Here is a 144,179-nt window from a genome sequence, read left to right as displayed (position 1 = left end):
CGCACCTTTGGCCCGCGCAACGTCACCCTCTGCTTCGGCGGCCAACGCTTTGCTTGGACGTTTGTAACCGCCAACGTGCCCGTGGCTCTGCTAGGCGCCGACTTCCTCTGCGCACACGGACTGCTGGTGGACGTCCAACGGCGTCGTTTAATCAACGCTGAAACCTTCAGCTCCCTGGTATGCACATTGAGCAGCTCCGCGCCGACCGAGCTGGCATGCACCGTCCCGGCGGCGAACGAGTTTGCTCGCCTGCTCACGGAGTTCCCGGCCCTCACGCGGCCGACGTTTTCGGCCGTCGCAGTACGGCATGGGATCGAGCACCACATACCAACCACGGGCCCGCCGGTCTACGCCAGGGCCCGCCGCCTCGACCCAGCCAAGCTCGCCGTAGCGAAGGCTGAATTCGACGCGTTGGAGCACCTCGGCATCGTGCGGCGCTCCGATAGCGCGTGGGCCTCGCCACTGCACATCGTGCCAAAGCCGGGGGGTGGATGGCGCCCGTGTGGCGACTACCGCCGTCTGAATGACGCTACCACCCCCGACAGGTACCCGATCCCGCATATCCAAGACTTCTCCGCCCGTCTGGCGGGACGGGTCATTTTTTCAAAAATTGACCTCATACGGGGATATCACCAGGTACCTGTCAGGGCGGCTGACGTCCCTAAAACGGCAGTCATCACGCCGTTCGGCTTATTCGAATTCTTGCGGATGCCGTTTGGTCTCAAGAACGCGGCTCAGGCGTTCCAGCGCTTGATGGACGGCGTGCTGCGTGACCTGCCATTCCTTTTCGTTTACCTGGACGACATCCTCGTCGCCAGCACGTCCCGGGCCGAGCACCTCCTCCACCTCCGAACACTGTTCGAGCGCCTCGCGAGCACGGCCTCATCGTCAACCCGGCCAAATGCCACTTCGGCACGACGGCCGTTGATTTTTTGGGCCATCACATCACCAAGAACGGGGCCGTGCCGCTGCCAACCAAGGTCGAGGCCATCACCACGTTCCCGCGTCCCCGCACCATAAAGGCCCTGCAGGAATTCCTGGGAATGGTGAATTTTTATCACCGCTTCGTGCCCCGCGCTGCTCAGCTCATGCGGCCCCTCTACGAAGCCCTCCGGGGCAAGCCGGCCAAGCACGACATCGCCTGGTCCGCAGCAATGGACGCGGCCTTCCAAGGCTCAAAGCGGGCCCTCGCCGACGCAACACTGCTCGCTCACCCGGTGCTCAACGCTCCCATCGCCCTCACCACGGATGCCTCCGACTACGCGGTGGGCGCCGTACATGAGCAATGGGTGAACGGGGTTTGGCAGCCACTCGCTTTTTTCAGCCGGCAGCTCCGGCCGAACGAGCTCAAATACAGCACGTTTGACCGGGAGCTCCTCGGTCTACACCTGGCCGTCCGCCATTTCCGCCACCTCCTGGAGGGCCGTCCTTTCACGGCGTTCGTCGACCACAAGCCGTTGGTTTACGCCATGGCCAAGGTCACGGAGCCATGGTCGGCCCGCCAACAGCGCCACCTCTCCGCCGTGTCGGAGTTTACCACGGACATCCGGCACGTCGCCGGCAAAAACAACGCCGTGGCCGACTGTCTTTCCCGGGCCAGCGCGAACGCGGTCCACCTGGGCGTGGATTTTGCGCTTATGGCGGCGGACCAAGCCACCGACACCACGGTGCAAGCCCTCCGGGCGGCGGACACGGGCCTCCGCCTGGCCGACATCCCCTGCGCGGACACTGTCCTGCTCTGCGACGTCTCCCAAGGCCAGCCTCGCCCCATCGTGCCCGTCGCCTGGCAACGCCGCATCTTCGCCTCCCTCCACGGCCTTTCCCACCCGGGCCGGAAAGCTTCCCAGAAGCTGGTGTCGGCGCGTTTCGTCTGGCACGGCCTTCGTCGGGACGTCCGCGATTGGACCAGCGCCTGCACGGCCTGCCAACGGGCCAAGGTCCACCGACACACCCAGGCCCCGCTGGCACCTTTCACCGTGCCCGAACGACGTTTCGACCACGTCAACGTGGATCTGGTGGGCCCCCTCCCCCCGTCACGGGGGTTCACACACCTGCTCACCATGGTGGACAGGACCACCAGGTGGCCGGAGGCCGTGCCCCTCGTCTCCACCACCACCGCCGACGTGGCGCAGGCTTTCATCGCCACCTGGGTCGCCCGCTTCGGCGCACCGGCGGACATCTCGTCAGACCGCGGTCCACAGTTCACCTCCGAGCTGTGGGGCGCGGTCGCCCGCAACCTGGGGGTCAAGCTCCACCGTACTACGGCCTACCACCCCCAAGCAAACGGGTTGTGCGAGCGATTCCACCGCTCCATGAAGGCCGCGCTCATGGCCGGCCTTCAAGACGTCGGGTGGGCCGACCGGCTGCCGTGGGTCCTTTTGGGCCTTCGCACGGCCCCCAAGGAAGACCTCCAGGCATCCACCGCCGAGCTTGTCTATGGCCAGGTGCTACGCGTCCCGGGCGAATTTGTGCCCGACGCTACCAGTCCCTGGTCCGCAGCTCACCAGCGCTCGGACCTCCAGGAGGCCGCCCGACGGTTTGCCCCCGTGCCAACATCCCGCCACGGTGACCCCCAGTCCTACGTCCCCCCAGCACTCCGCACAGCGGAGTATGTTTTTGTGCGTCACGACGCACATCGGTGGCCACTCCAGCCGCCGTACGACGGGCCCTTCCGGGTGCTGCGACGGGACGACAAGTCGTTCGTCATCGACATCGGCGGCAGGTCGGACCGGATTGCTGTGGACCGCCTCAAGCCGGCACACGTGGACGTCGACCACCCACCACGGGTGGCCCTTCCGCCGCGGCGAGGCCGCCCCCCGTCCATGGTGCCCCCCACTCGACCGCCCACCACCTCACCGGACCCCCTCCCACGACCCGCCAGGGGTCGCTTCGGCCGGGTCGTCAGGACCCCCCTCAAATTGACCCTGCCGGTGCAAGTCGATTCTGGGGGGACGTGTGTAGCGGCTGCCGCTGAGTTTTCACAATCGCCTTGCACCTATCAAGGACGCGGAGCGATCACCATGCCGGGCTCGTCCAGGACGCCCGGGCAGGCCCGCGCTCAACTTGCCAGGCCTCGGTCGGGACGCCCGGGCATGCCCGGGCAGGCTCGCCCTCAACTTGCCAGGCCGCAGCCAGGACGCTGGGCCACGCCCCCTGGCGCCGGGCCTGGGCAAACCCCCTGGCGGAATAGATATATATTGCTGAGAGATAAACGGTTTTCCAGAGTGCCTGAGTGTTTGATTTCAATAAAGCAACTCAGATGAATTCCAGCTTTTTGTCGCGTCCATTCTTCTGATCGACGTGGGAGCCCCAGCTCCTTCAATATATATATTGTTGCGAATATGGAATTTGGCCTCCATATCCGCTTGTAAATATTCCCCTATTTCCCCAATACTCCCCAACTATCCCCAATCCCCCATTCCCTAGTCCCATTGTCTGTAAACAACAATCAGTAGAGCCGACCTTCCCCTTTTTCCCCCATTAAATGTCGTGCCCAGGCCCCACCGCAACACACGTAGACAACTATAGGACGTCTTCCTAGTTATTCTTAATCTATGTCAGTTAAGGACTCGTTTCCATTAATTCTGACTCTTCGTTGCACCAGAATGTGATTATATGGCATCAGTAGTGAGTTTAGGACCTTTCCCATACCTCCTTCCATCTTCTTCCACAACTATAACTACAACAACAGAGGAGATGGGGGCGGCGCGGGGGGAGGATGCGTCCTCACACCGGCTCGGCGCTCCACGGGGTTACCAGAGGGGCTGGCTGTCAGCTCCTCGTCAAGGGCGGAGCCTGGTAACCCCCCCGCACCCAATCAGAAGGGCGGACCGATTCCATCTGGGGCGGAGCTAACGAGCCGAGGGCGTGTCACTCCCCGCCGGATATACGTGGCGACTTAGCGGACGTGAAGAGAGATGCGCCCCCAGCTGGAGAAAGAAGGACCTGCGAGCGCTGAAACAGATGCGCCTGAGTTTGGAGAGGCCTGAGAAAGACCCGCCTGAGAAAGAACGTCACCTCTGAGCGCTGCGACGAGACCTCCCCGCATCTCTGGACCGAACCGTGTTGATCCTGCCCCGAGCCCAGGTGCACCTGGAGCCATCGCTACCTTTCCTTGCCTTGCCATCAACCCCCGTGTGAGTCAGCCGTTGTCCCGTTTACCTGTGGTCTGTCGGGGATAAGATAAGCCTGCGTCTAAGTGCCCATCTTTTCTGTGCTTTACCTCTAGCCCCTGTAATCTAACCTTTTCCGTACGAATATAATTGAGAATCGAAACATTGGTGTCTGTCATTATAATCCAGCCGTGTGTCTTCTTTTTCCTTATTGATCCAGCGTAGCGCGGCTCCGTCAACGTTCGAGTACAATCGGGTAATTTGTGCGGACACGACGGCCATTCCGCTCGGCCCACTTTAACATCAAAGTCGTGTCTGTAACATATATATATATATATATGTCTCGTATATATATATATATATATGTCTATATATATATATATATATTGTTATAGATCGCGGTTAGATGTTATAGACCGAGCGGTGGTGTAAGACCGCGACCTAACAAAACTCACCCGATTCACCCAGACTTTGGCCGTATCGCACCCCAGCTGCTCAATGAGGGAAAAGACGAAAACGACGCAATGCAAAGAGGAAAACGAAGGCAAAGAAAGGTTTGGAAATACGACTGAATTTATTGACTATTTACACACAAGCAAAAAGAAAGCAGTCACGTTTATTTACAAGCACATAAGACGCAGGTGACACAGGGAAAATATTAGCTTATACAGACTTAATTAACCCAGGACAGAACAAACAAAAGACGACTCACACGGGGAATTGCAGGAGGTGGATGGCTGGAGGTGAACGCTTGGTGGAGCCAACGCGGAGCTTGGTGGAGCTGAACGCTTGGTGGAGCCAACGCGGAGCTTGGGGGAGCTGAACGCTTGGTGGAGCCAACGCGGAGCTTGGGGGAGCTGAACGCTTGGTGGAGCCAACGCGGAGCTTGGTGGAGCTGAACGCTTGGTGGAGCCAACGCGGAGCTTGGTGGAGCTGAACGCTTGGTGGAGCCAACGCGGAGCTTGGGGGATTGGTGTGACGGGTTCTCTCTCCTTCCTTAGTCCCACCCAGTCCAACAACTTCCTCTCTTGCTTCAGGACTCTTTCTCTCTCTTTCTTGGTCCCTCACTCTTTACCACCGACTCCTCACCGCAACCAACGCAACCACTTGACCACCACCTCTACTGACTGACTCTTCACCACTCTGCACTTGACGACTGACTCCCAACCAACTCAGACCAACTCAAAGTCCAACTCCAGGCCTTTCTGTCTTCTGCTCAGTGCTCTCCTCTGTAAAAACGCATCTCCCCTCTTGGACACGCCCTGCCTTGGGTTATATAGGCCCCCGCCCCTCAACCTTTGCGAACCTCCCCGACCGCTCTTCCTCCGCCCTCTGTAGCCAAACCCCTGGCTCATGGTTGGTCGAGCGGGGCTGGTTCACTCCTCCCCTCTCTGACGAGGTGGGGAAACGCCTTCCTTCCCCCAACCCTGCCTCGTGGTCAATGGCGGATGAAGGGAAAAAACCGACCAAAATGCGGAAGGCGCTTCAAATTGCAATTGACGGAAAGGGGGGAATGGAAGGGAATCTATCTCTTTCACTGGTGCAATGGAGTATTTCTATTAATGGAAGACACAGCCTTACGCTAAAACACAGAATAAGAGATAACTATCAACAGGCATATTCTATTACTTGGCTGACGTGTATGCTTGTGGACTATGGGACGCCCTTTTGGTCTTTACACAGCTCCGGAGGCAGGAGGCACAGAATAAACAATAATCACAACAATACAGCACACAATCAAAAAAAAATATACAGTCCTCATATCCACAACACTGCACCCTCCTCCTCTTAGGCACGTCCCGAGCCTACAACTTTTATTTAGTGTGACACGTAGGTGTAGTTCCCTCTATTTTTAACCTGACCCTGAGTGCGACAGTTTTAAAACATAAATAAATGTGTCCCGCTGCTCCATTGCACCCTGCCTAACAGACTTACGCCCACAGTTAACCGAATTGCGGAATGGTCTTCAAACTAAACACTGACGGTGGGGAGCATTATTTACACTGACGCTATTTTTATTTACAAAACTAACCCAGGACCTGTAATTGTTCTTTCTGGGGGGGGACAGTCTGCTCTGCATCGACGCACCATTAAAAGCACCCAAAAACGCACCCAAGCACCAATCGGTGCAGTCACCATAGTTCATCAGTGTTCCATAAAAATAAACCAACAACCCCTAACCCTGCAGGTGGTCTCTTGCTCTTCGGCTCCCTCTGCTGGTGATTATTATTTGTCTTCCAGATGTTGTCATTTCCATTTTGCTTTGCTTACTGGTGGCCTATTTTCAATAAAGTGTGCCCAATGTGTCCCTTTTTTATTTGATTTTATTTATGGCCCACAGGGCCGACTAGTGTGGTTCACCTGTGGGGCATCGGTGCCCTGTGGCCAAGGTCCGCCAGCAAGATTTCGGGCCCTCATGGCCGGTTCCAGCAGAGGGGCCATGCCCCCAACCCATGGGGTCCATAAGTGGTGCTCGGCCACAGACATGTGGTCCATAATGTGGTGCATCGATGCAGACAGCTGGTTCTGGGAATTTCGGGCGCACAATGGCCGACCCACGCACGCTCCCCTCGGCGCCCAACGGCGCACAGGTCATGTGGGAGACAAAAGGGGAAAGACAATTGAGCGAGGGGTAAGGTCACAAGGGTACACGTCAATAAGGCAATGCAAGGCGAATTGCGTACGGAGGGCGAAGTGAGAAAGCTCGTCCCAACCGTACGTCACCCCCCTGTCACCTAGCCTACCCTTGCCCTTACCCTTACCCCATATGTACAAAATCTACACATTACCAATTCGTCACTACTGTCACGTCTTCCCCATATTTCCCCTATACCAAATTCGTCTCCACAATCCCTCTACTTCAAAATTTGCCATCACCAATTCATCATCAATCCTCATAAGGAGGGAGAGATGGAATTACGCACAATGTCACACCCACGTCATGATGCGTCTCACAATCCAAACATTTGCATCATAAAAAATAATCAAAACATGGCATGGTGCGGAGTACCTGTCACCCCAGGTGAGTGGATGCAGATGGTGCGAGGAGATCCTTCATCCTAACTATTTTCTAAATGACTTTAACACACTTTACACTACCCGGGGTCTTTCTCCGGCCAAACCATTGGCCCTCTTACACTATGGGTTCTAAAAACCAATTCCCATTGGCCAAACTGTGGTGCTTTTCAATTTGGGGTCTCACTCCCCCGATTCATCTCCCGGTGCCCTCGCACAATTTCTGGGCTGAGGCGTGTACCTCTCCCAGTGGGTCTACCCACCTGCACACCTCCACCACTGCAGTTGCCACCCGAGCTTACCTAGCTCCTCACCCTAACCTATCTAACTGGGGCAGGCCCCTCCTGGCTCTGTCACCCCACTCGGTGCCCTCTGGCACTGGGCTACCCGGGTCCGTCCTCCGGATCCTCGGGCCCCATCCACAACAACTACTACCGGCTCCCAGAGCCCACCTGCGGCCTCACCTGGCCGACATCCTCACAGTGGTGGAGCGCCCAAACCAACTACACACACTAACAGGCTACACGCCCAGCCATTTCCACAACACCAACGCACCCATCCACATACCATTCTGTCACCCGCACCACAGATGCCAATATCCAACCACAATTTACCTGTACCCTCTACCTAACACTTACACTACCCGCCCCGGGTATCCGTGATGGGGGTCCACTCTTCCCCCATTCACACCTTCGCACCATCTACTCCACTCCACAATTTCCACCATTCTCACTCCACGACCATCCATTCCAATACTCCAGATATTCCACACTACCATTTATTCCACACAGCCACATACACCTGTTCTTCATTCACCTGTCGTTGCACACCTGTGCAATCATACCTGGTGCCACCTGCACCCTCCTCCTCTTCCTGGACCAGTTGGTCAACACAACACACAATCACTCACCCATACACTGCTCCACACACCTGTTCAGTTGCACACCTGTGCAATCACACCTGTTCAATCATACCTGTTCAATCCTCACACACACGGCATCATCTCAGCTAACTACTCCCCTCTGAAACTCGCGCTTCCCAGTCGTCCCTTTAAACTATTGCGCTCCCTCGTCATTATCATCCACACTAATCTACCTGCGTCCCCACTACAGGTATCAGTCACTAACTAAACTTAATGTTACCTAATGTCATCTTCTAGGGCCCTATCCATATAACCTAACCCACCCGGGCTAGTTTTCACTGCCATACACCCCATAAACTATAGCTCCTTTGCCCCCACGTCTGTGAGGGATGGTGGATTTGCCATCCCACCACATCGGGGGTCTCTCACTATCAATTTTGTACACCTAAATTCCAACCAATCAAAAATTTGCCAATCACTACTCATCATCTGCCAATCATTACTGCCAATCCTTTGCCAATCATCAAATTTTGTTTTTCTCTAATTTTGGGTCCAAAACACTATCACTATCACGATCACCATCATCACAGTCCGCTATATCCTAGCCTCGGTGCGTCATGACATCATTAAACTCGGCTTCGTAAAGCCGAGCAATGAATTCGGGTGGTTTGGTTGCCTGCAGGTTGAATCCGTCCGGCTTTCGGTTCAAGGGAGGTGGTTTGGTTGGACCGAGATTCCACGCACCATCTCGGCGCGGCACCTTGCGGTCCCGGGCCCGATGGCTCCATCTCCCCCGGTCGGAACCCCGTCCCCACGAGGGGGCACCGTTCCGCCTCCTCCCACTCGCCCTTGAACCGGACCGGTCGCCTCGCCCGACAAAGCCCGGACTCGACCGTGCGGGGCGGGGCCAAGCCCGAATCGGCAACGACGCTTCGAAGAGAAGCGACGCAGCATCGACCCGCGCCGGGCCTCGCACCCAACAAAGCACCCCCCCTCGCACCGAGTGCTCGCATCGGCTATCCGTCGCTCTAACCACTAAACCGGTCACCATCGATGCTTCACTTGCATGCTTACAAGCATACGCTACCCCTTTCACCCTCACAAAACCTGGCGTTCCAACGCCGTCCGTACATTCCACCAACGCTCTCTCTGTTACACACCACACCTCTTGCGCACACTTCGGTCCACACCTCTCCTCCGTTACGTCCTCCGTAACACTCACCATGGGCGTGCACTCCGCATTGCTCTCACTCCCTGTGTCACACCCCGTACACACCGACGTGCATTCTCGCTCGCACTCGGTTTCACTCCCACACTTTATAACACACCCACTCGCCGACGCACACTTTTTCCTCCCACGCGTGCCATTTCCACTCACTCGGGACCCTTCACCAACGCCCGGGTGCTTCCTCGATCCCAAGCGCGCGAAAATTCTTTTGTCGCTAAACATCCTCTTACAAAATCTCCCCGCACAATACACAGCACGTCTCACCTTCGGGGTTCTTCTTCCTCCCTGCACCAAAACCTGCAAACTTCCATTTGGATTAGCGAGTACAGCATCAGGATGTGCATTTAGACTTTGAGCAATTTCCATTCCTTCCTCCGATTGTTGCTCTTTTAACTTTAAGTCCCCGGTCTCTCCAATTTCAACTATACCCATAATTTCTTTGTTCACCTCGACGACCGTTGGCTTTAATAAAACACCCTCCTCTACCTCATCGGTCGCCGGCTTTTCCAAACCCCGTGTCGCGATTTCTACCCCCGTCATTGTACCCGTGCTTTCCTCCGCTTCGCTCAACCAGCGCTTTTCGACTCGCGTTACCTCCTCGTGCACCCCTGGGACCCTTTCGCCCACCATGCGATCCATGGTCTCCCCACATTTTTGCATGCGGTCATCCATTCTGTTGGTTATTGCTTCAATTTGGTTTAACCATCGCTCCCTGTTCCGGTTCAAAAGGGCCTCCATTTCAGCCATAAATAATTGCATGTCTTCCACCGTTGGTACAAAGGGCGCGGCAAAATTTGGTGCCGCTGTAACCACGTGCGCGAGAGCGCCATTTAGTGCACCTGCTACCTCCTCAACCACACCTTCTTTACTCTCCTCCACCATTTTCTCCACATACATTTCCCCGAGGTCCTGGGTTACCCCTAACCCGTCTATCTCTCCCACCGGCATCCCGTCGCCTTGAACAGCCATGGCGCGATTTCAAAATTCGGGTTTTATAAAACAAAACAAATTTCGGCCGCTCCAAATTTTGACCAAATTTTTTTTTTTTCCCTCTATTCGTTTTTTTTAAAAAAAAATTTGGTCGGGCCTCGAATCTCACTCCCAGACACCAATTGTTATTCTAATAGTACAATTGGTGTTCCAAAATTTGGGCTAAATAAATTTAGTCCCAGGTTCGAATCCAACTCCTGACAACCAATTTTTATAGATCGCGGTTAGATGTTATAGACCGAGCGGTGGTGTAAGACCGCGACCTAACAAAACTCACCCGATTCACCCAGACTTTGGCCGTATCGCACCCCAGCTGCTCAATCTATCTATAATTCCAGCAATCTCTGTGTGTCTGTCTGTGTGTCTGTGTGTCTGTGACCGCTGTTTCTCGACAACCACGGGTCCGATATACTTGAAACTTGCCAGGTATATTGCTGGGGACCCGAGGATGTGCCTTTTCAAGGTTTGTAATTAATCGGACAAGTACCTACCGAGCTATGTCCAAAAAACGCTTCAACCAATCAGAGAGCAGCGAGCTATCACGTGTGCCGAACCGTTAATGCAATGCAAGCGTTAATGCGTTAATGCAAGGCTTTTCTTTTTTTCCCTCTTCTCTTTCTACTTTTCCTTGCGATTAAATTGCAAACAGCCAAAATACGTTGGCGCTAATTGAATAATTGGCCATTAACACTAAAATAATCGTAACTGCGATATGCCAACTTCCGGACAGTGCAGCCTTCCATGTTGTTGTTGTTTGCAGCAGCTGTTTGCAGCAAGGCAAGGCTTTTCTTTTTTTCCCTCTTCTCTTTCTACTTTTCCTTGCGATTAAATTGCAAAAAGCCAAAATACGTTGGCGATAATTGAATAAATGGGCATTAATAGATAGATAGATAGATATGCGATATGCGAACTTCCGGACAGTGTGCGCGTTACGAGCTGACCGCCATTACGGTACGTAATTCGATTTCTTATGCGCATTATTTCTCCCAATTCAGTCAGAGCGAAGGGCGGAAGCGAAGAGCGTTGTTATTTTTTGTTTACGGGCGTACGGGCGGGGTAGAGCGTACGGGTAGCGTTTTTTTTTTTTTTGGGCAAGGAACGGGCACCCACGTACGGGCAATGCCCTAGTGAGGGAAAAGACGAAAACAACGCAATGCAAAGAGGAAAACGAAGGCAAAGAAAGGTTTGGAAATACGACTGAATTTATTGACTATTTACACACAAGCAAAAAGAAAGCAGTCACGTTTATTTACAAGCACATAAGACGCAGGTGACACAGGGAAAATATTAGCTTATACAGACTTAATTAACCCAGGACAGAACAAACAAAAGACGACTCACACGGGGAATTGCAGGAGGTGGATGGCTGGAGGTGAACGCTTGGTGGAGCCAACGCGGAGCTTGGTGGAGCTGAACGCTTGGTGGAGCCAACGCGGAGCTTGGGGGAGCTGAACGCTTGGTGGAGCCAACGCGGAGCTTGGTGGAGCTGAACGCTTGGTGGAGCCAACGCGGAGCTTGGTGGAGCTGAACGCTTGGTGGAGCCAACGCGGAGCTTGGGGGATTGGTGTGACGGGTTCTCTCTCCTTCCTTAGTCCCACCCAGTCCAACAACTTCCTCTCTTGCTTCAGGACTCTTTCTCTCTCTTTCTTGGTCCCTCACTCTTTACCACCGACTCCTCACCGCAACCAACGCAACCACTTGACCACCACCTCTACTGACTGACTCTTCACCACTCTGCACTTGACGACCGACTCCCAACCAACTCAGACCAACTCAAAGTCCAACTCCAGGCCTTTCTGTCTTCTGCTCAGTGCTCTCCTCTGTAAAAACGCATCTCCCCTCTTGGACACGCCCTGCCTTGGGTTATATAGGCCCCCGCCCCTCAACCTTTGCGAACCTCCCCGACCGCTCTTCCTCCGCCCTCTGTAGCCAAACCCCTGGCTCATGGTTGGTCGAGCGGGGCTGGTTCACTCCTCCCCTCTCTGACGAGGTGGGGAAACGCCTTCCTTCCCCCAACCCTGCCTCGTGGTCAATGGCGGATGAAGGGAAAAAACCGACCAAAATGCGGAAGGCGCTTCAAATTGCAATTGACGGAAAGGGGGGAATGGAAGGGAATCTATCTCTTTCACTGGTGCAATGGAGTATTTCTATTAATGGAAGACACAGCCTTACGCTAAAACACAGAATAAGAGATAACTATCAACAGGCATATTCTATTACTTGGCTGACGTGTATGCTTGTGGACTATGGGACGCCCTTTTGGTCTTTACACAGCTCCGGAGGCAGGAGGCACAGAATAAACAATAATCACAACAATACAGCACACAATCAAAAAAAAATATACAGTCCTCATATCCACAACAATATATATATATATATATATATATATATATATATATATATATATGTCTATATATATATATATGTCTATATATATATATATATATATATATATATACATATATATATATATATATATATACGTGTATATATATATATGCAAGGGTGCCGCAAAAGCATGAAGTTGTCACACCCGTTCGCTCGTTTGCAATTTTAATGCACTTAATGAGAAAACCTGGCAGTACAAAAATCAGTTCAATATATCAATGTTTAGGGGTCGCGCACAGTGAATTGAAGTTACAGTCGGTCTCGCTTTCTTCGCCGACGATGTTGCAGATGCTGACAAACTCAAGATGGTCTCCAACATGAACTCTGTGGAAAGATCCCTCAAGCCCAGCCCTGGTGTGTTGGCCGTCGCAAGAGATGTTGATGCAAAAGATCTTCCAGACTTCTTCACCTTCACAACCAAGAGGATCTTCCACCATCTTGAAATCGATACTGTGTTCTTGTCAATGCCTCCTGCAGCCTGGATAACATCAGACGGGTACAATCTTGGGAAGGAAGCAAGAGGATCAGCTCCAATACATGATCCAGATACCAAGCACGAGGATCACCTCCAATACATGATCTAGGTATCAAGCACGAGGATCAGCTCCAATACATGATCTCGGTATCAAGCACGAGGATCAGCTCCAATACATGATCTAGGTACCAAGCACGAGGATCACCTCCAATACATGATCCAGATACCAAGCACGAGGATCAGCTCCAATACATGATCCAGGTACCAAGCACGAGGATTAGCTCCAATACATGATCCAGGTACCAAGCACGAGGATCAGCTCCAATACATGATCCAGGTACCAAGCACGAGGATTAGCTCCAATACATGATGCAGGTACCAAGCACGAGGATCAGCTCCAATACATGATCCAGGTACCAAGCACGAGGATCAGCTCCAATACATGATCGAGATACCAAGCACGAGGATTAGCTCCAATACATGATCCAGATACCAAGCATGAGGATTAGCTCCAATACATGATCCAGGTACCAAGCACGAGGATCACCTCCAATACATGATCCAGGTACCAAGCACGATGATCAGCTCCAATACATGATCCAGGTACCAAGCACGAGGATCAGCTCCAATACATGATCCAGGTACCAACCAAGCACGATGATCAGCTCCAATACATGATCCAGATACCAAGCACAAGGATCACCTCCAATACATGATCCAGGTACCAACCAAGCACGGGGATCACCTCCAATACATGATCCAGATACCAAGCACGAGGATCACCTCCAATACATGATCCAGGTACCAAGCACGAGGATCAGCTCCAATATATGATCCAGGTACCAACCAAGCACGAGGATCACCTCCAATACATGATCCAGATACCAAGCACGAGGATCACCTCCAATACATGATCCAGGTACCAAGCACGAGGATCACCTCCAATACATGATCCAGATACCAAGCATGAGGATTAGCTCCAATACATGATCCAAGTACCAAGCACGAGGATCAGCTCCAATACATGATCCAGGTACCAAGCACGAGGATCAGCTCCAATACATGATCCAGGTACCAAGCACGAGGATCACCTCCAATACATGATCCAGGTACCAAGCACGAGGATTAGCTCCAATACATGATCTCGGTACCAAGCACGAGGATCAGCTCCAATACATGATTCAGGTACCAAGCACGAGGATCACCTCCAATACATGATCCAGGTACCAAGCACGAGGATTAGCTCCAATACATGATCCAGGTACCAAGCACGAGGATCACCTCCAATACATGATCCAGATACTAAGCACGAGGATCACCTCAAATACATGATCCAGGTACCAAGCACGAGGATCAGCTCCAATACATGATCCAGGTACCAACCAAGCACGAGGATCACATCCAATACATGATCCAGATACCAAGCACGAGGATCACCTCCAATACATGATCCAGGTACCAAGCACGAGGATCACCTCCAATACATGATCCAGGTACCAAGCACGGGAATCAGCTCCAATACATGATCCAGGTACCAGGCACGAGGATCAGCTCCAATACATGATCCAGGTACCAGGCACGAGGATCAACTCCAATACATGATCCAGGCACCAAGCACGAGGCTCAGCTCCTATATGTGATCGAGGTACCAAGCACGAGGATCAGGTCCAATACATGATCCAGATGGCAGGGGATCATCGGTGAGCGTACCCAAAGACAGCAAACAAGAAGAACCTTCTTCGCTGACAAATGCAAAAATTCAATACCACCTCAACAAAGTGTATTAGCAAAATGTAAATTTATAAATACTAGGGCATGCCCGTACTATATCTATATCTAAAATTATATCCCCCCCTCTATTTACATGAAATGGTTTGGTTCATGAAATGTTTTGGTCCATTCGCAACGCCAAAGCGAACGGCGAACGCTTTACATGAAATGGTTTGGTGCATGAAATGTTTTGGTCCATTCGCAACGCCAAAGCGAACGGCGAACGGCTTGCGAGTACAGTGACAATCCCCCCGGGGTTTTTATTAGTTTTAAAACATAGTTTAACGCCAACATAGCGCCAACATAGTTTGCAAACGTAAAATAAATGAATACGCTCTCAAATGTGCCATCCGAGGCAGAGTGTGTCCGCCACGTTCGGCACACGCGATAGCTCGCTGCTCTCTGATTGGTTGAATCGTTTTTTGGACATAGCTCGGTAAGTAATTGTCCGATTAATATGAAACCTTGAAAAGGCACATCCTCGGGTCCCCAGCAATATACCTGGCAAGTTTAAAGTATATCGGACCCGTGGTTGTCGAGAAACAGCGGTCACAGACAAACAAACGTACAAACGTACAAACAAACACACAGAGATTACTGGAATTATAGATAGACTAGGGCATGCCCGTACTATATATAAGCTAGGACGTGCCCGTACGTGGGTGCCCGTTCCTTGCCAAAAAAAAAAAAAAAAAAAAATTTGTGTAGGGGTGTGTGTGTGTAAACATCCTAGGGCGTGCCCGTACGTGGGTGCAAAAAAACATGCGTGCAAACAACAACAACAAAAAAAAACTTTGAAACCACGTGGCAGTAACGACCACAGAACCCCCCCCCCTCTATTTACATGAATGGTTTGGTCCATTCGCAACGACCACAGAACCCCCCCCTCTATTTACATGCAATGGTTTGGTCCATTCGCAACGCCAAAGCGAACGGCGAACGGCTAAATCGCCATAGCTCGGTAAGTACTTGTCCGATTAATTTCAAACCTTGAAAAGGCACATCCTCGGGTCCCCAGCAATATACCTGGCAAGTTGCAAGTATATCGGACCCGTGGTTGTCGAGAAACAGCGGTCACAGACAAACGTACAAACGTACAAACAAACAAACACACAGAGATTACTGGAATTATAGATAGATAAAACACGAATTATGTCTTCATATGCTCTAATGTTTTAAATATTAAGTGTTAAACCAGACATAGTTTTCATGGAGTTACTTCCCCCTGAAAATAACAGGTTTTTTCCCTTACACCCTAATATATATATTGTTGCGGAGATGAGGACTGTATTTTTTTGATTGTGTGCTGTATGATTATTATTATTATTGTTTATTCTGCGCCCCCCTACCTCCGGAGCTGTGTAAAGGTGAAAGGGCATCCCATAATTAGTCCACAAGCATACACATCAGCCAAATAATAGAATACCTCTGTTTGATAGTTATCTCTTATTATGTGTTTTTAGAGTAAGGCTGTGTCTCCCATTAATTGAAATACTCCATTGCACCAGTGAAAGAGATAGATTCCCTTCATTCCCACTCCCAACACTTCCATTCCCCCCTTTTCGTCAATTGCAATTCGCATTGCCAACTGCATGTTGGACGGTTTTCCCTTCATCCGCCATTGACAACGAGGCAGGGTTGGGGAAGAAAGGCGGGTCCCCACCTCGTCAGAGAGGGGAGGAGTGAGCCAGCCCCACTCGACCAACCATGAACAAGGGGTTTGGCTTGAGAGGGCGGGGAGAGAACGTTTGGGGGAGGTTCGGAAAGGTTGAGGGGCGGGGCCTATATAACCCACGGCGGGGGTGTTCCCAAGAGAGATGCACTTTGAGTTGAGACAAGGAGGGACGAAAAAGAGCTGGGTCATCAGAGCAACAGCGCGTAAGGAGGAGAGAACCCGTCACGCCAGACCCCCCCACCAGCGCATCGGCTCCACCAAGCAGCTCCGACCCGTGATCCCGCGCACACGACAGGCCCGGTGGCATCAGCGGCCGTCGAGGTCCAGCCCGACGTCCCGTGCGGGATAAAGCTCCAGCCAGCTCCGTGCCGTCCCCCCCCCCCCCCCCTCCAGCCACACACCTCTTTCCAGCAATCCACTCTGCAATTCCCCGCGTGAGTCAGTGTCTTTGTTTGTTCTGTCCTGGGAATAAGTTAAGTCTGTATAACTACAAGCTAGTATTTGCACTGTGTCACCTGCGTCTTATGTGTTGTAAATAAACCTTGATTGCTCCTTTTTGCTTGTGTAAATAATAAATCCCATTACTCGTCTGTACGTCTTCTCGTTTTATTCCTTTTCCTCTTTGCATTGCGTCGTTTTAGTCTTTTCCCTCATTGAGCAGCTGCGGTGCGATCCGGCCAACGTTTGGGCGGGATCGGGTTCTAATCGGGGAGTAACTGTTCGGACGCGGTAATACACCACCGCTCGGTAAAATAACATCTTTAATCCGCGTCTGTAACAATTGGTGTCTGGGAGTGAGATTCGGGGCCCGAACCAAATTTTTTAAAAAACATCTAAAAAAAAAAATTTGGTCAAAATTTGGAGCGGCCGAAATTTGTTTTGTTTTACAAAACCCGAATTTTGAAATCGCGCCATGGCTGGTCATGGCGATGGGATGCCGGTGGGAGAGATAGACGGGGTAGAATCGACCCAGGACCTCGGGGAAGAAAGGGAGGAGGAGAGCAATGAGGAGGCGGTTGAGGGGGTATCAGGCGCACAAAATGGCGCTCTTGCGCACGAGGTTGGGGCAGCGGCGGCCGCACCCGCTGCACAAGTGGGAGGGATGGCCCAAATGCAGGCCCTCATGGAGCAATTTATGGCGCAAATGCAGGCATCCCTCAAACTGCAGAGTGAGCAAATGGGGGTAATGGGAAACCAAATGGGGGTAATGAGGGACGAAGCGAGGGGTACTGGTGAGAAGTTAGACAATAATTTTGAGGGGTTAGACAATGGGATAAAAGAGGTAAAGAATGGGTTAACGGGGTTAGAAAATAGGATGGAAGGCAAATTGCGGGAGATAGGGGAGCAATCCGCCCGAGAAATTAAACAAATGGGAGAGCAGATAGAGGAGGTAAAAATCGGGGTAGAAACCAAATTGGATGCTCAGAGGGATGAATTGGGACAGATGAGGGTGGCATCTACAAAACAGATGGAGGAGATGAAAGAGGAGATACGACGAGGTGTGAGTGAGGAGGTTTCGGGGCTACGCGAGGAGGTAAAGCGAGGTGAAAAGCGTATGGAGAAAGAGGTGAGGAATAATACGGCGAGGTTACAAGGGGGCATAGAAGATCTGACGGAGGAGGTGGAACAGCTGACAGAGGGACAGACGGAGTTAGTGGGGCAAGTTCAAAAGAACACTGCGGTACTAGGAGGGTTAAAGGCGACACAAAAAGAAATTAAAAACGAATTAATAGCAACACAGAGGAAATGTCAGATGGTACGTGAGGAACTGACAATGAGGGTGGACGAGGTGACAGAGATAATGGAGACAAAGGACCGGCAGGTGAGGATGCACATAGAGACGGTCACGGTAGCCTTAGAGGACGAACTTGAGGAGACGCACCGAGAAATAAAAGAGGTGAAGCAAAAATTAGAGGAAGTGGAAGAAGAGGTGAGTGAAATTAAGAAGAGACGGACAGAAACTAAAAGAGAAATCCAGGAGGAGGTGATGGAATATGTGCAAGGTCGGTGCTCAACTCATAATGTGATGCTCACTAACCAAATAAAGAGTTTGCAGGTGGCAAAGGAGGTGCGACGACGAGGTACGGAGGTGAGTGGCAATGTATATGATGTGAGGAAAGCTTCAGTCGGCTTGGGGATTGGTTTGGATCCGGGTGTTCGTGAAAGGCCGTTGGTGAAGTGTGCGACAGGTCTGGTGTGCGGAAAAAGAGGTGTGCGAGAATGTCCGACCATGGGGTGTGTGAGGAAAAAGTGCCCGCCGAGGAGTGAGTGTGCCGTCAAGAGTGAGTTGGTCGAAGCGCGTGTGCGAGGGGGTACATGGAAGCGCGGTGTGGTAAGTGTTACGGAGGAAGTAACGAAAGAGTGTGCGCGAGAGGATGCGCGAGAAAGGTGTGTAACGGACAGGTGCATGGGGAAAGAGTGCGCTGTCGAGAGTAAGGGTGAGTGTGCGACCGAGAGTGGAGGTGAAAGTAGTGAGAGTGACATGGAGCGTGAGTTGGTTGTGACAGGTGAGCGAGGATGTACACCTGGAATGGAAGGATGCACACCTGGAATGGTAGAGCGTGTGTGGGAATGCACATTTGAGTTCGTCGTGAGGCACGTGGTTGGGTGTGCGAGTGAAAGCACACCTGTGATGGTCACAGAGGAGGTGACCGAGGAAGGGGCGCGAAGAGGTGTGTTGGTGAGGTGTGCGAGCGACGAATGTGTGCCAAGGTGTTCGGTGGTCAGGTGTGTGACCAAGTCTGTGGGCGGAATGAGTGTACCTGGGTGTGTAAGGAAAGGTACGAGGAGCATGGGAACAGCTGGAGGTATGAGCAAGAAAGGGGTAGTGTATGCTTGAAAGCATCCAGGTGAGGCATCGACGGTAACCGGGTTAGAGGTTAGAACGACTTATAGCCGAATCGGGCCCTCGGTGCGCGTCGGGCAGCTTCGCGTGCCGCGAGGACCAGCGGGGATCCGAACCACGGCGGTTTCGAAAGAACCGCCATACGCGATCCACGCTGTGCCTCGCTTGGAACGGCCGCGTCCGGGCTCCACCAGGCGGAGCGGGCAGCCCGATAGGAAGGGTCGTCATGGCGACCACTTTCTATTGAGACGTGCCGGCAGGTCGAGATCGGGACATTGGATGGCTCCACGCCGAGGTGGTGCGTGGGATCTCGGCCCGGGTAAGCCCCCGTCCTTGCCACGAATGTGGGACGTATCCAGCCGCTGGCACAAAAGAACCCGCGTTCATTGCTCGGCTGTACGAAGCCGAGCTTTGGAAGGGAATTGGCGCACCGAGAGGATGTAATAAGTAGACGAGTGATGAGGTTAGTGTTTTGGACCCAAAATTAGAAAAAAGCAAAATTTGATGATTGGTACGGTGATTGGCAGATTGGCAAAATTTTTGATTGGCTGAAATTTGGTGGGCCAAATTGATAGTAGGACCTCCCCGATGTGTTGGGATAGCAAATCCACCATCCCTCACCACGAAGGGGGGGGGGCAAATGCGCAATAGTTTATGGGGTTGATGGCAGTGAAAACTAGCCCGGGTGGGTTAGGATATATCGTGTGTAGGGATCTAGCGAAGATGACATTAGGTAACGTTAAGGTTAGTTAGTGACTGATACCTGTAGTGGGGACGCAGGTAGATTAGTGTGGATAATAATGACGTGGGAGCGCAATAGTTTAAAGGGACGACTGGGAAGCGCAAGTTTCAGAGGGGAGTAGTTAGATGAGATGATGCCGTGTGTTTGAGGATTGAACAGGTGTGATTGCACAGGTGTGCAACTGAACAGGTGTGTGGAGCAGTGTATGAGGGAGTAGTGGTGATTGCGTGTTGTGTTGACCAAATGGTCCAGGAAGAGGAGGAGGGTGCAGGTGGCACCAGGTGTGAGTGCACAGGTGTGCACCAACAGGTGTGTGGAATATATGGAGTGTGGAAGATATGGGGTATTGGAATGAATGGTCGTGGAGTGAGTATGGTGGAAATTGTGGAGTGGAGTGGATGGTGCGAAGGTGTGAATGGGGGAAGAGTAGACCCCCATCACGGATACCCGGGGCGGGTAGTGTAAGTGTTAGGTAGAGGGTATAGGTAAATTGTGGTTGGATATTGGCATCTGTGGTGCGAGGTGAAAGAATGGTATGTGGATGGGTGCATTAGTGTTGTGGAAATGGCTGGGCGTGTAGCCTGTTAGTGTGTGTAGTTGGTTGGGCGCTCCACCACCGTGAGGATGTCGGCCAGGTGAGGCCGCAGGTGGGCTCTGGGAGCCGGTAGTAGTTGTTGTGGATGGGGCCCGAGGATCCGGAGGACGGACCCGGGTAGCCCAGTGCCAGAGGGCACCGAGTGGGGTGACAGAGCCAGGAGGGGCTGTCCCCAATTAGTTAGGTTAGGGTGAGGAGCTAGGTAAGCTCGGGTGGCAACTGCAGTGGTGGAGGTGTGCAGGTGGGTAGACCTGCTGGGAGAGCTACACGTCGCAGCCCAGAAATTGTGCGAGGGCACCGGGAGATGAATCGGGGGAGTGAGACCCCAAATTGAGAAGCACCACAGTTTGGTCAATGGGAATTGGTTTTTAGAACCCATAGTGTAAGTGGCCAATGGATTGGCAGGGAAAGACCCCGGGTAGTGTAAAGAGTGTTAATGTCATTTAGAAAGTAGGTAGGATGAAGGATCTCCTCGCACCATCTGCATCCACTCACCTGAGGTGACAGGTACTCCACACCATGCCAGGTTGTTTGATTATTTTTTATGATGCAAATGTTTGGATTGTGAGACGCATCATGACGTGGGTGTGACATTGTGCTTTGATGTTCCATCTCTTCCTCCTTATGAGGATTGATGATGAATTTGGTGATAGCAAATTTTGAAGTAGAGGGATTGTGGAGACGAATTTGGTATAGGGGAAATATGGGGAAGACGTGACAGTAGTGACGAATTTGTAAATGTGTAGATTTTTGTACATATGGGGTAAGGGCAAGGGTAGGGTAGGTGACAGGGGGGTGACGTACGGTAGGGACGAGCTTTCTCACTTCGCCCTCCGTACGCATTTCGCCTTGCATTGCCTTATTGATGTGTACCCTTGTGACCTTACCCCTCGCTCATTTGTCTTTCCCCTTTTGTCTCCCACATGACCTGTGTGCCATTGGGTGCTGAGAGGAGCGTGCGTGGGTCGGCCATTGTGCGCCCGAAATTCCCAGAACCAGCTGTCTGCATCGATGCACCACATTATGGACCACATGTCTGTGGCCGAGCACCACCTATGGACCCCATGGGTTGGGGCATGGCCCCTCTGCTGGAATCGGCCATGAGGGCCCGAAATCTTGCTGGCAGACCTTGGCCACAGGGCACCAATGCCCCACAGGTGAACCACACGTAGTCGGCCCTGTGGGCCATAAATAAAGAAAATAAAAAGGACACATTGGGCACACTTTATTGCAAATAGGCCGCCAGTAAGAAAATGAAAGAATGACAACATCTGGAAGAACAAATAATAATTACCAGCAGAGGGAGCCGAAGAGCAAGAGACCACCTGCAGGGTTAGGGGTTGTTGAATTTATTTTTGTTGAACACTCTTGAACAATGGTGACTGCACCGATTGGTGCTTGGGTGCTTGTATTGGTGCGTTTTTGGGTGCGTTCATGGTGCGTCGATGCAGAGCAGACTGTCTCCCCCCCAGAAAGAACAATCACAGGTCCTGGGTTAGTTTTGTAAATAAAAATAGCGTCATTGTAAATAATGCTTCCCACCGTCAGTGTATAGTTTGAAGACCATTCCGCAATTCGGTTAACTGTGGGCGTAAGTCTGTTAGGCAGGGTGCAATGGAGCAGCGGGACACATTTATTTATGTTTTAAAACTGTCGCACTCAGGGTCAGGTTAAAAGTAGAGGGAACTACACCTACGTGTCACACTAAAAATAAAAGTTGTAGGCCCGGGACGTGCCTAAGAGGAGGAGGGTGCAGTGTTGCGGAGATGAGGACTGTATTTTTTTGATTGTGTGCTGTATGATTATTATTATTGTTTATTCTGCGCCCCCCTACCTCCGGAGCTGTGTAAAGGTGAAAGGGCATCCCATAATTAGTCCACAAGCATACACATCAGCCAAATAATAGAATACCTCTGTTTGATAGTTATCTCTTATTATGTGTTTTTAGAGTAAGGCTGTGTCTCCCATTAATTGAAATACTCCATTGCACCAGTGAAAGAGATAGATTCCCTTCATTCCCACTCCCAACACTTCCATTCCCCCCTTTTCGTCAATTGCAATTCGCATTGCCAACTGCATGTTGGGCGGTTTTCCCTTCATCCGCCATTGACCACGAGGCAGGGTTGGGGAAGAAAGGCGGGTCCCCACCTCGTCAGAGAGGGGAGGAGTGAGCCAGCCCCACTCGACCAACCATGAACAAGGGGTTTGGCTTGAGAGGGCGGGGAGAGAACGTTTGGGGGAGGTTCGCAAAGGTTGAGGGGCGGGGCCTATATAACCCATGGCGGGGGTGTTCCCAAGAGAGATGCACTTTCAGTTGAGACAAGGAGGGACGAAAAAGAGCTGGGTCATCAGAGCAACAGCGCGTAAGGAGGAGAGAACCTGTCACGCCAGACCCCCCCACCAGCGCATCGGCTCCACCAAGCAGCTCCGACCCGTGATCCCGCGCACACGACAGGCCCGGTGGCATCAGCGGCCGTCGAGGTCCAGCCCGACGTCCCGTGCGGGATCAAGCTCCAGCCAGCTCCGTGCCGTCCCCCCCCCCCCCCCCCCTCCAGCCACACACCTCTTTCCAGCAATCCACTCTGCAATTCCCCGCGTGAGTCAGTGTCTTTGTTTGTTCTGTCCTGGGAATAAGTTAAGTCTGTATAACTACAAGCTAGTATTTGCACTGTGTCACCTGCGTCTTATGTGTTGTAAATAAACCTTGATTGCTCCTTTTTGCTTGTGTAAATAATAAATACCATTACTCGTCTGTACGTCTTCTCGTTTTATTCCTTTTCCTCTTTGCATTGCGTCGTTTTAGTCTTTTCCCTCATTGAGCAGCTGCGGTGCGATCCGGCCAACGTTTGGGCGGGATCGGGTTCTAATCGGGGAGTAACTGTTCGGACGCGGTAATACACCACCGCTCGGTAAAATAACATCTTTAATCCGCGTCTGTAACAATATATATATACAGACTTGGCATTTAATATGGAATATATATTTTTTCTTCACTTGGATTTACTTTCTTAACTCAGTATATCAATCTGGTGAGTTTCTTTTACACTTTCGTGATTTATTTGTTAAAAGAACCATGTCACTGATTGTCTGTCGCAGCAAGAAGTCAACAACAGGATTATATCACAGGTGGCGTGGCAAAATGTACGGACAGGTGCATTTGATGATTGGCTTCACAGTCGGGTATACAAGGGTTGTTGCGTTCTGTATTAGTGGAAAACAACTGCTGCACGTCTCCAAAAGTTATTGCCGCTTCCTCTGGAGATGGTCCGTCAACTCGACAATGCTGTTTGTCATGGAGTGGTGGCTTTACGAAATTACGGCATGAAACAGCGTGCTATTGCTCGGCAGTATGGCATCACTCAAGGTCAGGTGTCAAAGATCCTGAAACGAAATGCTCAGAGGGGTGTCCCTACTCCAATACCGAGGCCAGGACGTCCCCGCAGAACCACAAGGAGGGATGATCACCAGCTGCACTGGTTAGTCCGCAATGGCCGTACCAAGTCAGCTAATCGGCTTCGGGCTGAGTGGCAGCAACTGACAAATGTGCCTGTATCCAGAAGGCTAGTCAACCAACGACTGGTTCAAGCAGGCTATCATGCCAGGCGTCCCCTGAGAAAGCCACGCCTGACCAGACAACACCGCCAGCGCCGATTGCAGTGGGCCAGAGAGCACCGTCAATGGCAGCCAGGACACTGGAATCACGTGATCTTCAGTGACGAGTCTAGATTTCTGGTCTATCGTCAAGATGGCCGCGTCCGAGTGCGCAGGCAAGTGCTTGAAGCCTACAACAAAGATTGTATAGTGCCAAGAGTCCAAGCTGGAGGTGGTGGGGTGACCGTTTGGGCTGCTTTTCATGCAGGGGGCAAAACTGACCTGGTTGTTCTGAATGGAAACCTGAACCAGTTCAAGTTCAGGGCCATTCTGGAAGAAACATTGCTTCCATTTGCTCGTGCAGCCTTTCAAGGAAACTTTGTCTTCCAAGATGAAAATGCACGGCCTCATCGTGCTCGCATGATCCAACACTTTCTTGCTGACCGTGGTGTAGAGCATATGGAGTGGCCTGCCATGTCCCCGGATATGAATCCGATCGAGAACTTGTGGGCAGAATTAACGCGTCAAATCGACCACTTGGACCAGCAGCTCTGTGCGTGAATTGCAGCAGGCTATTGTCACTGCATGGCAAGCAATTCCTGTCCAAACCTTGGCAAATCTCGTGAACAGCATGCCTCGACGTGTACGTGCTCTCCTGAATGCGCGTGGGGGTTACACGAAGTACTGAACTGTAATTTTACTGTCCGTAATCCCAGTCGTAATTTAACTTTTGTTTTTGTTAAAAAAAATTTTGGCTAATGTGCAAAATAAAGAGATACTTCTGGAAAACGTACAGAAGTTTAAGAGAGTACTGTCCATGAATTGAGTTCGATATCAGTTTACATCACTTTCAAGGATCAATTTATTTGTTTCGAAATGTCAAATGTGGTTTTTGTTTCTTTTAAAGGTCACATTAACAAAATCTAGAATAATTTCAACATAATTCCAATGAACTTTTGGTTCTAAGACATCTTGAAAAGTAAGTTCACCCCCACAAAAACAATATTCCATATTAAATGCCAAGTCTGTATATATATATATATATACAGTATATTATATATTGTCACGTCTGAGGTTCCGTTAAAATAGTTTGCCTGACTACTTTGTTTGACTTTTGACTTCAAACTTCAAACAGTTTGACTAGTTTGTCCACAGTCTAGCTATGGACCCCGCTCCCCATCCTCCCCCTTCCACGTAACAATATATTGTATCTACCATTCACTTTGCTACATTATGCACTACAAATAATTTATACCAACTTAAATAACAATTTATTTAAATGGTCTGCCAGTTTAATCTTCCCAAATGAAGAAATCCACTTGTCACGTTTCCACATTTGTCAATGCCGCCCAGTTGAGACAATTTGCACTTTTATTTGCCAGTAAATCGCACATTGTTTGAACAGATATTTTGTTTGGAAGCTTCTTCAATCGCTTGATCGATTAAATTGTCAAATCTTCTCCACAGGGTTAGATGTGATTACATCCGTTTGTTCAACTTTTCAGTGAATGTTGAACTCCGATGGGAATATCGACATCCGAAAATGTGACGGATGCCGAGCGCAAGACGTAGAAAGTGTGTGTTCAATTGCACAAGAGGCATCCATTAAATAAAGACAATCCTGGTATTTGTGCAAATATTCTCCAGAATTTTTGCATGAACTAGGGGAAAAGGGAATTATTTCTTTTTTTCAGGGTTAGGTTGTTTTTTTGTTGTTGTTTTTTGTATACAAGATCGAGGCTCGTGTAAGAGCTAACATCAATCACTAAAACAAACAAACAAACGGACACACAAAACATACAATAAAGGGAGCGGGAGACAAGACGCGGAGAGAGAGGGAAACACACAAGTACAACAGCGGAGAAGTTGTCAAACAATCCGCATTTAAAAGAGCCCGATTGACCCAAATTGACGTACAACTACATTTAAAGTTTTGACTTTTGGTGTCACCCCACCAACGACATGATCCTCAGCGGCCACCCTTGATGAGGTCACATTGGGTGACTTTCACTGAATTTTGTTCACATAAAGAGAAGCAGATTAAAAGTTTTCAAATTATTTCAAACTATGTCACTGTGTCCTTTCAATACTTGACCCAATTACTTGTACGGTATACCGTCTGTGTCCAACCTCCATGTACTCGCCCTATTCCAGATTTCCCTTCGGAATCCAAATGTAACATAATGAACCATAGATTCATGGCTCACTCGAAAATCATTTATAATGGATGAGATTATTTTTTTGATTACTTTGTTAAATGTTGAAGAGGATTTTGTATCAACAGCCATCATTCAATGATTCATTGGACTGAACATGAAGGCTTTCTGCTTCTTCTCCTTCTCTTTACCTTAACTCCAACATTGGGGGTTGGCTATTCGGAGCCGCTTTCCCCATTCTCCTCTGTCCTCTCTATCTTCTCTCAATCCCTTGTTCTGCAAATCTCTTTCCGCTACCTCCATCCACTGCAATCTGTCTTCCTCTTGGTCCTTTCCCTCTAATTGGCTCATTTCATACTTCCCTGATTGGTTCCTCATCCTTTGTTCTCATCACGTGTCCAAACCACCACAACCTCGTCTCTCCAATCCTTTCTGTATTATTTGCAACCCCAGCTTTCTTGCGTATCTCCTCAGTCCTTAACCGCTCTCTTCGAGATACTCTGAGAATCCCCCGAAGCACTCATCTCTGTCCTCTCCAGCAATTCTTCCATTTTTCTCAAAAGCCCATTTTTCTGCACCATACACTATAACTGGTCTGATCACCGTCTTGTACATTTTAACCTTCAATTTTCTTGTATCCTTCTGTCACAGACGACTCCGCTAACCTCCTTCCATTTTGCCCGTGCTACCTTCACTCCATCCAGGATTTCTGCTTCTCAACCTCCTTCCTTCAGTGCTGAACGAAGGTATTTGAATTTGGCCACTTGTACCAGCTTTCCACCCCTTTTATCTACAATCTTGACCCTCTCTACACCAGAATTACCAAACACCATCACCTCAGTCTTTGTAGCATTAACCTTCAATTCTGCCTCTCCAAGTTCTCTTGCCATTCCAACACTCTTCCCTGCAGCTCTTCCTTTGACTCTGCTGTTATGACTACATCATCTGCAAACAGGAGCTCCCACAGATCTCTATATCTGATGTCGTCACTCAGGCCTCAGCATGTCCATCAATGGTACAAAAAGGAAGGGATTTGGTGCAGAACCCTGGTGAAGAACAACCTCCACCCTAAAATATTGTGAGTCCCCATTCATTGTCCTGACCATAGCAATTTGTAAGTCAATAGATGCTCATCTTTCTTTCTTTCTCAACCCTCTATTCTCAAGGAATGCTCAAGGCTCTGGGCAATCTCAACAGTCCTCTCCCCATCTTCATTCCTCAGTCCATATCCATTTTCCTCCATGTTCCAATTTGTATCAGCCCACTTCTTGTCCTACATGGCTATTTAAGTCTGCAAGAATTGCTGTGTAATTTTGTCTCCAAGTGTTACCCTTCTGACTAGATCTTCTAATTGCTCACTAAATGCATCTTTTGCACGGCCTGAAAACCCCGTCGGTGGCGTGTTTGCTTACATTACATTCACCATCCATTTCTCCATCACTAACTTCACTTGCATTAACCTGTCCCTGATTCCATTGACTTCCAGTGCTCTCTCTTTCCACTCCACTTCCAATATGACTCCAACTCCATTTCTCTTTCCCTGTTATCCACAAGAATCCAATTTGTAGAATTCGCCTAATTATTTTGTACTCTCCCCAGTCCATTTTGTCTCATGTACACACTCTCCTTCACATCTTGGAATCCACCAAGTATCTCTCCCCTTGCCTGTTATTGTGCCAACATTCCATGTTCCAACTCTGATGCTCATTGTCTCACTTTTATCCACTTGCCTCTATCCGCAACCATGGATTCTGCGGTACCCTTTGCCAAAATCTCACAGCAGCCAGGGGTCGCTGTCATGTATCGCTCACAGGGACCATCCTACTCGCGCATTTTCCACCAGATCCAAGATTCATATTTATTGGAGCTTGTATTTTTTTTTTTATGTCAGAGGTCCTTCCTGTTCCACTGCAGTCCAACTGCATGGGTGTATTTTTTCTTTTTAGGAGACACCATCTCCTTACTGGATGCCCATTGGCTCCCCCCTTGGGAGCCCATCCACCCTTTGGTCCTGCTGGATGTCACAGTCATCATCCTCTCCTGGCAAACCAGTGGGGATGAGTTGGTTTAGTTGCCGACAACCCAATTGTCGACATGCAGGAGTTACAGCAATGGGTTACATGTTACTAGCGGCGGTCCAAAGACTGACATGACTGATGATGAACCACCTTTAGAGGCCATTTTTCCCTGCAGAGCAGGGGTTGGCCTTTTTCGGGCACTGTGGTCCCCTTTTTGAAGCAATGATTTTATGGCCGGATGCCCTTCCTGCCACCAACCCTGTTAGTCACCTCTTACGACACACAGGGAATTACCAGTGAGCTGGTACTCAATTTGCCGACCTCGGAAGGATGACAGGCTGGGTCAACCCCCCTGGCGTTAATTCAGTGATCAGCCAGGATTCAAACCCAGGATCATAGGATCCCAAGCCATCACCCAAACCGCTAATCCAACACCAGGCTTCCTGACATGACTGATGCATGAAGGCTTTCTGGACCCCCTCAAATATTCTTGAGCATTTTGGATGTTTCTGCATAATTTCAGCGTAATATATTTGGTGATCTTAATGAGGACACATAGAGATTTTCTAAAAGTATCTTTAATTATATTACATGGAGGACAATGGCAGATCACCGAGCAAAGAGTGTGCATTGTCCCTGAACCTAATTCTCTTCATGTAATCCACATATTTGATCATTCCTGCCATATTTGATCCTTTCTATTTCGGCCTCGTGTTTCCTTCCTGTTGTGTCAAGACTCAAGAGACTCTGCCTCTGGTTTCAAGGCCTTACAAAGAGCATCGATCACTGCTCCCCTGTGCCAATGGCGTGCCGTTCTGAGTCTGCCAAGTCGGTTGCTCAAACTCCGTCTGAATCATACCAGACTTTAAAAATGGTACTTGCTGCTGTATTGCTTGATGGGTCAGTATTTAAACTTTAAAGGATAGAGCATGGACAAACAGTGCTGGGAAGGCAATGACAGACGACCCAGTAGAACTCTTGCCAATAAATTGCTTTGGCAGTACCAACGCTCTCGAACAAAGTATGGTACATAAAAAACCCCGCTAAACTGGATCAAACTTGATTATACTTGTTTTTGTTGGAATCTTCGGATATTGTACTCATAGTCTTGTCTGAAAGCAGAAATCATAAGACTGGATGTCTAACTGAGTCCACAATGTGTCATAAAAATGTCATCCGGCTGTTTGCATTTATTTTTCATCCATCTCCTTTCGAAGTTCGAGAAAGGGAATAATATTGCAAGTCGATGGCTGTCCGGAACCTCGAAATGTCACAAAACTAATATGACAGTTTCATCGAACTTTCTTCACTTCGTTAATAAAACAGCCGCTTGTTTTTTCTTCTGTTGCTCTTGTTCATTTATTCCATTGTTCCTTGGGTAGAGCCAAAAAGTTTGCAATTTCCAACAAAACTTATATTTATTGAGGTGCAAACTTAGTGTTGTTTCTTCTTCTACCTATGGCATTAGATCTCGTGAAAAATGTTTCTACCCCAGCCCTCTCCTCTCAACCCTAAAGCCCCTGTCACACCTTGACGATTTAGCCAGCGTATGCCGACGTATCAAAATTGAGTGCTGGTGTGAGTCATATGCTGGCATACGTCGACAAATTTTGTGCATGCACAAAATTTGTCGACGAGCTCGGCGTACTACGACGTATGCCAGCGTGCTTCAGCGTGCTCTTAACGTATACAAAACTTACCCATAACGTATTCGACGTGAGCCAGCGTATTCGCCAAATTTTTCATACGTCGGCATACGCTGGCTAAAACGTCAAGGTGTGACAGCGGCTTAACATGCAATATGCATTGGTGGAAAACATCCTAAAGCAGTGGGAGTGCATGATCAATTAGATGGTACTCATAGAATACTTATAGTACTTACCCCGTGCAGTCAACTTGGTGCGAACCAACTCTTCTATTTTTGAAGGTTTTTTTTTCTTTGATCCAATATGGCTGCCAGACCACGTGAGCTATGATATCATAAAATTACATTCTGTAATATAACTGTTGCGTAGATCACTCTCAAGAAATTTCAAACTGATCAGACTAAGCGTTGTCCCTGTCGATTTCTGACATCATAATTAAGGCACCAATGACGTCATCGTAAACAACATTTATTCCCCATTTGGAGTTCTTTACAATGAGCCATGTTTCAATTTTTTCCATTGAGCGGTTTCGGACATATCGAGGTGCAACTTTTTCCAAGATGGCGTCCGTACCACGTGACCTATGACGTCATTATGAAAAAAATTATACAGGCGCAGGCACTCCTATGGTGAAAATTTGTGTCAATCGGACCAACAGTTTGCCAAGAAAATGAATTCTTAAAATGCAGACACGTACGTACGCCATAAGTAACGGATGCCACACATATGCATCACCCGATCGCTTAACCCTGCTTTTCGCCTCGTAAGAGGAGGGTACTAAAGAGGTTCAAGACATGAGGAGGAGCATGACAATCAGAACTAGAACGGCACACGGTAGAGAGCATACCTCCACCAGGCTCAACAGGTTACGTTTTGTATCCATTGTTAGGCCGGATCTAGATTTGGACCTGAACCAGATTCAGACCTGAATTTTAAATCTAATCGGATTGTTGTTGTCGCCTGACCAACTCATCCACCAAGTTTTGGCCGAATCCGTCCATAATTGTTTGAGATATCGTGCTATATATCGTTTTCCCACCTCTGGAACCAACTTCCACATTTTTTTCAATTTCATTCTTCCCTCCAGGTCTTCAAGACAGCGGTTCACCCACCATCGCAGATCAACCCCCATCCTAACCCATGATCTTTTCTACCCCCATTAACCACTCACCCTCTCCAAGCCCAACTCTTTCCGAATTCCTGTTTTTTTCTCTCCTGAGAGTTTGTTTCTTTATCCATCTTGGCTGCCCCATGCGCCCTCCCCGAGCCTGCAATCTTCCCCACATCCCTTATTTGTCCAAGTCTCCCTCTGCCCTTGTTGACTGTCCTAAAAATAAAAAGGTTTGATTTAAATCCCTTCAGCTGTTCTCAAATATAACATTTTTACCAGACAGGACAGGTTTCACATCGAAGGTTTTTTTTTTTAATATCAGGTTTCAAGCTAATATGGAATCCCGGTCGATCACTGAATTAACGCCAGGGGGGTTGACTCAGCCTGTCATCCTTCCGAGGTCGGCAAATCAAGTACCAGCTTGCTTGGATGAATTATCCCGGTGTGTACCCCGATTTAGAATAGGTACACCGTATCCCTGCGCATCCTAAGAGGTAGGGGATCACGTTATTGAAGTTTTGTGTTTATCGGATACGGTTCGTTTTTCTATCCAAGATGGCTGCCAAACCACGTGCCCTACGACGTCATTATATTCAAACTATATGCAGCAATGTTGTTAGATGACATTTGTAAAATTTCGCATCAATAGGGTAAGCGGTTTCTGAGATATAATTAAAATATTTTCCTTAAATCCAATATGGCTGCCACACCATGTGACCGATGACGTTTTCATGATCAACTTTTAATCGCCATGCCGAGCCGATGACCCATGTAAAGTTTCGAGTTGATCAATTCGGCGGTTTGGGAGAAGATGTTTTTAAAATATTTTAGATTAAATCCAACATGGCTGCCAAACCATGTGACCTATGATGTCCTAAATTTAATATTTCAATACAAATGGGTCATATATCATGTGCATGCAATTTTCGATTCTTCGGATAAGCCATTCAATTTGAGCATTTAATTTATGGCTCGTATACCACTCCACCGATGATGTCATCATTATGCTTTTGTTCCCATTGGGAGTAATTAACAATGTGCCAAGTTTCAATTTTCTCCATTCAGCGGTTTCCAAGAAATATATATTTCAATTATTTGCGTTTAATCCTAGATGGCTGCCATACCACGTGATCTATGACATCACAATTATCACAAAAACATTCAGCATGGGTGTCGAACCTACCCTCAAAGTTTTGTCTCAATCGGACATGTGGTTGCTGAGAAAAACGAGGTTTAGCCCTTACGGACGGACAGACGGATCGACAACTGTATGTCTGATCAATACTGTATACGGTATAGTTCTTTTATTCAATGAAACATGAAACTTTCAAATAGACTAAAACCTCTTTTTGCGGATGTTGATGTTTTTGATCGTTGTATCACCTGTAAAATTTATACACATTTGTGCTTCAGGCATTAATATAAATTTATCGATTGTGGAAAGTGCTTGTAAAATTACACTTTCGTTACTATTTTCTGTTCCCTTGTGACGTCTCCCAGTTCTGCAGTAAAACGAATACATCACGGCACCCAAGATGTTGTGTGCGCCCTGCCCAACATCAAAGAAAAGGCACATGTCCGCCTCTCCGCAAGACTCTGGAACAGCACCTTCTTAGAGGTATTTTGTCTTTCTTTTAAGAGTGCCAAAAACCTTCCAGGGAAAACTAATGCTTTTTTATAGGAAAAATAAGAGGACAAGTCAGGAGACGACGATGGTTCACGAGCGAGCGATATTCTTCGGTTTGATTTCGAAAATTCGGTTTGATTCCGACAACTTTGACAATCTGACCTTTGTGACTTTGAAATGTCAAAACGAAGGTTACTGACCTTGAAATGAGATAGAAAATAATGCATAATCAGTTATGAGTTTAGTTAGCTACACAATACCGAAAATTCGGTTCGATGCCGACAACTTTTAAAATTTGACCTTTGTGACCTTGAAATGTCAAAACGAAGGTTACTGATCTTGAAATGAGATAGAAAATAATGTATAATCAGTTATGAGGTTAGTTAGCTACACAATACCGAAAATTCGGTTCGATTCCGACAACTTTGAAAATTTGACCTTTGTGACCTTCAAAGGTCAAAGGTCGAAGATTCTGAAATTTGTTGGAAAACTTGTATTTCATGATGTATGTGATAATATAAGATCATGTACGACATTTCACCCTTTCCGGAAGTGAACAATGTAATAAAACCATCAAAAATCGACTTTTCTAAATTTCGTGACCTTGTGACCTTGACCTTGGGGCGAACATGAAAAATCGAGCTCCGTGGGGCTAGACACGTGACATTGGCCTAACCAAATACCGAAACCCCTGTCAGATTCCACCAAACCCCTCGGAGAAGATATAGCTTGAACTCGATTACCCCCTAAAAAGACATCTTTTTCGGGCGTGGCTCCGCCCACAATGGGCGCAATACGCCCACTCTAGGCAGGACACAAGTAGATCATGATATCAACCTCCCACCCAAGTTTCATCAAGATCGGATGATATCATCGGGTAGTTATGCTGCGGACAGACAGACAGACAGACAGACAGACACCCATGACGAATATAGTGGTCACTGATAACTCGTGAACCAAAAATAATTCAGTGAATTTTTGCAACACTCACCTCTCCCCAAACCATCCTCAATCTACCTACCTATCGTCCTCCTTTCCCTTTCGTTACAAACAACTGGGAAGCTGAGAGGTTCAATTTCCATCTTGGTTCCAATGTTATTGAGCGTTGATGAACAAACCAATTCGGCAAAATAAATTGAAAATCGTTGGAGTGAAATATAAATGAGTTTCCCAAATATAAATGAGCACAAGTACAAATACATTCAAAGTACACCGCCCCATGCCAAATAATTAAATATGCTGCAGCGCGGCATTGCCGGGGCGCCTCTGGCGCCCGGCAATACCACAGTGCAGCTCATTGAGGCTGCATTGGGAGGGAGAGGTGTACACTAATTGATTGATTAATTGTATAATTAAAATCAATAAAAGATTATCACAAAATATTTTCATAATCAATTGGCTAATCGCATAACTAAACCACTAGTGCTTCATCCGAAGATGTATCTTTTAGAAATTTTATTAAATAAGTCATTTATAAAAAATTAAATAATTAATTGATTACTCAATAAATAATTAATCGATTAATCAATAAATCATTAATAGATGAAATGATTAATCAATAAATCAAAAATATCCTTGATAGCCACATCACCTGGTCACTCATGTCCAAATATTAGCTTCCCAGCTCAAAAGGTGCCTGAGATATTGGCCAAATGAGAAAGAAAATAAATAAATGATTAATAATGAAAATAAATAAATAATAATCATAAAAAAATTAAATTATTAATCAATTTGGTCAGAGAACACATAAACTACCACTATTTCATCAGAATCTGTAACTTAAAAAAAAAAAAATTTTTTGTCATTAATCGAATAATTAAATAATTAATCGATTAATTGATTAAATAATAAATCAAAAATATCCTTTGCAGCCAAATCACCTGGTCATTGGCATGTCCAAATATCAGCTTCCTAACTCAAAAGGTGCCTGAGTTAATGGTCAGAAGAGAAAGGAAATTTGATTAATTAAATAAGTACTTAATTAATCGCTAATAATTAAATAACTCCTCAATTTATTGATTAATCAAAAAAAATATATACCGTTTTTGACAAAGGACCTGCTCACTATTGTGCCGAAATTTCAGCTTCCTAGCTCAAAGGATGGCTGAGATATCGTCCGGACAAACAAACAAGAAAGAAAACAAACAAGAAAGAAAACAAGAAACCAGAGTGAAAACTGAGTACTCCCTTTCAGCGTGCGTCACTGCCGAGCCCCCTTTGGTGCCCGGCAATGACGATTTGCAATGCCTGGAGATGGCATAGGAAAGGAGCGGTGTACAATAATGGAGTTTGAAAACAAAGCGATATTGCTTGTTGCGTTTCCCCGATGCACATCAATACAATCACTAAAATGGCAAAATGGACGCAACTGATGATGTTATTGTGGTTGGCACTTAGCAGGGTTGGCAGGATTGACGCGAGGGGCGCACGATCGTCTCTAACCTGTCTAGCCCGGGGACCAATCCCGATGGAGCCATAAACTGTCATCCCGGTGTTTCACCTGCAGATTGATTCGGGTTCATCAATGTGTGTGCCTTGCTTGAATGGACGACTGGGCATCCCGTCCACCAGGCATTAGTTGGTGGACGTTAAACATCCCACGGTATCCTTTGCGAAGACTAGGGGAACCCGCATGTGGCATTTCTGCCCCAACTTACAAGGGGCGTTGCATCAGCAGCACAGCTGTGCCCCCATAGCCAATCATGCAGCTCTGCAGATGTGCTCTATATGACAGAACATGATTGGAGTCAAAGCCTGCACTTGTGTTCCACAAACGTGGCTTTGACCACACACGTGAACAAGTGGAAGGTAACCGCACACCTCAGCCCTTTCATTCGTCGTTTCTCCCGTATATGGAACCACCTTCCAGAAGCTGTTGCCTCTCTTCTCTCCTGGACTTCAAGCAAACGGTGCACCACCATCTTTTGTCATCCCCAATTTTGACCCATGATCTTTATACCAATAGGATCATCTTTCTGAGGAATGGGACCTCTCTGCCATACCACCATTTGCGTACCTCCTGCGATGCCATATACCTCCAGCAATAACATCGATGTTCTGGAGGCAATGTTATCTGGTACATATACATGACCGTTCTGGGCGAACTAATCGAGAATAGTACCAGCTATGTTGGCATCTATTTCCAACCACTGTCAATCCCAATCGTATGACTGGCATGTAGTAGATCCACAAAGGCTTCCGATTGTGTAGCCTCATGCACAGCAAGGCCTAGCCTGATGTGTTTTGCTGTCGGCTTGCGGTCGAGCGGACACAATGTCGTGTGCAATGCTGCAAGTCTTCCGTTAGGCATCGTTGTCATCCTTATATCTCCAAACAGCAAACGAAGAAACAAGGAAAGGTTTTCTGGGATCACCTGTTCAACGTGTTCTTGATGAATCCCCTTGCCAGGTACGAGAATGCCCGGGTGTGTCCAACAGATCCTATCCAATTGCAAGGGCAGCATGCATCATCTCCTGGATAAAGTTAGACTGATCAAGGTGCTTCGCACCGTCGTCGTATTCACCTTCTGACTCAGTGGAAGAGGCGCTCCTGCTGAGAAGATTTTGATCGTGTTGTCACAACGATAAATACGGATTCATCACCAGGATACATCAAAACAAAGGCTTTTGACAGAGGACAGAAATATTTGGCTTTTGACCCAATTAAGCGTTGAACTTCGTCATTGAACGTCACTCTCCTCGACTGGAATCTCTGATGACAATCAATACACGTGTCCGATGCTGACATATTTGTCCCAGACTTTATCCGTGTCATACACATGAGCAAGAGATAACCCCATGATCAATTCTCCACACCAGTGTGTTCATACACTCATCTATTAATCAATCCCTCTCCTGATGATTTAGATTCCCTCTCCTTACTTTTTCGTTCACGACACACGACGTTGGAGATGGCAACAAGCTTCGGCTGCTATAAGGTTGTTGACGTCTGCTCATCTTGTTGTTTGGACGGTAAAGGATTGCTCGAGGAACAGATCACTCTTATAAATCAACCATCAGAGATGGATGGTACACGGTGCTTTCTCAATCTGGACAGTTTGCTTTCGGAGGTGAAGGATCTGGATCTGGCAAGGATTCTGCAACGTGCCTTGTGCTACTTGAGTTCCGCTGTATCAAAGTCTGCCTCGGGAACATTTCAAACGTCTTTAGAACGTCAGCACACTTTGTATCACGTATTCTTCCACGTTCTCTTGGAACTGCCCTTGTCCGGATTTCCCATCTGTCGATGCAACACAAAGGTCTTCTGAGGACTCTCGTTTTTGACAGAAGATCAAGATGTGGTCAACATTTCTGGGTTGAATTTTGTGTTTGATGATTGCAACTGGCTCAATATCTTCAGTTCAAAGTCATAAAGAAAGCCATTTTCTGAAGTCTCTGCATGACCTCCATTTTGAATTTACCCTTGATGTGTTTGTGCACATCGGCTCAAGATGTGCTTAATACAACCGACTGGAACCAACTTCCACGTCCTCTTCAATCGTATTCTTCCGTCCAGGTTTTAAAGACAGCTGTTTACCACCATCTCAGATTGTCCCCAATCCAAAACCATGACCTTTTCTACGCTCGTTAAGTAACTCCCCCCCATCCATCAACCCCACTCCGATCCCTCCTCCTTCCAAATATGCAGTTTTTCCTTCCCGCGAGTTTCCTTCTGTATCCATCTTGTCCACCCCATGCATCCTTTCCTGCCACCTATTCCTCCCCACACGCATTGTTTGCCCAAGCCTCCCTCTATTTTGTCCTTCAACTCTGCTGTTGGTGTCGTCCCCACTCTCTTTCTCTACTGTTCCTCTTGTTCTGTTGCCACCTGATCTATTCAGTGTTCTAGCTCCTCCATGAGCCTCGACTCTGTATACAAAAAAGATCAAGTGTAAGACTGGCATCCACTCTCACTTTGATCACAACCCCATCAAGAACAGATTACCCACGGATGCCAACTATTACCCCGAAGTACCTTCATCACGATTTTTAGTGACTTTTCATTCTGGTCTACTACATGGAATATACCTGGCTGGTCTACTACATGGAATATATAACATCAAAGGAAACTCGTGACTGTGACCACCGATCTGATGCACTCTGTTAGAGTGTGGGTTCTGCCGAAACAGTTTCTTCGCAAGGGTTATACTGGGTGGTTTGACATTGTTTTCCCAGTAGTAGTTAGGGCAAAAATTTGAAATTTGTTCATGATGCCAGGCGATATTTCGCCTCCTCTTCGTGAAGGACACCCTGAGATCTTTAGCATCCACCAACTACAGCCGACAGATGGGATCGCCCGTTTAACGTCCATCTGAGGGGCGGCACACACATTGATGAATCCCCCTGCCTGTGAGACACTGGGACGAGAGTTTATAACTGGTTTGGGATTCAAACTCAGGCTAGACGGCTTAGAAGTGAGTGTGCATACTTCTAGGCCACCTGGTTAGTCCCCAATGTGACAACATCGATTGTTAAATGCAGACGCCTCTGAACCGCTTTTAGAGGCCATTTTTCCCCGCAGAGCGGGGGTTGGCCTTTTTTGGGGGCACCGTTGTCCCCTTTTTTTGAAGCAATGTTTTACAGCCGGATGCCCTTCCTGCTACCAACCCTGTTGGTCACCTCTTGCGACACACAGGGAATTACCAGTGAACTGGTACTCAATTGGCCTACCTCAAAAGGATGACAGGCTGAGTCGACCACCCTGGCGTTAATTCAGCGATCAACCGGGATTGCAAACGCAGGATCCGAGGATCCCAAGCCGGAACCATAACCGCAAGCCAACACCAGGCCTATGCCTCCGAGAGAGACGCAAGGTCTTCACATTAGTAATCACGGGCTGCGCAAACTGGCCATCGGTTGCCAGACACAGACAGGAGGGGGGAAGAAGATGATCTCCAACAGAGTCCCAAGAGAACAAGTACATGCCATCTGAAGATGTGGGGAAAGCTAAAGGCTTTTGGTGACAGGCTATTCCGCAGAAAGCCACATAATTGCTACCACTCCCTCTGGCAGTTGGGACTTGGAGAGGAAGCAAACGCCGTCTGCTGCCCCGATTAATCCACCATTGCTTTCGGCACACACTGTACAGATGAGGGTCAGAGAAGAGGGCAGACCGGCAGTGGAAATATCCACTAATAAGCAATGCCACGAGCCCTTCACTGGCGAGTCAAGTCACGTAGGAGGAAAACCGTGCCGGCCAACGTCTTCATACCTGTCCGACATATAGGATTGTGGGATTGTGTGTCTTCACAATGAAAAACGGCAGCGTAGGAGACAGCTCAATGAGGCGATTATCAGAGCAAGGGAAAACCACAGCAGGAATTTCATTAACATTGATGCTTCAACGTACCCTGGAGATTTGCAATTTGATTGGAAATATAAATAATAGAAAAGTCTCAAGAAAGGTTATCCTGGATGAGGGCAAGGTTGAAGTTTGATCTACGGAAAGTTTATTTCAACAAACGACATTCATTCCATATTTTTACCCACTTACTTTTACCACTGGGAATGCAACCATCAAGTCTCTGTGGAACCTGTGACCCCGAACTTGATCTGGAGATCTTTCATAAAACAAGCTGCGGCATCGCAAGGTTGGGACGTTGTCGTCAGCTTTCATTCTTTTGAGCAGGTTAGGGCGCGGAGGGGTGCAAAAGGTGGCGAACACCTGACGTGAAGCTCACATCTACCTTAATCGCAATATCATAACATCGCTATGTCACATTCCTTGTTAGCAGAACTAATGGGTCGCATCACTCAGACCACCGTCCCATCGACCAACCTCTGCCCCAGCTCTAAAACCCAGGTAATTATAGAGGCCAGAGTTAAGTCCGAGGTTTTCGAGGCTTCACTGGCTCCATCCCTGCGGCTTTGACAGCACCATGGTCTGTCTGGTTTGCTTTGAAGGTCTCTTGCATGAGCCGGTGCAGCTGTTCAACCTGCTTCACACTCAATGATTTCAACATCTCCGTGTCAAGGTGTTGCCCCAGTGCTCGTTTCCTCCTTGACTCTTGGGGTGATGTGTGGACTTGCTGTTGCAGTTGGTCTGCATAGGCCTAAGGGGTAAGGGCCGGAGGGTATCGTTCATGAAAAACACGGTACTGTATTTCTAAGAAATACTAACAACCTAAACTTATGAAATTTTAAATAATTACTGGAAACGAGTTTCATTTTATGACATATTTATTACATTGTGATATTCGGAAGACTAACAAATTGCCTGTGCCCACACGGAATTCTAAATGGGGTAGGGTTCGAGGCGGCAAAAATGCAAATTGCATCTTCTGTCATCGAGCCGGCAAGCAGAAAGCAACAATTCACATTTATTGCCACATCTGATGCTACCTAAATGCTCTAATGATGGCGAAGTGCTCCATTTTAAACTTTTTGTTCGATATATGTAGTTTCTTGATGTCTGGGGTCCGCAATAAAAAAGTTTGTATTGATGTCAAAGCCAGTGACCAATAGCAAATTAATAGTAGCATTATACAGCACTAGGGCATGCCCGTACTATATCTATATCTAAAATTATATCCCCCCCCTCTATTTACATGAAATGGTTTGGTCCAAAGCGAACGGCTTGCGAGTGGTGACAATCCCCCCCCTCTATTTACATGCAATGGTTTGGTCCAAAGCGAACGGCTTCCGGAGTTTGGTAAAGAAATCGCCATCGCGTGCACAAACGCGCAGGAAAGCGAATGAATCGCAAATTCGTTTTTATTAGTTGTAAAACATAGTTTAACGCCAACATAGTTTGCAAACGTGAAATAAATGAATACGCTCTCAAATGTGCCATCCGAGGCAGAGTGTGCCCGCCACGTTCGGCACACGCGATCGTTCGCTGCTCTCTGATTGGTTGAATCGTTTTTTGGACATAGCTCGGTAAGTAATTGTCCGATTAATATGAAACCTTGAAAAGGCACATTCTCGGGTCCCCAGCAATATACCTGGCAAGTTAAAAGTATATCGGACCCGTGGTTGTCGAGAAACAGCGGTCACAGACAAACGTACAGACGTACAGACAGACAGACAGAGATTACTGGAATTATAGATAGACTAGGGCATGCCCGTACTATATCTATATCTAAAATTATATCCCCCCCCTCTATTTACATGAAATGGTTTGGTCCAAAGCGAACGGCTTGCGAGTGGTGACAATCCCCCCCCCTCTATTTACATGCAATGGTTTGGTCCAAAGCGAACGGCTTCCGGAGTTTGGTAAAGAAATCGCCATCGCGTGCACAAACGCGCAGGAAAGCGAATGAAACGCAAATTCGTTTTTATTAGTTGTAAAACATAGTTTAACGCCAACATAGTTTGCAAACGTGAAATAAATGAATACGCTCTCAAATGTGCCATCCGAGGCAGAGTGTGCCCGCCACGTTCGGCACACGCGATCGTTCGCTGCTCTCTGATTGGTTGAATCGTTTTTTGGACATAGCTCGGTAAGTAATTGTCCGATTAATATGAAACCTTGAAAAGGCACATCCTCGGGTCCCCAGCAATATACCTGGCAAGTTAAAAGTATATCGGACCCGTGGTTGTCGAGAAACAGCGGTCACAGACAAACAAACGTACAGACGTACAGACAGAGATTACTGGAATTATAGATAGATGTCCACAAACAACCGTTTAAAATTCAAACAGTAAATAAAAAATATTGACATGATACAACAATGCGGCTTGCTACTTGTTAAAGCACATTTGTCGAAGTTTAATTGACTTTCTTTTTCGTTTACAGGTGTCTCCTGTGACGCATAATGTCACATTTACTGCAAATGGCGACCCCACAAGAACAAGCGTTACGCCCAGGTCCCCCATCGTTGAAGTGATGTGAGTTGACAAAGTGGAAGGTGCAAGGCGGCCATCTTGGATTTTGACGTGGCGACCCAATTTTCAATAGCGTTCTCCCTTATGCGAAGATACACCCACACACCAGATTAGAAGTTAGTAGTTCGTTTATTTTTCAAGATATTTCGCTCACAAGGTTCAGACATATATATGGTAGTGGCCATCTTGGATTTTGACGTGGCGACCCAATTTTCAATAGGGTTCTTCCTTATGCTTAGATACACCCACACACCAGATTAGAAGTTGGTACTTCGCTTATTTTTCAAGATATTCTGCTCACAAGGTTCAGACATACATAGCGGCGGCCATCTTGGATTTTGACGTGGCGACCCAATTTTCAATAGCGTTCTTCCTTATGCCTCGATATACCCACACACCAGATTAGAAGTTGGTACTTCACTTATTTTTCAAGATATTCCGCTCACAAGGTTCAGACATACATGGCGTCAGACATACATGGCGGCGGCCATCTTGGATTTTGACGTGGGTTGCACCCACACACCAAATTCGAATTCGGTCCTTCGCTTATGCACGCATGGACACACGCACGCCCGCATGCACGCACGCACGGACAGAGGGGAAAACCATAGTCCCCCTTTCGCTCCGTGGTGCGACGGGGACAAAAAGCCCAGTGTATTGCCGCCTGGTTTACAGAGAGCAAACTAGCTACACAGGTTATACGAAGGTTCATGGCGACCTGTAGAAGGCAGCAGGGACACCCGAGATGAAATGACACTCCAGGTAAGGGGTGTAACTCAGCGACCCCCTCAGTTTGTCCAAATTTTGAATATCTTCCGAGGGGGTAGTGAGTGCAGGCAGGGGTGAGGGGGGTAGTGAGTGCAGGCAGGGGTGAGGGGGGTAGCCAGTGCAGGCAGAGGTGAGGGTGGTAGTGAGTGCAGGCAGGGGTGAGGGGGTAGCCAGTGCAGGCAGGGGTGAGGAGGGTAGTGAGTGCAGGCAGGGGTGAGGAGGGTAGTGAGTGCAGGCAGGGGTGAGGGGGGTAGCTGGTGCAGGCAGGGGTGAGGGGGGTAGCTGGTGCAGGCAGGGGTGAGGGGGGTAGCCAGTGCAGGCAGGGGTGAGGGGTGTAGTGAGTGCAGGCAGGGGTGAGGGGTGTAGTGAGTGCAGGCAGGGGTGAGGGGGTAGTGAGTGCAGGCAGGGGTGAGGGGTGTAGTGAGTGCCAGCAGGGGTGAGGGGGGTAGTGAGTGCAGGCAGGGGTGAGAGGAGTAGTGAGTGCATGCATGGGTGAGGGGGGTGGTGAGTGCAGGCAGGGGTGAGGGGGGTAGCTGGTGCAGGCAGGGGTGAGGGGGGTAGTGAGTGCAGGCAGGGGTGAGGGGTGTAGTGAGTGCAGGAAGGGGTGAGGGGAGTAGTGAGTGCAGGCAGGGGTGAGGGGTGTAGTGAGTGCCGGCAGGGGTGAGGGGGGTAGTGAGTGCAGGCAGGGGTGAGGGGAGTAGTGAGTGCATGCATGGGTGAGGGGGGTAGTGAGTGCAGGCAGGGGTGAGGGGGGTAGCTGGTGCAGGCAGGGGTGAGGTGGATAGTGAGTGCAGGCAGGGGTGAGGGGGGTAGCCAGTGCAGGCAGGCGTGGGTATGCAGCAATAGAGATAGGGCGGAATGAGACCAGGGAGACAGTTTTTGTTGGAGATGAAACTATTAAATATGTCGAATCGTCATTCTGCAGGAAGGATCGTAGGCATAGAGTTCTGTGCAGTTTTGAAGGAGCAGAATTAGGGACATCGAAGGAACATTAAATGACCTTGTATCGGTCGTACAAGGTCATTGAATGACCTTGGTATACCCAGGAGTAAATGACATCAGGAAAAAGTTTCTCAGAACATTTGAAAGACAGGATATTGTGTAAGCAGATGAAAGCAAAGGGTTGTGAGGTCATGTTTTTTCTGGGATCCTTCCAAGATTCGGAAATGGAATAGAAATTATGAGCAGAGTGATGGATGTCAACCTATGGGTGTAAGAATGGTGAAGGGAGGAAGGTTTTGAATTTAAGATTCAGTGGGAATAATTTTGGGGGTAAAGGGAGTGTTTCCAAAAGGCAGGCCATATGCAATATAGAAAGGGGCAGCAACGTTTGCAGTGGGAATTGAGGAAGGAATTCAGGCTTTTTTAGGTCAATAAAGGGTGGGCAAGCTATAATAGTATAAACAAAGTAACTGATGATGCAATTGTGATCGATAAGGCAAGGTAGGAAAATGCAAAATCAGAAAGGGAAAAGTTAAATAAATTCTCTGCTGATGCCAGTTTAAATAACAAGATGGAATAGCTTGAGGCCAAAGTAGATGGTGATGAGTACAATATAGGTGCAGGAAGTCAGACATGGTTTAATGAGGAGAGTAACTGGAGGACAGGATTAGAAGGCTACAAGGTGTATCGGTGTGATGGGATGGAGAAAATATCATTCTGGGTAAAACACAGCATTGCATCGAGAGAAAGGGATGTCATTAAGGAGGGGAGTAATGTAGCGGATTCTGTATGGGTAAAGATCGGAGATTGAAAAAACAGTAATATACTAGTTAGATGTTTTTATAGGGCTCCTGGTGTGAGGGAAGAGGAGGAATGAGGAGTACATGAATAATTCAGAAGGGCATGCGGTAAGGGAATTTCCACAACTTTATCCCGGAGGTCTTTTGAAAGCTCCTTGGTGCTCATGGTCAAGTCTTTGCTGTGAAATGCACTACCCAGGAGAGGAAACCTACAGGAACAGCTGATTTTATTCTGAAGTAATCAGAATCACTGCAATTTAACACAAATGGAGGCCAATTAACTTGGTGTGTGATCTTGAAGGTGATCAGGTGATTGCTTACACCTGAGCTAATTTACAATTGGTATTATGAGAGGTGTGGACACTTATCCAACCAAGATATTCTAGTTTTGTATTTTTAATTCATTTTCTCTTGATTTGGGGTATCAGTTGATTGATGGTGGTGGTTCGTGTGCAGCCAACCGACTGCTGGTTGCATCATTTTCAGTGGGCGCGTCTGCCGCTGATGCAATTCCTCTCTATAACCAGTTATCTGGTGCTCATTTTGCGGACCTCAGAAGGATGATAGGCTGAGTCAATCCCACCTGGCATGAATTCAACGGGATTCGAACTCAGGACCTTAGGATCCCAAGCCCGCCACCCTAACCATTAGGCCAACATCAGGTATACTGTAGTTGATTGATGAGTTTGTTTTTTTTTTTGGAGGATTTTAAATTGCCAGGGATATAGTGTCCAGTAACAATGACAGGGCAGAGCAGATGAAGATTTCCTAGATCTAGTCGAGGATTGCTTTTAACCCAGTGTGTAGATAGGCCCACGAGGGGGAGTGCAGTGTTCGACCTTCTTTTAAATAACAATCCCAATGTGGTGGAGGAGGTGGAGGTAGCGCAGAGTGCCACGGCCTTTAAAACCTTGATTTTATTTCAATTTGATTATATACTGTTATGTCGGTGGGGTAAAGGAATATCTAGAGTCAGATAGATCTGTGTAGGTAGGTATTCGACTGCCGCGATAGGGAATCAACCTTGTAATAAGTTCCATGTGTAGTCCGGTTTGTCGGGATAAGCTGTATTGATGTCCCCGCTACGGGGGAGCAGGGCGTGCTAAATAGTCCAGGGATTATGGATAAGATTCCTTTGTTCGTCACCCCCCCTGTCGCCAAACCGTTGTCCCTTATGGCAATGCATACCCATATAAACACTTAGATAGGCCCTTTAGTGCACACAGTAATTAAATTCCCTTCCCTTACGACTTTGGAAAACAGGCAGGAAGCCAGATCGGGGCACTGCTGGATGGCCGCCACCAGCTACAGCTCCGGCAGGCCTAGCAAGATCGAGCGACACGAGCTATGACCACACTACAGGGAGCGTGTGATTGGTTGGCGCGGAAGGCGCGAACCTCCAGCCAATCAGGGCGGGGGCGGGAGGCGCGAAGACGCAACGGAGGAAAAGGTGGTTCATTGGGGGGAAGGTGCGAGAAGGTTCGGTGAACGCTGGAAGGGGCTGATTGGGTGGCGCGCCAAGGCTGACGTCACCGCCGCAGGTGATAAAAGGGCGCTGCACGACATTTTAGCAGCTCCAGCCCTTGCGCTCTCTGGCTGTCTTGACGCTGCATGACGTCTTGTGCTCTCTGCGCTTCCCTTCTTGGTCTTGAGAGGTCTTGGTGGTCGTGGTTCGCCATCTTCGTGGTGCTTGGGGCGGTGCTCGGTGCTTTTGGTGCTGTGAGCGGGCGGGACCTCGTGTGCAATCAATTCGGAGCTTGGAGCGAGGCGCGCCGCTGAATCGACGAGGCCGGGGCGAGCGGGTCGTTCGAGGCCTGGTGGCGCACGAGCGGGGCCGAACGGAGCCGCATTTGGACGGTGGACACGACAAGACGACGGACAGTTAAGACGCACCACATTTCATACACGCCAACGCTTTATTTTCCTTTCATTCATCCCTGTGTCCTGTTGTTGAGTCTGGTGTGTGGGATCCCAACGTAGGATTTAGTTTCATCGTCGCGTTTCATTGTCACGGGTTCCGTCAAATAAATCTCTATTTTTGTACATTCTAATTCGGTGTTCGAGTACATTAATTCCCTACAGGACCGGAGCTGCAGTCGGCGTGCTCCAGGTAAGCGCTTTTCCCACTTCTTCCTCTTCCCACGCTTCATAGTCAAATCCGTGTTTGGTCGTCACTTCCATTAAAGCCGTTCTGGTCATCTGGCGGTCCCTGGTATTAACCGGAGGGATTCACACAACAATACTTAAACACTGTAGAACACAATTCTCGTTCTTGGCACTTTCCAGTACATGTACTTGGAGAAATATTTATGCCATCTCCTGCGCTGAGGGCAAAATATCTGAGATTCAAAAAAATATGGTGTTTTACTGCAAATCAAGGTATACATATCCACATCATTTTGTTACATGACGCAATCAAAGATGGCCGACTGGCAGCCATTTTGTTACTTAAATGTGTCCCCAAACATTTATTGAATGTGCATGGTCCGATTTTGTTCAAACTTAGCATAAGCAGAGTACATGATGGCATACACGTGCACCTCACTTTACTTTGTGATCTGATCAAAGATGGCTGACTGGTAGACTGGCGGCCATTTTAGTTGTAAAAAACCCGATATTGACCTCATCCTCAACCATTTTTCAGACATGCATTTACTGATCTTGTTCAAACTTTACACACAGAAAATGAATGGTGGGTTACATATGTACGTCATTTTATTCCGAGGTCAGATCCAAGATGGCCGACTGGTGGGCATTTTGTAACTTAAACATGTCCCCACCCATTTCTCGACATACATGGACCGATTTTGTTCAAACGTAGCTCAAAGACAATACATGAGAGTATACACGTGCAGAAGATATTGTTTTGTAATCCGACCAAAGATGGCCGATTGATGGCCTTTAATTCCGTATGGCAAAATTACTAAATCCACGGGGGCTATGAAATCTAAGTCTTTTTCTTCATTTAATCTGGTGTTGGTGTAGCACAGGCAGGATAGGCCAAATGACTTTCTCCTGCGTCAGATTTCCTTGTTATAGCTTAGTAACGGGCACACCCCAAGCCCGGCAGCTGACGCACCCCGAGCCCAGTGCCCCAGGCAGTCGCCTGGATAGTCCGCCCATAAATGTGGTTCTGGAAGGCAGCCATTATCGAGCAAAACGATTAATGGGTGGTACAAAACGTTTGTGTAGACTGGTAGCATCCCACAGTGAAGGAGACAGGCCAGCCAAACACAAATTGTGAGGATGTTGAACACGCTCGTGAGTCATTCGTGCGCAGTCCCCATAAGACCATTCGGGTTCTATTGATCTCAACAAATCTCGACAAGAAAACTTTTTTCATGACAGTTTGAATTTGGAATGGTAATTTGTGGACACCCTGCATAATGCTTCAAAAGCAGGTGCCGCACCGCCATCTCAAGTCTTACCGCATTCTTACCCACAGTCTTTTCGAACCTCAATCCCTCCTCTCTGTCATCATTTGCTGTTCGTCCATTGCCTTGCTTATTGTGTCCAACAATCCACTGCCCCACTGTCAGTTCATACTCTCAATAACCTTGCTCTTTCACGAGCCTTGACATGTAAAGAAAAACAAAAGCGTTTTATGAAGCCAAAAAGTCAATAAAAGTCGTTTTTTTTCATTGCGACTCTGCGACAAAATAAAGATCCTCAAATCGCAGATAGTGCAAGGGAAATAAATTAGGAAACTCGAGCATTTAGCCCACCACAACGATGCCGTATACACCGTTTAATTTGATTAAGTTACATGTTCTGTTGCATACAATGAAACCCAATTTTTTAAACTAGAACGCATCTGAAAATGCAAAGCCTGTCTGCATCCGTTTGCATCCAGAAGCCTTCTTCTTCCATATGCTCAAAAGAATGAAAACGGTTTTAAAAATAAAATACAACATGAAAGTTGATGATTTTATGCAGCCTTGACCTTTGAGCTTTTGATATTAAAAAATAATCAGCTTCTAGCTTTTGATTGGTGAACCTATTTTGTGACCAAATATGCAAATTCTTAAAATTTCAGGTCATTGGGTGAAAATTGATGATTTTATGCAACCTTAACCTATGAACTTTTGATCTAAAAAACAACAACAATCGACTCCTACCTTTTGATTAGTGAACCAATTCAGTGATCAATTTGCAAATTCTTTAAATTGCAGATCAATCGGGTGAAAATTCGTGATTTTACGCAACCTTGACCTCTGACCTTTTGATCGAAAAAAAAAAACAATCTGCTTGTACATTTTGATTGCTGAACTAATTCAGTGACCAAATATGCAAATTCTTACAATTTCAGGTCAATCGGACGAAAACTGAAAATGCCCTTTGACCTTTTGACCAAATTATTAATTTGACTTCTCCATATTATCATAACTAGCAACGGTACTCGCCCTTCGGGCGGGGCTTCAATTGGGAGGCCCAAATGAAAAGGCAAAATATCAGAAATTGAAGGCTTTTTTTATTTTAAACGATTTATATAAACATCCGTAATATCACACACAAATCATCAAAATCTAAACAGTATTTGTAGAATTTCAATAAAAGCCACGTCACTGTTCATATCGGTAAATATTATTCCATCGTGTTTGAAAAAAACTGGAAAATTGGAAAATTGGAAAAATTGGAAAAACAATATAGCCTATTTTACTCCAGGGGGTCCCAGCATTACCCACACAAAATTTCGTTGCGATCAATTCAGCCGTTGTTGCGGTACCTGGGAACGGACAGACGGACATTTGGTGAATTATAGTAAGATAGAGCTTTGGTGAACATTTGATGCCAAAACTCAAATGCTAAATTGAAATTTCAGGACAACTGGATGAAAATTGATGATTTTATGTGACGCTGACATTTTACCTTTTGACAAACCTATTAATTTGCCTTCTCCGTATTATCATAATAAAGCTTAATTTGGTGAAAATTTGATGACAAAAGCTGAAAGTTAAAAAAAAAAACCTATGGCCAGGACATATGGGGACGGACAGACGGACGGACGCGGACACGCACACACACACACACACACACACACACACACACACACACACACACACACACACACACACACACACACACACACACACACACACACACACACGTGATTCCAAAACCCCATTTCCTGCTGTGCTGGGGACAAACTAATAAACATGTTAGGTTTATAGAACAATGGTCATGCATTTAGTTATATTAATGATAAGGATTGGATAATTAAATTGATATATGTGGGTAAATTACATGCCCAGACCAGGAATCGAACCCAGGTCCTCTGGAAAACCGTACCAGTGCTCTGCCATCTGAGTTATCTGGGCGATCCTGACCGAGCATGTAATTTTACCATACATATGATTGCCACTCTCTTTCCATCAATGCTTCCGGAGCACCAGTGGCCTGAACACGAGAGGGTCTTCCTCCAATGAGGGGGCAAATCAATTTCCTCGATTATAAACACCACTGGAGGCGAAGTGAGCAATTAGATTAATGATCAGGATTAAATAATTACATTGATATGTGTCCAAAACCCTGATCTTTGTCTAAAACCGTTAATCTATCCCAAATACACCTTCAAATTACGTTTTCCTTCCTGTAAGTCCTTGTAGTTTCCATTTGGTTTTTTTATTCGTGTGTTTGTACGGATATATATATATATATATATATATATATATATATATATATATATATATATATATATATATATATACACTTACATATACATATATATATATATATATATACATATATATATATATATATATATATACATATATATATACACATATATATATATATATATATATATATATATATATATATATATATATATATATATATATATATATATATATATATATATATATATACATACAGACTTGGCATTTAATATGGAATATTTTTTTTGTGGGGGTGAACTTACTTTTCAAGATGTCTCAGAGCCAAAAGTTCATTGGAATTATGTTGAAATTATTCTAGATTTTGTTAATGTGACCTTTAAAATGTGACCTTTTTTCGTCTCCTGGAAAGCAAATCCAACGGAAGGAAATCTCATTTCCTTTCACAAAGCCCGAAACAAGTGTGTGTCCACCCTCAGGAGAGCCAGGAAACAATATCTCACCATTCTCAAGACCGAACTCTCTTATCTGTCTCCCTCTTCCAAATCCTGGTGGCGTCTGGTCAAATCTGTTTCTGGTGTTTGTTCCCCCTCCATCCCCTCCCTCACCTCAAACGGCTTAACGGCTGACTCCGCACGTGAAAAAGCTGAATGCCTCAACTCTGTGTTTGCCTCTAAATCTTGTGTCCCAAACCCATCCCTCTCTGTACCCACCGTACCCAGTCGTACCCAGCTGCTCCTGGACTCTGTGTCCTTTCCTCCTGACAAGGTGGAAAAGTTTCTGTCAACCCTCGACTCTGATTCTGCAACTGGTCCTGGCGGCATCAGCCCACGGGTCCTAAAATCATGTTCTTCTGCTCTTTCACTCCCTCTTTCTGTTCTCTTCACCCTCTCTTTTGCTCAAGGTCATCTGCCATCTGCTTGGAAATCAGCCAACATCACCGCTTTGCACAAAAAAGGTGCAAAAACAGATCCCAGCAACTACAGACTAATCAGCCTTCTCCCAATTATCAGCAAAGTCATGGAATCCATCATTGCTTCAGATATTAAAACTTTCCTCTTCTCCAATGGCTTGATCTCTGATCATCAATTTGGTTTCAGACCTGGTCACTCTACTCTGGACATGCTGCTTCTGCTTTCTCAACAATGGATGGAGGTCCTCAACGCCAAACAGGAAATTAGAGCTGTCTCCCTTGACATTTCACGTGCCTTCGATACGGTCTGGCACCCTGCTCTGCTCTCCAAACTCTCCTCCTTTGGTATCCATGGAAATCTCCACGCATGGCTGGCGGACTTCCTCTCTGGTCGTAGTCAACGTGTGGCCCTGAATGGGTTTCTCTCATCTCCTCTTCCTGTTCAGCCTGGAGTTCCCCAAGGTAGTGTTCTGGGCCCTGTGCTTTTTCTGGTCTTCATCAATGATCTCTCTGACTCTCTTGAAAATCCTCTCTATCCCTTTGCTGACGACTCTACTCTCTGTCGCTCCATTCCTCATCCCTCAGATCGGCAGTCTGCAGCCTCCTCACTCTCTGCAGACCTGGACAAAATCACAGACTGGTCAAACAAGTGGAACATGTCTTTCAATCCTGACAAATCTCACACTCTTACAATGTCTCTCCGAAAGGACCGACTGGACAACCCTCCCATCTACTTTCTCAACAATCCTCTCCAAGAAGTTCTGTCGCTCAAGCTTTTGGGTCTCACTATCTGCCATGATCTTTCTTGGGAAAACCACATTTCCAAGCTGGCCTCCAAAGCCAGTCGCCGACTGGGCATCCTCCATCGTGCGAAGTCCTTCCTTGGCACACCTGAGCTCCTCACCACATACAAGGCTTTCATCCGCAGCTCAATGGAATACTGTTCCCCCCTCTGGGCTGGTGCTCCTGCCTCACACCTTGCTCGGCTTCACGCTGTTGAGGCCAAAGCTTTCAGAATCATTGGAATCTCCTGCGATGTAGTCAACGCCGAGGGCCTTTCACTCACTCACCGCAGGCAGGTTGGTGGTCTTTCTGCCTTCTACCGACTCCTCTCCGGCCTTGCTCCCCCAGCTCTCTCTGTGCTCTGTCCCCCCAATATTCCTTCAGGTCGCACAAGATCTGCCTGCAACCCTCTTATGGTTAAACTGCCAAAGTCTAGGCTCTCTGCTCACCTTCACTCTTTCATTCCCCTTTTCTCCCGCCTCTGGAACAAACTCCCCCACTCCCTTCAATCCCACTCCTCCCTCCAGGTCTTTAAAACAGCTGTTCACCACCATCTCTTATCTTCCCCCATCGAAAACCTTGATCTTTTCTACCCCCGGGAATTCACCCCAGAGTCCTTGCAGTGTTCATATGTTTTAATCCTCTCCCACCTCCCCCCAAGTCCTCCCGATGTCCCTGCTCTCAAATGTTGTGTTTGTGTCCTTCCCCTTCTTCCCCCTCTCTTTTGTGTCCTCCCCCATCTCTCCCCATCTTGTCTGCCGCTCCCCTTGTTTTTTGTGTTTTGTGTGTCGGTTTGTCTTTTTGTGTGATTAATGTTTGCTCTTTCACGAGCCTCGATCTTGTATACAAAAAAAAAGAAAAAAAAAAAAAAATCCACATTTGACATTTCAAAACAAATAAATTGATCCTTGAGAGTGATGTAAACTGATATCGAACTCAATTCATGGACAGTACTGTGTTAAACTTCTGTACATTTTCCAGAAGTATCTCTTTATTTTGCACATTAGCCAAATTTTTTTTTAACAAAAACAAAAGTTAAATTACGACTGGGATTACGGACAGTAAAATTACAGTGCAGTACTTCGTGTAACCCCCACGAGCATTCAGGAGAGCACGTACACGTTGAGGCATGCTGTTCACGAGATTTGTCAAGGTTTGGACAGGAATCGCTTGCCATGCAGTGACAATAGCCTGCTGCAATTCACGCACAGAGGTCGGCTGCTGGTCCAAGTGGTCGATTTGACGCGTTAATTCTGCCCACAAGTTCTCTATCTGATTCATATCCGGGGACATGGCAGGCCACTCCATATGCTCTACACCACGGTCAGCAAGAAAGTGTTGGATCATGCGAGCACGATGAGGCCGTGCATTGTCATCTTGGAAGACAAAGATTCCTCGAAAGGCTGCACGAACAAATGGAGGCAATGTTTCTTCCAGAATGGCCCTGTGCTTGAACTGGTTCAGGTTTCCATTCAGAACAACCAGGTCAGTTTTGCCCCCTGCATGAAAAGCAGCCCAAACGGTCACCCCACCACCTCCAGCTTGGACTCTTGGCACTATACAATCTTTGTTGTAGGCTTCATGCACTTGTCTGCGCATTCGGACACGGCCATCTTGACGATAGACCAGAAATCTAGACTCTTCACTGAAGATCACGTGATTCCAGTGTCCTGGCTGCCATTGACGGTGCTCTCTGGCCCACTGCAATCGGCGCTGGCGGTGTTGTCTGGTCAGACGTGGCTTTCTCAGGGGACGCCTGGCATGATAGCCTGCTTGAACCAGTCGTTGGTTGACTAGCCTTCTGGATACAGGCACATTTGTCAGTTACTGCCACTCAGCCCAAAGCTGATTAGCTGACTTGGTACGGCCATTGCGGACTAACCGGTGCAGCTGGCGATCATCCCTTCTTGTGGTTCTGCGGGGACGTCCTGGCCTCGGTATTGGAGTAGGGACACCCCTCTGAGCATTTCGTTTCAGGATCTTTGACACCTGACCTTGAGTGATGCCACACTGCCGAGCAATAGCACGCTCTTTCATGCCGTAATTTCGTAAAGCCACCAATCCATGACAAACAGCATTGTCGAGTTGACAGACCATCTCCAGAGGAAGCGGCAATAACTTTTGGAGACGTGCAGCAGTTGTTTTCCAATAATACAGAACGCAACAACCCTTGTATACCCGACTGTGAAGCCAATCGTCAAATGCACCTGTCCGTACATTTTGCCACGCCACCTGTGATATAATCCTGTTGTTGACTTCTTGCTGCGACAGACAATCAGTGACATGGTTCTTTTAAGAAAGAAATCACCAAAGTGTAAAAGAAACTCACCAGATTGACATACTGAGGTAAGAAAGTAAACCCAAGTCAAGGAAAAAAAAAAATTCCATATTAAATGCCGTCTGTATATATATATATATATATATATATATATATATATATATATATATATATATATATATATATATGTATATATACACAAAGAATTAAGTTAAGCACCCCCCCCGTTTTTTTACAACCTCGCACATTACAAGTTTGTTGTCGTCAAAACAGTGTAATATACCCATGATATTGCTATATTTTCTGGAGAAGTGATATTATGGTCACATAAAAACATAACAATCATGCCGTTTTCAATATTTTATTCTGAATAATTTAAGGTGAAATTTTTTGGGAATTTTAGGCATATTTTCACCTCAATTTAAGTATGGAGCAAAAGGTCCATCACGGACAGTGTGGATGACGTTTATGTTTTCTAACGTACAGTCATTGTTCTGAGAAGACCTCTAGCGATCTTTGCGTCAATAACGTGTGTAGAACCCACGTGATCGGATCACTGACTCAACCAATCACTTTTTTTCACTTTGATCACTCAATTTCATCAATGGATAATTGCTAATGTCATACCAATCATTATTTGATCTCACATACCTTAAAATATATGCCAATGTATACATATACACAAAGAATATATATTAGGGGGTGCTTACCTTAATTCGTTGTGTAGGGGTGCTTAACTTAATTCTTTGTGTATATATATCTACCATATATATATACAGTATATACATATACCATATAGAGCACAGTGTGTTTGTGTGTGTGTGTGTGTGTATATATATATATATATATATATATATATATATATGTATATATATATATATATATGTATATATATATATATATATGTATATATATATATATATATGTATATATATATATATATGTATATATATATATATATATATGTATATATATATATATATGTATATATATATATATATATATATATATATATATATATATATATATATATATATGTTGTTACGGACCGCGGATACGATGTTGTTTTGCCGAGCGGATGGCGCCGCGGCCCTAACAGTTACCCCGACTAACCCGATTCCTGGACGTTGGCCAAAATCGCGCCACAGATATTCAATATGGAAACCTCTAAAGCGACCGAATGTGAAGAGGAAGAAGAAGACGTACAGAAGAATAACAGGATTTATTATTTACACACACTAAAGCAAAAGGAGCAGTCAAGGTTATATACAGGGAAAATGGAAAAAGCAGGTGACACAGTGAAAATACTAGCTTAACTATACAAGCTTAACTTATTCCCTGGGACAAGACAAACAAAACAAACTCACGTACACAAGAAGGATGGAATGGCAGGAATGAATGCTGGAAGGAGGAATGGGAAGGTTCAGCTGGGGCAGATGGTTCGGGCTTGATTCCGCACGGGACGTCGGGCTGGACCTCGACGGCCACCGATGCCACCGCAATCTGGTTCCCGCGGGGTAACGGGTCGAAGCGGCCTGGTGGAGTCAACTGCTGGTGGAGCCAAAACTACTGGTGGGGCGCAACTCTTTCGTTGCACTTCTTACTTCGCACTTCTGTCAAAGGCTTCCCCGCGCTTCTTGTTTCGCACTTCTGTCAAGGCTTCCCCGCGCTTCTCTCGCACTTCTCCGAACTCATCTGCTGCCTCAATCGTCTGCTCGTGCCGCTGTGGGGACGTCGCGTGCTTTGCCAGGACTCGTCTGAGGTGGGGGCGTCTTCTGCGGGTTATATCAGCCCCACCCTTCATCCTCTTCGAACCTCCCCCAAGCGTTCTCTCTCCGCCCTCCCCAGCCAAACCCCTCGTTCTGGGTTGGTCGGCCAGGGCTGGTTCACTCCTCCCCTCTATGACGAGGTGGAGACACGCCTTTGTTCCCCGAGCCGGAGCACATGGCGAATGGAGTCGCGGAGGGAACAGTTGGCAATTTGTTGGAAGGGGAATGTGAAGGGAAAGGGGATCTACTCTTATTTAATGCAGTGCAATGGAGTATTTAATTAATGGAAGACACAGCCTTCACTAATACACATAATAAGGATATAACTACTGAACAGGGATATATGGTGTCCTTCGTGTATAAAAACCACCGTTTAGAGGCCATTTTTCCCCGCAAAGCGGGGGTTGGCCTTTTCGGGGACCGTGGTAGTTGTTGTTTTTTGGTCCCCTTTTTGAAGCAATGTTTTACGGCCGGATGCCCTTCCTGACGCCAACCCTTTTTGCCGCCTTCAACGACAAACAGGGAATTACCAGTGAACTGGTACTCAATTAGCCGACCTCGGAAGGATGACTTGGAGGAGTCTGATGACTCCTTCCGAGGAGCCAACACGTGTATGCTTTATGGAATTAACTACGGGAATGCCCTTTGATCTTTATACAACAACAATTGCAGGAAGGAGGGTGACATTTTACCACAATTCATTACACAACAATAAAAATAAAAAAACATTCTCATATCCACAACACTGCACCCTCCTCCCCTTAGGCACGTCCCGGGCCTATGAACTTTTACCTTAGTGTGGCACGTAGGTGTAGTTCCCTCTACATTTAACCTGACCCTGAGTGCGACAGTTTTAAAACATAAATAAATATGTCCCGCTGCTCCATTGCACCCTGCCTAACAGATTCACGCCCACAGCTAACCGAATTGCGGAATGGTCTTCAAACTATACATTTACGGTGGGGGCGCATTATTTACAATGACTACTTTATTTACAAAACGCAACCCAGGACCTGTGATCGTTCTTTTGGGGGTGAGACAGTCTGCCCTGCATCGATGCACCATGAAAGCACCCTCAACGCACAAATACACCCTCAAGCACCAATCGGTGCACAGTCACCACAGTTCATGAATAAAAAATAAACCGACAAACCCTGCTGGTGGTCTCTTGCTCTTCGGCTCCCTCTGCTGGTTAATGCTCTCTTCCTGTTGTTGTCATCTTCTTTGCTGGCGGCCTATTTGCAATAAAATAAAATGCACCCAACGTGTCCATTTCTTTTATTTATGGCCCACAGGGGGCCGACTATGTATGGTTCACCTGTGGGGCATAGGTGCCCTGTGGCCAAGGTCCGCCAGCAAGATCTCGGGCCTTCATGGCCGGTTCCAGCAGAGAGGCCTTGCCCCAACCCATGGGGTCCATAAGTGGTGCTCGGCCACAGACATGTGGTCCATAAGGTGGTGCATCGATGCAGACAGCTGGTTCCGGGAGTTTCGGGCGCACAATGGCGGACTCCCGCACGCTCCCCTCGGCGCCCAGTGGCGCACAGGTCCTCATGTGGGAGACAAGGGGGGAAAAAACAGATGAGCGAGGGGTAAGGTCTCAAGGGTACACATCAAACAAGGCAATGCAAGGTGAAGTGCGTACGGAAGCTCGTCCCTACCGTACGTCACCCCCCCTGTCACCTACTCTACCCTTGCCCTTACCCCATATTTACAAAATCTACACCTTTACAAATTCGTCACTACTGTCACGTCTTCCCCATATTTCCCTTATACCAAATTCGTCTCCACAATCCCTCTAACCAAAATTTGCCATCACCCAATTCATCATCAATCCTCATAAGGAGGAAGAGATGGAACACAGCACAATGTCACACCCACGTCATGATGCGTCTCACATTCCAAACATCTGCACAAAATAATAATAAAACATGGCATGGTGTGGAGTTACGTCACCCCAGGTGAGTGGATGTAGATGGTGCGAGGAGATTCTTAATCCTATCTACCTTCTAAATGACATTAACACACTTTACACTACCCGGGGTCTTTCCCTGCCAATCCATTGGCCAACTTACACTATGGGTTCTAAAAACCAATTCCCATTGACCAAACTGTGGTGCTTCTCAATTTGGGGTCTCACTCCCCCGATTCATCTCCCTGTGCCCTTGAACAATTTCCGGGCTGGGTCGTGTAGCTCTCCCAGCAGGTCTACCCACCTGCACACCTCCACCACTGTAGTTGCCACCCGAGCTTACCTAGCTCCTCACCCTAACCTAACTAACTGGGGAAGGCCCCTCCTGGCTCTGTCACCCCTTGGTGCCCTCTGGCACTGGGCTACCCGGGTCCGTCCTCCGGATCCTCGGGCCCCATCCACAACAACTCTACCGGCTCCCAGAGCCCACCTGCGGCCTCACCTGGCCGACATCCTCACAGTGGTGGAGTGTCCAACCAACTATACACACTAACAGGCAACACGCCCAGCCATTTCCACAACACTAATGCACCCATCCAAGTGCCATTCTTCCACACGCACCACAGATGCCAATATCCAACCACAATTTACCTGTACCCTCTACCTAACACTTACACTACCCTCCCCGGGTATTCATGATGGGGTCCATCCTCCTTTCCCCCATCCACACCTTCGCACCATCCACTCCACTCCACAGTTTCCACCATACTCACTCCACGACCATCCATTCCAATACTCCATATACTCCAGAGCATTTATTCCATACACCTGCAGTTGCACACCTGTGCAATCTCACCTGGTGCCACCTGCACCCTCCGTCCTTCCTGGACCATTTGGTCAGCACAACTCACATCACTATCACTCACTCATACACTGCTCTATCCACCTGTCCAGTTGCACACCTGTGCAATCACACCTTTTAACCATACACACGGCATCATCTGAACTATCTGTTGCCCTGCTACCTTAGTGCTCCCCGTCTTCCCTTTAAACTAAGCACATACCACGTCATTATCATCCACGCTAATCTACCTGCGTCCCCACTACAGGTATCATTGTCACTACCTAATCTTAACCTTACCTAAGGTCATCTTCTCTAGATCCCTACACACTATATCCTAACCCTCCCGGGCTAGTTTTCACTGCCAAACCCCATAAATCTAGTGCTCCTTTGCCCCCGCTGTGAGAGATGGCAGAGTTGCCATCCCACCACATCGGGCATCTTCTACTATCAATTTTGCTCACCAAATTCCAGCCAATTAAAAATTTGCCAATCACTACTAATCATCTGCCAATCATCACTCTGCCAATCCTTTGCCAATCATCAAATTTTGTTTTTCTAATTTCGGGGCCAAAACACTATCCTCGTCATCAGTCTACTCACTAGTCCCTCTCGGTGCGCCAATTCATCTCTAAAGCTCGGCTTCGTAAAGCCGAGCAATGAATGCGGGTTGCTTGGTGCCGGCGGCTGGATGCGTCCGGCATTCGGTGCAGGGACGGGGGCTTACCCGGGCCGAGATCCCACGCACCATCTCGGCACGGAGCCGTCCAATGGCCCGATTTCGACCTGCCGGAACGCCTCAACCACAAAGGGTTGTCGTGACGACCCTTCCTACAGGGCCGCCCGCTCCGCTTAGTGGAGCACGGACGCGGCCGTTCAAAGCGCGGCCCGGCGTGGATCTCGCACGGCGGTTCTTTCGAAACCGCCGCGGATCCCCGCGGCACGCAAAGCTGCCCGGTTCGCACCGAAGGCCCGATTCGGCTAAACGTCGTTTTAACCGCTAACCCGGTGAGCGTCGATGCTCCATTCGCATGCTTACACCCCGCAGCCCGTTCCTTGCTCATCCATCCAGCTGTCTCCATGCTCTTTGTCATTGCACCTTCCCTGACACACCCAGGTACACTCATTCCGCTTACAGACTTGGTCACACACCTGACCACCGCACACCTTTGCACACACTCGTCGTTCGCACACCTCACCAACACACCTCTTCGCGCCCCCTCCTCGGTCACCTCTTCTGTGACAACCACAGGTGTGCTCTCACTTGCACACCCAACCACGTGCCTCACTACCAACTCCAGTGTGCATTCCCACACACGCTCTACCATTCCAGGTGTGCATCCTTCCATTCCAGGTGTACATCCTCTCTCACCTGCCACAACCAACTCACGCTCCGTGTCACTCTCACTTCCACACTCGGTCGCGCACTCACCCTTACTTTTGACAGCGCACTCTTTCCTCATGCACCCGTCCATTAGACACCTTTCTCGCGCATCCTCTTCCGTTACACCCTCTGTAACACTCACCACAGGTGTGCATTCTCCCTTACTCTTGACAGCGCACTCTTTCCTCATGCACCCGTCTGTTACACACCTTTCTCGCGCATCCTCTTGCGCACACTCTCTCGTTACATCCTCCGTAACACTCACCACAGGTGTGCACTCTTTCGTTACATCCTCTGTAACACTCCCCACTACGCGCTTCCATGTGCTCCCTCGCACACGCGCTACGACCAACTCACTCTTGACAGCACACTCACTCCTTGGCGCGCACTTTTTCCTCACACACCCCAGAGTCGGACATTCTCGCACACCTCCTCTTTCGCACACCGTACCCGTCACACTTCACCAGCGGCCTCTCACGAACACCCGGATCCAAATCAACCCCCAAGCCGACTGAAGCTCCCCTCACATCATATACATTTCCACGTATATCGCCACTCACCTCGGCACCTCGTCTCCGCACCTCCTTCGCCACCTGCAAACTCTTTATTTGGTTAGCGAGCACACCATCACGATTTGAGCACCGACCTTGTACATATTCCATTACCTCCTCCTTTATCTCCCTCTTAGTTTCCCTCCGTCTCTTCTTAATTTCAATCACCCCCTCTTCCACCTCCTTTAACTTTTGCTTCACCTATTTTATTTCCCGGTGCGTCTCCTCTATTTAGTCCTCTAACGCCACCTTGACCGTTTCTATGTGCGTCGTCACCTCCCGGTCCTTTGTCTCCATTACTTCTGTCACCTCGTCCAACCTCGTCCAACCTCGTTGTCAGTCCCTCATGTACCATCTGACATTGCCTCTTCGTCGCTATCAAGTCATTTTTGATTTCTTTTTGTGTCGCCTTTAACCCTCCTAGTACCGCAGTGTTCTTTTCTACTTGATCCACTAGTTCTGTTTGTCCCACCGTCAGCTGTTCCACCTCCTGCGTCAGGTCCTCTATGCCCCCCTGTAACCTAGCCGTATTATTCCTCACCTCTTTATCCATACGCTTCTCACCTCGCTTTACCTCCTCGCGTACCCCCGAGACCTCCTCGCTTACACCTCGTCGTATTTCCTCCTTCATCTCCTCCATCTCTTTTGTGGATGCCGCCCTCATCTGTCCTAATTCATCCGTTTGGGCATCCAATTTGGTTTCTACCCCGATTTTCACCTCCTCTATCTGCTCTCCCATTTGTTTAATTTCCCGGGCCGATTGCTCCCCTATTTCCCGCAATTTGTTTTCCATCTTGTTTTCTAACCCCTCTAACCCATTTTTCACCCCCTCTATCTGATTCTCCTGGGCAGCCATTCTATTTTCCACCCCAGTTAACCCATTCTTTACCTCTTTTATCCCGTTGTCTAACCCCTCAAATTTATTGTCTAACCCCTCAAATTTATTGTCTAACCCCTCAAATTTATTGTCTAACTTCCCAATTTGGGCATTGGTACCCCTCACTTCGTCCCTCATTGCCCCCTTCATTCTGTTTTCCATTTTTTCCATTTCCCTGCTAAATTTATTCCCTTCTTCACTCTGCTCGGCCATGTACGCCAGGCATTGTGTCATGAACTGCTGCATGTTAAACTGCTGCATGTTAAAGCCCGCTGGTACAGCGGGCTCGGCTACCGCGCGCTCGTACAAGGCGCCATTTTGCGCCTCTCCAACCATGTGCGCGAGGGTGCCATTTTGTGCGCCTGATACCTCCTCAACCACCTCCTTATTTCTCTCCTCCATTTCTTCCCTCTGATCCTGGGTTACCCCTAACCCCTCTTCTAGCTCACCCACCTGCATCCGATCGCCTTGACTAGCCATGGCGCGATTTTCAAATTTAAGTTTTTATAAAACGAATTTCGGCCCACTCGTAATTTGAGCGCACTAAGCGCTTCAGGTCCGATCCCACTCCTGGCACCAATTGTTACGGACCGCGGATAGGATGTTGTTTTGCCGAGCGGATGGCACCGCGGCCCTAACAGTTACCCCGACTAACCCGATTCCTGGACGTTGGCCAAAATCACGCCACAGATATTCAATATGGAAACCTCTAAAGCGACCGAATGTAAAGAGGAAGAAGAAGACGTACAGAAGAATAACAGGATTTATTATTTACACACACTAAAGCAAAAGGAGCAGTCAAGGTTATATACAGGGAAAATGGAAAAAGCAGGTGACACAGTGAAAATACTAGCTTAACTATACAAGCTTAACTTATTCCCTGGGACAAGACAAACAAAACAAACTCACGTACACAAGAAGGATGGAATGGCAGGAATGAATGCTGGAAGGAGGAATGGGAAGGTTCAGCTGGGGCAGATGGTTCGGGCTTGATTCCGCACGGGACATCGGACTGGACCTCGACGGCCACCGATGCCACCGCAATCTGGTTCCCGTGGGGTAACGGGTCGAAGCGGCCTGGTGGAGTCAACTGCTGGTGGAGCCAAAACTGCTGGTGGGGCGCAACTCTTTCGTTGCACTTCTTACTTCGCACTTCTGTCAAAGGCTTCCCCGCGCTTCTTGTTTCGCACTTCTGTCAAGGCTTCCCCGCGCTTCTCTCGCACTTCTCCGAACTCATCTGCTGCCTCAATCGTCTGCTCGTGCCGCTGTGGGGACGTCGCGTGCTTTGCCAGGACTCGTCTGAGGTGGGGGCATCTTCTGCGGGTTATATCAGCCCCACCCTATCCTCTTCGAACCTCCCCCAAGCGTTCTCTCTCCGCCCTCCCCAGCCAAACCCCTCGTTCTGGGTTGGTCGGCCAGGGCTGGTTCACTCCTCCCCTCTATGACGAGGTGGAGACACGCCTTTCTTCCCCGAGGCGGAGCACATGGCGAATGGAGTCGCGGAGGGAACAGTTGGCAATTTGTTGGAAGGGGAATGTGAAGGGAAAGGGGATCTACTCTTATTTAATGCAGTGCAATGGAGTATTTAATTAATGGAAGACACAGCCTTACACTAATACACATAATAAGGATATAACTACTGAACAGGGATATATGGTGTCCTTCGTGTATGCTTTATGGAATTAACTACGGGAACGCCCTTTGATCTTTATACAACAACAATTGCAGGAAGGAGGGTGACATTTTACCACAATTCATTACACAACAATAAAATAAAAAAAACATTCTCATATCCACAACAATATATATATATATATATATATGTATATATATATATATATATATGCAGTTGTGGCCAAAAATATTGGCACCCTTGCAATATCAAAATCACTCATTCAACCAGTTTGAATGGAGAAAAGGAGTCATTTTGCTGTTTTGTGTCACTGTGTGAACCGCAATGAGCATGGAGAAACGAAAGAAAACCTGGACGTGGCCGCAAGAGAAAACTTGATCGAAGATTGCAGCGAAGGATTCTTCAAATGGTGGAGAAAGCACTTCGATTAACTGCCAAACAGATTCAAGCTGACCTTCAGACACAAGGTACGACAGTTTCAACTCGCACCATCCTTCGCCAACTCAATGAAAGGGGGTTCTATGGTAGGAGACCCAGGAGACCCCACTGCTGAGAAAGCCCGACTGGGGTTTTCCTAAACACACCTGAACAAGCCAAAATCCTTCTGGGAGAATGTCCAGATGAGACCAAATTAGAGCATTTTGGTAAAGTGCATCATCATGTCCATGTGTCCATGTGTTTTATAATTTTCTGAATTTTTTTTTTTTTTTTTTGTATACAAGATCGAGGCTCGTGAAAGAGCGAACATTAATCACACAGAAAGACAAACCGACACATAAAACATATAACATAGGGAGCGGTAGACAAGATGGGGAGAGAGGGGGAAGGACACAAACACAACATTTGAGAGCAGGGACCGAGAGACATGGAGACATCGAGAGATCTGAGAGAGGGCGAGGGCTTTGGGGGGGGGGGGGGGGGGGGCGTGGGAAGGGGGCAGTGGGAGAGGTATAAAACATATGGACACTGCCAGGACTTCCAGGAAAGAAGTTGGAATTTCAAACAAGGTGGATCTGGGGTGAATTAGCGGGGGTAGAAAAGATCAAGGTTTTGGATGGGGGAAGATAAGAGATGGTGGTGAACAGCTGTTTTAAAGACCTGGAGGGAGGAGTGGGATTGAAGGGAGTGAGGGAGTTTGTTCCAGAGGCGGGAGAAAAGAGGAATGAAAGAGTGAAGGTGAGCGGAGAGCCGAGATTTCGGCAGTTTAACCATCAGAGGGTTGCTGGCAGATCTTGTGCGACCTGTAGGAATATTTGGGGGACAGAGCACAGAGAGAGCTGGGGGTGCAAGGCCGGAGAGGAGTCGGTAGAAGACAGAAAGACCACCTACCTGCCTGCGGTGAGTGAGTGAAAGGCCCTCAGAGATAGCTTCATCGCGGGAGATTCCAATAATTCTGAAAGCTTTGGTTTCAACAGCGTGAAGCCGAGCTAGGTGTGAGGCAGGAGCACCGGCCCATAGGGGAGAACAGTATTCCATTGAGCTGCGGATGAAAGCCTTGTATGTGGTGAGGAGCTCAGGTGTGCCGAGGAAGGACTTCGCACGACGGAGGATGCCCAGTCGGCGACTGGCTTTGGAGGCCAGCTTGGAAATGTGGTTTTCCCAAGAAAGATCATGGCAGATAGTGAGACCCAAAATCTTGAGCGACAGAACTTCTTGGAGAGGATTGTTGAGAAAGTAGATGGGAGGGTTGTCCAGTCGATCTTTTCGGAGAGACATAGTAAGAGTGTGAGATTTGTCAGGATTGAAAGACATGTTCCACTTGTTTGACCAGTCTGTGATTTTGTCCAGGTCTTCAGAGAGTGAGGAGGCAGCAGACTGCCGATCTGAGGGAAGAGGAATGGAGCGGCAGAGAGTAGAGTCATCAGCAAAGAGATAGAGAGGATTTTCGAGAGAGTCAGAGAGATCATTGATGAAGACCAGAAAAAGCACGGGGCCCAGAACACTGCCTTGGGGAACTCCAGCCTGAACAGGAAGAGGAGATGAGAGAAACCCATTCAGGGCCACACGTTGACGACGACTAGAGAGGAAGTCCGCCAGGCATGCGTGGAGATTTCCATGGATACCAAAGGAGGAGAGTTTGGTGAGCAGAGCAGGGTGCCAGACCGTGTCGAAGGCACGTGATATGTCGAGGGAGACAGCTCTAATTTCCTGTTTGGCATTGAGGACCTCCATCCATTGTTGAGACAGCAGAAGCAGCATGTCCAGAGTAGAGTGACCTGGTCTGAAACCAAATTGATGATCAGAGATCAAGCCATTGGAGAAGAGGAAAGATTTCATATCAGAAGCAATGATGGATTCCATGACTTTGCTGATAATTGGGAGAAGGCTGATTGGTCTGTAGTTGCTAGGATCTGTTTTTGCACCTTTTTTGTGCAAAGCGGTGATGTTGGCTGATTTCCAAGCAGATGGCAGTTGACCTTGAGCAAAAGAGAGGGTGAAGAGAACAGAGAGAGGGTGAGATAGAGCAGCAGAGCAGGATTTTAGGACCCGTGGGCTGATGCCGTCGGGTCCAGTTGCAGAATCAGAGTCGAGGGTTGACAGAAACTTTTCCACCTTGTCAGGAGGAAAGGACACGGAGTCCAGGAGCAGCAGGGTACGACTGGGTATGGTGGGTACAGAGAGGGATGGGTTTGGGACACAAGATTTAGAGGCAAACACAGAGTTGAGGCATTCAGCTTTTTCACGTGCGGAGTCAGCTGTGTAGCCGTTTGAGGTAAGGGAGGGGATGGAGGGGGAACAAACACCAGAAACGGATTTGACCAGACGGATTTGATTTAAAAGGAAATAATGAGTTCTGAATCAAAAACAAAGGTTCTGTAATATTAACAGTGAAATATAGAATTGTGGAGACAAAATACTTTTGTCAATGTCAACTTACTTTTAGAGAAAATTGTGAGTTATTTGAAAAAAGTGCAAGGGTGACTATTTTTGGCCACGACTGTATATATGTATACGTATGTATGTATGTACGTACGTACGTATGTATGTATGTATGTATGTATGTATGTACGTACGTACGTATGTATGTATGTATGTACGTACGTATGTATGTATGTACGTACGTATGTATGTATGTATAACCCAGTAAACAAAGGAGGAGGATTTTGGAGGCATGGCATGTGGAGGAATCTGTGGTGTCACTCACAGAGGTGTTGGATTTACCACGAGCTTTTGGCCCTCTCATGCAGAAACATACCAGGGAAACTGCGTCACCAAACATATAAATTATTACTAATGATGTTGTTTATTTTTCATCGATTTATTTGAATTATGCTACGTTTTGTTTGATTCAACGTGTGATTTAACGGTTGTTTTGATGTAACATCCCAAGGTGTGGTTTCAGTTCGTTCAACGGTTTTGATGTACGGTTTAAATTTGAATGGCACGAGTTGTTCCAGAAGGGCATTGATTGGTGGTTTCTGTGTCCCCACCCCCCTTTTCCCTTATATAAAGGAGGGTATAGAGTTGTTTTGCTTCACTCTTGAGAAAGGTCAGTGGATGCACGTTTGTCCGTGTTGCTGATCGAAACGTCGAGCAGTTGTTTGTTTGCTCATTAAAGGTTGGAGGGTTGGAGAACTAAAAATGGATTCATTTGATTTTAATCCCAACCGCAAGTCATTAATATATATATATATTAATGACTTGCGGTTGGGATTAAAATCAAATGAATCAATTTTTAGTATATATATATATATATATATATATATATATATATATATATATATATATATATAGGGTGACACCGTCACAATTTCGGTCTTCGAGGCCGGCCGATAGGCACAGTTGTGACCGGAAGGGACGAGGTTCTCCTGACCACGTGGCCCTTGACTTGGTTTGTCCGCACAATGTGGGCGCTTTCAGGATGAACTTTAGCCGGGGAGCGTTTGGGCGCCCCAGTCTGATACTGCCGCCCACGCGCAGAACAACTTGTGAGTGCACGTGGGTCCCGGCGGTCCCACTGGCCTAGCGCTACCATGTTTAGACAGCGAACTCCGTCCCCGGGCACCGGCACCTACTCCCGGAAGCAAGAGAGATCAGCAGTGCCGGGCACGGTAGGGCACCCGCGGAGCCCAGGCGGACCGGGGACGCGCGAGCCTACGCGTTAGCGGGCTACGGCGGGATCAATGGCTTCAGCCACGTCCGGGCCGATATTCGGCCCGGCCGCACCGGGAATGAACTGGTTCGACGCCCGCGCTAGAGAGGTCGCGGGCGACTGAGATGTGTTAACAAATTAATTAATTAATTTGAGATGTCCGATTCCTAGTGTTTGGAAATTTGGAAGAGCTTGACCCTAGCCTTTCCCTTGCGAGGGCAAGGAGGAACTTAACACTTGACACTTAAGCTTAGTTTGAAGTACACCCTGCCAGCGCCCACGGCGGGACGGCAGGGCAACCAGAAGGGACGAGGTTCTCCTGACCACGTGGCCCTCGATCTGGGAAGCGAGAGGCGTTCCATTAGTGGACGCGCCCCTCACGCCCGACTTTTGGGTGGCCCCGGCAGGCCGTTTGTTTTGACGTTCCGTGACAGGCCCCGCACCCCCACCTCAGGGCCGACCGGAATGAATCCCGGTGTCCCGATCCGAACCTTCAGAGCGGGCCGGCTGCACTTTCCGTCCCTGCGGTCCCAAATACCGGAACCACCCGCATACCACTTTATTCGACAAAATGCGGTGCGGCCTACAGCCTTAGAAAACCAACCCTATATAAGTCAATACCTCCAACGAGAGGGTGGTGGGAGGGTGATGGCAGGGTGATGGGAGGGTGATGGCAGGGTGATGGGAGGGTGATGGCAGGGTGATGTGGGAGGGTGATGGGGGAGGGTGATGGGGCAGGGTGATGGGAGAGTGATGGCAGGGTGATGGGGGAGGGTGATGGGGGAGGGTGATGGGGCAGGGTGATGGGAGGGTGATGGGAGGGTGATGGGATGGGAGGGAGGAGTTTGTTTTGACGTTCCATGACAGGCCCCGCACCCCCACCTCCGGGCCGACCGGGCGACCGGAATGAATCCCGGTGTCCCGATCCGAACCTTCAGAGCGGGCCGGCTGGGGAGTGCCAAGCACCCCGTACCTGCACTTTCCGTCCCTGCGGTCCCAAATACCGGAACCACCCGAATACCACTTTATTTGACAAAATGAGGTGCGGCCTACAGCCTTAGAAAACCAACCCTAAATAAGTCAATACCTCCAACGACACAGGTGCGCATTCGTGCCGCGTGACGTGGTGACGTCATCGCGCTTTCACCTTAAAAGATTTATTTGATATTTTGATATAAACCTTAGAAAACCAACCCTACAGAAGTCAAATGGTCCAATAAAGGGTGATGGGAGGGTGATGGGAGGGTGGTGGGAGGGTGATGGCAGGGTGGTGGGAGGGTGATGGCAGGGTGATGGGAGGGTGATGGCAGGGTGATGGGAGGGTGATGGGAGGGTGATGGGAGGGTGATGGCAGGGTGATGGGGGAGGGTGATGGGGGAGGGTGATGGGGGAGGGTGATGGGGCCTCCCTATAGATATATATATATAATAATGGTGATGGATTAGCGCTAACACACATGCAGCGGTTTATAAGCAAGGAGAGGTTTTCTTGGAGCTGATTAAAGCGAAAGAACCACGTGAGGCTTTAGCACTAATATGTGAAACGCATAACCAAGCTTTCAGAAAAAAGAAACATTCTAATCCCATGGTTGATAAGATGCTAATCGGGACAAAGCTGGTCCTTGATAGAAATGGCTGTTTTAAGAAATTAAATATGTCACCACAGTCTGTGTCCTTAGATCTCAGTTCGGAACCTTACACATCACTACGCATTGTGCCACTCGGGAAATACCACCAAACACTGTGCTTCTCTTGGGCCTTCGAGCTTAGTACAAGCTCATCGATCTAAACATTCCTGGCAGCGGGGATATTGAAGACCGTAACTCCAGTATATGGATGACAAAACACTTCACAATGTTCATCAGCTCCCCAAAGAGCACCATCGGAGGCCAAATCTTTAAAACTTCATTTTGATCTTGGTTTATTATTTATTTATTACACACCGAAATTTTGGGTTGGCAAGTACAACAATACGTATCAATGTCGAGGCCCATGGAAGAGCCCGATGATGAAATTCAGGCTCACAGACCGCCATGGCATAACAGACAGACAAAAACGAGGACAACATGTGGTAAGCAATTTGGTTTTAGTGGATTCAAAATGGGAAGCAATTTTGGGTTTTAGTGGATTCAAAATAGGTGAGCCATTTTGGTTTTGGTGGATTCTAAATGGGAAACAATTTTGAGTTTTAGTTTATTCTAAATGGGAAGCCATTTTCGGTTTTAGTGGATTCTAAATGGGAAGCCATCTTGGGTTTTCGTGGATTCTAAATGGGTAAGCCATGTTGGGTTTTAGTGGATTCTAAATGGGAAGCTATTTTGGGTTTTAGTGGATCCTAAATGGGAAGCCATGTTGGGTTTTAGTGGATTCTAAATGGGAAGCCATTTTGGGTTTTAGTGGATTCTAAATGGGTAAGCCATGTTGGGTTTTAGTGGATTCTAAATGGGAAGCTATTTTGGGTTTTAGTGGATCCTAAATGGGAAGCCATGTTGGGTTTTAGTGGATTCTAAATGGGAAGCTATTTTGGGTTTTAGTGGATTCTAAATGGGTAAGCCATGTTGGGTTTTAGTGGATTCTAAATGGGAAGCCATTTTCGGTTTTAGTGGATTCTAAATGGGAAGCCATCTTGGGTTTTCGTGGATTCTAAATGGGTAAGCCATGTTGGGTTTTAGTGGATTCTAAATGGGAAGCTATTTTGGGTTTTAGTGGATCCTAAATGGGAAGCCATGTTGGGTTTTAGTGGATTCTAAATGGGAAGCTATTTTGGGTTTTAGTGGATTCTAAATGGGAAGCCATTTTGGGTTTTAGTGGATTCTAAATGGGTAAGCAATTTTGGGTTTTAGTGGATTCTAAATGGGAAGCCATTTTGGGTTTTAGTGGATTCTAAATGGGAAGCCATCTTGGGTTTTCGTGGATTCTAAATGGGTAAGCCATGTTGGGTTTTAGTGGATTCTAAATGGGAAGCTATTTTGGGTTTTAGTGGATCCTAAATGGGAAGCCATTTTGGGTTTTAGTCGATTCTAACTGGGAAGCCATTTTGGGTTTTAGTGGATTCTAAATGGGAAGCCATTTTGGGTTTTAGTGGATTCTAAATGGGTAAGCAATTTTGGGTTTTAGTGGATTCTAAATGGGAAGCCATTTTGGGTTTTAGTGGATTCTAAATGGGTAAGCAATTTTGGGTTTTAGTGGATTCAAAATCGGTGAGCCATTTTGGTTTTGGTGGATTCTAAATGGGAAACAATTTTGGGTTTTAGTTTATTCTAAATGGGAAGCCATTTTCGGTTTTAGTGGATTCTAAATGGGAAGCCATCTTGGGTTTTCGTGGATTCTAAATGGGTAAGCCATTTTGGGTTTTAGTGGATTCTAAATGGGAAGCCATTTTGGGTTTTAGTGGATTCTAAATGGGTAAGCAATTTTTGGTTTTAATGGATTCTAAATGGGAAGCCATTTTGGGATTTAATGGATTCTAAATGGGAAGCCATTTTGGGATTTAATGGATTCTAAATGGGAAGCCATTTTGGGATTTAATGGATTCTAAATGGGAAGCCATTTTGGGATTTAATGGATTCTAAATGGGAAGCCATTTGGATTTTCATGGATTTTAAATGGGAAGCCATTTTCGGTTTATGGTGGATTCTAAATGGGAAGCCATTTTGGGTTTTAATGGATTCTAAATGGGAGGCCATTTTGGGTTTTTGTCGATTATATATGGGTAAGCCATGTTGGGTTTTAGTGGATTCTAAATGGGTAAGCCATTTTCTGTTTTAGTGGATTCTAAATTGATGTCATTTTGGGTTTTCGTAGATTATAAATGGGAATCAATTTTAGGTTTTAGTGGATTCAATATAGGTGAGCCATTTTGGTTTTGGTGGATTCTAAATGGGAAACAATTTTGGGTTTTAGTTTATTCTAAATGGGAAGCCATTTTCAGTTTTAGTGGATTCTAAATGGGTAAGTCATTTTGGTTTTGGTGGTTTCTAAATGGGAAGCAATTTTGGGTTTTAGTGGATTTTAAAATAGGTGAGCCATTTTGGTTTTGGTGGATTTTAAATGGGAAACAATTTTGGGTTTTAGTTTATTCTAAATGGGAAGTCATTTTCAGTTTTAGTGGATTCTAAATTGGAAGCCATTTTCGGTTTTAGTGAATTCTGAATGGGAAGCCATGTTGGGTTTTAGTGGATTCTAAATGGGAAGCCATTTTGGGTTTTAGTGGATTCTAAATGGGAAGCCATTTCGGGTTTTAGTCGATTCTAAATGGTAAGCCATTTTGGGTTTTAGTGGATTCTAAATGGGAAGCCATTTTGGACTTTAGTGGATTCTAAATGGGTAAGCAATTTTTGGTTTTAATGGATTCTAAATAGGTAAGCCATTTTGGTGTTGGTGGATTCTAAATGCATAAGCCATTTTGGGCTTTAGTGGATTCTAAATGGGTAAGCAATTTTTGGTTTTAATGGATTCTAAATAGGTAAGCCATTTTGGTGTTGGTGGATTCTAAATGCATAAGCCATTTTGGGTTTTAGTAGATTCTAAATGGGAAGCCATTTTCGGTTTTAGTGGATTCTAAATAGGAAGCCATTTACAGTTTTAAGTGATTCTAAATGGGAAGCCATTTTGGGTTTTAGTGGATTCTAAATGGGAAGCCATTTCGGGTTTTAGTCGATTCTAAATGGTAAGCCATTTAGGGTTTTAGTGGATTCTAAATGGGAAGCCATTTTGGACTTTAGTGGATTCTAAATGGGTAAGCAATTTTTGGTTTTAATGGATTCTAAATAGGTAAGCCATTTTGGTGTTGGTGGATTCTAAATGCATAAGCCATTTTGGGCTTTAGTGGATTCTAAATGGGTAAGCAATTTTTGGTTTTAATGGATTCTAAATGGGAAGCCATTTTGGGTTTTAGTGGATTCTAAATGGGAAGCCATTTCGGGTTTTAGTCGATTCTAAATGGTAAGCCATTTTGGGTTTTAGTGGATTCTAAATGGGAAGCCATTTTGGACTTTAGTGGATTCTAAATGGGTAAGCAATTTTTGGTTTTAATGGATTCTAAATAGGTAAGCCATTTTGGTGTTGGTGGATTCTAAATGCATAAGCCATTTTGGGCTTTAGTGGATTCTAAATGGGTAGGCAATTTTTGGTTTTAATGGATTCTAAATAGGTAAGCCATTTTGGTGTTGGTGGATTCTAAATGCATAAGCCATTTTGGGTTTTAGTAGATTCTAAATGGGAAGCCATTTTCGGTTTTAGTGGATTCTAAATAGGAAGCCATTTACAGTTTTAAGTGATTCTAAATGGGAAGCCATTTTGGGTTTTAGTGGATTCTAAATGGGAAGCAATTTTGGGTTTTAGTGGATTATAAATGGGAATCCATTTTGGGTTTTAGTGGATTCTAAATGGGAAGCCATTTTCAGTTGTAGTGGATTCTAAATGGGAAGCCATTTTCAGTTATAGTGGATTCTAAATGGGGAGCCATTTTGGGTTTTTGTGGATTCTAAATGGGTAAGCAATTTTTGGATTTAGTGGATTCTAAATGGGAAGCCGTTTTCGGTTTTAGTGGACTCTAAATAGGTAAGCCATTTTGGTGTTGGCGGATTCTAAATGCGTAAGCCATTTTGGATTTTGGTGGATTCTAAAACACTGCAAAGTCACCAACACACTCTAGTTCATTGCGATTTGGCAGGATAGCCTTCAGGTATCAAGGCAGGATAGCCAGGATAGTCTTGAGGATTTGGCACACACACTCACCTCTGAGCTGTCTTGACTGTATTTGAATCTCAACCTAGCTCTCAACTGACATATCACGTGCCTTCGATACAGTCTGGCACCCAGCTCTGCTCACCAAACTCACCTCCTATGGTATTCATGGAAATCTCCACTCATGGCTTGCGGACTTCCTCTCTGGTCGTAGGCAACATGTGGCCCTGAATGGATTTCTCTCATCTCCACTTCCTGTTCTGGCTGGAGTTCACCAAGGTAGTGTTCTGGGCCCTGTGCTATTTCTGGTCTTCATCAATGATCTCTCCGACTCTCTGGAAAATCCTCTCTATCTCTTTGCTGATGACTCCACTATCTGCCGCTCCATTCCTCATCCCTCAGATCGGCAGTCTGCAGCCTCCTCACTCTCTGCAGACCTGGACAAAATCACAGGCTGGTCAAACAAGTGGAACATGTCTTTCAATCCTGACAAATCTCACACTCTTACAATGTCTCTCCGAAAGGACCGACTGGAAAACCCTCCCATCTACTTTCTCAACAATCCTCTCCAAGAAGTTCTGTCGCTCAAGCTTTTGGGTCTCACTATCTGCCATGATCTTTCTTGGGAAAACCACATTTCCAAGCTAGCCTCCAAAGCCAGTCGCCGACTGGGCATCCTCCGTCGTGCGAAGTCCTTCCTTGACACACCTGAGCTCCTCACCACATACAAGGCTTTCATCCGCAGCTCAATGGAATACTGTTCCCCCCTCTGGGCTGGTGCTCCTGCCTCACACCTAGCTCGGTTTCATGCTGTTGAGGCCAAAGCTTTCAGAATCATTGGAATCTCCTGCGATGAAGTCAACTCCGAGGGCCTTTCACTCACTCACCGCAGGCAGGTTTGGTGGTCTTTCTGTCTTCTACCGACTCCTCTCCGGCCTTGCTCCCCCAGCTCTCTCTGTGCTCTGTCCCCCCAATATTCCTTCAGGTCGCACAAGATCTGCCTGCAACCCTCTTATGGTTAAACTGCCAAAATCTAGGCTCTCTGCTCACCTTCACTCTTTCATTCCCCTTTTCTCCCGCCTCTGGAACAAACTCCCCCACTCCCTTCAATCCCACTCCTCCCTCCAGGTCCTTAAAACAGCTGTTCACCACCATCTCTTATCTTCCCCCATCCAAAACCTTGATCTTTTCTACCCCCGGTAATTCACCCCAGAGTCCTTGCAGTGTTCATATTGTTGCGGAAATGAGGATTGTAGTGAAATCGTATCCGTACTGAACCCGGGTGGGGATGCTCGCTGCTCGCTGTCATTGTTGTCCCCGCTAGGGGCGTGACTATAAGACCCGTTGCTGTGTCAGTGCTCCGAGACTTCTCCCTTGTGACATGTTACATCGGTAGCCTCGTTAATGGTACGCCTTTATAGAATATCTAGCTTGCTTGCATTGACTGATATGAATGGCTTTATGAGATGTCGCATCGTATGCTTATTGTGTATTTCTACTTACAGGAATGATGTGATGATCTAAATGCAATTAAACCAAACCGTTGGACTAAAGTTGTGTGGACCTGAATGGTTTTCCACAACATTTAATTGCATTTAAGATCTGCTGACATGGCTGGCAACAAGACGTTGACGGTGTCCATTTTCAGCGCCGACCCACAAGCCACGGACGGAGGCTTGCAACTCAAGCACTGGCTCCGACAACTGGAGCATCTCTTTGATGAGCCTGAGACCGCTCCGACGCCTGCCGCGAAGCTGGCGATATTACACTCAAAAATCGACTACCGGGTCTACCACGCGGTCGCTCAATGCACGACGTATGATCTTACCATCGCGGAGCTCAAGCGGCTTTACATAAAAGAAAAAAGCCCTGTGTATGCGCGTTATTTGCTGCAGACGCGACGGCAGCAGCCCAACGAGCCTATGGATCATTACGCCCAGGAGCTCCGGCAGCTCATGCTGGACAGCGTCAAGGAGCCACGGACTCCCGAGCAGGCTAAGGATGATCGACTTTTAGATGCCTTCATAGCAGGGGTCTCCTCCCAGGAACTACGTCTCAAACTCTTGGAGAAGACCGACCTGACCTTCGCTACGGCGGTTGAGCAAGCGACGGTGTATACCGAAGCGCGGATGCAATCGAACGCCTATGATCGCACGCGCCTTTTGGCGGGCACCTCACTACACGCCCGGCCGGAGAGTACCACTGACGAGGACGTGGATCCGCCTGCTGAACTCCGGGATGCTCCGGAGGATGACCCTACCCTGACAGCTGCCGTTACGACCAGCAGACCCAAGGCCTTGCGCGGGGCCGCATGTTTTTTTTGTGGAGGGCCTCGTCATGCCCGAGTCGTGTGTCCGGCACGTGACGCTATTTGCCATTTGTGCTCGCTAAAGGGACATTACGTGAAAGTGTGCAAGAAAACGGCACGCGGCTCGCGGCCCTTCGACTCGCGCAGCCGCGGCCGCGCGGGCGCAGCAACCTTGAACGGGCTCGTAGCAGAACCCACGAGCCCAGCGCCTTACCCGACTTCGAAGGGGAGGGCCGCTCTCTGCGGCCCGCTGGGCGCTCAGACGACCTTGATTGGCGCCACCGGACAGCCACCACCGTCTCATTCTCCATCGGGGACAAAGGCCGCGTCCTTGGCCAAACCACGGGCCACACTTCACCAAGCCCCTCGTACTCCTCGAGTCGCCCACGAGCTAACGGCGGCCCCCGCCCCGTCAAAAGAGTTAAGGCAACTTTCGAATACTACGGAAGCCTTTTGTCAAAGCGACCAAAAATGTAAAAAGGCAATTTCGAATACTACGGAAGCCTCTTGTCAAAGCGACCAAAAATGTAAAAAGGCGATTTCGGATACTACGGAAGCCTTTATCTGCCAGGAGTGTCAAAAGGCAATGTCAAATACTACGGAGGCCTTTTCTCGTCGGATTTTGAATCGCGAAACACCGGAATGCTGGGGAAAGCCCTCTGATGACGATAATGGGATCCCCATGGCCAACACAGCCTCCGGCCACGCTCGCAAAACTGCTGCTGGTGTAGGATCCACCCGCGAGGCTGGACCGACCCATTCGGGGGGCTCAGTCCCGCTCCCAGCTGCCTCGTCTGGCCTGGCTCAAGCCCTTATTCCCCTTATGGTTGAGGGCCATTGTGTTCAGGCCTTGGTGGATACCGGATCTACGGATAGTTTTATCGACCAACGACTTGTGCTCAGGCATGGATGGCGGATCGGGCGGTCTACGAGACGGATCTTCATGGCTTCCCAGGGACTGCGGCTCAGCACGAAAGGGGAATGCCGATTGAAACTCGTGCTAAAGGGACGGGTTTTCCCTGATGTACACCTTATGGTTTTACCCGCATTATGTGCTGATATTCTGCTAGGACACGATTTTCTTAAGCTGCATGGACGTCTGGTAATGGAGTTCGGTGGGCCTGACACTCTTGTTGTGGGGCCGGACGACGCGCTAACGGTGTGCGCCCTAGCGCAAATGGACGTCCGGCCGCTTTCGCTGTTCCCCAATCTAACCTCCGACTGTACCCCCGTCGCGGTAAAATCGCGACGCTACTCTCGCGCGGACATGCAATTCATTGCGGACGAAACGGCTCAGCTCTTGAAGGACGGCATCATAGAACCTAGCAGGTCGCCGTGGCGCGCTCAGGTCTTAGTGGTGCGCAGCGAGGCCCATCGCAAACGCATGGTAATCGACTATTCCCAAACGATTAACCGCTTTACACAGCTGGATGCCTACCCCCTTCCGGGGATGGACGCGCTAGTGCAACAGGTATCCCAGTATTCGGTCTATAGTACTCTCGATCTCCGTAGTGCGTACCACCAGATCCCTATCTCTAGAGCGGATCGTATCTATACCGCTTTCGAGTCGGGGCAGCGGTTGTACCAATTTACACGATTGCCCTTTGGGGTGACGAACGGGGTCGCTTGTTTCCAGAGGGCCATGGATGACCTCGTTGCGCGGGAGCACTTAACCGATGTTTTCGTCTACCTCGATAACCTTACGGTTTGTGGATATGACCAAGGGCACCATGACGCTAATCTGAAGCGCTTCCTTGAGGTCGCGCAACGGTATCACTTAACTATGAACGAGGATAAGTGCCGATACTCCCTACGCACCATAGATCTTCTGGGGTACACCGTGACCCATGGCTCTGTCTCTCCGGATAAGGAACGTCTGCGACCTTTGCTCGACATGGCCCCTCCCTGCGATCGGGCGTCCCTGAAACGCGCCCTTGGGCTGTTCGCCCATTACTCCAAATGGGTGCAAAATTTCTCCGCGAAACTTCGCCCCCTTGTGGCCTGCGACACTTTTCCCCTGAGTTCGGCCGCATTGACGGCCTTTGAAGGTCTTAAGACCGACATCGCCCGAGCCGCCGTAGCGACCATCGACGAGAGCGGCTCGTTCGTCCTCGAAAGTGACGCCTCGGATCAGGCCATCGCGGCGACCCTCTCCCAAGGGGGACGTCCCGTGGCTTTCTTTTCACGGACTCTTACCTCCGCTGAGCGGAGGCACTCGTCCGTTGAAAAGGAAGCGTATGCGATCGTCGAGTCTATTCGGCGATGGCGCCCGTACCTACTCGGGCGGAGCTTCCAAATCATCACGGACCAGCAAAGCGTTGCGTTCATGTACGACACCTTACACGCCCAGCGCATTAAGAACGAGAAAATCACTCGCTGGCGTATCGAACTCGCCGACTTCTGTTACACCATCAAGTTACACCACCTTATCACGCCCGACTACATGTGCTGGTATCACCTCGTTGGAGGGCCTACGGGTGCTGCATGCTACTGCGGGCCATCCCGGCGTAACGCGTTTCGCTCATTTCGTGCGGAGTGGGAATCTCCCTTACTCGATTGACGATATCCGCCGTATCTGTCGCGACTGCGCTATCTGCGCGGAAATCAAACCGCGTTTCTATAACCCCCCTATGGGGACTCTGGTGAAGGCTACACGCCCGTGGGAACGCTTGGCGATGGATTTCAAGGGCCCTTTGCCGGTGTCGAGCGGCTCTCGCTATCTGCTCACTATCGTTGATGAGTACTCACGATTCCCCTTTGCTTATATGTGCGCGGACATGACTGCTGCCACGGTGATGCGATGCTTACAGAACTTGTTCTCAATGTTCGGTTACCCGGCCTATGTCCATACCGACCGGGGTGCAGTCTTCTTGTCTCAGGAGGTGCGCGGCTATCTGCTCCAAAACAACATTGCGTCTAGTTACACCACACCGTACAGACCCCAGGCTAATGGGCAGATCGAACGCTTCAACGGGATTATCTGGAGGGCCGTCATGCTCCATCTCCGGACCCACGGCCGGGGCCTCGATAAATGGGCTTGGTCGCTACCTGCGGCGTTGAACTCAATCCGGGCACTCCTGAGTACGGCAACTAACCAAACTCCCCACGAGCGACTTTTCCACCACCCCAGGAGCTCGGGGTGTATACGGTCTTTGCCCAGTTGGCTCGCTGGGCCCGGGCCGGCCTACCTTAAACGGGCGGTTCGCGCGAGCAAGTACGACCCCCTTGTGGACAAAGTGCAGATTCTCCAGGCTAATCCTGAGCATGCTCGTGTGATGACGTCTGATGGTCGTGAGACTACTGTCTCCGTTCGTCATCTTGCCCCTTGCGGGGTCGACGACCTTAGTAGGGAATCGGACGAACCGGTCGAACCCATCTATGAGACTATGGCCTCTCCCGACGCTCCCATCGCCGACAGTCCACCGACCCTCCCCCCGTCGAGACTGCCCGGGTCCGACGACTTGGCGTTACCCCCTTCATCACCCGACCCTGTTGACGCCTCTGACACCGGGGATACAGGGTTACGAGACGCCGTACCCGGGGAATTTCGAACGCGTGCTGGCAGAGAAATTCGCCGCCCGGCCCGATACGGTTGGGCCGACTGATACTCCGCGCCCTATTCATGCTGACGCTCACTCGCTTTTAGCCACGCGGCCGTATAATTCTGACGGGGGGGGGGGGGGGGTGAATGTAGTGAAATCGTATCCGTACTGAACCCGGGTGGGGATGCTCGCTGCTCGCTGTCATTGTTGTCCCCGCTAGGGGCGTGACTATAAGACCCGTTGCTGTGTCAGTGCTCCGAGACTTCTCCCTTGTGACATGTTACATCGGTAGCCTCGTTAATGGTACGCCTTTATAGAATATCTAGCTTGCTTGCATTGACTGATATGAATGGCTTTATGAGATGTCGCATCGTATGCTTATTGTGTATTTCTACTTACAGGAATGATGTGATGATCTAAATGCAATTAAACCAAACCGTTGGACTAAAGTTGTGTGGACCTGAATGGTTTTCCACAACAAGGATTGTGTTTTTTTATTGTGTTGTATTGTATAGTAAATTGTTGTAAATATCACCCTCTGTAAAATGTAATGATTCCTTGTAAATACCTCCTAGTGTAAAGGTCAAAGGGCGTCCCATAATTAGTCCATAAAGCATACACGTTAGCCAATCATAGAATACCCCTGTTCAATAGTTATATCTTTATTATGTGTATTAGGGTAAGGCCTTGTCTTCCATTAAGATGACACTCCATTGCACCAAGCGAAATAGAGTAGATTCCTTTCACTTTCCCCTTTCGTCATTGCCAAGCCTCGATTGCCAATTACCTCCCCTCCAAAACCACCATTGAACATGTGCTCGGGTCGGGGAAGAAAGGCGTGCCCGCCCGTTGTCATCAAGGGCGGAGCCAGAGGGTTGCGCGACCAACCAGGGCCGAGGTGAGCACACCGAGGGGCGTGTCCTGAAGGCCGGCGGCTTGATCGCCGGAGGCGCTATAAAAGCGTGCGCGCAAGAAGCAAAGTGGTTGCGTTGAGTTGTCGGTGGTGAGGAGTGATTGGACCAAGAGAGAGAAAGAGTGATTGGACCAAGAGAGAGAAAGAGTGGTTGGACCAAGAAAGAGGAGATCCAGAAAGAACATCCAAAGAGAGGACATCCAGGAAAGCACAAAGCCTGCTATTCGTCGCCTTGCTCGCCAAAGTTGGACTGAGCAGTAGTTAACAGCAAGAAGCCTGTTGTAGTCCTGGCAAAGCGCGCGACGTCCACCGCAGCAGCAGCAGACAACAGCAGCAGCAGCGGCGGCCACAGCAGCAACAACAGCCGCTTGGGGCCTGGACGGCGGTTTTGAGCAGGGCCGGGAAGGAACGGCGGCTGCTAAACGCGCCGATTGTGCTGCAGGACCCCTTGGACCTTCCTCACCCTCCAGCCATCCACCTCCTGCCTTTCCATCCTTTTGTGTACGTGAGTTTGTTCTGTTTGTTTTGTCCCTGGGGATTTAATTAAGCTTGTATAAGGAATTTGCACTGTGTCTCTAATTCTTCTGTATATTATTTTATTATCTTTCCTTCTTCCTTGGTTATTTTGAGCCTGTATATAGTAGGAATAAGTTTAGTAGTATTTCCAACCTTTTTTTCATCTTCTTCTTCTTCTTCACATCCGTGTCGCTTTTGTCTTTTCCATATTGAATAGCTGTGGCGCGATCCGGCCAACGTTCGGGGATCGGGTTAATCGGGGTAACTGTTAGGCCGCGGTGCCATCCGCTCGGCAAACCAACATCCTTATCCACGGGCCGTAACAATTGGTGTCAGGAGTGTCGGATTCGGACCTGGGACTAAATTTATTTAGCCCAAATTTTGGAACACCAATTGTACTATTGGCAGTAACAATTGGTGTCAGGAGTGTCGGATTCAGACCTGGGACTAAATTTATTTAGCCCAAATTTTGGACACAATTGTACAATTGGCAGTAACAATTGGTGTCGGGAGCGGGAACGGACCCAAAGCGTGCTTAACGCGCTCAAAATTACGAGCTACTGAAATTTGTTTTGTTTTACAAAACCCGAATTTTGAAATCGCGCCATGGCTGGTCAAGGCGACGGGATGCCGGTGGGAGAGATAGACGGGGTAGAATCGACCCAGGACCTCGGGGAAATGTATGTGGAGGAAAGGGAGGAGGAGAAAAATGGCAATGTGGTTGAGGAGGTTTCAGGCGCACAAAATGGCACCCTCGCGCACGTGGTTGTAGCGGCACCAAATTTTGCCGCGCCCATGACCGTAGCAGCGGCCGCAGCACCAATGAACTGGGGCCTATTCATGCAGCAGATGCAGGCCTTCATGGTCAAGGCGGATGAGGAGAGGGAAGAGAACAGAGGGATGAGAAACCAAATGGAAGGGATGGAAAGCAGAATGAGGGACGAAGCGAGGGCTAATAGTGAGCAATTGGAGGCAATAATAAGCGAAATGAGGGCCGATAATGAGGGACTGGCGAGGGACAGAGTCGCATATGAAGTAAGGGAAGCGGAGAGGGACAGAGACCGCGGGTTGGGGGAGCAGGTCCCACGGGTGCACAAGGAGGTAACGCGGGTCGAGAAGCGCTGGTTGAGCGAAGCGGAGGAAAGCGCGGGTAAAATGACGGGGGTAGAAATCGCGACACGGGGTTTGGGGCAGCCGGCGACCGCTGAGGTAGAGGGGATTTTATTAAAGCCAGCGGTCGTCGAGGTGAACAAAGAAATTATGGGTGTAGTTGAAATTGGAGAGACCGGGGACTTCAAAGAGCAACAATTACAGGGAGAAATGGATTATGCTCAAAGTCAGTGCTCACATCACGATGCTGTGCTTAATCCTTATAAAGATTTGCAGGTTTTGGTGCAGTGAGGAAGAAGAACCCCGAAGGTGAGATGGGCTGCATGTGGTGCCGGGAGATTTTGTAGAAGGATGTTTGGCGACAAAAGAATCGTCGCGCGATTGGGGTCAATATGGCACCCGGGCGTTGGTGAAGGGTCCCGTGTGAGTGGAAATGGCACGCGTGTGAAAAAAAAGTGTGCGTCAAGGGGTGAGTGTGTTACGAAGCGCGAGTGTGAAACCGAGTGCGAGCGAGAATGCACGTCGGGGTGTACGGAGTGTGACACGGAGAGTGAGTTGGTGATGGCGCAGGTGCGAGAGGGCACATCGGAGCGCGAGTGTGAAACCGAGTGCGAGCGAGAATGCACGTCGGGGTGTACGGAGTGTGACACGGAGAGTAAGGTGGTGGTGGAACGTGTGCGAGGAAGCACACCTGAGTTGGTCGTGGCGCGGGTGTGGGAGAGCCCATCTGAGCGCGTTAGTGGGTGGATGCAAGAGAGCACGCCCATGGTGAGTGGTACGGAGTACGTACCGGGGGAGAGTGCGCAGTGCAAGGTGTGTTAAGGGAGTGTGCGAACGGCGAGTGTGCGCGAGAGGTGTGGTGTGTAACAGGGAGTGCGTTGGTGGAATGTACGGACGGCGTTGGAACGCCGGGTTTTGTGAGTGTCAAAAGGGTCGCGTGTGCGTGTGGGCATGCGAGTAAAGCATCGACATTGGACGGGTTAGCGTTTCGGGCGACGGATAGCCGATGCAAGCACTCGGGGCGTGGTGTGCTTTGTTGGATGCAAGGCCCGGCGCGGATCGATGCTGCGTCGCTTCTCTTCGAAGCGTCGTTGCCGATTCGGGCTTGGCCCCACCCTGCACGGTTGAGTCCGGGCCTTGTCGGGCGAGGCGACCGGTCTGGTTCAAGGGCGAGTGGGAGGAAGCGGAACGGTGCCCCCTCGTGGGGACGGGGTTCCGACCGGGCGAGCCTCAGCCATCGGGCCCCGGACCGCAAGGTACCGAGCCGCGATGATGCGTGGAACCTCGGCCCGAGCATGCCTCCTCCCCAGAGTCGTGAATGCCGGACGGATTCAACCTGCAGGCGACCAAACCACCCGAATTCATTGCTCGGCTTTGCGAAGCCGAGTTTTAATGATGTGACGACGCACCGAGGCTCAGATAAAGCGGACTGTGATGATGATGATGAGGATAGTGTTTTGGCCCCGAAATTAGAAAAACAAAATTTGATGATTGGCAGAGTGAGGATTGGCAGACGATTGGCAGATTGGCAAAATTTTAATTTGTTGCAATTGGACGAGCAAAATTGATAGTGGAAGATACCCGATGTGGGGGGATGGCAACTCTACCATCTCTCACAGTCGGGGGCAAAGGAGCACTAGTTATGGGGTTTATGGCAGTGAAAACTAGCCCGGGAGGGTTAGGATATAATGTGTAGGGATCTAGAGAAGATGACAATAGGTAACGTTAAGATTAGTTAGTGACAATGATACCTGTAGTGGGGACGCAGGTAGATTAGAAGTGGATGATAATGACGTGGTATGTGCTTAGTTTAAAGGGAAGACGGGGAGCACTAAGTTAGCAGGGCAACAGGTAGATTAGATGATGCCGTGTGAGTGTTGGAGGTGTATTTAGAAGTGTATTGTGAAAAGTGTGTGAGGAACAGGTGTGATTGCACAGCAGTGCAACTGAACAGGTGTGTGGAGCAGTGTATGAGTGAGAGAAGGTGATTGTGAGTTGTGCTGACCAAATGGTCCAGGAAGGAAGGAGGGTGCAGGTGGCACCAGGTGAGATTGCACAGGTGTACAACTACAGGTGAATGAAGAACAGGTGTATGGAATAAATGGTAGTGTGGAATATATGGAGTATTGGAATGGATGGTCGTGGAGTGAGTATGGTGGAAACTATGGAGTGGAGTGGATGGTGCGAAGGTGTGAATGGGGGAAGGATGGACCCCCATCACGAATACCCGGGGAGGGTAGTGTAAGTGTTAGGTAGAGGGTATAGGTAAATTGTGGTTGGATATTGGCATCTGTGGTGCGGGTGAGAGAATGGTGATTGAATGGGTGCATTAGTGTTGTGGAAATGACTGGGCGTGTAGCCTGTTAGTGTGTGTAGTTGGTTTGGGCACTCCACCACTGTGAGGATGTCGGCCAGGTGAGGCCGCAGGTGGGCTCTGGGAGCCGGTAGTTGTTGTGGATGGGGCCCGAGGATCCGGAGGACGGACCCGGGTAGCCCAGTGCCAGAGGGCACCGAGTGGGGTGACAGAGCCAGGAGGGGCCTTCCCCAATTAGATAGGTTAGGGTGAGGAGCTAGGTAAGCTCGGGTGGCAACTGCAGTGGTGGAGGTGTGCAGGTGGGTAGACCTGCTGGGAGAGCTACACGCCCCAGTCCTGAAATTGTGCAAGGGCACAGGGAGTTGCATCGGGGGAGTGAGACCCCAAATTGAGAAGCACCACAGTTTGGTCAATGGGAATTGGTTTTTAGAACCCATAGTGTAAGTTGGCCAATGGATTGGCAGGGAAAGACCCCGGGTAGTGTAAAGTGTGTTAATGTCATTTAGAGGATAGTTAGGATTGAAGTCTCCTTGCACCATCTACATCCACTCACCTGAGGTGACGTAACTCCACACCATGCCATGTTTTTATTATTTTTATTGTGCAGATGTTTGGATTGTGAGACGCATCATGACGTGGGTGTGACATTGTGCTTGATGTTCCATCTCTCCCTCCTTATGAGGATTGATGATGAATTGGGTGATGGCAAATTTTGGATAGAGGGATTGTGGGAACGAATTTGGTATAGGGGAAATATGGGGAAGACGTGACAGTAGTGACAGTAGTGACGAATTTGTAAATGTGTAGATTTTGTAAATATGGGGTAAGGGCAAGGGTAGGGTAGGTGACAGGGGGGGGTGACGTACGGTAGGGACGAGCTTTCTCACTTCGCTCTCCGTATGCACTTCGCCTTGCATTGCCTTGTTTGATGTGTACCCTTGTGACCTTACCCCTCGCTCATCTGTCTTCCCCCCCTTTGGCTCCCACATGAGGACCTGTGCGCCACTGGGCGCCGAGGGGAGCGTGCGTGAGTCCGCCATTGTGCGCCCGGAACTCCCAGAACCAGCTGTCTGCATCGATGCAGCACATTATGGACCACATGTCTGTGGCCGAGCACCACTGATGGACCCCATGGGTTGGGCATGGCCCCTCTGCTGGAACCGGCCATGAAGGCCCGAAATCTTGCTGGCGGACCTTGGCCACAGGGCACCGATGCCCCACAGGTGAACCATACATAGTCGGCCCCCTGTGGGCCATAAATAAAATAAAAATGGACACGTTTGGGCAAGTTTTATTGCAAATAGGCTGCCAGCAAAGAAAATGACAACATCTGGAAGTGAGTAATAGCCAGCAGAGGGAGCCGAAGAGCAAGAGACCACCTGCAGGGTTAGGGGTTTGTTTGTTGTTTTTATTTTATTGAACAATGATGACTGTGCACCGATTGGTGCTTGAGGGTGTGTTGGTGCATTTAGGGTGCTTTCATGGTGCGTCGATGCAGAGCAGACTGTCTCCCCCCCAGAAAGAACAATCACAGGTCCTGGATTAGTTTTGTAAATAAAGTAACGTCATTGTAAATAATGCTCCCCACCATCAGTGTATAGTTTGAAGACCATTCCGCAATTCGGTTAGCTGTGGGCGCAAGTCTGTTAGGTAGGGTGCAATGGAGCAGCGGGACATATTTATTTATGTTTTAAAAGTGTCGCACTCAGGGTCAGGTTAAAAGTAGAGGGAACTACACCTACGTGTCACACTAAGTTAAAGTTATAGGCCCGGGACGTGTCTAAGAGGAGGAGGGTGCAGTGTTGCGGAAATGAGGATTGTGTTTTTTTATTGTGTTGTATTGTATAGTAAATTGTTGTAAATATCACCCTCTGTAAAATGTAATGATTCCTTGTAAATACATCCGTAGTGTAAAGGTCAAAGGGCGTCCCATAATTAGTCCATAAAGCATACACGTTAGCCAATCATAGAATACCCCTGTTCAATAGTTATATCTTTATTATGTGTATTAGGGTAAGGCCTTGTCTTCCATTAAGATGACACTCCATTGCAACAAGCGAAATAGAGTAGATTCCTTTCACTTTCCCCTTTCGTCATTGCCAAGCCTCGATTGCCAATTACATCCCCTCCAAAACCACCATTGAATATGTGCTCGGGTCGGGGAAGAAAGGCGTGCCCGCCCGTCGTCATCAAGGGCGGAGCCAGAGGATCGCGCGACCAACCAGGGCCGAGGTGAGCACACCGAGGGGCGTGTCCTGAAGGCCGGCGGCTTGATCGCCGGAGGCGCTATAAAAGCGCGCGCGCAAGAAGCAAAGTGGTTGCGTTGAGTTGTCGGTGGTGAGGAGTGATTGGAGCAAGAGAGAGAAAGAGTGATTGGACCAAGAGAGAGAAAGAGTGGTTGGACCAAGAAAGAGGAGATCCAGAAAGAACATCCAAAGAGAGGACATCCAGGAAAGCACAAAGCCTGCTATTCGTCACCTTGCTCGCCAAAGTTGGACTGAGCAGTAGTTAACAGCAAGAAGCCTGTTGTAGTCCTGGCAAAGCGCGTGACGTCCACCGCAGCAGCAGCAGACAACAGCAGCAGCAGCGGCGGCCACAGCAGCAACAACAGCCGCTTGGGGCCTGGACGGCGGTTTTGAGCAGGGCTGGGAAGGAACGGCGGCTGCTAAACGCGCCGATCGTGCTGCAGGACCCCTTGGACCTTCCTCTCCCTCCAGCCATCCACCTCCTGCCTTTCCATCCTTTTGTGTACGTGTGTTTGTTCTGTTTGTTTTGTCCCTGGGGATTTAATTAAGCTTGTATAAGGAATTTGCACTGTGTCTCTAATTCTTCTGTATATTATTTTATTATCTTTCCTTCTTCCTTGGTTATTTTGAGCCTGTATATATTAGGAATAAATTTAGTAGTTTTTCCAACCTTTTTTTCATCTTCTTCTTCTTCTTCACATCCGTGTCGCTTTTGTCTTTTCCATATTGAATAGCTGTGGCGCGATCCGGCCAACGTTCGGGGATCGGGTTAATCAGGGTAACTGTTAGGCCGCGGTGCCATCCGCTCGGCAAACCAACATCCTTATCCGCGGGCCGTAACAATATGTTTTATACCTCTCCCACCTCCCCCCCAAGTCCTCCCGATGTCCCTGCTCTCAAATGTTGTGTTTGTGTCCTTCCCCCTCTCTTCCCATCTTGTCTGCCGCTCCCCTTGTTTTTTGTGTGTCGGTTTGACTTTTTGTGTGATTAATGTTAGCTCTTTCACGAGCCTCGATCTTGTATACAAAAAAACAAAAAACAAAAAAACTGTCACTTTGGAGTTTCACATGCAATTGTAGAGAGGCATCAATGTGTGATCCAACCCTCGGATGGACTTAAACTGGGCGTTCTGTCTGCTGGAATTAATTGGTACTAGGGCATGCCCGTACTATATATATATCTAAAATTATATCCCCCCCCTCTATTTACATGAAATAGTTTGGTCCAAAGCGAACGGCTTGCGAGTACGGTGACAATCCCCCCCCTCTATTTACATGAAATGGTTTGGTCCAAAGCGAACGGCTTGCGAGTACGGTGACAATCCCCCCCCCCCCCCCTCTATTTACATGAAATGGTTTGGTCCAAAGCGAACGGCTTGCGGAGTTTGGTAAAGAAATCGCCATAGCGTGCACAAACGCGCAGGAAAGCGAAAGAATCGCAAAGTAGTTTTAATTAGTTTTAAAACATAGTTTAACGCCAACATAGTTTGCCAACGTGAAATAAATGAATACGCTCTCAAATGTGCCGTCCGAGGCAGAGTCTGTTCGCCACGTTCGGCACACGTGATAGCTCGCTGCTCTCTGATTGGTTGAATCGTTTTTTGGACATAGCTCGGTAACTACTTGTCCGATTAATATGAAACCTTGAAAAGGCACATCCTCGGGTCCCCAGCAATATACCTGGCAAGTTTAAAGTATATCGGACCCGTGGTTGTCGAGAAACAGCGGTCACAGACATACATACATACATACATACATACATACATACACACAGAGATTACTGGAATTATAGATAGATACGTAAAAAAAAAAACTCGGTGTCCTCCAAGAAGAGTATGTGAGTTATTTACAAGATTGGGAACAAACTTGTAACATTTGCCAAACTCCTCCGGTCGAAACGACCCTCCGTAAAGAGTACGACGCTCTGGTGATGATAAACATGTCGATGGCCTCCAAAAGTTGCAAACATTCATGGAATCCCACTTATAGTGTTGCGAGGCAATAAGCACACGAGTTTCACATGACAAACTTTTCATTATGTTTACTTTAAAAGAAGTTCATATACACTCTCCCTCTCACAGATCTCCCGATGTCCCTGCTCTCAAATGTTGCGTTTGTGTGCTTCCCCTTCTCTCCCCATTTTGTCTCCCGCCCCTTATTATATGTTTTATGTGTCTGTTCGATTTCTTTTTTGTGTGATTTATGTTAGCTCTTTCACGAGCCTCGATGTTGTATACAAAAAAAAAACAAAAAAACTCCAAATCCTTGTTCTAACCCTATATTTGATAAATTCCCAAATTCTTGTTCTAACCCTCTTATTGATAAATTCCCAAATTCTTGTTCCAAGCCTCTTATTGATAAACGAGCAGAAGTACCCGGCATTGCCGGGCGGGGGAGGGGAGGGGGAAGGGGAAGGGGGAAGGGGAGAGGAGGAGAACGGGGGGGGGGGGGGGAGGGGAGAAGAGGGGGGAGGGGAGACGAGGGGGAGGGGAGGGGAGAAGAGGGGGGAGGGGAGACGAGGGGGAGGGGAGGGGAGAAGAGAGGGGAGGGGAGACGAGGGGGAGGGGAGGGGAGAAGAGGGGGGAGGGGGAGGGGGGAGGGGAAGGGGGAGGGGAAGGGGGAGGGGGAGGGGGAGGGGGAGGGGGAGGGGAGGGGGGAAGGGGGAGGGTAAGGGTGGAAGGGGGAGGGGAAGGGGGGAAGTGGAAGGGGAAAGGGGAGGGGGTAGGGTGGAGGGGGAAGGGAGGGGGAAGGGAAGGGGAAGGGGAGGAAGGGGAGGATGGAGGGGGGAGGGGTGGGCGGAGGGGGGAGGGGAGGGAGAGGAGGGAGGGTAAGGGTGGAAGGGGGAGGGTAAGGGGGGAAGGGGGAGGGTAAGAAGGGGAGGGGAGGGGGTAGGGTGTAGGGCGGAGGGAGAGGGTAGGGTGGAGGGGGAAGGGAGGGGGAAGGGGAAGGGGGAGCGGAGGGGGGAGGGGAGGGAGAGGGGGAGGGGAAGGGGGGAAGGGGAGGATGGAGGGGGGAGGGGAGGACGGAGGGCAGAGAGGAGGATGGGGAGGGGGAGGGGGGAGGGGAGGGGGGAGGAAGAGGGGGGAGGGGAGGAGGGGAGGGGGAGGGGAGGAGGGGAGGGAGAGGGGGGAGGGAGAAGGGGAGGGAGAGGGGGGAGGGGGAAGGGGAGGGAGAGGGGGGAGGGGGAAGGGGAGGGAGGGGGAGGGGGAAGGGGAGGGAGGGGTGGGGGGAGGGGAGGGGGAGGTGGGGGGAGGGGAGGGGGAGGTGGGGGGAGGGGAGGGGGAGGTGGGGGGAGGGGAGGTGGAGGGGGAGGTGGGGGGAGGGGGAGGGGAGGGGAGGAAGGGGGAGGGGAGGGGGAGGGGAGGGGAGGAAGGGGGAGGGGAGGAAGTGGGAGGGGCAGGGGAGGGGGTAGGGTGGAGGGGGAAGGGAGGGGTAGGGTGGAGGGGGAAGGGAGGGGGGGAAGGGGAGGATGGAGGGGGGAGGGGAAGGGGGGGAAGGGGAGGGGAGGATGGAGGGGGAGGGGAGGACGGAGGGGGGAGGGGAGGTAACATTACATTACACACACACAAACTGTGTTTTATGTTCAATGGTCTGGCGGCGGGGATGGAACATCACGTGATCGCTCTGAGCGATTCAGCGCGCTGCTCTGCCACCGCCTCAGATTCCGTGTATAATATTCCTCGCTGAAAAAAAAATATGGATCTAAAGATGAAAGAAAAAAAAACCTATGTGGTGTGAATGGCAATGTTCCTTGCTGAAATGTGAAAAAACGCAATCACTTTTCGCTCTGAAATACGTGCGAACGCGTAACTGAGTTTATGGCGGCAAGGAACATCACGTGATCGCTCTGAGCGAATCAGCACGCTGCTCTGCCACCGCCTCAGATTCCGTGCATAATATTCCTCGCTGAAATGCGCTGAGGTAAAAATATGGTAAAAAAATATTACGAAATAATTTTTTTTAGGTCGGCCCTGTTCTTCCCAGGCTCAATGGCCATGTCTTCGCCAAATATCAAGCACGTGAGCCTCTCCGTTTAGGAGTCTATCGGTAACATTACACACACACACACAAACTGTGTTTTATATATATAGATTACCAAATTCTTGTTCCAAGCCTCTTATTGATAAATTCCCAAATTCTTGTTCCAAGCCTTTTATTGATAAATTACCAAATTCTTGTTCCAAGCCTCTTATTGATAAATTACCAAATTCTTGTTCCAAGCCTTTTATTGATAAATTCCCAAATTCTTGTTCCAAGCCTCTTATTGATAAATTACCAAATTCGTGTTCTAACCGTCTTATTGATAAATTCCCAAATTATTGTTATAACCCTCTTATTGATAAATTCCCAAATTTTTGTTCTAACCGTCTTATTGATAAATTCCCAAATTATTGTTATAACCCTCTTATTGATAAATTCCCAAATTTTTGTTCTAACCCTCTTATTGTTAAATTCCCCAATTGTTGGTCCAAACCTCTTTTTGTTAAATTCCCAAAATCCAGGCTCACTGGTCACCTTCACTCATTTGTTTCCCTTTTCTTTCCAACTTCTCCAGTTTGTTCAAACTATTATTCTACCCTCTGGGGCTTCAAGACATCTGTTCACCACTACCTCAGATCATCCCCCATCCATACTCTTGATCTCTCCAACCCCAAATGACCACATTCAAAATAATTCTCTCTTTTCGGTTATTGTGATTTCCCCCCTCTCCCTCACCCCTCTTTTTGGTTGCTCCATTTCATCCCAGCTTTCCCCTTCCTCTTCTTTCTGTTATTTATTTCCCTTCCTCTTCTCCATTTCATCCCAGCTTGTTCACTCACCCCTATGTCTTCCCCATCACTAACTCTCATGTCTCCAAACATTTGTCTGGGAATGTACCTGTGCATCCCAGTGTTGAACTGCTCAGGGGAAAGATCTTTTTCATTTGTGAAATGGGCAAATAATCATCTGTGATCAATAATGGGCCAGAAAAGATCACGTGTTGAATGGAAAGATGGCACCGATCAAGAGCGACATGATCTTGAGTGCTTTGTATTCGACTTTTATGAAGTACTCGTGGACATCGGTGTTACAGTAAGGAGAAACTGTTGATGCTTTGTAACAATTATGGTGAGTGGAGTTTGAACACCTACGTTTGAATCTCCCTGAAGAACTTATAATTAACGTAAGTTATAGCGAGGAAAAAATGACCAACTGCAAAGGGAGGAAGCAGGGTCGAAGAGGGGGTGTTTTCATAAGAATGCAGAAGCAGAGCATTCGCCCACCTTTCCCCAGCATCTTCCTTCGTAATGTGCAGGGAGGACGGAGGTGGGGGGAGGGGGAGGGGGTGGAAGGGGTACACGGTATAAAATAAATTGACACTACCAGGAATTTCAGGAATGAAATCGGAGATTGAAAGAGGTGGATTTGTGGTGTATTAACGGAGGGTAGAAAAGATCAAGGTTGTGGTTGGGGGAAGATAAGAGATGGTGGTGAACACCTGTTTTGAATACCTGGGGGGAGGAGTGGGATTGAAGAGAGTGCGGGAGTTTGTTCCAGAGGTGGGAGAAAAGAGGAATGAAAGAGTGAAGGTGAGCGGAGAGTCTTGATTTTGATAGTTTCACCAGAAGAGGGTTGCTGACAGTTATTGTGCGACCTGAAGAAATATTTGGGGGACAGAGCAGGGGGAGCTAGGCCAGAGAGAAATCAGTAGGAGACAGAAAGACCACCAACCTGCCTGTGGTGAGGGAGTGAAAGGCCCTCAGAATCAGCTTCATCACGGGAGATGCCAATGATTCTGAATGCTTTGGTTTCAACATTGTGAAGCCGAGCTAGGTGTGAGGCAGGAGCACCAGCCCAGAGGGGAGAGCAGCACTCCATCAAGCTACGGAATGAAACCTTGACGCTGTTATCCAGATTCCCGGATTTACGCCTAATACGCTGCACCTAATACAAAGGTGTTATCGCATTTTCGTACCACGGAGCTGGAAACTTTGATCATAAAATGTCGTCCATTTTATCTTCCTCGTGAGATTTCATCACTGGGCTTGGTTGCTGCATACATCCCTCCGGACGCTAATGCCGCATCTGCCCTCGAACAACTCTCTTATATCATTACTATACATGAAAATGCAAATTCATGGGCATTTTTTGTACTAGTGGGATACTTTAATCGTACCTGACAAGGAAGGGTCTTCTCAAATACTACCAGCAAGTCACCTGTTCAACCCGCCATGACAAGGTTTTGGATCATAGTTACACGATTAATACGTCGAGCTCCTCTCAGCGAATCAGATCATAATATGATCCACCTCGTGCCCACGTATCGTCAACGATCGAAGCATCAAAAGCCAGTGAATCGACTTGTCCCACAGTGGACTCCAACGGCTGTCGATACCCCTACGTGGCTGCTATTTGTGTACGGAATGGTATGTACTCAAGGAGATAGCGACAATTTGGACGAATGTACTGATGCGATGTTGTGTTATCTGAAATTTTGTGAACATATCCGTATACTGAAGAAATTGGTGACCATTTCTGGCAATGAAAAACCTTGGTTTAACAAATCATCTATCTGGCCAAAGTTGGTTCAGTGGGAACACATATTTCTTAGTGATGATGATGACTGGTACAAAAGTGATAAATATGAGACACAGAAGGCAATTAAAGCTGCAAAGGATGCTTACTGTGAGAAAGTAGAAATAAATATTACTTCTTCCAATCCAAAACGACTTTGGCAGGATATTAATGTGATTACGGGGTTCAAACAACGGACCAAAGCTTTTTTGTTTATGTCTTTCTTTTTTGTGGCACCAAGATTTAAACAAATTTCATTGTATATTTTATAAATATGACAATAAATTGATTTGATTGATTTTGACATCCCTGTCATTTAATGGCATTGTCGAGGGATTCTCCATCAGCAAGACACAACAGAGGCTTATTTAATCTACATTAAACAGGTAAAAAATTATTAATCAGCGGTAATTAGCCCTCCCTTGCGCAGCGGGAGATGGAGGTGTGTGTGTGTGTGTGTGTGTGTGTGTGTGTGTGTGTGTGTGTGTGTGTGTGCCCAGGCTGTAACTTTTTTTTGAGCTTTTGTCATCAAATTTTCAGCAAAGCTTTATTATGAAAATATGGCAAAGAAAAGCGAATAATTTTGCCAAAAGGTCAAAGGTCAGTGCCACCTGAAATCATCAATTTTCATCCAATTGACCTGAAATTTTAATTTACCATTTGAGCTTTGTCATCAAATTTTCAACACAGCTTTATTATGAGAATATGAAGACAAATAAAAGGCCAAAGTACTACATTATTAAAGTAATATCAAAAGGTCAAATAATATATTACATTATCAAAAGGTCAAAGAACTACATTATTGCATTATTAAATTATTACATACCAAAGCATTACATAAAATCATCAATTTTCATCCACTTGACGTGCAATTTTAAGAATTTGCATATTGTGTCATGGAATTGGTTCACCAATCAAAAGCCAGAAGCCGATTGTTATTTTTTAATATAAAATGGTCAAAGGTCAAAGTTGCATAAAACCGTCAATGTTCATTCACTTGACCAGAAATTTTAAGTATTTGCATATGTTATTGGGTCAGTGAATTGGTTCACCAATCAAACGCTAGAAGCCGATTGTTTTTATAGATCAAAAGGTCAAGGTTGCACAAAATCGTCAATTTGCATTCAATTGACTTGAAATTTGAGCAGGGTTTGAATATTGGGTAATTAAAGCCATTTGCCTTTTGAGGTCAAAAGGTCAAGGTCGCCTAAAATAGTTGAATTCTTTTTAGCCGTTTTCGTCATGTTTAGCATATGGAAGAAGTCTGAATACAAACCAAGCAGAGGCTGGTGGGCTTCGCATTTTCAGATGCTTTCTCGTTACCTCCGCGACCAAAGGTGGATGGAGGTTACGTTTTCACCCCTGTCTGTCTGTCTGTCTGTCCATTTGTGAACAAAATATCTCAAAAAGTTGTGGATGGATTCGGACGAAATTTGGCAGAGATGTAGCATATTTTACAACGACGAAATGATTACATTTTGGTGAAGATCCGGATTCAGATCAGGATACTAGAATTTTGTAAGTGATTCTTCACCATTGGGAGATAGAGCCAAAAACCATACATAGCAGGATATCTCAAAAAGTTGTGGATGGATTTGGACTAAACTTTTTGGTCAGGTTGTGTGTGTGACAAGGAAGAATCGATTCAATTTTGGTGAAGATCCGGATCCAGCTAGTACAATCTTTAAGCGATCCTTCGCCATTGGGAGATAGGGCCAAAAACGAAACATAGCAGGATATCTCAAAAAGTTGTGGATGGATTTGGACGAAACTTTTTGGTCAGGTTGTGTGTGTGACAAGGTAGAATCGATTCAATTTTGGTGAAGATCTGAATATGGATCCGGATCCAGCTAGTATAATTTTTAAGTGATATGGCCAACCAGGCGTAGGTATGCTTTCTACTGAGTGCCGTCATAGTTAATTATGTATTGATTACTTATTTGAATGTATCCTAATTAATTAAATAGTTTATAGTCTGTGCGTGATGCGTCCTGACTTGCTCAGTCTGAGTCTGGGTTGTGTTTAGAGTAGGAATGATGTTTCATATATGTGTGTATATGTGTGTGCTGTGTGTGCGGGGTAACGCGGATGGGGATGGGGGAAGACGAAAGGATCATGGGCCTAGCCCTGGCTGCATATACCAACAATCTAAATAATCATTAGACCTAAGCCTTGCCAGCTCAGCTCGACTACACTTGTTGGTGCTGCCTTCACTTTAAAATCTGGATCTTCCCAACTGTCGGAGTGTATTAAGCCACCAGTCACCTTGCTATTGATTGCCAAGACAGTCGTTCCTTATCAACCGTTTCGTTGGAGTGCTTGCTCGAGCAAGCACGAATCTTCCCAAGTACAGTACAGTACACATTTTTGCATACAGTAGGTGTTTTACTACATCTTGTGTTCCCTGGTGCTGTACCTGCCACTCGAGCAGAAACTGCTCACTTTGTGCTCCAGAGGCAGATTTGTGGCGTCTGAACTCTTCACCTACGTAGCGGTCTCCGAGTACCCGCAAGTCAGATGGCAGGGTGCGGTGTAGGTGAAGAAGTCTTCGGTACAGCGAACGAACCCGCACCGCATGCGGCACCGACGCCATAGGACGAAGCGCATGCGCGGCTTATTTAAACAGAAAACCTCACTTGCTTTCTGTACATCCTTATAACTGCCCCGATCGAGTTTAGGCCATCAAGAGGATTGCAAATTTCCGTCGTTGTTGTTGTTTTACGTCACTTTTTTACGAGCATAAAGCCATGTATTATCTACTGTACTACGCGAATACTCCAATTGTATAATAATTCATAGGTTTAAAATTAAAACTCAATTTTACGCTAATATTTCAAACATTTGTCTTTTTTTGTGTGAAAACGAGTTTTGCAATCACGTGCTTCTTCTTCTTCCTAAATTTGTGCTTGGGCCCCATTCTCCACTGCTAAATGAACCTCTGCTCCAGTTCATTTTGTTGGTTAAGCTTATTTTAATGAGATATATACAACCAACTCAAGTCGATATAAGCAAAAATAGACCTAACCATTAGTGACCAATTCACATGTATGAAACTGAAAGGCGTGATTGACTTGCATTCCACAACGTTCGTTCGCACAAAACTCTGCATTAAACACTAAATAAACAACACCAAACGGAATAGTTTACACATTTTAGGAAAGAGACAGTCGAATTAACTGCTGTCAAGCAAACATTTGCGTTTCTGTCGCGAACTATCCTGCCGTGGCCATCATATACTGTATAACAATAGTCGAAGACAAAACGGCGAAAGGAAGCAGAACGAGTAAACCGAAATAAAGCTACAGCGATAATCACAGAGAAACATAATGCACTCGAGAAATTGTTAAACCCTACAGAGAAGGATCATGATTGCAATCAAACGTAATCCACCGCATACTCGGCCGTACCGGACTACCGGTACACGACAATCAATACACGAGTACTATTCTATTCTCCCTCAGGAATTCCTGTCCGAGTACATCATAAATAGATCGAAGTTGCTGATTTGGTTATTAAAACAGTTTTCTGTGATTCCGAACATGATAATTTTATTTCAACAAAACATTCAGTGCTGACATCACAGCAGCTTACAAAAAGGTACAGAGAGCTTTACAGCATAGCAAGCGGTGGTGCGGTGCTTATAAACATACACCGCTCATAATATTATCCCATCATTGTACGACAGATTTCGATTTAATTTTACGTAGTTCGCTTAATATTTCGCTACTTATTGTAGTAATTGGTATTTACTTCATAGTAAGTGGCGACTGCAAATATAATATATAAAACACAAGGGAAGCCATTTATATTGTAAGCAATCAGTCCTTGTTAAATAAAACACGTTCTGCCTGCTTATGTTTACCTCATGAAAGTTATATATATATATTGGGTTATATTTTTCACTCCATAACCGAACTTTGTGTAAAATTTTAACGAAGGAAAAAAATAAAAAACAGAAGAAGAAGAAAAGCAAAACTAAAGCGAGTGCTGACGTCACGTGGGAGAGGGTGGCAGGGCGGCGGCTCTTTGGGCTGTTTGGGGGTCAACTTTAACGGTCTATGAAAAGACCTATCCAGAGTCGAAGTTGATTGCAGAAGGTTCCGAGAGTAGGTGAGCAGGTAGACGAATGAACCGGCATGAAAGTGCTGTTGATTTCCACGTATGTAGCTTGATCGTGACGAGGCCTTGGATTTGTTTAATATGGCATTAACTTAAGATTTAAGGAAGGGGGTCTTGACACCAAGGGTGCACGCTTTTAGGACCGTGGTTGCGCTAATGAGTTAATATTGAACTCTTGTGTTTGTGTGGTTAACTGGAAGCACATTTACAATACGCGATGTGACGTAGCTTTGGTAACACTTACACTGGGCTCAACTCTAAAGTAAATGGGTTAAACTCCTTCATGAGTTGGGTTCAGGTGGTTATGTAGTCTATTGTTGAGTATGTTTATTATTGGATCACAGAGTAGAGAAGTGCAGGTAAACAAATAACTTCATAAGGACATGTGGGGCTACTTTAAATATGATGGAAATGTAAATAAACCTAACTTTAAGTTGCTTTATGCTCGAGGAGCTACTTTATTTCAATTCAATGTTATATTTTGAAAATGAATCAGGAAACAAACCTGCAGTTTAGCAGTACATTTGCTCTGAATTCGTGCCGATCGCGCATGCGCAGAGGAGCCACATAACTTTTAAGCGGTGAAGCCGCATCAATATTTGGCAATGTCTATCTGTCTGGGCAGTCCATCCGTTCAACAGAAATGAAGAAGAACCTTTCTAACTCACCGTGTTTAATTCAAGGGTTCGAAAGGATAATTTTAATGGGTTTTGTTCGTTTCTAGGCTTTGCCTATTTCGTCTTACGATAATTCACCAAATGTCTGTCTGTCCGTTCCCAGGTACCGCAAAAACGGCTGAACCAATCACAACGATATTTTGGGTGGGTAATCCTGGGACCCCCTGGAGTAAAATAGGCTATATTGTTTTTCCAATTTTCCAGTTTTTCCAAACGATGGAATAATATTTACCGATATGAACAGTGATGTGGCTTTTATTGAAACTCTACAAATACTGTTTAGATTTTGATGACTTATGAACCTGCTGCGAATGTGGATGTGGACAGATTACAGCAATGAACTGGTTTGATAATATCCCAATACAACCGTCATTTAAAACAGTATTTTGTTAAAGTATCAATTGATGATTGGAATTAAGTGAATACAATTACGATTTTGAATTCGTAATTGTGTTCACCCAACCATACGGAACTTCACATCAGGATTTAAATATTTGTTTATGTCATGAATGTTGTTAAAAGTTTATTTTTTTTATATTAATGCTATTTAATTTGTGATTGGATGAAAAATCCAAAAATTATGCTGTTTGGAATGAAAAAAGAGATATCGAGTTCAAGTGAATGATGAAATGCCATGACGGTTCCTACTTTCTAAACGTGAAATTCGTGGATCGTCATATGCAGATTCGCCATTGACTGGGTATGGAACAAACGTACCCGTTTATTTGCGAACGGGTACGTTTTTCATGGAAGTCCTTCACGAACTTGCTGTCCATGTCTGACGTGCGACTGAAGGTGCTACAGGAATGTGGAATTTATTGGTTTCATGCTTTAGCATTCACCGTTTCTGCATTGTCTGGTTGTTTGCTTCTGGCCTCCCACCCGTGCGAAGAACGGGCACCTCGCTAGTATTAAAAATGCCAAAATGAACCGCTTCCTCCGGGCACTGGTGCAAAAAATTTTTTTACTCTTGTCTGCCTGCCCGGCAGTCAAACAAAATTTTAAATCATTCCAGACAGAAAACTTACCGTTCTAAAAGACATCATAAAGGACACAAACAACAGGCACGAATAACGAATGTAATGTGCCAAACAAGGTGGTGTAAACTGTAAAAGACACTGCAGTCAACTTCCTGAATTAATCTTTTCTTACAACTTCTACAATTTTTATTTTATTTTAAATTTAATTATATACTTGAACACTGTAGGACACCACTTACGTACTTAACACTTTTGTTACGTGGTCCCCTCGGTGAATACCTGGTCTCGGTGACCCCCGGACCGTGAGAGGAACTCCGCCAGCAAGCTGTATTATATAGGCGCTTTCGCCACGCAATCCATAGGAATTTCACCCAGGAGACAACTGATTTTCAAGGATATATTTCCAATGGTAATGATACCATACAATTTCAATGACACAACCACGGAGATTTTCCCCGAGCAATCAACAATACACAACCATCAACAATATTTCAATGACACAACCAATTCCCTATGAGTAAGATGGCCATCTTATATATGTGTGTCCCGGTGAGTACTCACACCCCCTTTCGGTCTCTGCTCCTCACAATGTCTCTGGGCCCCTCCTGACCAAGATACTGGTCGGCGTCTCCGCACTCGGGCGGTTGAACGAACCCCGGGTGGACGTTTCTCCACCGGGCAGGTATCGTACCAGGCACCGTGGCTGCAGCCCCTCGTGGCCACGGGGAGCGGGTACGGTAGAGCAAGCCAAACCCCACGCCGCTTGCAAGGCGCGTTAGGCCCCAACGTGCGACCCGCACGCGTCTGTTTAGACGGTGCCGCGAACGATACCAGACGCGGGGTCGATGCACGGCCCCACGTCAACTTGACGTCTCCACCGGGCAGGTACACGTCCCGGTGATTCCTCTCGCCAGACCGGCTTCGGAACGCCGCTTTTCCACGCAGCGCAAGGTCGATCCCACCTTTTGGTCGGAGCGGGGCGAGGAAGAATAATACTCGTCCTTTTTTCCTCGTGTCTTTTTCTCTTCCGTTTCCGGTCACTTCCGTTTCCGGCCACTCCCTCAGAAGGGCTCCTGACCCTCCAACCACAACAACTACACAACAACTTAATATACTACACACGGATAAGCAAAGACCTGAATGGTAATTCACATACATTCACATAAATATGTAACACTTTCAAAAACCTACAGTTTTGCAATACTTGCACATGTTAAATAAAGTGGTGTATAAGACACAATCAACAGGGCTAAACTTCCGGAATTTTTATACGATCTTTAAAATCGTTATTTTATTTCCCTCCATCAAAGGCACTAAACTTCCAGAATTTTTATACGATCTTTAAAATCGTTATTTTATTTCCCTCCATCAAAGGCACTAAACTTCCAGAATTTTTTTATACGAAAACCTCCAGAATTTTTTCTATGATCTTTAAAATCGTTATTTTATTTCCCTGCATCAAAGGCACTAAGCTTCCAGAATTTTTTATATGACCTTCAAAATCATTATTTTATTTCAAGTGAATCAGAGTGCGCTAGTACTCTATATGTAGGGATAGCACGGAAGAAAATATCGGTCCCATCCACAACATGCAAAACTAAAGTTGGAGTATCTTCTTTAAAAAGTCGCTTAGGCTACATAAGAGAGCCTACCTGGTCTGTTCAGCTGATTCTCGAGGCAGGGATCCCTTTTAAGTATTCCAGACCATGGCAAAAGCAAAAGAAAACAGACCGAAAGTATAACGAGGGCAAAGCCGGGCTTGTTTGATACTTTAGTTGAAGATAGACGTAATGACGTAGCGTGACACAAAACTGCCGCTACCTTAATATATAGAAGATATATTTTAACCTTGAGTAACTTTGCAGTCACTTCAAAGGGATTAGTGTTACGATTACATTCATTATAATATTAACGTTACATTATCATTATTACCCTGGTGTTGGGCTAGTGGCTAGGGTGTCAGCTTAGGGTCCTAGGATCCTGGGTTCGAATCCCGGTCGATCGCTGAATTAACGCCAGGGGGGTTGACTCAGCCTGTCATCCTTCCGAGGTCGGCTAATTGAGGACCAGTTCACTGGTAATTCCCTGCTTGTCGTTAAAGGTGGCAAAAAGGGTCGGCGTCAGGAAGGGCATCCGGCCGTAAAACATTGCTTCAAAAAGGGGACCGAAAAACAACAACAACCACGGTTCCCGAAAAAGGCCAACCCCCGCTTGCGGGGAAAAATGGCCTCTAAAGGTGGTAAAGGTGGTTATTATCATTATTACGAAAATGATATTCTATAAATAAAAAAACGAGGCTAATTCCTTACTTCCACGGTTACACCGCTTATCATTGATTCATGAACCATACACCGCTTCAATCCAATAACTTTCTATTCACGACATTGGGATTAAAGTGTTGTGGTTATATTTACTATATTATTATAACGAAAACGATACTACTGAAACGAAACACTACTGTAATAATAAACCTGGGATTAATTTGTCCGAAGTGGTCCGAAGGTGAGGCATGAAGCCTAAGGCCTATGTGTACTGGGTCGTTTGAAGACCCTTAACACCTATGTTTCAATATTTGATGGTCATTTTAACAATCGGTTTGTTTGTGTTTCACACAATGAAAACCGTAAAGGTAGAGCATGGCAATTGTGATATATGACAGGTTCGACGATATGTTCGGCATGAACAAAATTGGAATCAAAATGGTGGTGTGCAGAGTCAGTCGCCGTACCACCGTAATGACATCAGACATAATCACATCACCCTGTCATGTGACGATATCCTCAGCTGTGATTGGTATACGTTTGAGGGGACATATGGACGGACAAGCACTGTTCTCGACAGCTTTGCCCTATGGGCTATGCCGTAAAAGGCAAAAAACTGAGATCGGTCAACAACGGAAAATCATCTTCTGTTCGTAATAATAAAAATGATCATTTTCAGACGGCTGCCTTCAGATATTTCTGAGCTGCCTCTTTCAATGCCGATCTCTCTGGTACCATCCGACAGCGTTTTACGTATTAATTACAATGTCAGATCGTCTATAAAGTAGGTACAGTACCATTGCACGTCGACAAAGTTTGTACTACAACATTTGGAAATCGGTAGTAGAACATCGATATATATTTCTCAAAAAAGTAAAGAAACAAATAATAAAAACATTTTCAAAATGCAAAAGGATGTAGGGAGGTTACTCCAAAAAAGTATGTAATCAATGTAGGAATGATCACAAGAAATTATCATGTGAAACCATCCCTACATCTTTCCGTGAGTAATGGTTATACCTCAAAAAGACAAAGTTATACTGAACACACACACTCACACACACACACACAATCATTTGTTGTGATCATCCCTACAGGATATTGCATTTGAGTCCGTTTGTTTGTGTCTGTCTGTTTGTTTGTTTGCTTTTCCACACAGAATAAATATGATTTACTCTGCAACCATTGGTCTGATTGAAAGGAATTTTTCACCATAGGTGCAACTCCACTTTTAGAATTTTAAAATGATAATTATGAAGTCATGGGTCACGTGGTATGGCCGCCATCTTGGAAAAACCGAAAAAAATTGCACCTCTATCTCCGAAAGCGCTGCATGGAAAAAATTTAAACATGGCTCATTGTAAAGAACTCTCCATGTGGAACACAACAACAACATGCATTTTAAAGGCCATTTTCCCTGCTAGAGCGGGGGGTTAGCCTTGCGGTCCCCATGACAATCTTCTCCATTTTGCCCTATTTTCTGCATCTCTCCTTGCTAACCCCCTTGCCCGCATTTCTTCTTCCACCATCTTTAGCCAAGTCTTTCTCGGTCTTACCCGTCCTCTACTTCCTTCTACATTCATTTCCATCACTCTTCTCAACCAGTCACTTTCATCCTTCCTCAACACATGACCAAACCATCTCAACCTGTTCCTCTTCACAGCATCAATCACAGGCTCTATTCCCATCATCTTTCGCAATTCATCATTTGTCTTCCTCTCTCTCAACGATACTCCGCACATCCGTCGAACTATTCGCATTTCCACCCTTTCCAACCTTCGTTGCTGCTCTACGTTCATTACCCATGTCTCGCTCCCATAAATCATAACACTTCTCACACATGCAGCATACACCTTTCCCTTCAGCTTCAACGACACTCTCCTCATCATCAGCACGCCACTCAATTCCCGAAACTTCTTCCATGCACATCTCACTCGAGCAACCGTTGCCGAGTCTGATTATCATGTGGAATAACATATGTTAATGATGTCATAGGTGCCTCCATCATGACGTCATAATTCGACGAGTACAAAACCTCATCCAATCAAGATGAAATTTCTTGAGCATCATCTAGAGATAAATTGGTGGAGGGGAAAAAGATGACGTCATAGGTCACGTGGTTCGGCCGCCATATTTGTTTTACCATACTACAAAAGCCTTAAAAACCACTGAAAACACATCCTGGCGAGGGTCTGCAATCTGATTGCTCTTTCTTGTTATATATTTGAACACTGTGTGAGGTAATGTGTTCTCTGAACTCTAATTGTTGTTTTTTTTTCGTTTTTTTTCTTTTTGTATACATAATCGAGGCTCTTGAAAGAGCTAACATTTATCACACAAACAAATTAAACAGACAAACAACCAAAGTATATAAAAAAGGGGAGCGGTAGACAAGATGGGGAGAGAAGGGGAAGCACATAAACACAACATTTGTGAGGGACATCGGGAATGTGTGGGGGGGGAGGCGGCGTGGGAAGGGGAGAGAAGAAGGTGGGAGAAGTATAAACACAAGGACACCAAGGACTTCCAGGAAAGAAGTTGGTATTTAAAAAAAGAGGATTTGGGGTGAAATTAGCGTGGGTAGAAAAGATCAAGGTTTTGGATGGGGGAAGATAAGAGATGGTGGTGAACAGCTGTTTATTATTGTTCTTGTACTACAATAACACTGTGCAGTATTGTTTTCAATTTGTGGTCTGGACATAAAATTTTTGATACTCAATGTGGTCATTATCATAACACTGCTCCCTTTGGGTGGTGATCGACGATCACGACCTGTGGATATCTCTCAATGTCTTGCCTCCAGCAAGTGCACATTTGCTGGATTATTAATTTACACATATTGTATTTGTAAGGAAAGTAATTATTAACATTGTTTTACCATTTTCGACGTGAATGGCAAATGTATTCTTGTTAAAAGCAGTCAAATCCAGCAATGAGGTTATTTTTTAATGGTGAAATAACCCTCGGATTATTGTGGATAATTAAACAGTGCTGTCAGGCTAACCCGATCGTATGCACACCTCGCCTCTCAGCTGCCTTGCCTTGGTTTATATCTGGGCCCAGCTATAAACTCACCACAGGGTTCCGACCTCCCATGCAGGGTGAGGCATCAGTCCATTGGCAGGACGTTAATTAAGCTGGGTGTCCTGTCTGCTACTATTAGTTAATAGAAGAAAAAAAAATCCGACAATGTGTCTTGCGAAGACTAGTTAAGTTGTTGCCAGCACCCTGACTGAACAACTGATCAATTCCTCCCCAAATCGCCTTCAGTCAAATGTCAGGCCCAGCCTGTTAGTTGATGAAAGGCATCATGAGCCAAGGCTCAGATAAGAACTCGAAACGGGCCCTGCTATGTCTAGACAATCAGCTATTGCACCTGTTTACACACAGGTGTTAGGCAAAGGTACATAGCGTGCGCTGCACTGCCGTAATGTTATAGGTCTGTGATGAGAATTTCAAATGAGGTGCAAGGTTTTATTTATTCAACAGTATGTCATTCCTGATAGGTGCAACTATGTTGTTGGAATCCTAAATGGTCTTGATTGCTCTTCTGACCAGGAAAATGTATTATGGTATCTGTTTTTCGTTTCCCCGGGTTAGGAGACATCAGAGGGATACTTTAAGGAGGCAGAAACTTTCTCGCAAGACACAGTCTGGTCATGTATGGTATCATCAACATACTTGGTTCTTGGTCAGACCAAACCTGGAATCTTGAAGATACACTACATGACCAAAAGTATGTGGACACCCGAACATCACACATCTCATTCCAAAATCATGGGCATTAATATGGAGTTGCCCCCCCCCCCCCCCCCTTTGACGCTATAACAGCCTCCACTCTTCTGGGAAGGCTTTCCACTAGATGTTGGAACATTGCTGCAGGGATTTGCTTCCATTCAGCCACCAGAGCATTAGTGAGGTCGGGCACTGATGTTGGGCGATTATGCCTGGCTCACAGTTGGCGTTCCAATTCATCCCAAAGGTGTTCGATGGGGCTGAGGTCAGGGCTCTGTGCAGGCCAGTCAAGTTCTTCCACACTGATCTCGACACACCATTTCTGTATGGACTTTGCTTTGTGCATGGGGGAATTGTCATGCTGAAACAGGAAAGGGCCTCCCCAAACTGTTGCCACAAAGTTGGAAGCACACAATCGTCTAGAATGTCATTGTATGCTGTAGCGTTAAGATTTCCCTTCACTGGAACTAAGGGGCCTAGCCTGAACCACGAAAAACAGCCCCAGACCATTATTCCTCCTCCATCAAACTTTACAGTTGGCACTATGCATTCGGGCAGGTAGCATTCTCCTGGCATCCACCAAACCCAGATTCGTCCGTCGGACTGCCAGATGGTGAAGCGTGATTCATCACTCCAGAAAACGCATTTCCACTGCTCCAGCAGAGTCCAATGGCGGCAAGCTTTACACCACTCCAGCCAACGCTTGGCATTGCGCATGGTGATCTTAGGCTTGTGTGTAGCTGCTCAGCCATGGAAACCTATTTCATGAAGTTCCCGACAAACAGTTGTTGTGCTGATGCTGCTTCCAGAGGCAGTTTGGAACTCGTGTTGCGGACCAGTCACTTCCGCCTTTGTTGTTATTATATACTTGTAGGATTTTTAGTTTCAGGTAATATTGTTGTTAAGATTTTTGTGTGAAATGCAGATGACTTTAGTGAAAGGTAAAAATAAATGTTTGTGAAGGAAAAAGGAAAATGCGGCAAGGGAACCGGAAGTGGAGAGAGATTGAGATCGGCAGAGAGAGGAGGAGAGAGCCAGCTGTGCGTTGCATTGAGGCTGCGAGCGGACTTTATTGATATTGGTCACGAATGAGTTAAGGCTTCCCATGAAAGGGATTGCCCGCGACATTGTCCTATGTTGCGATTGCAATTAAACCTGCGTCTCAGGTTTTATTACCAAGCGTGAGTTATTGTTGGAGAAAAATCAAATACTTCCATTACAGGCTGATATGCCATTTTTTCCTCGAAGAGACTGGCCGCTTGGTGCATCTTGTTTTGTCGTTGGGATTTCCATATCGACCTCACTCGGCTCAATTCCCATATCGACCTCTCACCTCGTAACTCCTCGTCCGCCGCCGTGCCGATGCCTGCCTGTTCTCATCGTTCTGCATGCCTTCAACCAGTGTGGGGATTAATGCACGGACTTTGGTGAATGTTACATTCCACTCACGTTTGGCGTATCGTGAGTTTATTGCTTTGAGAGCATTGGGGGAATAATGGTACCATCACATGTATTCTTTGTTTGATGCAAGTGACATTTTCATTGTACTTTCTTTAATAGTGTTTTTATTGTGTATGTGAGAGTTCTTAATAGTTACTTGTTTTGTTCTACAATTGCATTGGTGTGGTTTTACCATGGTTTATTAGAACACGCAGAATAACAAATCTTTCTGCCGCGTTCCCTCTCGAGACTGAGGTGCACCGTAACCGGGGTTCGGGGAGGAACATGTAACACTCGGTAGTGTGTTAGGGTGCATCAAACGCCCAACTATTTTTAAAAAGATGTTGGATTGATCTGTCCCAAATTTTATTTTGTTCCAATCATAAAATAAAGTTGCTATGCAAAATTTGGTAAGGTTTGGACATCATCTTCTGGGTCCACCTCACCATTTCATATTTTGAGTCGGTGGTATCAGAGTTGGAAATTTGACACGCAGCTGTTTTGAGGCCCATAAATAAAAATGAAAGGATTGACTGATTGCTACATATAATAACTCTTTGTAAAGGTATTATTGTGCTCTGTAGCAATATATCATCATCATAGGGATAGGGATACAATTCATTTATATACAAATAGTCAAAATAATGATTTTTTTCAAAATATGGATATAAAGCTAAATGAAGAGTATTTTTAAAATATAATATATAAATTAAAGAATATCCTGAATGTTGTAGTCATCTTGTCTTTACAGAGATCTTTTAACTAGACAAGATGATTAAAACAATTATTAGGCTATACTCTAATAAAATTGGATAATTGATTTATTTGTTGTACATAATTATGAAATGACATTATTGTTACTAATACTACCTTTTTCTTTCAGATAAAACAATGGATGGCACAGTAAAGAAAGCATCTGTTGCAACAAGAGTCCACCAAGGTGTTTGGTCTTGGAAGTGCCATAACTGAACAAGATTCCCAGATCAATGGCACCAGACTTCCAACTTGTTTACAAGTACTACGTTGTTTCATGTGGCACACGGAAGATGGCAAACTTGAACGACGCTCTCGGTGGGAATCAGCAAAGCTTGTACTGCAGAAAGTCACACCATTTTATGGCAGGCTAATATTCCTATCATCTCTGAACGCAAGGCTATTGAGAAAATTATCAAACTTGCAGATGATAATTCCAAGCTTAGATCAATCCCTATCAACCGAAGAACAACTCCAGCAAGCATCACAAAGGTGAATCAAATGGAGATGAAATTTATGGAGACATTTCCCTTGTGGCCCAATGATGCTAGTTCTCACATCAAGAATCCTGAAGACTTAGCATTCCTGGAATCTATGAAGACAGATCGCTGTGCAACATTTGGCTGCCAAGATAAACTGTTGGCAGATAAGATGCAGCGTAAAGTGAACCGCGAGGAAAAAGAATCAGAGAGGCGAGCAAGTATGGAGCTGGAGTTCAACATAAATACTACAACCACTGTGTATAATATTAGTGACAGTGATGAAGAAGTAACTCTTGGACCTTCAACAAGCACACCAACAACCTCAAGAAGTCATCATCGTTTAGTTAGACCTGGCACATCAGTTTTCATTCCACATGACTTCCTGAAGAGGCCCAGTCTTGTTTCACTGGCAACAAGGATGAAGATGACACCAACCCAACAGGCTGCTTTCACAGAAGCTCTTATTGAAGAAACAGGAGGGGATGTAGCGAAGGTGTCAACATCATATGCTACAGCAGATAAATCAAGACGCAAAATTGGACAGCATATTGCTACTACCTGTAAGGACAAATGGATACCTCCGAAGCTTGCTACGTTGCACTGGGACTCAAAGCTGCTTCCATGCTTAACTAACCAAAACACTTTTGAAGAACGCCTGGCTGTGCTTTTGGGTTCTCAAACTGATATGAAGCTGCTGGGTGTTCCATCCTACAAGCCTGGAACAGACCGTAAATCTGGAGATATAATTGCTCAGCTGACTAATAACCTACTTGAATCATGGAACTGCCAAGAGAATGTTGTCAACTTGACATTTGACACAACTGCATCTAACACCGGCCACATCAGTGCAGCTTGTGTAACAATTCAACAACGGCTTAACAAAGCTCTTCTGTGGTCAGGCTGCAGACACCACATTGGTGAAGTCATTCTTACGCACATTTTTACTGATCTTAAAGTTGAAGCATCTAAGTCACCAGATATCTTCCTCTTCTCAAGGTTTCACAAGAACTTTGAAATGTTTCCACACACATTCAATGAACCACTTTCACGATTTGATCCATCTCAACTAAATGAAGCAGCAACAAGTTTGACAAGTGACTGGCAAAATAATGTTCTCAGACTCTGTCACACCGAGGAATCTCTAAGACGTGATGATTATTTGGAATTTGTTGATCTGTGTACTGTATTCCTTGATGGTGAAGTAGCTGAACATCAAATAACCTTCAAGCGTCCTGGTGCACTGCATAAAGCCAGATGGATGGTGAAGCTCCTCTACTCAATCAAATTATGTCTCTTCGAAAAACAAATCGCTGATCTTCCAGCAGGTACAATTACCACAGAAAAACAAGTGCCAAAGATCAGAGAATTTGTCACGTTTGTCACTCTAGTATGCAGCTCCTGGTGGATGACATGTACCTCTGTCACCGATGCCCCATGGAATGACCTGCAGCTCATCTCCAAACTGAAACAGTATGAAGCTGTCAATGCTGGAATCTCAAGAAGTGCCCTGAAAGCCTTCAAACGACATCTCTGGTACCTCACAGAAGAGATGGTTCCACTTGCCCTCTTCAGCTCAGTTGTTCCTCATGACCATCGTCGTGCTCTGGCAGACAGACTTCTGGAGGTTCAGCCAGATTTTCCAGTAACCAACCCACAAGGACGGTTTGGTACTGGGTTTGGAAAGCCCAGATTTCCTGATGACTTGACTGAGAAGACCACTCTGGCTGATTTTGTTGGACCAGATTCATGGTACCTATTTCATCATCTGAAGCTTGACTGGGCATTTCTAGTTACCGATGTTCAAGAATGGACTAACTCTGCAGCCTACCAGACATCATGGACTAATGTTGAAGCCTTGAATGTGGTGAATGACTCTGCAGAAAGGGGAGTTAAGTTTAGCTCTGACTTCCTTTCAGCAGCCAGAAGTGAAGACCACTACCAAAATGTGCTACAAGTTGTTGAGCACAACCGCAAGGAGAAACCGAATCTTCGAAAGCGAGCAGCTCAAGACTAAACTGTCAGAAATATCCATGAAAACTACAGTATCTTTGTTTTGTTTCTATTTTCATGTTCATCCATAGTCAGATGTACTCGTATTAAGATGATAAATGCTAAGATTGTGTATATATGATTCTACTGTAATAAAAATTATATCATTCTGGTATCTATAATACATATGATTATACCAATAAAATCATGATTTTGACTATTTGTGTATAAGTGAATTATATCCCTATCCCTATGATGATTATATATTGCTACAGAGCACAATAATACCTTTCCAAAGAGCTATTGTATGTAGCAATCGGTCAATCCTTTCATTTTTATTTATGGGCCTCAAAACAGCTGCGTGTCAAATTTCTGACTCTGATACTACCGACTCAAAATCTAATTTGCTGAGGCGGACCCAGAAGATGATATCAAAACCTTACCAAATTTTGCATAGGAACTTTATTTTATGACTGGAACAAAATAAAATTGGGGACAGATTGTTTTCTTTACATAGGGGCGTTTGATGCACCCTAGTGAGTGTTGCAACTGAGGACAGACGATTTTACGTGCTATGCCCTTCAGCACACGGCGGTCTCGTTCTGTGAGCTTGTGTAGCCTACCACTTCGCGGTGGAGCTGTTGTTGCTCCTAGATGTTTCCACTTCACAATAACAGCACTTACAGTTGACCGGGGCAGCTCTAGCAAGGCAGAAATTTGATGAACTGACTTGTTGGAAAGGTGGCATCCTATGATGGTGCCACTTTGAAAGTCACTGAGCTCTTCAGTACGGCCCATTCCACTGCCAATGTTTGTCTATGGAGATTGCATGGCTGTGTGCTTGATTATATATATCTGCCAGCAATGGGTGTGGCTGAAATAGCTGAATCCACTAATTAGAAGGGTGTCCGCATACTTTTGGTCATGTAGTGTAGCCTGTGGGTGTGTGTTTGTGCTGGTCTGTATTTCAAAGTACGTTTCCTTTAATGACCTCTCATTACTTCCCCCATTTGCGATGGACAGAAGTTTTGTTTTCACTACTGTGTGTTTGGTTGTTTGTTTTGTGTGCAGGGTATCTAAAAAAGTTGTTTGGATTCGGATGACATTTGGTGGACAGGTTGGTTGTGATAAAGACAAATCAATACGGTTTTGTGACGAACCGAACACCGATCCGGATACGAGAAATTTTTATTACCCTGCGCTCGCGAAGCGAAAGTGAGGGTTAGGCATTCGGTTGCGTCCGTACGTGTGGCGTACGTACGTGTCTTCATTTTAAAATTTCATTTTCTCGGCAGCCGTTGGTCTGATTGACACGAAACGTTACCTACCATCGGAGTGCCTCCGCCTGTATAATTTTTTATTCATAATTATGACGTCAAGTCAAGTGGTACGGAAGCCATCTTGGAAAACCCGAAAAAAAGGTTGTACCTCTATATCTCCGAATCCGCTCCATGGAAAGAATGAAACATGGCACATTGTAAAGTACTCTGCATTGGGGAATAAGTGTTGTTAACGATGACGTCATTGGTGCCTTAATTATGACGTCATAATTCGAAAGTGAAAACGCTTCGTCTGATCAGTTTGAAATTTATTGAGCGTGATCTAAACAACAATTATATTAGAGAATATAAATTTATGATATCACTCATGTGGGTGGTCTGGTCGCCACATTGGATCAAAGAAAAAAATCCCTTCAAAATCAGAATAGTTAGCTTGCACCAAATTGACTGCGCAGGGTAAGTATTCTTTGAAAACCATCTTGTTTTTTAGTGATTCTTTGCCATTGAGAGTTAGTGCTTAAAAACTATACATAGCATGATATCTCAAAAAACTGTGGACGGATTATGACCAAACTCGGTGGTCGGGTTGGCTAGGTGACAAGAACAATCAGATTAGATTTTGGTTCAGGCCCGGATCCAGATCTGGCCCATCAGTGGGATACAACACGTAAACTAAGCCTGGTGGAAGTTTGTGCTGTACCGAGTGCCATGCGAGTTCCAATTGATATCGCACGGTTAAAAAGTTAACGTAATCACTAGTGGCCATCTCCCTCCTGAACCCACTCCCAAATTTTCAATCACTTGAGGTGTATATTAATACAAGCTTTTACTGCAGATCCATTCCAGTTGTAATTTCTCTACTACTTTTGGAAATTAGCATTTTGATTTTCCTTTGCTGTGTTTTATTTATTAAAATGTAAGTAGGTACAGGCTCTCTACACTCGAATTGGTCGGACTGTACACCACACTTGCTTTATTACACCGTCACTTTACAGGCCTGTGTATTTATAACGCTGGATTACTGTGTGATATTCTGCTAAAGGTTAGTTACTCAGCAATGTGATGCACGGGTCAATGAAACCTTCATTATAACGAGACAACAAACAACAACATGCATTTTAAAGGCCATTTTCCCTGCTCGAGCGGGGGTTAGCCTTGAGGTCCCCGTGACAATCTTCTCCATTTTGCCATATTTTCTGCATTATAACGAGACAATTTGCAGTTGTTCCTGTTCAAACATTGCTCTCCACTGGTCTCACAGTAGATGACTTTGGGTCTCCGATTCTAATGGTGCAGTTTGGTGTGTGTGTGTGTGTGTGTGTGTGTGTGTGTGTGTGTGTGTGTGTGTGTGTGTGTGTGTGTGTGTGTGTGTGTGTGCGTGCAGCGTGGAACAATGTCGGACAAGCACGAGTTGAAAGCAGAGCTCGAGAGAAAGAAACAACGGCTTGCACAGATCCGGGAGGAGAAGAAGCGCAAAGAGGAAGAGCGCAAAAAGAAAGAGGTGAGGTTAAATATGGTATTTTGGGGTTTTTTTTTTTTTCAGGATGTAAGATTCATGTTGGAGCTGTCTCATGCACCACACGGACATGCAGACAAATACACGAGACAATTCGGGACTGTTCGACCAGCCAAACGCAGCCACTGAGGAAGTGCCGTCACTTCCTGGGACTCTCTGGATACCAGCAACATCATAACTATGGCGATGTCTTTTCTCACCGCTCTCAGTAGGGTATTTCCTCAGGGGGAATTTCCTCCTCCCCGTGGACGTCAACCTATGGAGATTGTCCATGCTCTATCATTTTAAAGTCTAAATGCTGAAGGTCCAGCAAGGAAGCAGTATGTACCGTTAATGAAGTCTTTGGTATGACTCAGCCATAGTTTGAACCACCGACCTTCCAGACATTGAGCAGACGCTCTAACCATTGCAGCACCAAGTCTGTTTTTTTTTTTTTGCTTTGATTTGAGAGAATCTGTTTATTTGTGAAAAAGTCATGATCATGGAAGATCAAATTCATGACAACTTATGTTCTTTCTGTGACTACAACAATTACTTCCCTCTGATTTTTCTCTCATCTTCCTGGTAAAAAAACCCAAAAACCTTTAGAGGCCATTTTTCCCCGCAGAGCAGGGGTTGGCCTTTTTTTGGGCACCATGGTACCCTTTTTGAGGTACCACCGTGGTACCCGTGGTACTTCCTGGCAGTCAAATTATTTTCTTACAATGGCTCTTGCTACAGTCATAATCTGCTTGCATAATGCAAAGCAAACAGTTTGGTTAATTGCGCATCTTCTTTTGATTAGTAGCTTTTGACCTTCAAGGAAGTTGAGTAACACAAATTATCCAATTAAATAAGTGTGCAATTTGATGGTGTGAGACATGCGAACCATGTGATATATTTCACTCTGTGCATGCGTTTGTTTGTCTGTTTGTCTGTCTGTCCGTCCGTCCGTCCGTCTGTCTACAAACGGCAGTTTGAGTGTGGAACAACTTCATTTCAATTGAATGTTGTATTTTGAACACAAATCGGAACACGAACCTGCAGTTTAGCTGTACTTTGGCAAGCTTGTCCCGATCCCACATGTGCAGACAGGATTGAGAATTTTTTTACTCGGTCTGTCTGCCTGGCAGTCAAACAAAATTGAAAACCAACCAGGAAACTTAGTTTTTAAGGACGTCGTACAACAACAACAACAACAACAACGCATTTTAAGGCCATTTTCCCTGCTAGAGTGGGGGTTAGCCTTGCGGTCCCCATGACAATGTTCTCCATTTTGCCCTATTTTCTGCATCTACCCTTACTAACCCCCTTGCCCGCATTTCTTCTTCGACCAACTTTAGCCAAGTCTTTCTCGGTCTTCCCCGTCCTCTACTTCCATCTACATTCATTCCCATCACTCTTTTCAACCAGTCACTTTCATCCTTCCTCAACACATGACCAAACCATCTCAAACTGTTTCTCTTCACAGCATCCATCACAGGCTCTATTCCCATCATCTTTCGCAATTCATCATTTGTCTTCCTCTCTCTCAACGATGCTCCACACATCCACCGAACCATTCGCATTTCCACCCTTTCCAGCCTTCGTTGCTGCTCTTCGTTCATTACCCATGTCTCACTCCCATAAATCATAACACTTCTCACACATGCAGCATACACCTTTCCCTTCAGCTTCAATGACACTGTCAGGATTCCCTCTTCCACCTTTTTAAGGACGTCATGAAGGACATAAACCACAGAACTAATGGAACAGAACCACCATTCACAGAGAACTAATGGAATGTGTTAAATAAGGTGGTGTATAAATTATATTTATTCTACAACCTTTAAAATTGTTATATAATTCAATTGAATTATACACACTAGAATATAGGACCCGTCACTTTGCTGGCGGAAATACCAATCTTTGCTGCGATGGCTAATCTATGGGGGAAGCAAAAAAAAGGATTCCTGGGAGATCCTGCTCTCTGTGCAGGGATAACCAACATCACATGTTGGCATTTGCAGTTTTGACAGCGTGTCCCTGTAACCATTATATATATGTATATATATATGTATGTATATATATATGTGTATGTATATATATATGTATGTATATATATATGTATGTATATATATATATGTATGTATATATATATGTATGTATATATATATGTATGTATATATATATGTATGTATATATATATATATATATATATATATATATATGTATGTATATATATATGTATGTATATATATATGTATGTATATATATATGTATGTATATATATATGTATGTATATATATATGTATGTATATATATATGTATGTATATATATATGTATGTATATATATATATGTATGTATATATATATGTATGTATATATATATGTATGTATATATGTATGTATATGTATATATATATATATGTATATATGTATGTATATATATGTATATATGTATGTATATATATATATATATATGTATATATATATATATGTATGTATATATATATATATGTATATATATATATATGTATATATGTATGTATATATATATATATATATATATATATATATATATATATATATATATGTATATATATATATATATTATATATGTATATATATATATATATATATATGTATATATGTATGTATATATATATATATTATACTGTATATATATATATATATATATATATATATATATATATATATATATATATATATATATATATATATATATATATATATATATATATATATATATATATATATATATACACATATATACATATACACATATATCACAAACACTCCCAGGAGTTACTCGAATCTACCGTAGTTGGATGTATTGAAATCCGTTAATCCGTTCTCAAGTTATAATAACACGCCAAACAAACACAGACAGACACAGCTCCTTTTATAATATAGATGAACACTGTAGAACATAAATCACCTTTCTGACACTTTCAAAACATTTTAACAGTACTTGGACATGTTGCATAAGATGGTGTATAAGGCTATCGGTGGTGCTAAATTTCTGGAATTTTTTAATACAAACTTTAAAATCATTATTTTATTTTCATTTAATTATACACTTGAATGCTGCATGAGGTAAGGTGTTCTATGAGCTCTCTAGTTCACCATGTTTTACAATCGTCCTCAACTGGAATGTTGTTTTTTTTTTGTTTTTTTTGTCTTTGTAGTATAATATTGGGTTCATGGATCAGCTTGTATATGCTGTATTTGTATATACAAGCTGATTATACTATTCTTGCACCTTCTTGCCAGGTGGTGATCATAACTACCAAGTTTGGTGAATTTCTGTGCAACCATTTAGGAGTAGTTTGTGTAATGGAACAGACAGACGGATGGAGCCGATTACAATGTACCTCCATTTTTTTTTCAAAAAGTGTGGGAATAACTACAACACGACAACATGATCATGTGCCACTTAAAATATATATTTTATATATATATATATATATATATATATATATATACACATATATATATATATATACATATTGTTGTGGATATGAGGATTGTGTTTTTTTTATTGTGTTTTTATTATTATTCCTTTATTCTGAGCCCTCCTTGCTCCAGTGTGTATAAAGGTCAAAGGGCGTTCCCGTAGTTAGTTCAATAAAGCATACATGAAGGACACTATAATATCCCTGTTCAGTAGTTTATTTCCTTATTCTGTGTATTAGGTTAAGGCTTTGTCTTCCATTAAAATGACACTCCATTGCACCAAGTGAAATAAGATAGATTCCCTTCATTCTTCATTCCCATTCCCAAAACCTCCATTTCTCCTTTCGTTATGGCCAAGCCTCGATTGCAAATTACATCCCCTCCAAAACCACCATTGAACATGTGCTCGGGTCGGGGAAGAAAGGCGTGCCCGCCCGTCGTCATCAAGGGCGGAGCCAGAGGGTCGCGCGACCAACCAGGGCCGAGGTGAGCACACCGAGGGGCGTGTCCTGAAGGCCGGCGGCTTGATCGCCGGAGGCGTTATAAAAGCGTGCGCGCAAGGTACTGCGTGAGATGATCCAGGAGAACAGAGAGAACCAACTGCGAGAGAACATTAAGGAGATAATCATCCAGGGAAGCACAAAGCCTGTTGTAGTCCTGGCAAAGCACGCGGCGTCCACAGCAGCAGCAGCAGCGGCGGCCACAGCAGCAACAACACTCAACAGCCGCTTGGGGCCTGGACGGCGGTTTTGAGCAGGGCCGCGAAGGAACAGCGGCTGCTAAACGCGCTGCTAAACGCGTGCTGCAGGACCCCCTTGGACTTTCCTCTCCCTCCAGCCATCCACCTCCCGCCAGTCCTATCATCATTCCCCGCGTGAGTCTGTCTTTGTTTGTTCTGTCCTGGGTATTTAATTAAGTTTGTATAAGCTAGGTTGCACTGTGTCTAAAATCTTCTGTAAATTATTTTCTTATCTTTCCTTCTCCTTGGTTATTTTGAGCCTGTATATAGTAGGAATAAATTTACTAGTATTTTCAACCTTTTTTCGTCTTCTTCTTCTTCTTCTTCACATCCGTGTCACTTTTGTCTTTTCCATATTGAATAGCTGTGGCGCGATCCGGCCAACGTTCGGGGATCGGGTTAATCGGGGTAACTGTTAGGCCGCGGTGCCATCCGCTCGGCAAACCAACATCCTTATCCGCGGGCCGTAACAATATATATACACCTTTCAAATAGTTTGTTTTTAAAAAGTAACAATATGGGTCATTATGAGCCCCTTCTTATACGATGTAATTTTGTTAAAATGTTGTTTGTTGTGCATCTGGTATCAAAAGCAAGTTTGACTTGTGCATCATGTATACTTAGTGAGTCATTCTAAAGTTTTTAGACTTTGTGTTGGTGTTGCCTTGCAAATCTTTTGGTGTTTGGAGTGATGCCTTTTTTCCAGGTCGCTTTGAGGCATTAGACACGCCGCCAACAAAGCAACACTCGGAATGACACAAACCTCATTAACTGTGTTACGAAACAGCAATACAGTGGTACAAAATAATACCCGTATTGCTTAGCTTTCCTGTACTCCAGCAGGTCACCATTGTAGACTGCAGTCTTCATGGTCCATGACCTGACTTTGACATTACCAATTCTGTTTTCTTGACCTCTTTTGGACCTCTACCTCATCTGTTGTCCTCTTTTGGGGTTTCTCCAATTCATTTGATATCTTTCCATATGAGCAAGTGGTTCAATATTGTAATATAGGGTCAGATATTCCCCCATCATTTTTCCCCCTCTCGTATATGTGTGCATGTTGTGGACATTTATTTTGACAAAATTTTATATTTATAGTACAAATGAATTATCACATTAATTAAAATGTATTTAAATAAATGACATTATTGGTTCTTGGTTTCCTCTCCCCACCCTCTCCCCCTACCCCACCCACATCGCAAGCACCATCCATTAGCCAGGTGACACCAAAAGGCCAGACATTGCCACCATTTTTTTTTTGCTCCACTTCATTGGCCTCTGGCATACATTTGAAGACTGAACAATGCGTCTTCTACCATTAAATAAAGGAACTGTTTTGAGGAAACAAAGGTACATTTTGATTACAACTCATGCAGAGGAACCGAGGTAATGCATGTTTTTCTCGGAGCGATCCATGGCAATGGTCTACTATACACCGCCCAATGAAGGTGCTTTCTCATAATGCAGATGAAAGAAAATAGTGGTCTTTGAATGAAAAATAAAAACTTTTGGTGTTCGCCCAACTTTTCAAACCATTTCACATGTGCATTTAATTCACATGTTATGATGTGAAGTAAACTAAAACGAAAATTGGCTTGAAAGGGAAATGCTTGTGTACTTGATGAATTAGTCAGGAGGCCATGAAAATTCCAGTGAGGTTTTTTTATTTTTTTTTATTTTTATTAACTTATTTTACAAGTTATAATGTCCATGTACACTTTAAATAATCTATGTCCACGTACACTTTGAAATGTACATGTTCACTTCCATACACTCAACATCCCCTCTGAGTTTATGCGCATTTTAAAAGTTCAAACCGCGTTGAAGACTGAACAAGGTACGTTTTCATTACAAGGAAAATAGTCATGATCAAAATTTTAACTCTTTAATTTAAATAAACTGTTCTGTTGACGTTTTGTATGTACAGTAGGCTGTCCAAATGTACAGGGGTGTTTCAGTTACCAAGCAGCTAGCTGCACTTCACCATAGTTGAAGGTTTAGTTGAAGGTTTCATGAACCCTATCAACGGTTTTGAATTGAGTGCTTAAGCCACTTGAGTTCTCGAGTCACCCCTCCACCTGCTCCCCGCTCACCCCTCCCATCCCCCCTCCTCCTCCTGCCCTCCACTCTCAACGTGCTACTGCACCCTCCTGCTCTCTTCCCTCCTCCCTTTCCCATCCTCTCTCTCCTCTCCTCTCCTCTCTCTCCCCTCCCTCTCTCTCCCCTCCCTCTCTCTCCCCTCCCTCTCTCTCCCCTCCCTCTCTCTCCCCTCCCTCTCTCTCCCCTCCCTCTCTCTCCCCTCCCTTCCCTCTCCCTCCCTCCCCTCCCTTCCCTCTCCCTCCCTCCCCTTACCTCTCTCACCTCCTCTCTCTCTCTCTCTTCTCCTTTCTCTCTCCCCTCCTCCCTCTCTCCTTCTCTCAATATTCCCGTCAGCGAAGCAACCCTGCGTTGCCCGGCCACGCCGGGTGCCTTTGCTAGTTAGCAATAAAATGTAGCTGTTAAGTAATCCACCTCACCTCATCTCATTGTTCAGAAGCTAAACCACCAACCCTTATAGGCTGGCTCGTGCATAGATGGTAGAATGTAAAATTAATCGTGTCGACTGAGATGTCCTAAACTGCTGGCAAATGCATGTGTTTTTGTTTTTTTTCAGTTAAGTTTCAATGCATAGCGTCTCTTCCTTTTCTTTATGGTGTCCAGACGGCTCATGACTCATGAGTTGCATTATTACTGACTGACGTGACTCGTGACTCGTATTCATAGTTTCATTTATTGTTTGCAGTACAGCTGAAAAGCCTGTTCGTTTACGAAGGCTTAATTTGCTCACACGTAATATATCGACCAATGCCACCTCACAGCAGTGGAGAACACTGTATAAAATAGTCAGCTAGGGTGTCTTCAGTGCAAACGAGGGAATATTGTCTTGCACTGCCATTTACCAAAATTGCTATCTGTGCTACAGGTAGAGCAGAAACAAGAGCCCCCACAGGATGAGAGCACCTTGGACAAGAAACGCCGGGAAACGGATGCGCTTCTGCAGAGCTTTGGGATCGCAGCGGAAGCTCCAATTGGTGAGAATACCTTCACCCATACGCTTCTGGTCAAATTTCATTGTGTTGCTTTAGATCTCCTCCCACAACTGTGTCTGTGTGTGTGTGTATACATATATTTATAGATTGTCGATCAGTGGCAAAAACATCTCGATTTAATCAATTTTAAATTCAGGATGTAGCACAACTAAATGTGAAAAAGTCAATGGGTGTGTGTGTCCGATCTGCTTGTATTCAATCCTGGTCTTTAACGATACCACTTGAGGGGTGTGAATAATTTCTGAAGGCACTGGATATGGTTAATTTGACCCTGGTAAACCCTGGATATGAAATTTGACACATGGTAAACATTACAACCCTGGTGTTGGGCTAGCGGCTAGGGTGCCAGCTTAGGATCCTGGGTTCAAATCCCGGTCGATCGCTGAATTAACGCCAGGGGGGTTGACTCAGCCTGTCATCCTTCCGAGGTCGGCTAATTGAGTACCAGTTCACTGGTAATTCCCTGTTTGTCGTAAAAGGCGACAAAAAGGGTTGGCGGCAGGAAGGGCATCCGGCCATAAAACATTGCTTCAAAAAGGGGACCAAAAAAAACAAAAAAACAACCACGGTCCCCGAAAAAGGCCAACCCCCGCTTTGCGGGGAAAAATGGCCTCTAAAGGTGTTTTTTTGTTTTGTTTTTTTATTACTGGATATATATTTGATCATGAAGTGGGAGATGATTTTTTTTGTCATATATTGAGAATAAAAGTGCTTTGCTGCCATTGCTGGATTCCCTCGTCATGGGCTGCCATACTTCTCTTGTCCTGATGTCTGATTTAATGACAAGTCTATGGTTCCCAACCTTTTCTGGTATGCAGACCACCATGTTTGACTATCGTAGTTATTCATACAATTGTCATTTAAGCTCACTTCCTCTTCAACGAACCTGTTTTTTGCCAACGATCTGTTCCTGATGCTTCTGAATCATGAGAGTAGTAGTGTAGAAATCTATCATGTTATCCACTGACATGTATGTTGTACTGACGCTCGTTATTAAAGCAGGAAATGATTGCTGATCATACAGCTTGACTCTGTCCTATCGATTTACTTATAATTATCGATAATTTTCCCAGGTACTCCACAGGACTTGCCAACAGCGAGTAGGGTGTTGAGTACACCAAGTGAAGCTGGCAGCCAGGAGTCCGTTGAGACTGTCTCTGCAGGAAGGTGAGAAACCTTTACTTTACCTGTTGAAGCTTATCTGTGATAAGGTAGAAAAAGCTGTTTTATCATTGTACTAGCAGAAGTACCCGGCATTGCCGGGCGGGGGAGGGGGAAGGGGAGGGGAGGGGAACGGGGGGAGAGCGAGCCCCTTGGTAAAGCGAGCGATTTTTTTTTTCATAGTGTTCATAGCGTTCATAGCGTTTCATAGCGTCATAGCGATTTTTTTTTTCATAGTGTTCATAGCGTTTCATAGCGTCATAGCGATTTTTTTTTTCATAACGTCATAGCGTTCATAGCGTCATAGCGATTTTTTTTGTCATAGCGTCATAGCGTTTCATAGCGTCATAGCGTTTCATAGCGTCATAGCGATTTTTTTTTCATAGCGTCATAGCGTTCATAGCGTCATAGCGTTCATAGCGTCATCACGTGATCGCTCTGAGCGAATCAGCGCCCACCTGCTCTGATTCCGTTGATTCCGTGCGCTGAAATGCGCTGAGGTAAATATGAATAAAAAATATGGATCGTCAAATATTTTGAGTTCGGCCATGTTCGTCCCAGGCTCAATGGCCATGTCTATGCCAAATATCAAGCACGTAAGCCTCTCCGTTTAGGAGTCTATCGGTAACATTACACACACACACACACACACACACACACACACACACACACACACACACACACACACACACACACACACACACACACACACACACACACGAACTGTGTTTTATATATATAGATTATCTTGGTAGGTGTGCATCATGTGTAATTAGAACGCATGAGCTTTGAACACATGTCATGAAATGGATGATAAGTTTAATGTATTTGCAATGCATCCTAAGATTCGACAATTTGTATGTATGTATTTATCTATGTATGTATGTGATGTAAAACAATACTCAGACCTCTTTCAAGTAGTGAGGTTTTATTGAACTATATCTCCACTCATCCTACAACACAAAATAATGCACAATCATTAGCACTACAAAGGAAGCAATCAAAACAAACATCTCCTCCAAGCCCACCGCAAGCAAGCAATTACGTACCTGTTAATCCCGATAGTCTCTTGGCACTAGGGTAACAGAATGCCACGAGATCGAGTGCCGAACAGCCCGGACTTGTATAAGCTCCCTCAAGGTCGGCCCTCCGACCGAACCTTCTCTTCAAGCTCGAGACATTACATCATGTTTCACCACAGTATGTATGTCGACACCAGTTGTCGCATCGGAGGGACCATTAACACTGGCTGCTCGGAGCCGAAGGTCTGATACAGTCCTCCGCGAATGACGTAGCGGTGTTTAAAGTACTGTGTTCAATTAATTGCTGTTTACAAAACTCCAAGGATTGCACAAATGAAAGCTGAAACTGGCGGTGGGTCGCACACAAAGGCAAAAAGTCAGGAAGATGTTTCTTATAATTGAAATGAGTTTATTACCTGTGCCACCAAAGGTGGACAGAGGTTATGTTTTCATTCATCTGTCTGTGAACAGGATATCTCAAAAAGTTACGGACAGATTCTGACGAAACCTGGTGGGCAGGCTGGGTGTGTGACAAGGACGAATCAATTCGATTCTGGTCAAGATCCGAAATCAGATCAGGGAGTTTTTTTAAATTCCCAAGTGATTCTTCAACATTGAGAGATGGGGCCAAAAACTATAAATATCGTGGTAGTTGTGGACGAATTTGACAAAACTAGGTTGATGAGTTGGTTCGGTGACAAGAAGCTGATTTCATTTTGGCTCGGGTCCAGATCCAGATCCAGCCTGTTATTGGGATACAAAATGTAAAATGTTTAGCCTGGTGGGGGTATGCGCTCTACGGTATGTGGTTTATTACCCTCACCAGAGGAGAGGGTATTGCATTTGAGTCTGCTTGTTTGTCTGCTTGTGTCTGTCTGTCTGTTTGGCCACACAGAATAAATATGATTTTCTCTGCAACCATTGGTCCGATTGACAGGGAATTTCACCATAGGTGCACCTCCTCCTGTAGAATTTTGAATGACTATTATGATGTCATAGGTCACGTGGTACGGGCACCATCTTTGAAAAAACCCCAAAAATTGCACCTCTATATCTCCGAAGCACTGCCTAGAACAAAAATGAGACATGGCTCATTGTAAAGAACTCTCCATGGGGAATAACACATATTAATGATGATGTCATAGGTGCCTCCATATTTATTTATTTTTGTATACAAGATCGAGGCTTGTGTAAGAGCTAACATTGATCACAAAAAGACAAACTGACACAAAGCCATTCAATATATATATATATATATATATATATATATATAAATAAATAAAATATCCCACCATTCACACGAACATTGCTTCGTGGGATATTCCACCATTCACACTGTAAACATTGCTTCGCTGGATATTCCACCATTCACACTGTAAACATTGCTTCGTGGGATATTCCACCATTCACCCGGTAAACATTGCTTCACGGGATAATCCACCATTCACCTAGTAAACATTGCTTCATGGGATACTCCACCATTCACACGGTAAACATTGCTTCGTGGGATATTCTGTCATTCACATTGAAAACATTGCTTCGTGGGATACTCCACCATTCACACGGTAAACATTGCTTCGTGGGATACTCCACCACTCACACGGTAAAAATTGCTTCGCGGGATACTCCACCATTCACACGGTAAACATTGCTTCACGGGATACTCCACCATTCACACTGAACATTGCTGTGAGGAATACTCCACCATTCACATGGTAAACATTGTTTCGTGGGATACTCCACCATTCACACTGTAAACATTGCTTCGTGGGATATTCCACCATTCACACTGTAAACATTGCTTCACGGGATATTCCACCATTCACATTGTATACATTGCTTCACGGGATACTCCACCATTCACACTGATCATTGCTGTGAGGAATACTCCACCATTCACATGGTAAACATTTTCTTGGGATACTCCACCATTCACACTGTAAACATTGCTTTGTCAGATATTCCACCATTCACACTGTAAACATTGCTTCGCGGGATACTCCACCATTCACACAGTAAACATTGCTTCACGGGATACTCCACCATTCACACTGAACATTGCTGTGAGGAATACTCCACCATTCACATGGTAAACATTGTTTCGTGGGATACTCCACCATTCACACTGTAAACATTGCTTCGTGGGATATTCCACCATTCACACTGTAAACATTGCTTCGCGGGATACTCCACCATTCACACGGTAAACATTGCTTCACGGGATACTCCACCATTCACACTGAACATTGCTGTGAGGAATACTCCACCATTCACATGGTAAACATTGTTTAGTGGGATACTCCACCATTCACACTGTAAACATTGCTTCGCGGGATATTCCACCATTCACATTGTATACATTGCTTCACGGGATACTCCACCATTCACACTGAACATTGCTGTGAGGAATACTCCACCATTCACATGGTAAACATTGTTTCTTGGGATACTCCACCATTCACACTGTAAACATTGCTTCGTGGGATATTCCACCATTCACACTGTAAACATTGCTTCGCGGGATATTCCACCATTCACACTGGAAACATTGCTTCGCGGGATACTCCACCATTCACACAGTAAACATGGCTTTGCGGAATACTCCACCATTCACACTGAGCATTGCTCCATGGGATATCCCACCAATCACAATGCGAACATTACTTTGTGAGATATTCCATCAGCTGCATAACACATCATCCCCCACGAGTTATTGTACAGAATGAAAACACTCCACCAATCTATTCGTGCAATTAGCTGTCTCCCTTTTTTCTCACTGAAACAATGCCCCGACATTCACAGATTTTCCTCAACGTTCGTGGATTTTGCCTCGACGTTCGCGGATTTTGACTCGCAATTTGGGGATTTTGCCTCTATTTATGGATTTTGAAATGCCCAAAACCCATCCCCCCCTTTTACATTGAAACTATGCCCTCACATTCGCGGTTCCGATTTTCGCGGCATTTTCTAGGATCGTATCCACCGCGAATGTCAGGATTGAGGTGTATTTCAATGTAGCACGTGTAGGTGGCAGTTTTTCAGCCTCTGCTTGTTTTTTCGTGAATAATTGCCACATCCGTTTCTCTATGTCAGGTTCATTGACTTGAGGGGGACTTACAGAAATGTACTTCCGGGAAATTTTGAAGAATATTGTCTTTCAGTTGTCTCCGTGTCAAATGCTGTTTGGTGGCATTGTAAAGTTGCATCAGTTCATGGAACCTTTCATGGACATCTCCAATGTCTAGTATATGCCCATAAATTGATCAACTCCTTCAAAGGACTATAGAATTGGATTTCGGCAGACATTTGTGATCGCTGATATTGACAGCTTATTAGTCCCCTACCGGTGTACACCGGAGGGGACTATAGGTTTTTACTCCATCCCTCCGTCTGTCAGTCTGTCTGTCTGTCTGTCAGTCCATCACGCAAAGAACAGTTTTCCGGACTTTTTTTTCTAAACTCTTCATCCTAATGATTTCAAACTTGGTACATTGTTTCCATATGATAAATTACAGATCAAGTTCGAACTTCACGACGTTTCGATCATTTTTGACAAAGTTATGGCATTTTGAACTTTGGTAATTTCCCCAACAGTTTTCTGGACGACAGACTTCCGGTAGGGGACATGTATTGCAGTGCAATACTCAGAATGCTTGTTAGTCCCCTACCGGTGTACACCGGAGGGGACTATAGGTTTGCACGCCGTCCCTCCGTCCGTCAGTCCGTCAGTCCATCACGCAAAGAGCAGTTTTCCGGACTTTTTTTCTAAACGCTTAATGCTAATGATTTCAAACTTGGCACATCGTTTCCTCATGATAAGTTACAGATCAAGTTCGAACTTCACGACGTTTCGATCATTTTTGACAAAGTTATGGCACTTTGAACTTTGGGAATTCTGATGATCCTTAACTCAGTGCCATTTTAAGTTTTAATTTCCTTTAAAAAAGATTTTCTCTGCAATAATAGCACCGATTGAGATCAAATTTTTACCATAGGAGGGACTCGGTCTGTAGAATATTTTAATGGTAATTATGACGTCACCGGTCACGTGGTTCGGGCGCCATATTGTTTTTCGTGAAAACACGAAAACCCCTTTTTCTCTGCAACGGCTGAACAGATCGAGGCCAAACCTTGCAGGCAGAATCGCATACCCATGACGAACAAAAAGGTCAGCGAGCATGACGTCATGCATCACATGGTTTCAGAGTTATGACGTTTTTAAGCATGAACCTTTAAAACCGAGCCCCTCCCTCATTTTTGATCCAATCGAGGGGAAACTTCACAGATCTGTTCCGCATGTCAGTCTACTAAAATGTCCTTTTGGAATTTGCGATAGCTCACGTGGTTTGGCAGATATCGTTAATTAAACGAAAATATTTTTAAAATGGATATCTCTTGAATCGCTTTATTGATCGACGTGAAACTTCATACTATAGTAGAAGTCATGAAGAGTAACAAGTGTGCAAAATTTCAAGATGATTGGATGTACGGTCTGGAAGCTAGAAGTTGTTATTGCGTGAAGAAGAAGAGGCGTGTGTGGATTTAATTATTCATCACATGTACAGACTGAAAGCATCGTTGGACACGACCTGTCGCGGTCATTTTAAACTCAAATAAAATTCTAATTTAAGATTTGTCAATAGCTGAGGTATATTAACAAACGAATGAAACAGATTTGGTCAACTTCTGACTTTTTTAACTCGATCGCATTTGACAGAGTTGTGACAAGCTGAGGAAGAAGAAACCTCGCATTGGCTTCACCGATGTGCCATAAAAAAATGGATATCTCTTGAATCGCTAGTACCTCAGACCGTGAGTTGGTAATAATTTTTTTAATTCACACAGTGCAATACGTGCAGGCCGCTCCACGGAGCGACCATGCAGGCTTATCAACGAGGCGAGGCGTGACACACGTGTCTCAGCATACCTCAGATCAAGTTTGAAAACCAGCATCAACCGTGCATAAATTTGCATATTCGATCATTTATGATAAAGTTATGGCACTTTGAACTTTGGTAGGGGACATGTATTGCAGTGCAATACTCAGAATGCTTGTTTCATTTGCATCATCTTTTGATTGTGCTGTCGATGATGACCACTGTACATACTTCACCCAGAATGGCAGGGGATATTTGGAGTCGAGTCAATTTTAGAAATTTGGCCTATGTTGACCTAAAAAAAATAGTTGGTTTCAGTTAGCTGATATGCAAATCCTATTCAGATTTCAAGTCAATCGGATGAAAATTGAAGATTTTAGAAATTTGAAAAAAGTGGTTGACCTTTTGGCCTATGTTTACCTAAAAATAGTTGGTGGTTGAATTCAGTTAGCCGATATGTAAATCCTATTTAAATGTCAAGTCAATCGGAAGAAATCGAGTACTTTATAGATTTGAAAAAAGTGGTTGACATTTGGCCTATGTTGCCCATTTGACCTCAAAAATAAACAGGATTTTGTTGGACTATGAGCTCTACCGTTTGGTGAAGATTCGTGAAGATCGGTTTGAAATTGTGACCTGTAGGCAAGTATCAGTGAGCGGACAGACAAACACACACAAACCGACACACAAACCGGAGTGATCAAAATACTTGTCATTATTATTATTACCAGGGCATGCCCGTACTATATATATATCTAAAATTATATCCCCCCCCCTCTATTTACATGAAATGGTTTGGTCCAAAGCGAACGGCTTGCGAGTACGGTGACAATCCCCCCCCCCTCTATTTACATGAAATGGTTTGGTCCAAAGCGAACGGCTTGCGAGTACGGTGACAATCCCCCCCCTCTATTTACATGAAATGGTTTGGTCCAAAGCGAACGGCTTGCGGAGTTTGGTAAAGAAATCGCCATAGCGTGCACAAACGCGCAGGAAAGCGAAAGAATCGCAAATTAGTTTTAATTAGTTTTAAAACATAGTTTAACGCCAACATAGTTTGCCAACGTGAAATAAATGAATACGCTCTCAAATGTGCCGTCCGAGGCAGAGTCTGTTCGGCACGTTCGGCACACGTGATAGCTCGCTGCTCTCTGATTGGTTGAATCGTTTTTTGGACATCGCTCGGTAACTACTTGTCCGATTAATATGAAACCTTGAAAAGGCACATCCTCGGGTCCCCAGCAATATACCTGGCAAGTTTAAAGTATATCGGACCCGTGGTTGTCGAGAAACAGCGGTCACAGACATACATACATACATACATACATACACACAGAGATTACTGGAATTATAGATAGATTATTTTTTTGCCAAGTAATAAGGCGAATGAGTTAGCACAGGGAAGCAACAGACTATTAAAAATACATGTATCATGAAATACATCTACACTTCATGGATTTACCTCCTGGTACTAGAATGTTACACTTGATTGCAAATGGGAGTAATGCGTACAAAAAATATTATTTCTATGCCACTGCCGACGCAGTCGCCGTGGGCATTATGTTTTCAGGTTGGTCGTCCGTGATAGGTTTTCGTTACCGCGATAACTTGAGAACGGCTAAAGGGATCTTAATCAAACTTTGCACAGGTATGTATAATGAGGTAAAGATTAACCGATTAGAATTTGGGGTCACGAGGTCAAAGGGCAAAGGTCAGAGGTCATGTTAGGTAAAATAGTTGCCACGGTAACCTGTGAACCAGTGATGGGATTCTGACCAAACTTATATAGAATATACTGTACTTATATACACTACACTTATATAGAATGATGTAAAGATGAACTGATTAGATTTTGGGGTCAAGAGGTCAAAGGTCAAAGTCTGTAATAGGTCTATAACTTGAGAACGGCTGAAGTGATCTCATTCAAACTTAGTACAGGCATGTATAATGATGTAAAGATTAAGTGATTAGATTTTGGGGTCAAAGGTCAAATCTGTAATAGGTTTTATAACTTGAGAACGGCTGAAGTGATCTAATTGAAATTTGATATGGGTATGTATAATGATGTAAAGATTAAATGATTATAATTTGGAGTCAAGAGGTAAAAGTCTGTAATAGGTCTATAACTTGAGAATGGCTAAAGGGATCTAATTCAAACTTGGTACAGATATGTATGAATGAATATATGAATGATTGTTTTAAGGCCATTTTCCCCGCTAGAGCGGGGGTTAGCCTTGCGGGCCCCATGACAATCATGGTTCCCTGTTTGAGGCAATGTTTTTATGGCCGGATGCCCTTCCTGACGCCAACCCTTAGTCGCCTCTTAGGATGCGCAGGGATACGGTGTACCGATTCTAAACCGGGGTACACACCGGGAATTGATACAGATATGTATAATGATGTAAAAATTACCTGATTAGATTTTGGGGGTCCTGGAGTCAGAGGTCATGTCAGGTAAAAATGTGAGAACTTGTGAACAGCTGAAGGGATTTAAATTAAAAGTTGGTACAGGTATGTATAATGATGTAAACATGAACTGATTAAATTTTGCGGTCAAAGATGAGAGGTTGTCAGGTAGAAATGTTCTAACTTGGGAACAGCTGAATGGATTTAAATCAAACTTGATACAAGTATTATAATGATGTAATAATGTGGGCGGAGGCGTATCAGTCGACGTCCTGATGTCGAAGAGTGCCGTTCTAGTTCATCATTATTGCGTATAGGTCACCGAATTACACGTTTTAATGCAATAATCCTTCATGAATGAGTTAATGTGGCATCGAGAGCTTTCATTTGATATGCTACATGCCCAGGTTTACCTTGACATAAGAAAGTGTTGAAAACATTTACAAGACCGTATCTTGCCATTTGTGGTAGGGGAGACGGTGTTACAAATGACATGAAAAAACGCTCACATTGCTAAAATAGAAATAGGATTGTGGGTCCTGAAGCTCATCAGGATCAGCAGTCACTCAAACCCCCCCACATACTTCCCCAGACACTTATTTTGTATGCCATGAACAAACTTTGGTGCATCACGGGTGAAGAAGTTTGTGGGCAGGTTTCATCAAAATCACGTGTGTAGTTTCGGGGAAGAGAGAAAATACCTATTTTGGGGGGGGGGGGGGGGGGTCAACCCCTCCTTCCCCCATAAACCCCTTTAATGAACCCAGATTTTGATGCAGTCAATACAACTTCGTTCGGCATCAGATATGAAGGTTGGGCCAAGTTTCATCAAGATCGTGGGTGTCGTTTTGGAGAAGAGAGCAAATACCTATTTTGGGTGGGATCCCCAATAATGAGCACAGATTTTGATGCGGTCAATACACCTTCATTGGGCATCAGATATGAAGCTTGTGGCCAAGTTTCATTAAAATTGTGTGTTTTGTTCAAGTGATAATGACTGAAGTGTTTATCGTCACCCACTCACTCACTCACTCACTCTCACTCACTCACTCACTCACTCACTCACTCACTGAATGACTGACTGACTTACTTACTGTTACGGAGTCCTCTACAATCTCCTGGTCTCGGTAACCTCCGAACCCCGAGAGGAGCCCCGGCAGAAAAATATGTTACCCTGTGTTGAAAATCAATAGTGAAACCACACCAATGATTATAAATGAACAAAATTGTATTAGAAATCACACACAGGAATAACGGTATAACAGATGGCCATTAAGAGTGCACTCTATATCTATCTTATATAAAGTCAGGTAACTCACTGCGCCGCCAGCGAGTGAAAGGACACTCCTCAATGTCTCTATAACTTTTCCCAAGGCGAATGTGAGTCGCTCCAGCGGTCGATAGAACGAAATCCGGTCGAAGCCCGAATCTCGCTCTCCTGTCGATATCCGAAGCGCGTACAGTTGGCCTTGGAGATCGCCCCGCCAAACTGTACAAGGGCGCCCTCCAGAGGCGCACCTTCACCGCTCACTCAGCAACCCGCAACGTAATTGGAGACGAAGCGGTCGCACACACACATCCCCGACAGACGGTAGGATGTTGGTGTGAAGATGACGCGAGGCAAAACCTTCGTTGGTATCCGAAGCGCGGGGTTCAAAATGGCCGACGGCTCCTGCTTGAGCCGATGCGACGAGGCGGGGATTCGTCGGAATCACAGCACCCAAATCTGACTATGCAGATTTCTCCCCCTCCAGCGATACTTCCTATTGCCGGATGTCCTTTCAAGGAACTCAAAATTCCCTCGCAACTGTCGGTAGACCTTGCTCGTTACGGAGCGCTGACGTCATGCGTCTTCTCCGACTTTGCTCGCGCCGTTTCTCCCTCTTCCTCTTTGTCTTCCGGTTCGTTTTCCTGTATCATTTTAAGTTAACCTTTTTAACTTTTAATAACAGTTCATAAACAATAAACCTGTAGACGACAATAATAGTACATAGAATCAGAAATCTTTCAAGTGGAGGAAAACCCTAAACGGAAATGACGTATCCGTAACACTTCCCCCCCCTCGAGAAAGAAAGTTTGAACACAGCGAAAACTTTTTGCAGACAAACTCTTTAAACAAACAAAAGTAAACTCCCAACCCAAATCATCAATTCCCGGGAGCAACAATACTCAATATCTCCCCAAAAATAAAGCAACAAACTTTCACACAACCCACAGCTTTCCAAAGTTAATCCACTCTGGACAAAGTGTCAACAATGACATTGTCCCTGCCCTTTACCTGTTCAATTTCCCAGTTGAACCCCTGCAAAACCAAACTCCACCTCAGCACCCTCTGATTTTCACTTTTAGTTTCTTTTGCATGAAGGTTAAGGGGTGGTGATCAAAAATCCAAAGTCAAGCAAATCTACAGCACTTTTCCCTGGGTGGCCGAGCTGAAAGCTAGGTTCCATGGTGGTTGGGTGGTGAGGCCTGGAAGTATTCACTACATGGACGCCTTTAGGAACGTGGAGTTCACGGTTAGTCCGTGCAGGAAAGTTCACTACATTGACGCCTTTAGGAACGTGGTGTTCACGGTTAATCCGTGTAGGAATCTTGGCTCGGCGGCTCCGCAGCATTCAGTGCTTCAACTTTTCCGAACTTTCATAATAATTACGGTGTGACCGCTTGTCTCTGTAGTCATATGAATAGCGGTCTCCTTCTCGGCCACTACTCTGACAATCCTTCCTTCGGGAGCTGCCGTAACTCTGGGAGCCTCCATAATAATATCGATTGCGGCCACCACCAAAACTACTCCTCCGTTGTCCTCTTCTGTAGCCCCCACGACACCTATGAAATGCCTTCCCTACTGCTATGGTCCGATCCTCCAACTCCTTGCTATTCACATCCTTTTCTGCATCTCTGGCATCCTTTGAGTTTTCAAACGTGACAAAGCCAAACCCTCTTGACTTTTGTGTCTCCCTGTCTTTTATCAGCAGCACTATCGCCGGATGTCCTTTCAAGGAACTCAAAATTCCCTCGCGACTGTCGGTAGACCTTGCTCGTTACGGAGCGCTGACGTCATGCGTCTTCTCCGACTTTGCTCGCACCGCTTCTCCCTCTTCAGCTTTGTCTTCCGGTTCGTTTTCCTGTATCATTTTAAGTTAACCTTTTTAACTTTTAATAACGGTTCATAAACAATAAACCTGTAGGAGACAATAATAGTACATAGAATCAGAAATCTTTCAAGTGGAGGAAAACCCCAAATGGAAGTGACGAATCCGTAACACAACACCTACTGACTGCTCAATCGCATAAGTTCACCGAACTTAAGTCCAGGTGAGCTGAGAATGACACCATATTTTTTTGAATCAGGACATATTCCTCTACAAAATTAAGCATGTTGTTAAGAATTAACGTGCAAATCCCACAGGAGCTCATTTTGCTACCTAAGGCCCAACACTATTCTCAGGCTTTTTCCCCACTGACTGAAGTCAGATTTTTCCTTTGGAGCACTTTTGTTTTCAACATTATTGTTCAACTTTGTTTGAAGTTTACTGGTTCTGTTAATTTTGTAGTGAATGGCATTCCAAAATGTTGCTGTGCTGTCAATGCTATGCAAGCCCTAAAAACTAACCTTTCTTGGTTTCCCACTAACTACCGTTTTTTGTCGTGTGCCCTTTGCCATGCTGCCGGCCTGGAATATAGGATGCTCCAATGGGACTCTGATCCGACCGTGCTGCAGCTCATTGAAAATTCTGAGGCTGGGTAGAGGCCTGCCAAGCCTGTCTTGCTTTGTGCTTTCTTGTGCAATTTATCATGCCATCTCCATTAGGCTTTTATGTCACTATTTAATTATTACGCATGGCTTCATGTTTGCTGCTGTTGCCTGCCATGGACTGCGCCAGCAAAGGCATTGCTCCATCTTTTAACGTTTTGACCCAGCCCCTCAACACTTTGGTTCTGCCTTTTTGTGTTTCGGTTCCCACTCATTTGCATTGCTTCTTAATGCTCGCAATTATATCGCATTCCATTTCATTTCTCGAGATTAGCCAACCTCAAAAAAGAGTTCCTAGTCTGCAAAAACATGTCAATTGTCTAATTTGGCTTTGCTTGAACTGGGAAACGAGCTTTCATTGTCCGAAGTTCGCTGCGAGGGCACATGATCGTTTGTGTGGATGCACGGAGTTCATAAATATTTGGTTTGGCCCATCTCGACGAGTCTTGTCCCTCTCTACTGTGACCACCATTTCTGTGTGACTGTCATTGTGCCAAAAATGTAGCTAAGCCAATAATGATGTGTTTGTAATATTAGTTGGATGCACAGAAAAACTTTGTAGATTCTATACAGAAATGTAAATATTAAGTTATCTTGAGCGTGATTGTTTTTTGCCGTGTAGGCGCCGAGGTGTGAAGCTTGCACTTACAAAGATTACGCAGGTCGACGTTCCACCGAAGGAGTTGGTCTCATACTGCAAGGAGACCCAAACACCTGGTACCAATGACCAAACTCAAGGTGGGTCATCTATTCATTTTCAAGTATTGTTGAAAAAATTGAAAACATTTCAGGTAATGCAAGAGAATATGTCCAAGGCAACATGAGCTTGAATGGCATTTTTGTGGTGCTTGGTCTTTCTCATGTAACACCGATTTCAAGCCGACCTTGTGTTCACCAAACTGGTGCTCCATGTCTACCAATAGAAGCAACCGTAACACCAAAGCTAACTATTGAAATTTGTCCATTCACTTGTGAATGCAATCCTCCAGTCATAACTCGAGGCCTTGTTTTAACTTCCGATGCTGATGAACAGTATTTGGCAATTTTCCAAATAGCTTCGCCCACTTTTAGTTCATAATGATAGGAGTGGTTATACTTTCCATCAATCACAAATGATGTCCCCTGTGCTTGGGATATCTGCACAATCTTAGGCCAAGATGATGAGAATGAGGATGAAGAGGAAGAAATGGTGGAGGTAAAACATCCCGTTGAGCAGGAGTCGAGCAAAATGGAGGTTCGTGAGGAAAGCGGTGAAGGTGAGCTGGTAACATCAGTGTGGCATTTTTCTCATACAAAATGTAGAACTTTTAGTGAGACTTGAAATGAAATGATGATTATAAAGGTCGTATCAAAAGAAAATTCTGGAAGTTGTTTAGCGCCATTGATGCAGTCTTAAACACCACGTTATTTAACATGTCCAAGTACTGTAAAACTGGAGCTTTTTGGAAGCTATAAGAAGGCGATTTTGGTTCAACAGTGTTCAAGTACATAAATAAATTTAATTAAAGTAAAGATTGTAAAGGTCCTATAAAAAAGTAATTCCGGAATTTTTCCGCTGTTTTACTGCTGTTGATGCAGTGGCTACTACACCACCTTATTACCTCTGCCACCAAAGGTGGTGGAGGTTATGTTTTCACTCCTGTCTGTCCATTTGTTTGTTTGTTTGTGAACAAGATATCTCAAAAAGTTGTGGACGGATTCGGACGAAATTTGGCAGAGAGGTAGTGTATGTGACAAGGACGAAATGATTAGATTTTGGTGAAGATCCGGTTTCGGATCCGGCTACTAAAAATTTTAAAGTGATTCTTCACCGTTAGGAGATAGGGCCAAAAACGATACGTAGCAGGATATCTCAAAAAGTTATGGACGGATTTGGATGAAACTTTGTGGACAGTTTGTTGTTAGTGACAAGGAAGAATCTACTCGGTTTTGGTGAAGTTCTGAATGTGGATTTTGATATGAGAATTATTTAATTTTTTTAGTGATTCTTCACCATTGAGAGATTGGGCCAAAAACGATGCATAGCGGGATATCTCAAAAAGTTACGGACGGATTTTGGCGAAACTTGGTGGACAGGTTGTGTGTGAGAGACAAGGAAGAATCGATTAAGTTTTGGTGAAGATTTGGATCCGGATCCGGCTAGTAGAATTTTTTAAAGTGATTCTTCACCATTGAGTGATATGGCCAACCAGGCAGAGGTATGTTCTCTACTGAGTGTTGTTCTCGTTTAACATGTTACATTCGTTATTCATGCCTGTTGTTTGTGTTCTCTGACGTCCTTAAAAACATCGAGTTTCCTGTTTGGAATGATTTTCAATCTTGTTTGACTGCCAAGGACAGTAAAACGGCAGGTTCATTTTCCGATTCATGTTCCAATCTGTGTTCAAGGTATAACGTTCAATTTAAATAAGTTGTTCCTCGATAAGAAACTTGCGTTTGTGGACGGACGGACAGACAGACCGAAGTGAACCAATTTCCTTAACCTCGCTTTTCACCTCGCATATGCGGGATAAAGATTATTCATACATTGAGGAAGCCAACACAGTTGAAATCTTAAATATAAGTCTCTTACGACATCTTGCTGATTCCATTCGATGTCTCATCTGGGGTTGGGTGGCTCTCTTCTGTCTAGGCACCATTTCAATCTGATAGGCGATCTCTTAGGCCGTTGTAATCCGCACTCCTTTTCATCCAACTGTTCTCCCTTGGTTTGGGAGAGGGGGTGGGCGAGTGTTGGAGTAAAAGTTATTTTGTATCCTGTGCCAAGCAGGGCAACTACGAGAGCTCAGTGAAGAAGAGAAGCAGCAGGTGATGCACTCTGATGAGTTCTTGTTCTTTTTCGACCGAAGCACGCGCATCATTGAGCGTGCCCTTGCTGAGGATACCGACATTTTCCTTGATTACAGTGGTCGGAACACTGATGAGAAGGAAGGGTGAGACACTACTGTTGCTCTGCCTCTATGTCCAAACAGGTGTGGGTAGATACGTCATTGCAAAAGAGCGACAAGACATTACACACGACATTTTTGTTGAAGTTGGTGTTTTGTGCCCATGACACATTACTGTTATAACTGATGGTCCGGGATATTGTATCTTTGTATCAATGTCTATTGCAGGGAGATGTTGGCTGGAACGAAGCTTTCCCTGCAGAGACATTTTTTTGATGAGCATTGGACCAAGCATCGTGTGGTTACGTTCCTTGATTGGTCTCCTCAGGTGTGTTTAGTGAACTTGCTTGCTTGCTGTGGCCAACCTTCTGCTTGGGGTTGCTCGGGTGTATTGAGTAGACAGTTTGTGATACAAGATAACCTCTTAACCTTGTGTTCACCAATCTGGTGCTCTGATGGGAGCTGCTGTACATTTATGTTGCCGAACATACACATGTTGTGGTCTCGGACAATCATACGCCATTTATGTATTTTGTATACCAACTCCCGGCTTGTGGAAGAGCTAGAACACAGAACAGATCAGGATACAACAGAAAAAAAATTAACAGCAGAAAAACAGGGGGGGATGCTCACAGAAGAGCCGAGGTACAAAATATATGGATAAGGCCAACAAGGGATGTGGAGTAATGATGATGGGTAAGGGAGAATGCAGGGGGTGGATAAGATGGACACAGGAGCACACTATCAGGAAGGAAAAACTGAAAATTTGGAAAGAGTTGAGGTTGGGGTGGGGGGTGAGGTTAATAGGGGGAGAAAAGGTCATGGTTTTGGCTGGGGGATGATCTAAATCTGAGATGGTGATGAACAGCTGTCTTGAAGACCTGGAGGGAAGAATAAGATTGAAGAGAATGTGGAAGTCCCACATGTGGAAGAAGGAGGAACCAATGAGTGGAGGTGAGCAGTGATTCTGGATTTTGGGAGTTTCACCAGAAGGGGGTTGCTGGTGGACCCACGTGTGCCCTGCAGAAACCTAGGGAGGGGGGAGCATGTAGAGAGAGGGCAGAGGGTGCAATACCAGAAAGGAGGCCGAAGAAGACAAACCACTGACCTGTCTTCTATGTGTGAAAGTATGTCTATGTATGCCTCATGGTGTGAAACGAGTCGTTATGCTGGGCAGAAAACCAATAAACATTTGGGGAATATTCTCTTTCTTTCAAACTTGTAGCATCCGGAGTTGTTGATTACATCATACACCAACAACGAGGCAGCCCCCCACGAACCAGATGGAGTAGCTCTCATCTGGAACATGAAGTTCAAGAAGTCCACCCCAGAATACATCTTTCACTGCCAGGTAGGATATATTTGTTGTTTTTGGGGAATGTCATTCTGAAAGTACATCATTCATTCATTTTCTTGAATATCAGAAAGTGTTCATGTTCCAGAGTTGGGCTGTGTTTTCTGTCTGCCCTTCAGTCTCCTGTGCTCTCCGCTTGCTTCGCTCATTTCCACCCAAACCTAGTCGTGGGTGGAACTTACTCCGGTCAGATTGTCCTCTGGGATAACCGTACAAACAAGCGCACCCCGGTGCAGCGCACTCCCCTCTCGGCTTTGGCACATACGGTAAGGGATTAACTTCGCCTCCACTTTCCTCTACTGGTCGTTAGTTTTAATTACTTGTGTACGTTTTTGCTTGTTCATTCGTATCTCAATTTAGCCATTGATCGACCGCAGAACTTACTGCATTCTGCTTCCGTGCCTCGTACGTGGGCACCACTGTTTAAGATCTTACTGTTAAAAAAAAAAAAAAGGTTATTTCTTAAAGTTTTTAACTTTTTCTTCTTTTCCACAAGTTTTTATTATTTTGTAATTCGTCTTGACAAGGCTGTTGCCGTCCGTATGATAATTAGTTTTGGTAACCAGTGTGTGTATGTTCCTCGTGCTAGCACCCCGTGTACTGTGTGAGTGTTGTCGGGACGCAGAATGCCAATAACCTCATCAGCATATCCACGGATGGGAAGATGTGTTCGTGGAGTCTGGACATGCTCTCTCAGCCACAGGCAAGTCCCACTGTGGAGCTACGCAGCTTCGCTTGGTATTCTCACTGGGTCCCCATGGGGATGGTCAAACCTAACAAAGGTCCATTATATTCAGCCACATGGTTAATGAGCTGGGCAACTGTATCCCCCTTGCACTTCAAGTTAGGTGAGATTTGTACAAATTAAACTTTGATGACTTTATAAAGTTTGCTTTATTCTCACCATTGACAGGATAGCATGGAGTTGTTTCACAGGCAAGGCAAGGCCGTGGCGGTCACGTGTATGGCCTTCCCATTGGGCGACGTGAACAACTTTGTTGTGGGTAGTGAGGAGGGAGCTGTGTACACAGCATCTCGCCATGGCAGGTGTGCTCAATTACACCATTTCTAAATTGAGGAGGATCTGCCAATGGTATGAACTTGCAACTCAAGCTGGAGGTTAAAATTGCACTGAAGCGTTTTTCATGGTGCTTGTGTTTTGTCTTTGCCCTTGTGTGTGAGGGCAGTAAGGCAGGCATCTCTGAGGCTTTTGAGGGCCATCAGGGCCCGGTGACCGGCCTGAGCTGCCACACGGCCGCTGGCTCTCTCGACTTCTCGCACCTTTTTGTTAGCTCTTCTTTTGACTGGACTGTCAAGCTCTGGAACACTAAGGTGGGGTCTATCTAATGTTGGAGTCGTTGGTGTGATCATGTGTGCTTTATTATGATGTGCTTTCGTGTGTTGTGTGTACACATTGTAAGAGGTTGAGAAGTATATAGTTTGGTTAGTTGGCAGCTTGAGCAGTTCAACAGAAAGCCGATGATTTATGGAGTGGCAGACAATCAGAACCATAGCTGAACCTTGTTGTGATCATGATTTGCATATACAGAGTAACAAGCCGCTGTACTCATTTGAGGACAACTCTGATTACATCTATGACGTGGCCTGGTCACCGTGCCACCCTGCCCTATTTGCTTGTGTCGATGGCATGGGCCGCCTTGACCTCTGGAACCTCAACAGTGACACCGAGGTGAGGTGGTGTTATGTGCTTGCCCACTAAGTTTTCACAAGACGTAGATTTTGAACTGTGTTCTAAACCTTGGTAGAATGATTGACGGGAAACGCAACACATGAGTTTAAATATTTCCAGGTAAACACAAGCGTTGATACGGAGCAGGTGCATTTACCTTCAAAAAGGTTACACCTTGGAATGTTCCGAACCGGTTGCTTGGTGACCGGAGTGGAGGAGCCCCATCTCTCTAAACAATTGTGAATGTTGCCCTTGCTGCGTGCAGGTGCCCACAGCGAGCGTGGTTTTGGATGGCGCTCCAGCATTGAACCGAGTACGTTGGGCACAGTCTGGTCGCGAATTAGCTGTGGGCGATTCTGAGGGCCACGTGTGGATCTATGATGTTGGGGAGGTGAGTCATTCTGATCGGTGCACTCCATAATTGTCTGCTTAGGATCCCGATGAATGTTAGTGATTTATTTATCAAAATGTTCTCCATTTATTTATATATTTGATTGTTTTTTTTCTCACCTTCTCACCTTCTCACTTAATTTGTTGCCCTTTCGATGCAGCAACTTGCAGTTCCTCGTAGTGATGAATGGGGTTGCTTTGCCCGCACCTTGTCCGAGATACGCGCGAATCGTACCGACACCGAGGACGAGAGTCTGTCGTGGGTGAAGTCCTCACCCGTCTGAGCGAAAACGTCTCTCCGTTTGGATGGTATCCAACACTCGTCTCAACCACACTTCATGTCGTTTAAACTCCATGACCTGCGGCAGGCGTCCATGCGCTTCCCTTCTTCTTTTGGTGTGGAATAAAGACACTGTTTTTTCCAGAGGAATCTATTCCATCTGCGGTTGCTTGAAACTTCATTTTACCCTGTCTCCACCTCACCCACACCTTCGGATCTGATCCCAATCTCGCCTATTAAAATGATGCCATGATGACCATTCCTCATTTTTACGAAAAGTTTTCTGTTATTTATAAATTCGCTAAGTGTTGAAGGATCATATCCGAGATTAGTTCAAATCAATCATTTCACGTTGAATGTTCAAAAACCCCAAACAAATCTTGTCTATTTCAACCTGTCCTTCACAACAACTCACATCGTTTTATTTCCCATGTCTTGTTGCCCATTCCATGACGGTTGTGAGCAGACAAAAGAAGTTCGAATTGTGAAAAGACCGCAAACTCGTCGACATGTTTCTTGTCACCAAAGGGACCTGTTTCTGTTCGTCGTTCGAAGGTGGTGTTGAGGTTTTGTTTGAAGTTGTTGCATGAAGGAAACATTTAAAAGATAGCGTCGCTTTGTAGGTTACACGCGTTTGTTTTGGTGGAATGGATTTCCTTGATCAGATAACCACCGTTTAGAGGCCATTTTTCCCCGCAAGCGGGGGTTGGCCTTTTTCGGGAACTGTGGTTGTTGTTGTTTTTTGGTCCCCTTTTTGAAGCAATGTTTTACGGCCGGATGCCCTTCCTGACGCCAACCCTTTTTGCCGCCTTTAACGACAAGCAGGGAATTACCAGTGAACTGGTGCTCAATTTGCCGACCTCGGAAGGATGACAGGCTGAGTCAACCCCCCTGGCGTTAATTCAGCGATTGACCGGGATTCGAACCCAGGATCCTAGGATCCTAAGCCGGCACCCTAGCCGCTAGCCCAACACCAGGGCTACTTCCAGGTCCAGGTCCAGGGCTATTTCCTTGATCAGATGAGCTGTCATAAAGGTGTTGAGCACCAGGTGGAGATGTCCTCTGTCCCTCTATCACTTCATTCCATCGTGCAATGTTTGACATGGACACGTTGCCATTGTTTACGTGCCTTGGCCTCCGTTTGTCCCATATTTATCTGATTTGTATACAGATGCTGCTTTTTGTTGGCCTGCAATTAGCGTATCCACGCTTTTATCTATCTGATAGTATCACTCGTGGAACTTTTTATTTGTCATCCATTAATGCCTTTTTTGTGGCGCCTTCACATATTTTCTAGACCCTTCTACGTTCTGCTTGCTCCGGTACTAAAGAATTCCCTGTTTTTCTTTGGAGGTGTTTATGGTTAAGTTGCCTCTCTTCGGCTTGTGGGTCAACATTGCATTGTGTGCTTTTGGTCTTCACAGCATGGCCAACTGGGTGATTGCCTTGGACCACCACCAGTAATTTTGGCCTACCCGCTTGCCGGAATCATCCCCACTTTATTTGGTTGTCAGTTTGACTTTGCTTGCCCAAACTTTTGTGTTATATCAGCCAAGATGCCTTTTCACCCACCACTTGCAATGGCGTCTGATTTTTGACTCTAAATGTAAATAAGGAACCCGAGTATGGACTTTTCTTTTTATTTCCTGTTGTGAGGGCCTTGAATAAATCAAACTTTAACACTGATTATTACTTTTCCCCCGTCATCTATACGTCGTGTCCTCATGTCCATCAATTTGTGATGGTGGTGTTTTTCATACATACATACATACATACATACATACATACATACATACATACATACATACATACATACATACACACACACACACACATACATACATACATACATATATATATATATATCAAGTTTTTCTTGAATACAAAATGGAAAGGGGGAAACACCAACAGCAGAATAGAAGTAAGAAGGGTGGGACACATGAGGGTGAACAGGCTGAATGAAACACGGCAAGAAAAGGAAGGGGAAAGCAGGAATGGAACAAAAGGAACAAACCAAATAAAAAGATGTGGGGGAGGGAAGGAATCACAATAACCTGGAAAAAGGGAGTGCTTGAGAAGGGTCATTCGGGGTAGAAGAGATCATGACCTGAAGTAGTGTTGGACAGCTGCCTTGAAGCCCTAGAGGGAAGAATGGGGAACTTGGTTCCACATGTGTGTGGAAAAGAGGAACAAATAAGAGGAGGTGAGCAGTGAGCCTTGATTTTGTGAGTTTAACAGGAAGATGGTGAATGGCAGAGATCATGAATTGTGGTTTCCCAACTCAACCACATTGACAGTCCTCTAAATTATTTTTAGAGGAGTTCACCAAATTTACCACATCTCACGTTATTTCCTCATTAAGCAGCGAATGGTTTAGGCAGCAACACCGTGCTTCTTCTGTCACAGCAACGGCCTATAACACGGCCATCAGGTAACTTGATGTAAGTTTACTTCAATTATATCATCATTTTGGTTTATTGAGAACGTCAAACCCTGCACAAGGAGGTCCAAAGGCTGATACTTGTCATGTTTCCAATAATAAAACGATTTCATAAAACTAAGAAATATATATCGAAATAACAATCTACATTGATATGTATATTATGTATCAAAATGAATGTTTGGAATAAAAAATGCAAATTAGCCAGAAACGAGGAGACATTTTTAGATTATAATGAAAGGTATTACATGAAGGAGCAATGGAAAAATCAGATAATAATAAAAAATACAAAAATGAAGGGGGCATGGACATTTCAGAATACAATATTGTGACTTTTCATTTCAGGATACAATATTGTGACTTTTCATTTCAGGATACAATATTGTGACTTTTCATTTCAGGATACAATATTGTGACTTTTCATTTCAGGATACAATATTGTGACTTTTCATTTCAGGATACAATATTGTGACTTTTCATTTCAGGATACAATATTGTGACTTTTCATTTCAGGATACAATATTGTGACTTTTCATTTCAGGATACAATATTGTGACTTTTCATTTCAGGATACAATATTGTGACTTTTCATTTCAGGATACAATATTGTAACTTTTCATTTCAGGATACAATATTGTGACTTTTCATTTCAGGATACAATATTGTGACTTTTCATTTCAGGATACAATATTGTGACTTTTCATTTCAGGATACAATATTGTGACTTTTCATTTCATGATACAATATTGTGACTTTTCATTTCATGATACAATATTGTGACTTTTCATTTCAGGATACAATATTGTGACTTTTCATTTCAGGATACAATATTGTGACTTTTCATTTCATGATACAATATTGTGACTTTTCATTTCAGGATACAATATTGTGACTTTTCATTTCAGGATACAATATTGTGACTTTTCATTTCATGATACAATATTGTGACTTTTCATTTCAGGATACAATATTGTGACTTTTCATTTCATGATACAATATTGTGACTTTTCATTTCAGGATACAATATTGTGACTTTTCATTTCAGGATACAATATTGTGACTTTTCATTTCATGATACAATATTGTGACTTTTCATTTCAGGATACAATATTGTGACTTTTCATTTCATGATACAATATTGTGACTTTTCATTTCAGGATACAATATTGTGACTTTTCATTTCAGGATACAATATTGTGACTTTTCATTTCAGGATACAATATTGTGACTTTTCATTTCATGATACAATATTGTGACTTTTCATTTCAGGATACAATATTGTGACTTTTCATTTCAGGATACAATATTGTGACTTTTCATTTCAGGATACAATATTGTGACTTTTCATTTCAGGATACAATATTGTGACTTTTCATTTCATGATACAATATTGTGACTTTTCATTTCAGGATATAATATTGTGACTTTTCATTTCATGATACAATATTGTGACTTTTCATTTCAGGATACAATATTGTGACTTTTCATTTCAGGATACAATATTGTGACTTTTCATTTCAGGATACAATATTGTGACTTTTCATTTCAGGATACAATATTGTGACTTTTCATTTCAGGATACAATATTGTGACTTTTCATTTCAGGATACAATATTGTGACTTTTCATTTCAGGATACAATATTATGATTTTTCATTTCAGGATACAATATTATGATTTTTCATTTCAGGATACAATATTGTGACTTTTCATTTCAGGATACAACATTGTGACTTTTCATTTCTGGATACAACATTGTGACTTTTCATTTCAGGATACAATATTGTGACTTTTCATTTCAGGGTACAATATTGTGACTTTTCATTTCAGGGTACAATATTGTGACTTTTCATTTCAGGATATAATATTGTGACTTTTCATTTCAGGATACAATATTGTGACCAATCATGTAATTTTTTTCTTTTAAACCTTCAAATCGTGGAATTGAGCACGGCTTAATTGATCATGATTGGATTGAGCATGGCGGGAATTGAGCATGGCGGGATTGAGCATGGCGGAAATTGGGCATGGCGGGATTTGGTCATGGCGGGATTTGGTCATGGCGGGAATTGAGCATGGCGGGAATTGAGCATGGCGGGATTGAGCATGGCGGGAATTGAGCATGGCGGGATTTGGTCATGGCGGGAATTGAGCATGGCGGGATTGAGCATGGCGGGAATTGAGCATGGCGGGATTGAGCATGGCGGGATTGAGCATGGCGGCAATTGAGCATGGCGGGATTGAGCATGGCGGCAATTGAGCATGGCGGGATTTGAGCATGGTGGAATTGAGCATGGCAGTTGCTCCTGTGCATTTTAAGTCAGTTTGACTTAAATTTGTTTTCTGCTGCTATAGTTATCTCTGCCAGGTGGACGGAGGTTATGTTTTCGCTCCTGTCTGTCTGTGAGCATGATATCTCAAATAGTTGTGGATGTATTCGGACAAAATTTGGTGGACAGAATGGTTGTGTGACGAGGACAAATTTATTAGATTTTGTTGAAGATCTCTATCCATATACTATAATTTTTAAATTAATTCTTAAAAATTGAGAGATGAGACCAAAAACTACAAATTGCACTATATCTCAAACAGTTATTGACGGATTCGGATGAAACTTGGTGGATGAGTTGTATAGTGGATAAGAAGCCGATTAGATCTTGGTTCAGATCCAGCCTATCAGTGGATACTAAACGTAAACTGTTCAACCTGGTGGAGGTGTGCGCTCTACCGAGTTGCGTTGTCTAGTTTCCCTTTTTATTAAGTGTCAAAAGATTTTGAATTGGATACAAACTGTATAAATGTTTCTTATCGTCGATCGGAGTTAAAGTACCAGTAATAGCAAAGAAAAAATATATACTTTATTTAAACATTTTTTTTGTTTGCCTGCCATATTGATTTAAATTAAGGTAGAGTTTAACTTGAGAGGTGATTTGATCATTTGGAGCAATCTTGTCCTGATAATCTACTTCCGCTTATTATTAGCCTGTCCTCTGCCAGCAGGAAACGGGGTGTTGTAATCATGTGTGTGTCGTGTCGTCTGTCAGTCTGTCTCTGTGTCCGTCTGTCCGGGCCGTAACTTTTTATCATTCGAGTTTTGTCATCAAATTTTCACCAAAGCTTTATTGTGATAATACGGAGAAGGAAAATTAATAATTTTGTAAAGAGGTCAAAAGGTTAAAGGTCAGAATCACCTAAAATCATCAATTTTCATCTAATTGACCTGAAATTTTAATTTACCATTTGAGTTTTCTCATCAAATTTTCACATAAGCTTTGTTATGAGAACTAGTGTGTTTCAGAGGGATAGGCATCTTTGACCATGTCTGCTTTCTCAGGAAGTGAGGGATGGTGGGTAGGGGTTAGTGGTGGTGGTGGTGATGGTGGATTGAGGATCGTG

General features: G+C 45.7%; 2 protein-coding genes across 14 annotated transcripts; one reads left to right on the top strand and one right to left on the bottom strand.

The window, feature by feature from the left end:
• Positions 1-39,271: 39,271 nt before the first annotated feature.
• Positions 39,272-94,753, bottom strand: SDHAF3 (succinate dehydrogenase complex assembly factor 3). 2 transcript variants are annotated; one of them, XM_068132847.2, is made up of 2 exons: positions 94,437-94,753; positions 39,272-39,897 (listed from the first exon to the last, which is right to left on the bottom strand). In XM_068132847.2, the coding sequence occupies exons 1-2, from the start codon at positions 94,611-94,613 to the stop codon at positions 39,667-39,669; spliced, it is 408 nt and encodes a 135-aa protein (XP_067988948.1). In that variant the 5' UTR covers positions 94,614-94,753; the 3' UTR covers positions 39,272-39,666. The 2 variants fall into 2 exon arrangements, with proteins under 2 accessions (XP_067988948.1, XP_078622804.1); XM_078766678.1 differs by lacking the exon at positions 94,437-94,753 and adding an exon at positions 56,858-57,127.
• Positions 94,754-95,981: 1,228 nt separating this feature from the next.
• LOC137438007 (cytoplasmic dynein 1 intermediate chain 2) lies at positions 95,982-140,031 on the top strand. 12 transcript variants are annotated; one of them, XM_078766664.1, is made up of 18 exons: positions 96,010-96,130; positions 105,015-105,219; positions 111,121-111,237; positions 118,396-118,504; positions 119,596-119,689; positions 132,365-132,480; positions 132,894-132,998; positions 134,513-134,675; positions 134,859-134,958; positions 135,856-135,981; positions 136,104-136,250; positions 136,574-136,687; positions 136,898-137,031; positions 137,172-137,316; positions 137,534-137,674; positions 137,940-138,065; positions 138,226-138,373; positions 138,811-140,031. In XM_078766664.1, the coding sequence occupies exons 2-17, from the start codon at positions 105,181-105,183 to the stop codon at positions 138,346-138,348; spliced, it is 1,899 nt and encodes a 632-aa protein (XP_078622790.1). In that variant the 5' UTR covers positions 96,010-96,130; positions 105,015-105,180; the 3' UTR covers positions 138,349-138,373; positions 138,811-140,031. The 12 variants fall into 12 exon arrangements, with proteins under 12 accessions (XP_078622795.1, XP_078622793.1, XP_078622791.1 ...); XM_068132849.2 differs by having other exon boundaries at positions 134,510-134,675; XM_078766669.1 differs by lacking the exon at positions 105,015-105,219 and having other exon boundaries at positions 95,982-96,130.
• The last annotated feature ends 4,148 nt before the right edge of the window (positions 140,032-144,179 follow it).

This window comes from Myxine glutinosa, chromosome 12 (assembly GCF_964187855.1).
Source record: "Myxine glutinosa chromosome 12, kmMyxGlut1.1, whole genome shotgun sequence".
In the NCBI taxonomy this organism is placed as follows: Eukaryota; Metazoa; Chordata; class Myxini; order Myxiniformes; family Myxinidae; genus Myxine; species Myxine glutinosa.
The sequence above is the reverse complement of the archived record's forward strand: the minus strand, read 5'-3'. Positions and strand labels throughout refer to the sequence as shown.

Coding starts and splice junctions, on each gene's coding strand:
- SDHAF3 (XM_078766678.1), bottom strand. CDS start 57,094: ATGAGGACCTGTGCGCCACTGGGCGCCGAGGGGAGCGTGCGGGAGTCC. Junction 39,898..56,857: donor AGGGCACCTATGCCCCACAG/GTGAACCATACA, acceptor CTTACCCCTTAG/GCCTATGCAGACCAACTGCA.
- LOC137438007 (XM_068132849.2), top strand. CDS start 105,181: ATGCCTTCAACCAGTGTGGGGATTAATGCACGGACTTTG. Junction 118,505..119,595: donor CGCAGCGGAAGCTCCAATTG/GTGAGAATACCT, acceptor TAATTTTCCCAG/GTACTCCACAGGACTTGCCA. Junction 138,066..138,225: donor GGATCTATGATGTTGGGGAG/GTGAGTCATTCT, acceptor CTTTCGATGCAG/CAACTTGCAGTTCCTCGTAG.